General features: G+C 45.8%; 7 protein-coding genes across 10 annotated transcripts in view; 3 read left to right on the top strand and 4 right to left on the bottom strand.

Moving 5' to 3' along the window:
- Nucleotides 1–10,974: 10,974 nt before the first annotated feature.
- On the top strand, nucleotides 10,975–14,147 carry hp (haptoglobin). Its single transcript, XM_023790876.2, has 4 exons — nucleotides 10,975–10,998; nucleotides 11,341–11,426; nucleotides 11,787–12,070; nucleotides 13,342–14,147. Exons 1-4 carry the CDS (start codon nucleotides 10,994–10,996, stop codon nucleotides 13,900–13,902), a joined length of 936 nt encoding a protein of 311 aa, XP_023646644.2. The 5' UTR covers nucleotides 10,975–10,993; the 3' UTR covers nucleotides 13,903–14,147.
- A 7,693-nt stretch (nucleotides 14,148–21,840) lies between these two features.
- On the bottom strand, nucleotides 21,841–31,181 carry sult5a1 (sulfotransferase family 5A, member 1). Of its 2 annotated transcripts, none has more exons than XM_072718247.1 (7): nucleotides 31,090–31,181; nucleotides 25,038–25,216; nucleotides 24,591–24,799; nucleotides 24,256–24,382; nucleotides 24,065–24,162; nucleotides 22,996–23,176; nucleotides 21,841–22,900 (listed from the first exon to the last, which is right to left on the bottom strand). In XM_072718247.1, exons 2-7 carry the CDS (start codon nucleotides 25,174–25,176, stop codon nucleotides 22,683–22,685), a joined length of 972 nt encoding a protein of 323 aa, XP_072574348.1. In that variant the 5' UTR covers nucleotides 25,177–25,216; nucleotides 31,090–31,181; the 3' UTR covers nucleotides 21,841–22,682. The 2 variants fall into 2 exon arrangements, with proteins under 2 accessions (XP_072574348.1, XP_023646600.2); XM_023790832.2 differs by lacking the exon at nucleotides 31,090–31,181 and adding an exon at nucleotides 30,214–30,349.
- Nucleotides 27,947–34,513, top strand: dpep1 (dipeptidase 1). The gene is made up of 10 exons (XM_023790831.2): nucleotides 27,947–28,177; nucleotides 29,941–30,067; nucleotides 30,268–30,400; nucleotides 30,520–30,670; nucleotides 31,330–31,399; nucleotides 31,975–32,151; nucleotides 33,118–33,202; nucleotides 33,297–33,372; nucleotides 33,509–33,644; nucleotides 33,901–34,513. Exons 1-10 carry the CDS (start codon nucleotides 28,062–28,064, stop codon nucleotides 34,069–34,071), a joined length of 1,242 nt encoding a protein of 413 aa, XP_023646599.1. The 5' UTR covers nucleotides 27,947–28,061; the 3' UTR covers nucleotides 34,072–34,513.
- Nucleotides 34,514–36,561: 2,048 nt separating this feature from the next.
- slc22a31 (solute carrier family 22 member 31) lies at nucleotides 36,562–46,378 on the bottom strand. Its single transcript, XM_023790828.2, has 9 exons — nucleotides 45,909–46,378; nucleotides 42,675–42,778; nucleotides 42,434–42,588; nucleotides 40,769–40,937; nucleotides 40,541–40,686; nucleotides 39,807–39,915; nucleotides 39,191–39,405; nucleotides 38,603–38,714; nucleotides 36,562–38,032 (listed from the first exon to the last, which is right to left on the bottom strand). The coding sequence occupies exons 1-9, from the start codon at nucleotides 46,296–46,298 to the stop codon at nucleotides 37,591–37,593; spliced, it is 1,842 nt and encodes a 613-aa protein (XP_023646596.1). The 5' UTR covers nucleotides 46,299–46,378; the 3' UTR covers nucleotides 36,562–37,590.
- A 1,433-nt stretch (nucleotides 46,379–47,811) lies between these two features.
- Nucleotides 47,812–126,061, bottom strand: ankrd11 (ankyrin repeat domain 11). 3 transcript variants are annotated; one of them, XM_023790741.2, is made up of 14 exons: nucleotides 125,682–126,061; nucleotides 109,314–109,385; nucleotides 83,516–83,625; nucleotides 73,974–74,127; nucleotides 71,133–71,265; nucleotides 62,335–62,508; nucleotides 61,568–61,768; nucleotides 61,176–61,318; nucleotides 60,726–60,873; nucleotides 53,573–60,609; nucleotides 53,378–53,476; nucleotides 53,025–53,168; nucleotides 52,661–52,753; nucleotides 47,812–52,274 (listed from the first exon to the last, which is right to left on the bottom strand). In XM_023790741.2, exons 4-14 carry the CDS (start codon nucleotides 74,058–74,060, stop codon nucleotides 52,089–52,091), a joined length of 8,445 nt encoding a protein of 2,814 aa, XP_023646509.2. In that variant the 5' UTR covers nucleotides 74,061–74,127; nucleotides 83,516–83,625; nucleotides 109,314–109,385; nucleotides 125,682–126,061; the 3' UTR covers nucleotides 47,812–52,088. The 3 variants fall into 3 exon arrangements, with proteins under 3 accessions (XP_023646509.2, XP_023646508.2, XP_023646510.2); XM_023790740.2 differs by lacking the exon at nucleotides 83,516–83,625; XM_023790742.2 differs by lacking the exons at nucleotides 83,516–83,625; nucleotides 109,314–109,385.
- Nucleotides 126,062–127,635: 1,574 nt separating this feature from the next.
- On the top strand, nucleotides 127,636–133,428 carry spg7 (SPG7 matrix AAA peptidase subunit, paraplegin). Its single transcript, XM_023790753.2, has 17 exons — nucleotides 127,636–127,852; nucleotides 128,095–128,197; nucleotides 128,296–128,385; nucleotides 128,485–128,726; nucleotides 128,908–129,047; nucleotides 129,251–129,353; nucleotides 129,440–129,565; nucleotides 129,662–129,824; nucleotides 130,049–130,222; nucleotides 130,502–130,626; nucleotides 130,723–130,825; nucleotides 131,388–131,498; nucleotides 131,615–131,730; nucleotides 132,128–132,284; nucleotides 132,390–132,553; nucleotides 132,750–132,827; nucleotides 132,943–133,428. Exons 1-17 carry the CDS (start codon nucleotides 127,649–127,651, stop codon nucleotides 133,156–133,158), a joined length of 2,415 nt encoding a protein of 804 aa, XP_023646521.2. The 5' UTR covers nucleotides 127,636–127,648; the 3' UTR covers nucleotides 133,159–133,428.
- A 652-nt stretch (nucleotides 133,429–134,080) lies between these two features.
- Nucleotides 134,081–141,204, bottom strand: part of cdh15 (cadherin 15, type 1, M-cadherin (myotubule)) — an 18,700-nt gene continuing 11,576 nt past the window's right edge. Inside the window, exons 8-14 of the mRNA XM_023790751.2 lie at nucleotides 140,531–140,775; nucleotides 139,869–140,011; nucleotides 138,025–138,255; nucleotides 137,027–137,260; nucleotides 136,692–136,834; nucleotides 135,952–136,176; nucleotides 134,081–135,450 (exon numbers count right to left, since the gene is read on the bottom strand). Coding sequence (XP_023646519.2) covers nucleotides 135,250–135,450; nucleotides 135,952–136,176; nucleotides 136,692–136,834; nucleotides 137,027–137,260; nucleotides 138,025–138,255; nucleotides 139,869–140,011; nucleotides 140,531–140,775 — 1,422 coding nt within the window. The 3' untranslated portion in view covers nucleotides 134,081–135,249. The remainder of the gene's footprint in view (nucleotides 135,451–135,951; nucleotides 136,177–136,691; nucleotides 136,835–137,026; nucleotides 137,261–138,024; nucleotides 138,256–139,868; nucleotides 140,012–140,530; nucleotides 140,776–141,204) is intronic.

The following is a 141,204-nucleotide window of genomic DNA, read 5'->3' as shown; positions in this document are numbered from 1 at the left end:
TCCTATACCATGCCCGTCCTAAACCATGCCTGTCCTATACCATGTCTGTCCTATACCATACCCGTCCATAACGGCATATAGCTTAGTGTTACCAGCTGGCCGGGAACTTTATCACAGGCCAGCTGAGGATAAGCAGAGAAGAAATCAAAGGAAGAAAGCTGCAATTCTGTGATCTTGCCTGGGGCAAATCTATCATGCGATGTTAGCATTTGATAAGCTGGTGTCAAAACTGATGCTTCATATCTGCTTAACATGGAGATGCAGGCATCTCCTGTCACTCTGAATGTCATGAGACATGATGATGGAGATACTGGATACTTGTGCAACTGTTTTTATTTTGTGGATGGCAAGAGCATCAAACTGGTGACCATTAAAAATGTTTTCCAGTCAATTTCGTTTTGTTGCCTTTAATTAGTGGGCCATGGCTTCTGCTGCGTGTTCAAGGTGACGGGAGATGGGTCTGTCTCTCAAAGTGCACACTCATCATCATCAGGGGAAAAAACACAGTGCACGGTGCCATATTATTGCCACCCTAACATTCGACATCACACAAATTAAACTGTGTTAAATCCAATAGCGCCAATTGTAAAGAATGAAAATAACTTTACATTTAGATAGGATTAGTCTGAAATTAATTTGTGTTAATTGATTTGTACGGAGAGGATTGTGATATTTTTCAGAAAGATATAAATAGAGAAATAAGCTATATTCTGAGCTTCTGCGGGGCTTTGGTTGGGTGAGTGGGGAGTACAGCCAACAAAGAAATCATCCATCCATTTTCTGAAACCATGTGTCCTATTTAATGTTGCAGGGGGTCTGGAGCCTATGGGCACAAAGTAGGGAACAACCCAGGATGGGGTGCCAACCCATCACAGGGCACACGCACACACCATTCATTCACATGTGCACACCTATGGGCAATTTAGTAACTCCAATGAGCCTCAGCATGTTTTTGACTGTGTGTGTGTGCGTGTGTGGGGGGGGGGACCACGGTGGGGTAGTACTCAGAGGAAACCCCACAATAACATAGGGAGAACATACAAACTCCACACACATGGAGCCCAGGTCCCAGAGGTATGAGTCTACAGTACTAACCACTGCACCACCATGCCACCCCATGAAAAATCATGATAATTATACAAATGTAAGCAATTAAAGGAAATAAAGTGTCTGGGGTTGGTCCAGTGCCTAAAGCCCAGAATAAGAGCTTAAGAGGGCAATTGACAGAAAGTGTCTGTGTTGTAATCATCCATAAGGGGAGACATCATACGCATCAGTCAGCATACGAACGATTTGCATTTGAGTGAACCCAGCCTCCACAGAACTGTCTGCATTCTTAATGGAAACAAGTCCATCTAACAGTATATATTATTATAGCAATATATCTCTAAAACCAAATGCTGGATTCTGTATTCTAAAGGTAGACATGGCTAAGCAGAGATGAAAAATGACTCATCTCATTAAGACTCCCGCGGAAAACCTGGCTGGCACTCATGCCTTCGCTAGCAAAGTGAACCACACTGTGGGGTTAGGGGTCTAGATGCCAATGACTACATGATTATATGTTCAAATCCCACGGCTAGCAGAGTATTCATATCACCATTAGGCCTTTGTGGATAGCCTTAATGCCGACAGGATCAGGGACACCATCCTTGCTCTGTGAGTCTGCTTATAAAAGAAATGTATGCAATGTAAATGTTTGGGAAGTGTTCCTTCTCACGAGAGCAGAAGGCTGAGACACAGAGAGGTCGTCTGAGGAATGGTAGAGTGCTCTACTTACAATGAACTAAATGCTGCCCTCCCTAATATTCAGAAGGACCACCTGAGCGGATTAGTGTAGTAAGCGGACATCCAGTTTTAGCAGCAACAAAACCCTTCATCTGTTATGGAATAGAACATTGCATTTAAAAAGGCAACAATAACAATTATTTGTGATACTAAATAATACACATGAAAAAAGGCCATGGATGATGTCATGTATCAGGCCTCTTTGGTTTAACAAATGTGTTTGGAATATTAAAGCATATTTGCTCTATACCCTTTAATTCCCAAGGGATTTTATCCATATTATCCAGCAAATCCTACCAAAGCACCTTCTCAAAACTACAAAGCAGTGGGGTGTGGGGGGGGGGTCTTCCTTGGGATATTTTGCTGACTGTGTTGGAATGGAAGTTGTGCCCCAATCAATTAAAAATGTCTTTTGATTGACTGATTGGACCCAAACTCCTTCCCACAAACCTCCTCCACCACTACCCCACCTGCTGGCCTTCTGCAGCAAGATCCCATAGAGAACCAAATGTGGCCAAATGGTGTCAGGAATTCAATATGCTGTCTTCAGCCAGACACCTTACGATGTCATAATGATACCTTGGATGTGCGGTACCGCTGCTCGGGTGTCACACATACATCTCAGACCAGTTTGTTATTTGGTTCTAGTCCTAAGAACGTTCTTGGTGTCGCACCCTTCAGTGTAGCGCTCACTGCTGTAATAAAACATGAACACATTCGTATTGTTTAAAAGTATAAAAATTTTAAGTTTAAAAGTTAAGCTTTTAGACCATTAACCAGTAATGTTACTCAGTAGTTTACAGAACAATAATTGTTTTATATGACTTTCCATGGGGCAGGTACTTGACTGAGGTGGGGTCAGGTTCCCCGAGGGGCACTTAGAGGCCCTAAATTGGGCCACTTTCAGCCTTTGAACAAATGGGCAGGTGTTCCGGCACCTGCATCATCACCACCAAAGTAAATGACTTTATATCGAATTTCTGTTCGCATGATTTTTGGCGAGGGGTCATTCTGGAAAATTGCCGCCAATGACACGCATCACACTCAAAGTACAAACGACTTCACCATCGACTTAACAATCAGACAGGAGGACATCCTGTCCTTCCACAATAAACAGAAATACAACAGAACATAACCCAGGAACATTTTAGATGCTTCAGATGTTATTTTTGATTGATCCTTTGGGTAAATGGTGGCACAATGCTAAAGTCTCTCATTATTTTATCTAAGTCATTGGAATGTGCAATGATGACAGACACACACATACATACACACACAGGTTTGTAATTATATCTTTGTGGGGACTCTCCATTCATTTCTATGGGAAAAAAACCCTAATCCCAACAATGAGAACCTTAACCCCTAACCACCTCTAACCTTAACCATAAGTAACCAAATAAAATACAAGATTTTTGGCATTTTTACTTTTTTGATTGCATTCACAGATCTTTGTGGGGACCTGAAAAATGGTGCCCACAACATCAAAAAACAGGTTTTCATTACATTGTGGGGGGACATTTGGTCCCCACAATGTAATCTAAATATAATACACACACACACACACACACACACAAGACCTGCATTTAAAAAGGTGCGTCTCACCTGCATGTTATGCATGGACTTTATGAAAACATCCACTCTTGGCTCCTTGCATGAAGCGCTGTAACTCCCTCCAAAGTCTACACCCAAAGTGCATCCAGAAGCCAAACCAGGTCACAGAACAACAGGAGCATCAACCTCCATCTACCCATGATGTCCATGGCAGTGTGTAGACCTCAACTTTATTGCCCATCTTCTCCAGATTTCCCTGCTCTACCTCCCTCTTGTGTGTTCTCTCTCTCCCCCTCCCTCCCTCCCTCCTGCTCCATCTCTCTGCCATCCCCCATCCACGGGCAAAGCAGACAGCTGGAGTCTCCTGATACTACCACCCCTTCCTTTCCTCCTTCTCTCTCTCTCCTCCCATAAGTTTCTCCTCCCTTCCCCTGAGGACCACACATCCTTCTCTCATCCTTCCATCCTTTTTCGACTCCCTCCCATGACAGCTCTCGACTTCCAGTCCACACACGTGTAGGTCGAGAACACTGCCACTATTCTGACACCAATCATCTGGCGGTCATCACTGCCGTAGATTTCAGTTCTGAATTCCTCTGATTGTAGCACCCAGTTCTGTTCAGACTGGCAGGAGCATCTGGAAAACCTCAGGGCATCTCTTTATGTGTCACTCTTACTGAAGAAAAAAAAATTGCACAGAAGATGCAGAGATAATCATGCTGGTGGCCTGGCTTTCAGCACAAAAATAAATGACTCTAGTTCCAGATAAATGACATTTATGTCAAAACATATACAGATTGAAGATCAAGAAGAATAATTCAATACAATTAGAAATCAACAGTCACCTTATTTGCCCTCCTGGTCAGACAGGAGCCCATTCAACACACACTCTTTCACATCTACAAAAATAAAAAAAAAACATTGTTTTTGAACAACAATAATATTATATTACAATAAAAGGATATCAGTTTCCCATAAGTCTGACTGCAAAAAATTACACTGTGTGTTAAGTTGAATGCATCACTTTATGCGAATCTCCTTTCTAACGGGCAGGGTAGAAGGGCCCTATGCAGGGACTCGAACTCACAAATTTTTAGTGTAAAGCAAACTCTGCTACTGGTTCTCCAGAATACCCTCTCAAGCTACCTTTAACTCACCTCAATACACCCCTCCTTTGCCCACAGTTATATGCCACCCATCTTATACCACTTAAAAGAAAACACAGCCATATAATCACACAAAATACAAAAATGTATTATTATTATTATTCTTTAAGTTTCACTGATTCTCTCATTATATTGATTACTGTGTCTTTCCCGGCTTCTCCAAATGGGGTTTCCTCTTCTTCCCGACACTACAGTCCTTAGCCCTTGGCTTGCGTATGCCTGCTTTGTTTACACCTCTCCCTTTCTTTCCATCATGCCCCTTTTTCCGCTCTCTTGTCATTGTTCATCTCGCCTTCCCATCTCCTCGCCAGAGCCTGACTGGATGGGCTTCACACCCGTCACGTCCCCTGATAATCCTGCCAGTTTTCTCTATCTACAATCCTCCCAGTGCCCCTGAGTTTAGCGAACGTTTCCCCGGCAACAGTTGCCAGGTCTGCACTCACATGACCTAGGTGAAGTGGGACTCGGGTGGGGAGGCCAGTCCGTCTTGGAGCTGTTACCACAACATCCTGATGCAAACGCGGTGATGATTTTTGAAGAGTACTGTCCATGAAAATATGGTCAGGATAGTCGCTGGCCCATACCTCACTGGTTCTCCATGAGCCCAGTGTTTTATTCCTTTTATTCCTCACACGGTCTCCTAGTCACCCCAAACACACGGCCATTACACACTGACCAGGAAGTCAATAGGTCAAAGAAGTCACTAGGCTATGTCATGCTCAAACTTTATGCATTACACACCTGTGACCGAACAGGCTCAGAATCAGTGACACATGGCATTGGACAAACCTACACTCAGTTTAGACCAGTTTAGACCATGACACCTGCAATGGGACAAGGCTGCTGGTGGTTTCAGTGTGTTGCCCTGCACATACACGCACATACAGGGATGTGGCAGTGGCTGACCACACATGTCACATGATCACTAAAATAAAAAAGGAAGTTTTATTTGGATAAGTTCATTGGAATGCGTTTTTTTCCCCAGCTTGCGTCCCTTTAAAGACACACAACAATGAAGTTTGGGGGTCAGCTGTTCATCCGCATTTTTTTCATCCGCAGCATTTATGGGGGCGTCAAGGGCCCAACAGAGACGTGGCTACGTGACTGAGTACAGGATTCAAAACAACATCCTTCTGATCAGAGGTACAACCCTCTGAGCCACATGGCATGGCATCCTTTAGGGATGACATCACAACCTGAAATTAGAATGACGATGTTGGCTCATGTCTGCTGAACTGCTGCAGTGTTGCCGTGTTGATGGAAAAATATTATTTACTGGAATGGAGTTTGCTATCATTAATTAAAACCCATGTTGAAATAAATGAACCTAATTGTGTTTATCTTTTGCATAAACATGACAGTGTTTTTTTTTTTTATTCCAGTTGCTCTCAAGATTGGTTCATTGTTTGTTCAAAGAGTAACAGCCTCCTCTTGGCATAAGAAACGGGGAAGCATAATAACCAGCATTTCAAGATGTCATGATTATTCAAGGCAAATTATTGTTGCTGCAGTTTTTAACATAACCTTGGGTGGCACTGGATGAAAGTTACAAAGTGCTCAGTGACCTGCAGAAGTACTCAGAACAAAACACGAAAACCAGCTGGACAGTCAAATCTTTATCATTGCATTCCGCAGAATTTAATTTGGGAATAAAACAGAAGAATAAGAGCCCACTGACCTGAATGGCAGCTTAAACTCTTGCTGCCTGAAAATCAAATCAAAGTTCCTCGTCATAAAGTCAGGCCAAAATAATCGCCTTCCTACAACAGATCGCACTACAAGAATGGAATTTCTTTTGATAAAGAGATAAATACAGGGATGAGACTTCAGTTTGCTGTAATGGAAGGTTAATATGCCTGGTTGCACACAGGTAGCATACAGTGATGCTTCATATCAGATACAGACAGCTATTCCTAGTAGACACAGCATACTAGCATGATGCAAAGCTAAAAACAAACACGGCAATGACGTCATGCCAAAAGCCTGCTCCCCAAATCCCCATTTTTAAGGGTCTGGTGATGCTACCCCTAGCCTGTCATCATGACCCCTGGGGTATCACATTTACATAGCTTTAAAACTGAGTCAAATCCACGTCACCCTGCGGAAAATCCCCGGTGAAGCTCAACATGATGGTTGGATTAATAAAATAATGGGATGCAGAGAACCAGATGGACTTCATGGTCTCTGATCACTGTATATGTATGTCTGATTAAATGTTACTAATCCAGGTTAGGGATGTTGGTAGTATCAGGGCCAATCAGTGGTCAGGAAGAGGTTGCTGGGCCAATCAGTGCCCAGGAAGTGGCCTCTGGACCAATCAGTACCCAGGAAAAGCAGGATGGGACACCCATGTAGTGACGTGTGCAAACTGCAATGGATTAAGCCATCAGGCACTGGGCATCAAGGACTGTCCTAATTTACAGTGACAAGGAAAATGCAGTGAAACACATCACAGCTGATCTTATCACTGTTCGGAAACGTCTGGATATTAATTTTATATTTGGAACTTCTTTTTTCTCTTAATGCAACTATACACTGACACCAGCACATTCATCTGTTTAATTTTGTATTACTTTTTAAATGTTTCTTCTTACCCGCTTAGCATCCGTGACGGCCTCGTGTGCCTTGTCACGGAAGTGTCCTCCTGTCTGCCAATCCCACCAGTCAGCTCTGACGTGTCCGTCAGCTACCAGAGCAATATCCCCCAGGCAGGTGGCCTTTGTTTTGAACACCGGGATCTGTTTTGCGATCCCTGATGCATCCTGATGCGAGGTCACCGGGAGGTCACACTGTTTACCGTCACACCCAGGCAAAGTCGCAGGTAAGGGTGCGAAAGCCCTGATGTGGTTCCATCCCTGGACTGTCACAGCCGATCCAGCCGAGCTTAGCAAGTCCAGAAGTGGCTCGTTGCATATTTAACTTCCATATCCCCATATTCAGGGGAGAATGAGTTAGCAGAACACGTTTCACGCGCCCTCCTGTACCGACTGCCCTCACAACCTCTGCATGTTTTGCTGCCTGAGTTGTTGCCATAATGAGAGAGCAAAAAGCTTCAGGCACAGCTGGGGACTTTCTCAGGGCCGTGCTCCGCTGCTTTTAAAATCACATCCAGCCTCCTGGGCAGGGTCACTGCGAGAGGAAACACGCCGTTAATGCATCAGGCTAGCAGTGTTACGCTCCTCTGTGAGACACAGGGGGGACACAGTGTAGGGTGCAGTGGCCCCGTGGCTACACTGGACAATAACGATGACTCGTGTCACTGCGTGGACAGTCGCTGATTAACTTCTCACAGATACTGTTTGTGAAGCAGTGTGCGAGTTCCTGACACTGGGCTCTGCAAAACCGAAGGTATCCAGGAACCAACAACGAAAGGGCAAAAGGAAGGGATTGTGGTAAACTGTGCACACACATTTCCAGAATGTTATATAGTGATCATCACCACAGTCACCAAATCCACACACACAACCCTTTGAAAGAATCAGAACAATCTAGGTGTCAGAGATTTAACTAAGTGTTCCCTGTTTGTGCGTCATCCATGGTAGATCAGTAATAAAAAGAATGGAGTCATCTGAGTTCTGACCCGATGATTGTGTTACGGGGCCGATTGCGCTAATCATCTGAGAAGGTAGACCACAGCGTCTCAAAAGATTTTTCCTGGACATTGTTAGTTGCTATTTTACCCATTATATTTAATTTTTGTCTATTATTTTATCAGAAAACAGAACAATTCTCTTTTATTGAACCGGTTTTTAAACTATTTTCTGCCTCCGTAAGGAATTTAAAAAAGAGAAGGTGTTCTGTTAGGTAAGCAGTTGGAAGATGGGTAGATGATGGATGGCAGTTACAGTGCAGGACTTCAACAAGACACTCTCTCCTGTCAGACACAAGTGAAACTTTCAAAGCCTGAGGCCAGACACATATGATCTGGGAGGGGGTTAACCTTGCACTAGATGTTATGATGTCACAAAAAAAAAGATGCTATGATGTCACTACAAAACATATTATGATGTAATTCAATGCATAAAGGAGGTGCAATGGCTGAATTGAAGGCCAGCAGGGGCAGCGGGTCTTCGGAATAAGCAGCACTTTCTTTCACAAATCCCTACGCCTTCAGCTCCACCTCCCACCGCATGATGGTCATACGGACATAAGTGAATCATCCAGAACATTCCACCTGTAAGTGCGATGAAGTGACCCACTTTTGCAGAGGGTTTTACCAAATACAAACCCAGATTAAAAGGTAATTAGCAATCAGAAATGTCCATATATAGAGGACAACAGATTGCTGCAAATGTTATACATTGGATGATGATAGTGTGTGACTTGTGGGTTAAGCCTTTGTGCCTGTGATCAGAAGGTTGCTGGTTCAAGCCTGGCATTGGCCTGTCAGGAGGTCCTCCAGCAAGGCCTGTTGAGGGAGATGTAAAGTATCAATTACTATTATAATAAATTCAGCAAAGTCCTGTGGTCTGTTTCATGTAGTATATAAGCTGCATGACTCAGAAAAACATCCATTTCCACAAAGCAGTAATCGTATCTCCTCCTTCACAAAAGGTCACTTTGACTTAATCCTTATCATGGCAGAGAGAGTACATTACGAGATTGTCTGTCAGGTGACTAGGAAATAAACAAATTAATAATATATTTATAACTCAAATGCGGACTACAAAAATGCAAAGTAAAACTGACATCATTATTGCAAAATATGTCTCCAAAATACCCAGAAATTTGTGAAAATCAAAGATAAACTTGAATACAGAATACAGATTAGTTTTACATCAAAAACTGCCCTGAATCACTGTGGTATTCAGGCCATTAAACGTTTAATGTCTTATATTTTGATGGCTTATTCATGAAATTTTTAATGAAAAAATAGGTAAGTAATTGCGTGATAGGTCCCCTTTACCCGATTTAGGGGAAAAAAGCTGTTATCTCAGTTTATGCAACTCTAAACAAACATGAGTAGGAGTGTACCAGATTGTGCAAAAGCCTGGTGTCTTGAAAGTGCTGAGAACCTTCGACACAGAAAAGTTTGATACTGTGACTCAAACGCACCAGCTCATTTCAGATGAGTAAAAGAAACATGCTCCTTTTAAACTCAGTTTTGACATGTAGGTCAGCTAACCCTGGCCCTAAATATTGGATATGTGTGATTGAACTTCATTTGTTTTGGGCTGTCAGTCATGGTGCACGGTACTTTCATCCAAAAAGACTAATAATAGTTCAACTAGGAAATATCATGTAGGCACAGATTAATGAAAGAATGAACGTCACATTTACAGAGCTTTGTAAGACACCTAATGGTGTCTGGAAGAAGTTTGTGAACCAATGGAAGCCAGTTCAACCTCACATTGCAGTGCCCACCTGGACAATGTGACAGCAGCCATTCTGCACCAGACAATAGCTAAGGTGGTGAAGAGGAAGGAGAGAGTTCACCAGTTAGGTATTGGAGATGATTAGGAGGCCAGATCTGAATGGGTCATAGTGGGCAATTTTAGCCGGGACATCGGGGTACCACCCATGATGCCCAAAGATCTTTTATGACCTTTCATCCAAAGAACAGCACCAGTTCAACAACGCAGCTTCCCATTACCATACTGCGATACTGGGACCCACACTGACCCCCGGATGGACTCCCTTGTTGGCCACACCAGCACCTCTGCCAGCAGAAACCCAGCTTCCCTAGTTTCCCATCCAAGTACTGGCCTGACCCAAACCTGCGCAGTGCCAGATGGGTTACCTGGTCTACACTGCAGGTGATATGCCTGTATATTCCATCCCAGGCTACACCCACCTTGGTTAGTTAAATCAGAAGCACCGGAGTGTCCATGCTGATGTCAGCCTATGGCCCTCAGATAAATTAATCTATCCCTGGTTATCAGTCACTGAAATTTATTTAAAAGTTAGAATCAGGAGAGATTAATAGATCAAAACACTCAACATAATCTGGTTAAACATGTACAGTCATATAGGGGACCAGGATAGAGAAATACTGATTGAGCATGACAATATCCTCATTGCTATTGCACATTTATTATTATTGTTGTTTCAACTGTCCCATTGTAGTCAATTCTTAGTAAAATGGTATTAAAATGCCCAGTCATTGTATCATAATTAAGTAAATAATAATAATAATAATAATAATAATAATAATAATAATAATAATGTGCACTGCAATTGCATTTGAAGCTTCGCACTCTGCACCCCTATATAGACCTGGGTTGATTAAGAAAATCACATTTGAAATTCCCAGAATTCTCTTTCAAAAACCTGAACAACCTCACTTCCAATACGTTGTTTCGAAAGAGACAGACAAAGCAGTACGCAGAGATTGGCTGACAGGAAAAACCCGGACTATTGATCATCAGGAAAAAGCTCTGTGTTCCAGTAAACATTCTGGCAAAGTTGCACTACAGAGTAGCTATAAAAGTCCAGTCCTATTGTCACTAAGATCACAGCTGAACACTGACAGCAGAGTTCATCACACAATGAGGTATTTATGTATCTATGTGTGTGTATGCAATAGTATTAATATTATTATTTTTATTAGTATTTTACACAGTAATATCTAAAGTGAATTTCACAGTGCAAAATATGTATCACTGGATATTTGACATGTTTTAAATATCTGAAATCCTATAATTTAGAAATTAAATTTTAATACAAAGGGGAACTTATTATGTGCTAAACAGAAAGAGTATGGGTCTTGCATAAGCCCTGCGATGAATTATGTGCTGTGATGTCATTCTTGATGAGGTGGTGCTGGCTGTTTTTATATGTAGGTAATCCGGTCTGTGTTACTCACACTGCCCATGCCTGCCTTTGTCTTGCCAAGGTCCTGGGCACAGACTCTCCTTCTCTCCTGCGTCTGCCTGACGAGCAGCATTCTGGCCACGGATGCAGACCAGCTCCATCTTTCCGGTACTCTGTCCCCTCTGCCGCTAAATTTTGGCTATTCCTGAGCTGCACTGCTAACCAGATTCCAGCCAGAAGCCCACTGCGATTTACACACCAAAAATAGTCACCAGGTGGGGGTGGGCCTCCAACACAGGCCAATCCAATAATTATGTCCCAGAATTATGTCACTCAGAAAAGTGTTTTTTGGGATGATGTCACCGTGACAGATACACTGGATCAAATCGCTAGCTGAACATAGCTAATTTTTTTAGACAAGTTTTAAACAAGTTTTGTCTTAATCACTGAATGAATTTGGCCCCCCACAGTGTTACCAAGAGATGCCTATGCATGTCTGTAACCATCTCCTGCCCTCGCCCCATGCAGGCCAGCGGTCTCGACGCACCGTGGGCGGCTTGGTGGCGCCCCACATCCCATGGCAGGTCATGGTCTATCTGGGGGACACCGCCTTCGACGGCGGCTATGCGGGGGGGGCGCTGATCTCAGACCGCTGGGTGCTGACTGCCGCCAGGAACCTCTTTGTCAACAAGACTCGACCACCCCCAGCGTATCCGAACGACAGCTGGGAGAAACACTCCATCCCAAAGGTGTATGTGGGCATCACCGACCGTGTTCTGGCCAATTCCTCCAACCAGGCAGAGGTGGAGAAGGTGAGAGCAAGTGGAGATTCCTTCTTTCTGCCTCCTAGCAGGTGGTCAGTCTGACAGCTCAGAGTACAGCAGGAACAGGAAGTGACATCAGATTCATTTGGGCAGATCCCTGTTTTCTATCCCATAAGAGAAATCATAAAACTAATAATACCTAATGCAAATGCTCTTATTAACCAGTAATTATCAACGACAGAATGTGAATTTTGATTACTTAGAAACTAGGCAATACAGCTCACTCTTTCACGGGCGTTTCACAGACAGTGGTAAGATACCGCAGCAAAAGTAAATTAACTCCAGAGAAGACACTGAAATTCCCCTTGTCTTTCTTGCCCTGAGACAGAGGAAAGATGACTTAACGACTTCTTTGGCACAGCCATCAGTAGTGTGTCTGTCTGCGGGGAGAATGTCGACCTTGTAGAGAAATGTATCTACCTCTACAGCGACATCCATGTGTCTGGTGACTCTTCCTATGAAGTCAGCAGATGGATTGGGAGAGCATGGGGGGTCATGAGGTCGCTGGAAAGGGGTGTGTGGCGCTCCTGATATCTTTGCAAGAGGACGGAGGTCCAAGTCTTTAGAGTCCTGGTGCTCCCTGTCTTGCTGTGTGGCTGTGAGACATGGACGCTACCCAGTGAGCTGAGACGAAGACTGGACTCCTTCGGTACTGTGTCTCTTTGGAGGATCCTTGGGCACCGTTGGTTTGACTTTGTGTTGAACGAATGGTTGCTGGAGGAGACCTGAATGAGGCACGTTACCTGCATCATGAGCGTCACATGAGGCTTGTTTCCCGGAGGGTGATCTGGCTCGCAGGATCCTCGTTGCTGAGGACCCGAGCGGCTGGACCAGGCAGAGGGGATGCCCATGTAAGATGGATGGCCATTTCCGGAGGGTGGGACTGGACCGTGTGTCTGCCTGGGGGGTCGCCAGCTGGGATCCCCAGGAGTTTTACGGTGCTCCCCAACCTGATCTGACCTGAGACAGATGATAACATATTGTTAGATTTCTTACACATGAGGTGATTCCTAACAGCATTAGTATGGGGGCAGTATGAGTCTCTGTGGGTTAAGATCCTGAGCCTGTTGCTGGTTCAAATCCTGTGGCTGACAAAGTGATGCAGCGGTTGGACCCTTGAGCAGGACCATTAACCCCAATTACTCCAGGAACTTGCTGACCCTGTGCTGCGACCCTCATTCTTGCTCTCAGCTGTGTGTCTGATCAAGAGCGAGATGGGATAGAAAATGCGAACACGTGCAACTTCCTGTCCCACACAGGTGGTGCTGCATCCAGACTTCCGAAAGACCAACGTCTGGGAAAATGACCTGGCTCTGATTAAGCTTAAGGAGCCTGTGACCTTCGGTGAGACCGTGACGCCAATTCCCCTGCCGGAGCGGGGTGATGACGTCGCGGAGACAGAGGGGATGCGTGGCGTTTTAGCTGGGTGGGGGTGGGGTGCTCTCTTAACCCCTGCCAATCAGCTGAAGTACATAATCCTGCCCGTGGCGAAGCACGAGGCCTGTAGGCAGGAGTACGAGGGCAGGAGCGACGGCCCCAAAGTGGACGAGAAGGTGTTTTGCACCAGTACCAGTGCCTTCCACGAGAACGTGTGCTTCGGCGATGCGGGCGGCGCTTTGGCGGTCCAGGACGCCGCCACCGGAAGGGTGTACGCTGCCGGAATCCTCTCTTACGATAAAACTTGCACGATAAGGAAACACGCCGTATATGCGAAGCTGTCGGCCTACGTGCCCTGGATCTACAGCGTCATGCGGGGCGATTCTGAAACCCTCTCGGAGCAGCGCAACAAACTCATGAACTACTTATATTCAAAGCAGTGAGCCAGTCGCCATTAAACTGAGTATAGCGGTACCACTTCTCCAAAGTGGTTCTCCAAACGCATCATAGCAACAATACTCCAATCTCAATCCGCATTGACCAAATAACACAAATGGAAACAGTGAGATCACTTAATGAGTATGTAATGTGAAGGGGCCTTCTTCGTCACCTTCAGTCCTGTGAGTATCATACAACTAAGCTGCTTTCTCTGTCCAAATATTAGGTCAATAAACAGTGATTCTCATGAGCATGTATCCTGGTATTGACTGAGACTGGTGCAAACATTTTTTTCCCCAGATAAGAATCCCCCCCCCCAAGAAAAATAATTGGTACCCCAGGGATACAACATGTTTTAACTGCTTCAGCCACCCTATTTTTTGTCACAGCCCCCCCTTTGAAAATATTTTTAAAAATCCAATGAATGGATTTATCTCATATTATCATGCACATTTCTGGGGCTGACCCCCCCCCCTCTCCAAATCCTACAATTGTCTTTGCTTTTGACCATTCAGAATGAGATATTTTCATTCAAAATGTATCCATCAAACACACACTAAAATAATCCCATACTATTTTTGACCTTCAAAAAAAATTCATCCATCCAAAATTAGCCAACCAAAACCTGCAGATGATTAACATATTTAATTCAATTCAATTGTATTTTTATAGTGCATTTCACATTACATTACCACATACGATTTGGGAGGAAATCCAGAGATGGGAAATTCCAAATGTGAATTAAGAGGACCATGATGTAACTCTAAATCGTTATCGTTTTTCTTATTGTCGTCTTCATAACGATGTGGTGATAAACCCAATCCACTTTAAAACCGTTAACCTTAAAACCTCATCTAAAGAATTAGAAAAATTCCAAAGGACGACAAGCTAAATCACTATCAGAGTTATACCTTTATATTAAATGTAGATTGAACCAAAAATATTTCTATCCCTCCCCTGAAGATAATAAGATCTTATCATTTTGTACAAATCAGTGAATTACGTCATTGTGCGCGTGAGCAAGTCCACAATTGTAATGGTGGTGGGGGCTGATTAATGACCAGATCCTGTGCTCAGACCCCAAGCTTCACGTTTAACTCTATAAATGTGATATTTGTGTGTGTGTCTCAAAGTAGAGAAATATGGGATCATGTAAAAAGAAGCGTTCCAATATATATGTACTTATGCTAATGGAAATTAAAGTGTCATTTCAATCATGGTGGAAAAAATATGTGCAAATACATACAGCAATTTGTATCTGGATGTGTGACCCGAACCACCCCAACTGGCTCCTTTCGATGCAGCGGAGTAGCGACTCTACTTTGAGCTCCTCACCCTATCCCTAAGGCTGAGCCCAGACACCCTGCGGAAGAGACTCATTTCCACCGCTTGTATTCGCGGGTTGAGTTGGTGTTTAAAGAGAAATGGATGCAGTAACACCAACTTACCAGAAGAGGGCCTTAACGCACAAAGATGAATCTATTATAAATTAAATTGGTATTTATAGCAATTATAAATACCAAAGCTTAGTATGTGGTGTAGCTCATTGTTCATTTTAAATTAAATGCTTCCCAGAAAGTATAACCGACCAACAGGAATAACTAAATCATAGGCAAGTGACTTCAGCCTCTAAGTAGACACACAAATAATATATCCTGGAATCAACTGATTACTTATAGATGTTTTGTAAATGTAATTTTGTGCTCTAAGATGCTGTTTATCTAGGGTTTGCATGGCACAGGAGATGGGGCTGATGGAGGTTGAGTGTAGCCCTGTTTCGCAGACACAGCTGGGTACGCAATGGCAGGTTTTTAAATGATAGGAATCACGTGCCTGTCTCATTCCTGTACTGGAAATAATGGGCATCACATGGGTAAATAATATCCCTGCTCCATGATGGAAAAAGGAACTCTGTTTGCGCTTCTGCCTTGGGCTTAAGTCTCTGGAGAACACCCACAACACAACAGCCCTAATCCACCCATGCAGAGGGGGCCATATTGTGGCTCATCAGGGCCCGCTGTGTCTGGCTTATGATGGGCTGTTCGGTGTGTTCCAGGCAAGCTCCCACCCTCCCAACAAGCTGTGACTCATTCTATTGAAGTGATGTGGCTTCCTCGAAAGTTTGACCAGTCTGATTGGGGGGGGGGGGGGTTGGTGTATAGTGGCTACTACTGTCTAGACAGTGACCTGCTTTTTGCCAGTCGACTTGTAATAACTACCTCTTTCCTTTCTCACCGTGCCATGCCTCCACAAGATATGGGAAGATGTGAATTACCATTACCGCAACTGGGACTAGGACCTGGAAGGCTTCGATGATGCAGACTCAAATATTCTGTGAACAGCACATTTCACGTGTAGAAGGAATTTTGGAGGAAAATAGGTGTGGGATGGCCTGGGTGGGGGCTTAGTGAGATTAATTTCTGTTTTAGGCTATAGAGAATAAGATAAATGTCTGAATGTGCTTTCTGTGTGCTGTGTATGCTTGAGCCTCTGGTACAGAGGTTATTTGCCTGTGACCTTTCCAAAAGAGAGAAGACTTCTCAGCAGGCCTGACAGAAAACGGGAAACATTCACACAGGGATCTGACCGGCAGGAGGAATGAGGGAAAGTGCTATATAAGCTTAACTGCTGCTTTAATACATATATCAGCTGACTATTCTCCACTATGGAAGATGGTGATTTAGATGGTCATTCTAGAATTCAATTGTAATAAGTGTGTTGAAGGCTGATTGCAGTGATCAACTAATCGTACACATATCATTGCTGAGTCTTAGGGACATGTGTATTAGGTAACTGGAGAGATTGAAGAAGTTTCAAGAATGGCATGTCTGGTGGTACAAGGTTCTAGGCACCGTGATCCTCTAAGGAATGTGGGAGATGAGATAGCTGGAGCCATAAAACGTGTTGTGCAAAGTGAAGGATGCAGGTCATGGGGGGATGACGCAGACCCCATGAGATGAAGACCTGACCAGGCCCACCAATAGAATGGAAGAGGATGGCTCTAAGGCTACAGTTTAATGGTATATAAGCTACTCACTTTCCATGTTCGGGGTTCACTTTTTGGCACAGGGATAAACTGCCGCTTTGAGGTCCGAGTACACTCAAGAAATCTTATGTACAGAGAAAGTGTCAGTGAATTATCTTTGTCCTTTCAGAGCAGGTGAATTAAATAGAGAAACGTCCGTCTTCTACGCACTAAACCCAGGTTCTCAGAAAGTTAATTACAGAGAAATTGCGTCATAGTGATCTGCACATGGTTAAATGCTGTGTGCCAATCAGCAGGTGGGCAGACTTACACGCAGCCTGGGAAGAAGATACACATAAAGGAGCAAAGCCCCACGCTTCCTGTTTTCACGCAGCATTTCTCAGAGGTAGGTCAGCATCATTGTCATCTGTTTTCTTACAGAAAAGAGAAAAAGTGTGGAAGCCACCCACAAACCTAACATGGGTTTCATTTCCTGGGTTAATCTTTTACATGTTTAGGGGAAATTAAATGTAAAAAAAAAAAAAGTTACGTTTTCAGATGATGCAGGTGCTTTGAAAAATGGGGTTACGTGGTGCGTGCAAAGTGTCCCAATCGGGTCCTCGGGGACACACAGATAGTCCACAATTTTGGAGCTGGGAGGAAGCATAAACATGGACTGTCTGGTAGGGCCCTCAGAGGGAGCAAAAACATGAACTGATTGTGGATCCCCGAAGACCAGATTGGGAAACACTGCTTTGTACTACCTACCTAACGCTAAACACGGGCCACAGCTAGATACAGTAACATTTAATGACAGGTGGAGAGAGTAGCTGTAAGACAGGGAGAAATAAACTTATCTGAAGGAGCCACTGCTTCACAGGGGCCACAGAGGTCAATCAACGAGACCTTTGGCTGAGCATCCTTTGTAAGAAACCATCTCTCTTTCCATTTGACAGCTAAAGAGCTGAATCAGTATGACAATCGATGTGTGTAATAGTTCAGTTCTGGGGTTAATCAGCATTTTTTGGACACAGTTTTAAATGTGTATTTGCGACATTTAACGTTGTATTGCTATGAATCTATAAAAATGATAAATACTATTCTTCATGACGGTGGGTTGGTGCCCCTTCCTGGGTTCTTCCCTGCATTGTGCTCATTGTTTCCACAATAGGCTCCAGAGCCCTGCGACCCTGTATAGGACAAGCAGTATAGAAGATAAGTGAATGATGAATGAATGATGAATGAATGATGAATGAATGATGAATGAATGATGAATGAATGAGGTATAGGTTGTCTTGTACTGCCCGCCCTTGTCCCTGTGATGTCTCTTCGTCCTTCCCTGCTGCTGTACCGCTGTTCATTCTGCCATCAGAAGCAGCACCAGCACCTGCCTGTCATCACCTGCCTGTCATCTCCTTCCTGTCATCTCCTTCCTTGCCCCCCTCATTGAAACTCAAATCTTAAAATTTGGACAGTGTAAATTATGATGATTGCCATCCTGTACTTTCGACTTCCTCGGCCGCCCCCTGAATACTATTTAGAGGTCAGCAGTAGTCCTTAAGGTGCGTCAGAACCCCTAGTGATTGTTGGTCGAATACTGCAGGGTGGAGCATCCATGCCTTTAGGTTTCGTCAAAGAAAAACTTAGCGCTTTTGTTTGTTTAAATCGCTTTTAAAACAGCACAAGTAAATTTGTAATTTCAAAATATTGTGGCTCTGTGGAGTTGGTTGACAGGACCAATTATGAAACTTACTGGCAAACTTTGTTCCACAGCGCATAATCTGTAAACAGTGTTACCATGTACAGTAATCTGTGCATTGATAGGAAATATCCTAACCATGTCATATTTCCTGTAGAATGTGTGTAACCGCAAGTGCAAAGTCACTTGAACTGTTGGCTTATGTTACTGTTTTATGAAAATGGCACACACACCCACTACAATATGATGGTCTGCAATCCGTATTTGTTATGTACTTGATCTCCGTTTCTTAGCACAAAGCCCTGCTTGCTGTCATTCCCTATTGAGTCGGAGCTTCACCTTGCTGATACCGTGAGAGACCTTGAAACCTTTGCTTTCCTACTTGTTTTCTTGTTTGCTGTTACCCAGCCAACAATTTTTCATTCTAGCAACGTTTATCGAGCGTTACGATTAAGGTATGGAAATGTTCAAAGTGTCTAGTTCTCTTGATGTTCCTAGAATGTAGCCCCATTACTACAAAAGCTACTAAGAATATTAGTGTTTCTGAGTTTTTATATGCTGTACAGTCAGTTATCATAATGTTGCACTCTACTTTGACTGTTTATTATATTGTTGCACTACACGTTGATTGTTTCCAAGAAGGTATTCAAGTAAGAATTTCATTGTACTTTTTAGCTGTGAATTGTACATATGACAAAGAACATTTTAAACTTCAAACTCGAACTTGAGACTTTTAGCACCGTGAGCTCAAAACATCTCCTCTCACAACTGTGTAATACTATATACAAAGGATGTTATTTGTCAAAGTTGAAACAAAGTATGAATAAGGTATTTTTTTTTGTGCTGGGGAAGTCCCAGGTGTATCTATTCACAGCAAAGTATCAGAAATGTGTCATTTGATCTTAGAGGGGAAGATTAAAGGGCTGAAAGGAAAACTGTGTTATTTGACAAATGTCAGCGACAGCTTGGCGTAGGTGTGAATGTCTAGTCAGCTGGTTACTGTAAATTTAGCTACTTACCCATTGCTTGTTCATTATATACATGAGGCATTTTTGAGGAAGCTGAAAGGGCTCAGCTTCTAGATTCAAGTGTGAAATGTGCCTCCTGGTGCAGCATGAAGACACTTTACACAGTTAAAACCCTGGTCCAATATACAAACTGGCTAAGCAGACCTGACTATGTCCACACTGCTACATTTTTAAGATACAGACATTAGTTTGCATTTTTGCCTTTGGTCCCCACTACTCTGGGGTTTTCAGCCCCCAAAGACAGAGACTTTAGTAAACATTCTCACACCCTTTACACTCCTGAAAACTCCACTTTACACTTGCAGTGTGAATGAGTGAAAATGGACACTTTTGAAAACTTAAACGCTAAAGGCACCCTAATTGATCCCTACTTATGAGGTGTGTCTGAATTTAGGGGCTGTATCCTGCAAAGGCTGTATTCATAGACTGAATACGTCCCAGCGGCATGACAAGGCTGTCCCATTTCGAAGGCTCCTTCAAATGCTGTCTAGAAATGCTTCCTTCCTTTCACCTGCAGCCCAACATACCCTAAGATTCATTGGCTGTGTCCGAATTCAGGGGCTGCATGCCTTGAAGGACATCGTCTCTGTGGCCTTTGTAGACTGCATCCTTTGAAGGTTTGCACAATAAATCTTGGCATCTCAGCAAAAGAATAATACATATCTAGGCTGATGCAGCCCCTGAAATCCCATTTCAGGATGCGGACGCAGTCAGCGTAGCCTTTGTTGGCCGCATCCTAATCTTGGGATAGGTTGTGCTGTGAGGGATCCATTGGGTGTATCCTTTATGGCCCAGAAAAATAATGCAATTCTAGGCCACATTGAAAGAACCTTTGAAATGGGACAGCCTTGTTGGACCACTGTGATGCATTGGGTCTTCAAATGAAACCTTAAATGGCTGCAGTTCCTGAAATGAGACTAATTTACCGGTCACTTTGTCGCTGCGCACTTGCCCAGTGTAGGCTAACAGTTACATCATATTTGTTTTTGCTCATTTCATTTGAAAACTTTTTTTTTTTCGTTTTTAAACGAAAATGTAGCCTACAGTTAAGGCCAGTCACCCTACTTTAAGACACTTGAAAAAACCCAGGTGGTTTTAGGTCTCAAAAAACAAATTTACATTATGTTACAACGTACAGAAGGAGCTGGAAGGAAACAGATATCATATTGTTAGCTGGGTTTTGAATATGGTTGCACAGAAAGGTACTCACCTGCAATATGTCCTCAATCAATTAGCGATGATGTTGAAGGTGAGGGTTGGTAGAAAAAAAGGTCCCATGGGTAGAAAGCTTCTGCGTGGAGTATATTTGATATGAGAACGGTCTTGTACCCTCAATGACGTCTCACACATACTGCAATGTAGCTAGAAGAGACTAATCGATCTACATATTCTGGATTAGGACACTGGACAAAAGACTTCCAGTAATGATGAACCTTAGCCATTACGATGGAGTCATTCATTTGGAAAAGGTAGTGCGGTCCTGTAATGGTTTTGTCTTCTAAATTATTAGCATCACAAGGAAAACATGCTGTTTGAAAAGAGCATTAAAGAGATCTAGGTTCTCACCCCCCTCCTTATATTGCAGTAAAAACTGCATAGTAGAAAAGAACCATGAGGGGAACCAAGGCCTGAAAGCGGGAACTTAAACTCATTTGGCAATAGCTCGATGTAAAAATATACACATACAGTGATCTTTATTGTGGAGAGATGGTTAGGGGAAAGCAATGTGTTAGCAAGAGACGGAAATGTGTAGGTTGTGTGACAGGCCTATCTAACTTCCTTATCGAATGTTTTCAACCTAGTTTTGTGTCTGAGTAAAAACATGTGTGGGAAGCCATAACACGTTTGGGGAATTTCACACAGAGATGCTTTGTTGTCTGGTGTGAGTTTTTAACTTTAGGAAATAATGGGTGACCCACTCCTTGTGGTCAAAGCAAGAGAGGGATTATAATAGAATTAAAGATCATGCTAGTCTTGCAACAACAATTTATACTCAACATGGTTTTGTCAGTTCTTGTCAGCTAACTGATGTCCATTTAGGAACACTAAGAGTACAGTGTTGCATTAATCCTGAAGTGATAAATGCATTAACTGATTTTTTCAGCATCATGGACACATGAATCTCCAAAGCTTGGCTGTGTTTCCCAGTTAAAGAAAGACGGTCCTTGGAATATTTTTAATGTGAGTATTAAATGAGATCAGATCGATAGTAATAATTAGGTCTTCAATAATTCATGATTGATAATTGATATCTCATTATCGTTTTTTATTCATCTAATATTTATACAGGTATTTACACAGTATTGGAGCAGGAGCTACACAAAAACATTATTGAAGGTGAAGGTGATAACTGGACGTGGTTCCTCAGCTCATTCCACTACTGAGGAAGCGCACATTTGAACTGTTGGGGGTGACGTGACACGAAGCTCAGAGTAGCTTGGGGTTGCTGGCCACTAATATTGTATCACCTCTCTGCTTCCTCTTCTGTTGTCCCTATTGTTGAGTTTCCCTATTTCTAATGTCTCAGACATCCATAATCGAGACATTAATGCATCTGTACACAGAGGTTCCTTTCAGCAACGCAGACATCAGCTCTCAGCAAAGAGAGGAAGGTTATTCATGTTCCTCAAATGTCCAGATATAGTTTTGCTCTGTCTACTGATGTGACACTGAAGGACACTGAAATGACCTTATAAATCCAAAATCATATGCTACCAAAAAAAACAGTTAAAAAATAACATTATTGCTTAACCTTCGTCATATGTTAGCTTTCTGTTCCTGTCTCTTATGTTAGACGGGTCAGTGCCATCGACCCGTGTCTTAAATCAACCATAAAATACCCTCAAAATAATAATTTATCATCCAATTTGTTTCTTACCTCTTAGTTACCTTGTTAAGCTTCCTTATCCATGAAAAGATTGGTTTTAATATTTTTGGTGTGGCTTTCTGGACTTTTCTTTTGACAGCATACCTCTCATTTTCAATAAAAATAATAATAAATAAATTGATAATAAATCTCAAGAGAATTATATAAATGAACTGAATTGGTCTTATCTTGCCTTACATGTATCGCAAGCAGAGAACCCATCCTCTCTACACACTCGTGTCTGCACAACACCCGTTCGCTCGAAAGGATGAGTTTTGAGACTTAGGAGGCCAGAACAGTGGTGGATTTCTCCACTGCGATGATTGGTCACTTTGGATATACCAGGTGAACTTCAGGTGTGAATTCTTCATTTTTGAACTGAAGATATTTTCGAAACGTTGATTCTGCTCTGGGGTAAAGGTGCTCTTCCAGTCCCCGACTTTCCCTGTCAATGAAACAGTAATGATTTTTTTAATTCAAGATTTAGGAAAGTGTCAAAATGATCTGACTTGCGAAGCACTGAGATCTAAGCTGGCTCACCCTTTCTCATGAACTGCCCCTTGCTATGGTCCATGATCTCCTTGTCGACTGTGGTGTAATTCACCATAGGATTCTTGCTCATACTGGTGAAGGTGCAGTGCTTCTGAATCTTCTGCATGTCATCCAACATCAGGGGGCGGTGGAGGAAAGTGCTGATCTTCTCCAGCGAACCTTCGAGGTCCTGCAAATGTGGTCATTTTTTTGGTCTAGCTATCAATGCTCTCACCCAGATAGAAAATGGGGGTAAACCATGCATTTTTCTGGGGCCCCTGATCTTTTGGGGCCCCCTTTGGGCCACAAACAGTCACTACACCAAATATTATATAAACGCATTTCATATTTAGGAGATGCTGAAGCAGCATAATCCACTAACCAGCTAGCTATGATCTTGTGACTATATAGATGCTCCTCTCCTTACGAACGAGATACGTTCCGAACGGCCGTTCGTAACTTGAAATGTTCGCAAGTCGTTATTCAACATCATTTTAAGGGTATGCGCAGGTATTGACATAACTGGTACACAAATGAAATACAAATTAGCATATAAAGTTTAAAATATCCGATCATTTCTTGTCATATCGGCACAAATGCACATAAAATACGTACGCATTCACACTGTTACAACAATTGATTGCAGCATGTATTGCTTTTAAAGGTGAATGCATACTTGCGTACCAGTTGTCAATCCCTGGGAATACGCAAGTATAAAGAACTGGGATGCTGGGAGTACGCACGCTACGCTGCTGCGCGGCAGGAGTAGCGGCCAGAAGTCATACTAGGCGGAATTGGTGCGCAGAACAAAACCTGATGTTGCGGACAGGAAACAGGAGCCCAACAAACACAATTTGGACTTATAGTCCTCTTCGTTAGTATGTCAGAAAGTTCGTAAATTGAAGGTTCGTAAGTAGAGGAGCGTCTGTATTTGCTAGCTGTTTATTTAATTTTTAAAAAATGAGGGGGCAGGGGGAGCCCAAACTTTTTAAGTGCTCCAGAAACAACAAAGAGATATTACTTTCATGGTGTATGCAAGGCACAGTTTAACAAATGCAAACCAACTGATTTACCGTACCTCCCACATCTCCTCATAAGTTATGTAGAGAAAGTTCAGATTGTTTCTTCCCGAACTGGTCCAGCCCTTCACATGATCAAACCAGGAACCATAATTGACTGCGAAGAAAAAAAAAAAGTGCGTAAGATTTTGTAACAAAGCAATCAGTCATTAAGCAAAAACACGAGACACCATATAACAAGACGACTTACCAGTTCCCTCAAGAAAATGTTCCAGGAACTCCTCGAAGGATTTAGGGTTGGGTAAGAAGTTGGCCATTTTGTGGAAGTGATAAAAAGACACAGCGACATCTTTTGGATTCCTAGCAACATAAATTACCTGAGAATGAAGACAGAGACAGAAAGAGAGACAGAGACATAGAGAAAAGGAAAGACCTGAGGTTGAACAGTGTCCTGTAATAAGGACTAGGAGCACAGGGGCATATGCAGGTGCAGCTGTTCACAAAGCCTAACTACCGTAAAGAATCAGCAAAATATGACAGGTGGACGATGATTCTCTGAAAGAGAGATCCAGCTCCTAGCTGTACCTTGGCCTTAGATCCCTCGAGGACGGGAGCTAGCAGGTGGTACGGCAGATGGGTGGTGATGATCCGCGGCTCCTTTAGCATCTCCAGAACTTTGGGGAAGTAGTACTGCTCCAGCCACGGTGCCCGTGCCCAGTTTGGGACGGTGTGGGACACGGTTTCATCACCCTGACTGTACAAAAGTGTCAGAATCTGCTGCATCCAGGTAGTGCCTGGTTTTGCGAGAGAAAGAGGACATCTACTGTTTTATTTACTCCACTGTTTCATCCAAAGCTAACTTTACTAATCGAATATTCAGTTGGCATACCTTTTCCACAGTGAATGTTTAATAGTGTCCCTTTACAGTATAATTGAGGTACACAACGTACTCCTCAAGTGCTCTGCAACAATGTTGAATGCTGTTTAAAGCCAGGTATCTATTCTGTACCCTTGCTAGTTTGTCATACTCACCAGACTTGGGGTACGATACAATGAGCGTGTCTGTGTCCTGGAACTGGAAATTGACGGCGTAGTGGAGAGACTCCTGAGTGTGCAGGTGTCCAGGGAAGGCGATGTTGTGGAAGGTCTCTGTCACATCCAGTCTGGCCATGCTCGCCGCTTGGAAGGGAACTGTGAGCGTGAGCTGTTCTCTGTGGTATATATGCAAGGAGTGGAAGTGGAAGGAAACATGAGTCATTTTTTTGTGTAATGTAATACTATAATCCTTTGACAAGATAATCTGAAAATTATGAAGCAAAAAGGCTTGGCTGCAGCCTTATACACACACCGGAAAAAAAAAAATGACTGTACAAAATAAGTAGAACAATTTCAATTTTGAAAAACAAAATTGCTAAAAAGAATAAAGCATGCCAGTTTTCATTTTTATTGAAATGCTTTGATCCTAATATTTGTACACATTATTATTTTCACAGAATATTGTTCACTGAATTTCACTGAAATTTCACTTGATCATTAATGCTCTTTGCTTTCAGCTTGCTTAATTTTTATGAGAAATATATTGAAATGTGATATTGTTTTTATATCCCAGACGGGAGTAGTCAGTAAGGTGCTTAATTGTCCCAGGGAGATTTTTCTTTGAAAATCTAACACACCCTTTCCCAACTGTCTTATATTACTTATCCTATTCTATACACTGCCCTGTGGCCAAGTCGTTAGAAAGCTGAAAAATATGGGGGTTGGAAATAGTAAAATAATATATATATATATATATATATATATATATATATATATATATATATATATATATATATATATATATACTGTATTTTAAAAAAACAAAATTGCCATACTTTATCCTCTTTCTGAAAAGTGTTGTAGAAATGTCCAGCTGAAGCCAATCCCACGTCTACCTCTGACTCATCGGTTGTCCAGCACCTTTTCTCTACGGTGTTTCCTGTGGAGTCACTGGTGACTGGCTGTATGACTTGGCCATTGACTGTATACTGTATATCTGGTTCAAGTGACACACCTTTTTTCTGGCTTTTGTGTCAGGCATTTGAATAAGTGAAGTGACAGTAAATCACTTGGGTCATGTTTCACTTTTAATTTGTTTTCCATTAGCGAAAAAAAACAAACAAACAATCTATTCAAATAGTGTCTATTGTAGTAATATACATAGTCAGGTTCACACAGTGTCTATTCACCATTCAATCTATTATATTTTAAATAGGCAATATTGTAACAAATGAATGAAAAGGTGACACGAACCAGACAAAAGTTGACATTTTCAGTACATCTAAGTTGCCAACCTATATTCCACACAGTAGTGGGGAAAAACTGAGAAAGGAAAAAAGTTTTTAGCTTACTAGAAGCTGAGTCAGCAGAAATAACATGAATGTCAACCACATTCACATCATCTCCAAAAATACTGTTTTTAGACAAATAGGGGGTGAGCAGCGGGATGGCTGAGTTGGGTCCATTGTTGTTTCACACCTAGAGGAACTGGGGGTTGAATCTCACCCTCCTTCCTACATGCTTGGAGGTTGCACGCTTTGCTGATAGTGTGTGGGTTAATTCCTATAGCGCAGAGACATGCAATTAGGCTATTTGGAGCTTTCAAATCACAACGTAGTGTGTGTCTGTGTGTGTGGCCTACAATGAACTCAGCCCCAAGCCCTGTACTACCTGGGACAGACTCCAAGCCCTGCTTGGAAAAAAAACAGGTTGGAAGATAAGATTGATGAAAACCAGAGGCTTGAAGATAAATTACATTCATGACAAAAAAAGACAGAAAAAAGTGATGCCCAAAAATTATATGCTTATTGACTGCCGGATTTATTGCATAATTTTATTAGATTAACAAGCAAAGTCGAATCAGTTTAGATAAGCCAGAGTCGAACCATATGAAATGTCTTATTGCTCAGTGGAGAAATTGCCTCTGCTTTAGTGGCCTTTCACACCTTAGCCACGTCTGTTGTGCCGTATTTATTTTAAGCTTTTGTGTTTAGCTATGATCAAAAAAGTGTGCTAGAGTTCATTGCTTCACTTCTCTGATCTTGTACCGATGCTTTTTCTTTGCAAGGAATAAATATATCAAGATATATCAACAAAACGTAGCAAAGGTCTGTTTCATGCAGTCCATGCACACGGTGCATATCTCACAGATTCCAACACGTACTGTATGAACGGCCGTCATCTGTACGCACAATGGGGAGCAGAAGTGCTTCTTACATCCACATGTGCAAACAGCTGCTTGGCCGAATGGCCCCCTCTCGTTTGTAAATTTCTTCTGTTCTTATGTTCTTATGGTCTGTTCAATACTGTGGCTTGAAGCCTTGTTTCGGTGGCCATAGCACACTGCACTGATAAGCACAGTACATAAACACTCGTGTCAGTATTTTCATGTTAATAGTTATACAGTTATCACATCAACCACCAAACATATGTATATAGACACATTAGCATGTATACAACTCTAATGTTACTGTCTATGAAAGACATCAGGGCTCTGACATGTATGGATCTAAGCCACTGTGACTTAATTAAAAGACTCTCTCATGCCTAAACACGCCATCCCATTTCTTGCCCATCCTCCACGTAACTCCAGAATGCTGGAAGTGAATCGCACTTTTCTGCCTCCTAGACCCAAGGCCCTTTCAGCTCTTCACAAGGCCTCTATAGAGGCTCCCCTCCCACTGACAAAGTCATGCATTCCTCACATTTTTATTGCCCACTGTACAAATTTTATGAATTTTATGGTTGCAGGCATTTCATAGGTTTATGGGGGTTTTGATTATTTTGCAACCGGTTGGTATCAATTATTAATAAGCTTTTCCTGAATTTTAACATCAGCAGATTTTTTTCCATGGTATGTTTCTCCTGATTCTATCATCCATTAACTCAGTTCCTTATATAACCAAATGGCGAGTCAGACCTTTTCACTGCCCTGGACCCCAGCCTACAGAGGAGCTGGGCCACTGATACCTTTCATTTACTTTTGTTTTTGTTAGCAAACACGTCCAATAGACGATAAGTATGAGGTTAACTCCAGCATTTTGGGCCGTGGTGGGAGTTCTCACACTTGGCGCCGCAGCGGATCAGTACCGGGAGAGAGCTTTGGAGCTCATGAGGACGACTCCTCTGATCGACGGGTAATTCTACCGCCGTCCATCAATACCCATGCAGCTTCCAGACTATTAACCGACTGAAGCAAACAGACGTTTCCGATTCCTTCCCCGAGCATTGAGGGTTTGAGTCCTGCCTGTCACAATTACATGGTTAAACTCAATTACTTGATTTTAACGAAAAACTTAATTTGCCACCTGGGGGGGGATTCAATACTCCTCCATGTCAAATTCTTTCTGATGCCACTGGGCAGGTCTGACGTGACCTTATACTGGGTAAGATGGGTTAGATGGATACATTGATCTCACTGGGGAGGTGAAATCTTAGAAGTATCCCTGAGAGCACACATCAGCGTCTGACCGACGTACACAAGTTATGTCGAAACGATGTGATACTCAAGTCTTTTGTTAATTGGAAAGATGACTGCGTGAGGTTAAATGTATTAGGCAACATTATGGGAAGATTGCAAACAGGTCGTAATCGCTGCTGATCCAAAACTGACCTTGAATAGTCATCTTACTAAGTAGCTAACGATATGAGTATTAGATAGTTTACACATGACTTGTGTACGTCGGACAGACGCTGGACAGATGTTTGTGTGCTATGTGGGATTTTCTTAAAATATTGTCTGTCATTCTTTAGGCACAAAAGTGAAGTCATATTGTGAGCAAACAAGAATTATCTAGAAGGCTGTGAGCACTGCAGTTCTGTTGCTAGATGTGAATGTTAAAACAGGTACTTTCCTTTTGCAGTAACACGCTACAGGTGTGTTTTTCACTACTGGTTTTTGTTTTTGAGGAACGAGAGGTGGGTTTTTAGCAGGAACCGTCCCACACACCCCCATAGGGACAGTGATGTCCATCACATGACGTCTGAACGCATTTTCTTCACAGAAGCAGTGCTCTGAATTGGCCAGAATTTTCACAAACTAGCATTTAATTATAAATTCATTAAATAGTTAATGACGTTTATAAGATAAAGATAGATTAAGCCTAATGTATATGACTGAGCTGTGTCCACCCATCTAAAGTACCCAGAGGAAAACCTACAATGACAGGGAGCCATTGCTGAGACTCAAACCCGCGTCCCAGAAGCGTGAGGCACCAGTGCTAACCACTGTACCACCATGCCATCCCAGAACTACAAATGGCCATTTAACAACACGCTGTGGGCAGTGGTGGCTTAATGGTTAGGGACACACACTTGTAATTGAAATATTTCAGATTTGAATCCCCGACCAGCAAGGCACCACTGAGGTACCCTGAGCAAGGTACCGCCCCCAAGCACTACTCCCCGGGTACTGAATTAGCTGCCCCCTGCTACGGCTATGGGTTAAATGCAGAGGACACATTTCGTTGTTGTGTGCTGTGGTGTGTCAACAATGACAATTAGCCTCTAAATTCTAATTCTACAATAATATACTGAGGTTAATTAGAGTTGCCAAATTCCCCATAGGCATGAATGTTTTGTGTGCTGTGCGATGGATTGGTGCATCCTGGGTTATTCCCATATGATTTTATCAATACACCAGGTCCTAAATCTGAACCCAAGGCAATAAGTATGAATCAATGTAACGGTGACGAGAGCCTTAACTGTGGTCAGTCTGTCTGCACATAGACGCGACAACTTATTTCAAATTATTTGCACAAGGTTGTACATACACTATATAAATACATGCTAGTACAACACTTTGTTTTAGTAATCTCGCATTGCAACTGTTGCAATTTTCATAAACGTTTCAACAAACAGTGACTTCATTCAGACAGACTTCTTTCCTCTTGTCTGGCAGGCACAACGATCTGCCCTGGCAGCTGAAGATACTCTTTAACAACCAACTCAACCATGTAGACCTGCATTCGCTAAACAACACGCACACCAACATCCCCAAAATCAAGGCTGGCCGACTGGCGGCACAGGTATGGATGGCTGCGGGCGAAGACTTCATGAGAGTTGTGAAAGGGAGCTTTTAAACTGGTACAGAAACATGCACATTAATAGCGGAGATTATAAAAGTGCGCATTCATCCCTGCAGCATGGCGACATGATCATCTTTAAGACTTACATCACCGGAAGAAATGTTGCTTTGTTATGCTGTCTCCCCTCTCTCCTTTCACAGTTCTGGGCTGCTTACGTTCCGTGTGAAACGCAGAACAAGGATGCTGTCAGGCAGACGCTCGAGCAGATAGATTTAATCCACAGGATGTGTGACAAATACCCAGAAGAACTCACATTTGCTGAAAGCAGCCAAGGTAAAGGGCTGTAGCATGAAGTGTGTGTGAAGCCGCTCAGATCAACACTAGCTCATTTATCCAGGGCAAGTGAACAAACCCTAACCGGAAATGATCCTGTTACTCACAACATGCTACAGATATAATGGACGCCTTTGTGCAGAACAAGACGGCCAGTCTAATAGGCATAGAGGGCGGCCATTCCATTGACAGCAGCCTGGGCTCGCTGCGCAGCATGTACCTCTTGGGGGTGCGCTACCTCACACTCACGCACAGCTGCAATACACCATGGTAAGCATGTACCTCTTGGGGGTGCGCTACCTCACACTCACGCACAGCTGCAATACACCATGGTAAGCATGTACCTCTTGGGGGTGCGCTACCTCACACTCACGCACAGCTGCAATACACCATGGTAAGCATGTACCTCGAAGACCCTGAGCTCCAAGCCAGCGACCCTACCCCCAGCTCACCTTGGCAGGGGGCTACCTACTTGTCCAGTTATCTGTTGATTAACTGTAGGCTTTGGCAGTTTGACTTTATTACACCACTGCATTAGACACAATACAATTTTCTGTTCGGTGAAACTTATGATAGGAAACCCCCCCTCCCCACACCCACCCCAGCCTTGCTCTGGGATACTGGCAAAATACCTTGCATCATGGTAAAATGACAGGACAGTATGATGGTGCGAGACATTAGATACTCACCATGCCTGCTCAACATTAAATCATTATATCCTTGCTCGCATGTTCCGTGTGTAACGTCTGATTCTTTAGATATGTGAGTGATTCCTGTGTGACACTGGTGTGACTCAGCGTAATGTGACTAAAAGAATGTTTGGTTTTGTCCTTTGCTGGTTGTGATGTCATTTGTGGATTGATGGTGAAACTGCTCAGTAACAGGCAGTGTTAGGCACTAATCTGACCTTCTGTGATGCCTTTGTTCAGGGCTGATAACTGGCTGGTGGACACCGGATCTACACCGTCTGAGAACAATGGACTTTCAGAGTTTGGAATTGTGAGTTCACTACAAAGGAGCTCCCATTGAATGTCCTATTGATTACCAGGTGACTGTACATCTGCAGTGTAATCTTTTGTGTATATTTCAAAGATCTGACCGTATTATGGGTTCCAAGTTAATGCAGAAACACAATTGTGTTTTTCAATCTATAAAAAAACCTTCACAACAAATTCAGCATTAGGTTTCCACTCTATTTAGAAACATCTAGAAATTTACCTGAAACATCATGTTTCCCAGAAACTTTTGTCTTAAGGAAAAGAGGATGGCAATTCCCTTTTAGCTTCTGAACGTGCCAAACTAGAATATTTTTGAATGATGCTAGAGGAATATCTCAGCTCCGCAGTAATAAAATACATCAGTGCTTCTTGGCCCAGTCTTTGGGGACCCCCAGATGGTTTTGCTCTCTCCCAGCTCCCTGCCAAACAGTCCACATTTTTGCACCCTCCTCCAGGAAGCAAAAACAGGAACTGCCTGTGGGTCCCCGAGGACTGGTTTGAGAAACACTGTATTGAATGGATGGTTTACTGTTCTCTGATCTGGCTTAATGGGGAAAGTTTGCACTCCTTTGCCAGCGATTAATAAGAGAGATGAACCGCTTGGGCATGCTGGTGGACTTGGCTCACGTCTCCGTGGAGGTGATGAAGAAGGTGTTGCAGGTGTCAGAGGCACCGGTCATCTTCAGCCACTCCTCCGCCTTCGCCGTGTGTCCCAGCAAGAGAAATGTGCCTGACGAGGTGCTCAGTATGGTGGTGAGTGCGAGAAAAAGGGGCCAGATTTAGTAAAGACACCAAAATAGCAAAGAGACACATGTTTTCTGAATCATAACCACTCATACACTTTAATGAGCCGACCGAAAGCTGAGAACTCTGGAAAATACAGGAGACAAAGTCAAGAGTTGTATTACTCACACAAAACAAAACTAGGCAGCAGGAAGACTGGTACTAGTTCAGGACATAATTATGTTTACCATTTACCAGACAGAGGAATTATGCTGCAGTAACCCATAAAACCAGAGGACAATGGGAACACTGTGTCACTGTATTGTGTAATAAATGCACAGTGCAGTGAGACAGTCTGAACACGCCAGAAAAAGAAGGAACCTCATGAACACTTGACCTTAGTAGAAAGTAAAAAAAAAAAACTGTACAATTACTGTGGCATATGCAGCAGTGGGTCAGTGGGGGATGCAGTGCCTGTCACCAGAAGGTCACTGGTTCAAATCCCATGCTTGGCAGAGTGGTTTTCCTGTTGGGCCCTTCAGCATGACCTTTAACCCCAATAGTTCCAAGGACTGTCGGGCCCTGTTTTCACTTTAGATAAAAATGTCTGATAAATATATTAATGTAAATCACACATTAATGTTGAATCTTTATCAATATGAACTGTCAGTTGAAGCTGGTTACCAAAGATCCCCTTAACCGTAACAAATCAATTCTGGACACAAATTGTCAATCTGCTGTGTCAGGGTGCAGGACGTATGCATTTCTGTATAAATATGCTGTATTTTGTATGTCAGAAACATTACCTGCACTGTCTGGGTATATATACTCCTGAGCACAATGGCCACCGCCATTATATCATGGGGTGACGATGAACAGCATCCAGATAGAGATACAGTTACAGATACACAAACAGGACATTGGCCTCCGTCCCCCAATCTGTCACAGGCCCCATCCTTTTCACCAAGGTAATCAACTAAATGCCTCCCCCTCCAGAAAGACAAACAAGGCGTGGTGATGGTGAACTTCTACAATGACTATGTGACTTGCAGTAGCAGAGCCAATCTCTCGCAGGTGGCAGGTCAGTGGTCATGACGACGGGCTTGCAAGTTCCAACTGTCTTGCTGTGGGGGGGGCAGTCTGCCAAGTTATTCCTTTTTCATTGTCATTCGCAGATCACTTTGATTACATTAAGAAGGTGGCTGACGCAAGCATCATTGGTTTTGGTGGGGATTATGACGGAGTTGGAAGGTAAGAGACTCCACAGCACAGCAGATACAGAATATTTTCGCTCATCATGGTTTCTGGTTGTTAATCTCAGTTGCCTTATGTGAACAGTATACAAATGAGAATGAGGGCTAACTGAAGACCTGATGCCGATTCCTAGGGTCCCCGAAGGCCTCGAGGACGTCTCTAAGTATCCCGATCTCGTAGCAGAACTGCTGAGGAGGAACTGGTCAGACCAGGAAGTGAAGATGGCCTTGGGGGAAAACCTGCTGAGGGTCTTCAAAGCGGTAGAGAAAGTATGAGTCTCCCTTTATAGCAGCAGTCACATGCTGTCACGCCCCCACCCCCACCCCCACCCCCGCCCCCGCCCCCGCTTTATAACTCTGTTTAAAGTTTAACAGCCAATCAGCAGTAGCACGCTGGTTACAGTAAAAAGCCATTAAGGAAAATGTTCCACCATAAACTCCAACTATAAAATCCCAATGATATCCCACGTATCCTGGGACGGCATGGCCCCTCTGACTCCGCACTTCATCCCCTTCCTGCTCGCAGGTGCGGGATAGCATGAAACGGACTGCTCCAGACGACGTGCCGATCCCCTATGAGCAGGTCCAGAACCCCTGCAGGACCAGCTACGGCTACCCGCCGGACGACAGCGCCAGCAGCCTCCTGCCCCTCAGCCCCATGCTGCTGATCCTGGCACAAACCCTGTCCCACCTCTAGATGGCGGTAACAGAAAGGTAGCGCTGCACTGCAGACTGATGGTTATGGGACAGAGATGACAACCACACGGTGGCCTCTTCAGATGGACAAAGCAGTTTTTCCTAACCTAATTCCCCAGTTCAAAAAAATTAAAAGAACCATGCTAACTGCAGAATTATAAGGTATGAAGGCCACAGTGGAGAAAGGATAGGAGGTTTCTCCCAAGCAAAGACTGTGGCTCTGCTGGTTACGAGTCTGCGCCGGTACCTAGAAGATCAGTGGTTTGAATCCCATGACCTGCAGAGTAATCACAGCAAAGCCCTCACACCCAAAAGGTAACCCACTGCCCTGCCCCAAGCTCTGCTCTCACAGGAGACCAAGGTGGGCTATTTTAAAACCAAAGAATTCCAATGTTTCCATACTTGTATATACAATTGACAAATAAAGTACCATCATGATATAATGGCATCACCACAAGTTTTGTGACTGTACTGGGCCTGTGTTTGATGGTTCTCTTATAGCATGGAGCCCGGAGCCTGCAGACTGAGGCAGGAAGCTGCACTCTTATCTCCTCTCGCACGCAGCAGCCTTATCATGTTCACGGCTTTGACGACACTGCAAAATAATTTAAAAAAATGGCTTACCAAGTTATTACTGATCAAAACGATTAAAAGATACCTAACAGTACCTATGGCCAGAAACAGATGAAGATGCAGACTATACCAAATATATGAGAAAAGTTTATGATTCATTCATTACTGAGGTCATTTTGTGTCATAAATTTAGTTTAAAGTTTGCAGAAGCAGCAGGCTTCACTGCTCACCCAATACTGCTTCCGTTGCCCTGCTCTTGTTACAGTGTAATGGACTGGCTGGGTTTACACTCACAGTGTTTCTCAATTGCTTTGGCATTTCATGGAACATGCTCATCATTCTATAGGAGCATTTCTCAGAACGATTTATGCATAGCACGCAACACTATGGTTTACCTGCAAAAGCCCATATCCCACCCAAAACAATTGACTCATGTCTTAAAAACAAATAAATCCACCAATGAATTAGCCAAAATGCTTAGATATATTGTCAGTGTAAGTCTGCTCCTGTGTTCCACAATTCTGATCATTTCCCGCTTCCTCACTATCACTGACTGATCATTTTTCTTTAGCAAACTCGTTATTTTTCATGTCAAAGACACCAGTTTCAACACTGCAAGGTTCTGCATTACAGTATATGAAGTTCACTGGCAGGAGAAAGCACTCGCATGCCCATGTAACTTCTCAAGACACGGTACTACAGCAAACAAAGTCACAAAGAAATGTATAAACACAATAACAAAATCATGTACTGTGGAAACTAAAAATAGAACAATGTTGTATCGCTAAAATTCATGGAGTATATTTTTGAATCACTTTGAAAGCTTGGTGAACTGTTCTGCATGGGGCGGCTAACAGGATGATCGCTTTCATATACAGTTTTGGGGGTAAAACTATTACTATGCAAAACTACGGAATCCATTTTGACCAATGAGACTAAAGCAACTGAAAACCACATGATACTTGTACGAAATTATTTGCATACCTGTAATAAAATATTTGGAAATTTGTGCGAAGCATTGAGAAATGACGTTTTGCTGTGCAGAAGTGACATTATGGTGTGGGGGTTACACTCGTTATTCTGCAAATGTTAATTGCCATTTTAGAAATACGGCAAAGCAAAAACTAAAATCGGCAGAAATGCGGTGTGAAAACATTACGTGAAAAAATAGCTAGCTCATCTCCCATCACCTGCAGTCCAATCCATTTATGTCATTCATGTGCATGAATGATTAGTTTATGTATTGGAATCACATAGTGATGAAAGGCTCCTGTCGGATCCCTTTGATACAGCCAGGCTTGCAAGGCATGTAGTTTAAGCCATAAGAGCTATTAGATGCTAAATTTATGCACCGCTAGCGCCATCTTGTGCTTAAAGGGAAAACTGTTAAAGTTGAAGAACTTTTCAAGTGTCATTTGAAACGCTACACTGCAGCCCTCAAGTCAACCAGTGCTTCTTAAATGACCATACCTTCAGTTTTAGGAAAGTTGTGTAAACAAAGTATTTATAAAAATAAGTTTAAAATACGAGTGCAGGTTTTAAACATCGCAGTTTAAGAACAGCAACCCCATTAATGCATCCAGACATGCAGGACCTGCAGAGACAGACACTGGGTACACAGTGGCTTCCAGTGTCATTTCTGAGCACTGACTCCACTCCACTAACTGGCACCCGGCCAACAAATCGTTTGGTGAGGGCTGAACACTGTAATTGGGAGGGGGGCGCAAACCTTATCTAGAAAAATCTGAACATTTTATACACCGTAGTGTTAATTAAAAATCTCTAATCTATTTTAATTACTTCACTACTAATTACTCCAATTAGATTTTGGTAACGAGTTAATTAAAATAACTCCATAATAAAATCTATGCATCTAAATTAGAATGATCTCGTTCATATACGGATATACAAACCCAGCTTTTTGGTACAGATCTTTTCATAGGATTTTATTGCAAAATAATAAAAAGGATATTTCACTCTTAAAAATACAAAAACCATCACTTACTACCACAAACCAGGCAAACATGCAGAGTCACCTAAACGTGAGGAGAAGTAGCTGCAGAGGCAGGATGGAATGAGCATAGATTCCAGACATTTAGGCCACACCGAGTTTGTGTGTTTCGCGGCCGTCCATCCAGCTGCAGATACGAGGCACTGGGGCTTCCATAAAGAGCTTGACACTGACGTAAGATGCTAAGGGCTCTGTCTCCAGCTCCAAACCACACTAGAACTTCTAGGTTGCATCTACTGCAGCGTCAAAGTGTGCTTCCTCCTTACACAAGTCCCGCGTGCAAAGGGCACTGCAAACACGCAGGCCTGCATTCCTTTGCCAGAAACTTCCCCAGCAGTGTTGACTTGGGTTCTCAGTGACACTGGGCGATGGCAAAACAAACGCTCTTTTTTAAAAAAAAAAAAAAAAAAAAAAAAAACCCGTTCCGGCAGCCTGGCACAGTAACTGAAACAACATGAGCAAACTGAGGAAAAAAAAGTCAAGATCTGAGAGCAAATGAACGATGTTCGTACAAGTCTGTTTTTTTTTTTGACCAGTGAAACAGACTGCAGACTCACGTAAGTCCTGCACTGCATCCTGAATCTGACGAATACGGTCAAGCCAAAACTGAGAGCCATGTGCCAGTAACACAGGATGAGACCATTAATGGCTCTAAAATTGTACCAGTACATGGAGGAAGGATACAGCTGGGAGACACTGATCCACAGCCTCAGATCAAGACCCGACAGCTGAACGGTCATTTTTAATTTTGTCTCAAGCAACACAACACTGACAGCACCCGGTTCTGCGGACTACTCCCGATATAGGGGCGGGCTCAGAGTCCAGCTCAGACTGTAGTCCCTTTGATCCCAAGGGGAGACTCCCATGGGTTTTAGTGGTAACAGTGTGTAGGGGATGGGGTGGGGGGGGGGGGGGGGGGGCACACAAGGGATGGGCTTAGGAAGACTCTTTGTGCAATGCTTTTTCTTCCTGAGCGTCATGTGCATCAGTGGCCAGCAGGGGGCAGTGTGACGACGCTGCCGTCATATACGGCCTTTCTCTCCCCAGCATCTTCTTGGTGGCGGTGACCAGGCGCGAGTAGCTTTCAGGGTCGTAATCAGAGGCGGCTGTCGGGGTCCTGAGCAGGGGGAGGGCGTCGCGTTCGTCCCGGTCCGGGAAGAGGGGGGGGCGACGCTGGTTCTCGCCGTCCCGCAGCGAGTCGGGCAGCGGCTTGCGCTTGCTCTCGGGCAGCTGCATGACGCACAGCACGGAGAGCACGGCGAAGGAGGCGAACACCACGTGGTACAGGAAGTAGCCACCATTGTTCTGGAGCTCTATGAGGGAGGAGGCTGCCATGCCGACACAGCCTGCACCCAGAACCAGGCCCAGGGCTCCACCGCTGAGGAGAGAGGCGGGAAGTATCGGGTCAGCAGGGGGCGATGGAGACACACACACACAGACACCTAGCAGCTGGCACCGGACACACGCTCTTCAGCACAGGAGATGGTGACCCTGCTGGAGTGTCTGTTAGACCTGCCCGACTGCCAGGGCTTTGGAGAGGATGCAGGAAGCACTTCCCAGGCCGCTGGCATTTCGCATCCCTGGGCATCTACAACACGCTGAACGTCATCCAGTACATCAGGAGTTCTAAGCAGCTTTAGCCTCAGCACCCACATTTTTCATTGGTCAATATGTCATGACCCAAATTAAGAATTTGAACAAATTGTAAAAAAAAAAAAAATGCCACAGCAATGCCTTCACACACTGTTAAAAAGTCTGACACTGAAAAAAATCAAAACTTTTTTTTTTTTTTTAAACCCAATGGTCCTGAGACCCACTTTTTGGTTGCGACCCACCACCCTTTCCTGTCAATGAACCGAAGCATGCAATGCCGCCATAGAGGAGGCCTCAGTGTAAAGTAAAGAGGGTGGGGTGGTGGTGGTGGTGGGGGGGGGGAGCTGGTACCTACCGGACCACGGTGGGCATGACCTCGCCGCCGAAGAACACGCTGAGCATTGCCAAGGCCTGGGAGGCCAGGAGGCCGATCGCTGACAGCAGCAGGACCAGGGCGCTCTGCAGGTCTGTGCACACAGAGTGGGACAGCGCACTTTGAGAGCGGGCCCCCGCGCCTCTGCTAATTACCACAAACCATCACCAGGTGGCGTCGGCGGGCACCCGTCATCTGTGATGGTGAAGGGCGCCTGTGCCGCGGAGTACCGGCACGCCGGTGGGTCGTGTATTTCAATAAATTTACATGCAATTCAGAACATTAGCAAATTCCTCTCCATATGTTCTTCAGTGACAATACAAACTGCTGGAACAACCAACGTAAATCCTACATCCCATATCTAGAAATCCCAGGTTGGACAATGAGATACTGAACCCAGATTTGTTTCCTCCAAGTGTTTTGAAGTGTCCCCCTATTTGTGCCCCCCCCCCTCCCCCCGCCGCCACCCAGACCAGCACAAGTGCTTAGCGGATGGATGGATGGATGAATGGATGGATGGATGAATGGATGGATGGATGGGGCTGAGCGGTTTCTGGCTGTAGGTCTTACACTGGGTGAGGGCCAGCAGCAGGAGCGAGGACAGGCCCGTGACGATGGCCGAAAGGAGCAGGACGCCCCTGCGACCAAAGCGCTCCACCGACAGGCAGAGCAGCACGCAGGCAGCCGCCCCCGTCACCACCCGCAGAAAGTAGCTGAAGTAGAAATTTGGGGAGAAGCTGTGCAGGTTCCGAGTGAAGCAGTACTGGATTCCTGTGCCTATGAACCTAGGAGGGGCGTGAAATGAAAATGAAATGAAGCTTTATTTGCCATTTGTAGTATTGCGAGGTTTGAGAAGAGGCGCATTGGAAACACAGAGAGAGAGGGGAGAGTCCATCCAGCAACCCTGGAGCGTTTTTCAGGGGGTGCAGGATCTTGGTCAAGGGTCTAACAGGGGAAACGGCTACTCTGCCAAGCATGAGATTCAAACCAACAACCTCCTGATCACAAATAACGTGTCCTATTCATCCCAAGCCACACACCGCGCCCAAAAAGAAAACTCTCCAAAAAGAAATTAGAGAACGGGCATTAAGTGCCCCCCTCCACCTAAGTTAATTTTGCTTAATCACATGAGGTGGAAGCAGAAGACAAGGACAGGAGCTGTTGGGGTCAGGCCTGCAGCACTCACAGAGTGAAGCCCAGGATGAGGCAGTTCCTCCAGATGATGCGAGTGTGCCACAGTTCCAGGATGTGGTGGTACCGGGCCGGGGAATCCTCCGGGTATGCCACATCAATCTCTGGGGGGAGCAAGGAGCGCGGGGGTGGGAGGAAACCAGAAACATCCGCCGTGAAACGGGAGCAACAGTGGTCATGCCTCAGCAATCACAATCACTAGCAGCGCTGCTAGGAAACCCTTCTAGAATGTATAAATGAGGTAATAGTGACAAGAATGTTCCTGAATGCAGAGCTCCTCCATCTCTGTCGAGTGAGCTCCTGATACCCCCCCCCCTCCATCCCCCCCGGCCTCTGGCATCCCAAACAGCACCGGAATCTGCAGTGCAGCCCACAGAAGTTCCTCCCAGGGCTGCACACTGCACAGCCCAAATGGAATTAGAGCCAGAGACGCGAACATTAGGGGGACGTTTAAAGGCCCCCGGCACAAAGCGAGGCCTTATGGCTCTGGCCGCATCCGCAGCCACATCGCATACTTCCACCCCTCCCATCCCCCGCTCGTCAAATTCCCATGGGAGTCCCAGGAGGAATCAACCCTGGGTGAGAAGATTGGGGCAAAGGTGAGAACGAGGGAGCAAAGATGCAATAGGACCGAAAATAGGAATTCTGGGATACTGACGAGGGGGTTTTCAGAGCATAGGTGTCAACTATCACTGCGGAGTGGACACTGGCATGGTCACATGACCCTACCTGACAGCAGGCTCTCAGCCGGGTAGATCTCCTCACCGAGAAACACCTTGTTCTGGGTGGAGATGTTCTGCAGTGCCTTCTTGGCCTGAGAGATCTGATAGGTGGCCAAGAACCAGCGAGGAGACTCGGGGAAGCGCGAGGCACAGCTACAGGGACATAGACACACGCTGATGTACACATCAGCTACATGGCACCTCCAAAAAGCAGGGTCAACATCTGCCAACTCACCACCAATAGGAAAGCAGCAATAAGAGTGGCAGGGTGGCTACAGCTTGCAGTACTGGCCAATCACGGCACAGCACTGCCACCCCTGGCAACAGCAACTCTGCACCAACAGCAAAGAACCCACCAATCATCGTCATCATAAGTCGGTGAGGTGGGTCGCATATTTCTAGTCCTAGAAGAGGGAGAGAGATATTATAACTTAGACAGCATGTATCTGTGCTTTCCTTTAAAATATCAGCCTGTATGATATTTGCTGGTACTTGGAGCATATGGAGTTTAAATATTTTCTTTTCATAAACCAAAAGAGAGGAAATTAACCTTAACCATACTGTTTCAGTTCTTTCTCTTAACTGTTTTGCTATTGTCTATTCAGGGTCATTCATTGTTTCTGAGACCTTGAGAAGAGGTTTTAGCGACGGCCAGTAAGTCAGCCAGCATGTATGGGGGCTGGTTTCCAGTTTGGAAAAACTCCTTTCAGTGTGACATGGGAAACATAACAGGTTTAAACCTGAGCAGACACACAAGGTGCCTGTGACCCCCCCCCCCACCCCCCAGCCCAGGTGGACCTAATCGGCACGTTAGAGAATGTGCAAACAGCAGGACTGCGGTCTAGCTCGCTCTCCCTGCCTCTACAGTCCTTGGTATTCCACAGCAAACCTCCCAACACAAATATATCACCACACCCTCGATCCACCCACACGCACATGCAGGCACGCACCAGGACAATGACAGGAAAGTTCTTGGGATAGAACAATGTGGGTAGAAATGAACAGAATCCCACTGCCTGTGACTTCCTGACCTCTTAGCTCACGCTAATGTGAGCTCGCTGGTGTCATGGAGGCCTCGTCCCTTTCCCCAGAACCATAAACACAGATCCCCACAGATGGATAACCAGCTACGGCTCGATTCTGCTCTGCCAGGCTGAGAGACCTGTCAACCATCTCACCTTGAAGCACTAGTGTTTACCTAGACCAGGGGTGGCCAATCTTATCCGCAAAGGGCCGGTGTGTACGCAGGTTTTTGGGATAACCTGTAGGTCAGCTGTTCAAACCCAGGTGTGAGGACTCTTCAGCCAATCAGTCCTCTAATTAGTAATCTAATTAAGGAGTTGCAGTGAAAACCCGCATACACAGCGGCCCTTTGCGGATAAGAGTGGCCACCCCTGACCTAGACTGTATATTGTTCAAAACCTCAACCAGCCACTATGAGGCAGCTGCCTCACTAACTGCGATGACAGGAAAAGGGAATTTTCTGCACTGGACTGTCCAGGTGGTTTGTCCCATTGCACTGCATCCAAATGTCTCACTTCACTTACTTGTGTATACTGTATAATGTTGCTGGCTGGCTATTGCTCTATGCTAACACACTAGGGGGTGTTCCACACTAGGATGGGCTCCCCCTTTGTGTCTGGTTCCTCCCAAGGTTTCTTCCTTCTAGGGAGTTTTTCCTTGCCACTGTCGCCTCAGGCTGCAGAGTTTAAACACCATTGAACCCCATACTTGAGTTGCAGGCATGTAGCCAGAAATAAATTTTGAAAGGTGTCTCCCTCAATCAATTTTGCTAACCAGGGGGGTTTCAAACTAGTTATTTTAATACCTGGCTACATGCCTGATCAGTACCTAATAAATATTGAGGGGGGGGGGGGGGGGCATCAGAAAAGATACTTACGTGTAATGTAGGCAGAGAGGAACGCGCCGGACAGCGCGGCCCCCTGGCAGAGTCTCAGCAGAAGGAAAATTAGGGGCCCCCTGGCCAGACAGACGGCCACGCCCAGCGAGCCCGACAGGCCAATGGAGAGCAGGAAGCCGCGACGGCGGCCGAACCTGCGCACAGAACACGCAGCTGGCGCATGAGGCCGGCGCACACATGACGCCGAAAGACGCACAAGCGTCCCGCGAGTGACGCTCACCTGTCACAAAAGCTACCAAGCAAAACATAGCCAAGTATCCAGCCCAGCATGAAGCAGACGTGCTGCAAGGGAATCTTCCAGCTGTTTCCACAGACCAGGTTCCACTGCAGAGAGACCAGGATACAGATTTTATAAAAGCAATTTAGTAATGCGACCGCAGGAGCAGATTAATGGATAGGTGACCTTAGACTAGGAGCCCGGCAAATTCAGGGACCCCGCCCAGCCTCAGGAAAAACTCAGTGGTTAAACTTATTGATTTACTTTGACAGGGTAAAAATAATATGGTACTATTCTATTACTTATGTATCAATTAACCACAAACTAAGTTTTAGCTACATACTGATCTCATGTTAATTCATCATTAATGAATTATGTTTTATCCCAAGCAGTTACTATATTTGTCACTATATCTGTTAATTCTGTAAATCTTTGTGAACTACTGAAGGAACAAGTCACGCATAACACAAGATAAATACTGATGTTTTCTAATCATTAATGAATCGTGACGCAACTTCTCGCGCAAACTCATGATCTGTACTCCAGTAGTAGCGGAGTTATTAATACATATTTGTGCCCCATCAAGTAAACCTACAACCTATGAAATTTAAAATTTCACTGCCAGCACCCCCCCCCCCCAAGAAAGTGTCACCTACACTATGTTTTTGTTTTTTTGCCCATGGACCAGCTTATAAATCGCACAGAAACATTCACAGCCCAGTACTGCTTGTTGCTCGGGGATCCAAACACTTAGCATCATCCCTTATTCTGGTCAAATTCCCACACTCAGAGGTCGACAGGCTTCCCTTACCACCCCTTTAATGAAATACTTAGGAGAAACACACAGCTCCTTTGACACTATGCTGGTTTTGAGGATGGAGGATCATCAACATCATCATCGATACTTTATGGATGTAAGGATGGAAACACACCATTATGACTCGCACTGCTGATCTTCGCACTCAAACTGAAGTCAGATTACAAAGTTAAAGGGACTTTTCATCTTCCGTAATAAAGACTCGGTTATGTCATCTCATACGAGGATCTCAGGAATATAGATACGTGTATAGAGGTGTCTGACTGTCACTGTGGCACGCAAACACTAACTGCAATAGAAGACGAAGGCACACATAAGATGATGACTGCGTAGAAGATCTCGTGCCCAGTGATTCACAGGAAGAGGCCTCTGAGATGCTTATCACATCATGTCCATCGCATTAGATCCTGCTCTCGGCCTCAGCCCATCCTGCCTGTCCGTTCTTAACCCACATCGACTAGTCCACAACAGGAATGCGGTGGAAATGCCTGCGATGGAAAGTTCTGGCCTGTTCCCAGCTCCTGCAGGAACACAAAGGTCCAGTGACATCACAGAGCAGGAAGCTGGGTGGAAGAGAGTCCTTAAAACCAAGAAATGTCAGGGGAGTGGGGGGGGAGGTTGGGGTTTTGTTTTCAACAAATGGGAAACCACGGCCACAGCACACACGTAAACACAGGACGTGCCCATGGCAGGAATAGCGTCTGTGATTCAGACAACCAGCTATATTCTCTTTCAGCTTTATCTCCTCCTCAGACCAAGTCAGACACTTTATAGGAATATGATCGGACGTCACTTCTTTGCACAGAGGACTTCTGAGGCACCTTGTGTAAATTCATCTGTTGTGACGGTACCTGATTAACCTTCAAAGAGAGTCACGGCACCAAGCGACAGCATGTGTATTAGCAGGCCTTTGTCTATCCCCAGTACCCATATTGTAATGCTAAGCAAAATCATGCATGTATTTTCTTCAAAACAATCATTAAAATATTATTTTGGAGACCAAAGAAAATTCTGTCCTTTACTGTCCATATAGGGATCATAGGCGGTTCTGGGGGGGGGGGGGGGGGTGTCAACATGCATGGTAACCCCCCCCCCCCCCAACTACGTATGTTAATTGGGTCTGAAATAATAGTAATACTTATAATTTACATTTATATATTAACGCAGAAGAGCGGGGTGGTCGAGTCTCTTCGGTTGGTGAAAATCTAAGTTAACGACAGAAAAAAATTATCAAGCTTGGGGAAGCAAGACAGTCTAAACAAGAAATCAGAGCGAAATACTTATTTATAAAAACTGTAATATGTGACTGCAAAGCACTGCATAAATAACATTACTTTTCAAAATTGTCTTTTGCAACGGTGGAGATTTCAGGTCCAGAGAGTACAAATCCAGACCAAGATTTTGTTTCAACCAACCAGCTGAGCACAAAGAGTGACAGTCACAGAGTATTCAACTGGTTGGCTGAAACAAAATCTTGGTCTGGATTTGCACTCTCTGAACCTTAAGTCTCCACCTCTGGTCTTCTGCTTCTGGCAGATACTTGATACTTGGAGGACATTAAAACGAAATGCATCTGCCCCCCCCAACAGAACAACTGGCCTCACTCTGGCCCCTCAGCTGAAATGCTGTAGAACCGCCACTAATAGGCATGTTACGTTCACACGTGCCAGAAAGGTACTTGATCTTAATCTCACTGCAGTAAAACAAAGAAAACCCAGCCATGTACGTTAACAAAACGCAAATATTATATATATATATATATATATATATATATATATATATATATATATATATATATATATATATATATATATATCCCACAAACACAGGCGCACACACACAAACAGAGCATATGTAAAAATGTGCTTAGTCTGGAAATTAGATTAAATGATGATGAATGTCAGAGGCAGAGACCGCGGTGACTCAACCAAGCCCTACGGAACCTATCAGCAAAGTAGACACACTACCTCGTACAGGGCTGGGCATTGGGTTTTAAATTAAACTAATACTTTTAAGAAGCAGATTATCAATAAAACACTCAAAAACAGAAAAAACTGCGAAGAGGTCCTTCGTATATATCAAACATACAGATGATGTAATTTGGCGAATCGATTCCAAATATCAAATAGCAACTTTAATGTCATCCCGTCGGTACATAGCAACAGACAGACATTGACAATTATCAATCCTGGACAGCATAGCATTTGTAGTATCAGTTCTTCCGACCTGGATCTACAATGTATTAAAGACAATATATAATAGCCCAAATCCCTAGTTGTAAACCCTATGAATATATGCAGCGTTCAGCCTCATATTTTCTGATGGTTCAGCTCACGGTGAATTTGATATAGCGAGAGAGAATATTCGTTCATGTGATCTAATTCCCAGCAGTGTAAATAAAAGGTACACATCATACTGACCTGTGTCACATAGTTACTATGAAGTCCCGCCGCCTCCGTGTACTCCCATCCTCTTGTGCACGCCACTGCTTCTCTCGGCATGTTGTCCGTGAAATTGGTGAAATTTGCGGGGTACTTGTACAATTCACAGTGACTCAGACCGGATCCTTTCACCCAAGGAATGGTAAAGTTCAGACTCTCCTGTTCAGACAGGTTGCTGAAAGCCCAGGCAGCAGGAAGGAGAGACGGGTCTGGTGCGCAGTGGTACGATTCGGGTATCAGAGTGAAAAATACGTTGGAAAAAAGGTTAAACGCTACTGCAAAGTTCGGGATCCAAGTGAAGAAAACCACGATACGGTTGTATCGTCCAAAAGCGCCTATTCTGGGAAAAATCCTGCTTTCAAAGTCCATTCTCAGAGACCGTACCAGTGAAAACAGCTGTCCGAACAAGGAAAACACGGGTTTGGAAAACTTTAAAAGGGCGGGTAATATGTAAATGATATGAAATTAAAGGCGGTGTAACGGCGCTCCGGGCCAATCAGCGTCGGGAATTACAGAGCATCCGCCCCCTCACATGGCGACACACATCAGGCAAAATGTTCCTGATATATGCGTTTGTCGGTTTGTTCACTGAAATTGCACCACACACATGCCTTTTACGCATCATATATAATCCAAACGGTATAGCATAAGCATTGCTAATATCAGTCAACGTGAATCGAAGCAAATAATCGCCAGGGGTTTTCCAGTATACAAACAGACACTGAAACGTACTGCGACAGCAACCAAACAAACCCCCCGGTGTAATCGACTGGTAAAGAAACAACACTCTGCTGCAAATTAGCTAAGGGGTTGACTGGAACGAAACCAACTGAATTCCATTTACACGCCTGGGAAGCATCCCCTCCACGCTACGCGCCCCGCCTGCCCATCCAGATGTCTGGATCTCGGCTATGGACCGCCAAACTCTCTACGGAGGCCTGTCTTACTGCCATACAAGGTTAGTTGGACCGTTTGTGGAATCTTCGGTTGCCACCCGTCCCTTATAATACGGGATCATCCGGCATTGGAAAATAAACTATGCGTCCCTTATTATAAGGGACCGCTGTTCTGTCGAGTTGAGCTACTTTGTCGAGGTAGGCTACCGTAGCGCTAATCGATAACCCTAACCCCCCAAAAACCCATAAAACCCTAACCTTAATCCCAAAAAGGTGGAACTGCACATGTGCAGAAAGGCTCGATCGTACGTCTCGATCGTACGTCTCGATAGGTAGCTCAACTCGTCAGACCAGCGGCAACCCTAATCGAATCCTTAACGGAACCTTTCATTTTGTGTGACTTTTGTCTTATTTCCCTGCTTAATATAATTCATGACACTTATTCACCACAAAAGCTTAGTTTATCTATCATGCCTTGAGTTAATAACGAATCAAATGAGGTTTATCGGTCATGCAAATTATTTTTTTAAACTAGAAGATGGCTCGGTGGCCTCACAAACAGGGTTGTGGGTCTGATTCTCATTTTGTGTTCACGTGGGTTTCATCTTGCAGTTTAAATGTGTTGTTAAAATTGTACAGTGCGTGCTCTATGACTGGGATGAACCTGAAGCTTACCATGACCCTGAACTGGATGAGTTATTGAAAATGCATGGAAATGTTTGAATGTATGAATATAAGAAAACTCAATTTGAGCCTAGCACAAATGCTGCACACAATTACAAACATGAAATATTGAGTCGCATAATCAAAGCCCAAAAGACTGTATTAATCGATCGATCTGTTGAAATAATGGGTGTGTGTAATTTTTTTTTATATGGGAACCACTGATCTGGAGCAATTAATCACAAAACTTCCTCTGGGTGATGCCTATGCATGCCCTGCAACTTGCAAGAATATTGCACAAAACAGAAGACCAGACCAAGAAAGTATTTTTAAAATTTATTTACGAACATAATCTCTGAGGGACAACAGCATTTTTCCCGCTCTCTGTACATGCAACTGTAGAAAATAATTTTTATTTTTTAATTCCGTTTAGTTTTTTTCCTTAATTTTTTTTTTTTTTTTTTTACTCATTTTGTTTTTTCAGTAAATCAACACAGCTAGACGTAACAGTACTGGAGATGTTACAGCACTGACGACAGCATCAACAAACCCGCCCCCCTTCCAATAGCTGCTCTAACAATATGTACACAATTGAACTACATTGTACAAAAAAAGGAAAAAAAAAAAAATTACATTGTTACATCACCGGCAGCGAGCACACTGTCTCATTGCTGTTAGAACCCCACATTCTACGCAAGTTTAAACTAGTACAAAGAGGAGGGTGCAAAATGTCCTGGGAGATATTTACATCTATGTACAACGTCTCGTTTATGCATTACAAGAGGGAAATTTACACATCTGAGACTGCTCCAACATACCACAGGTGCCAAAGATAATAAATAGGTTATCATTTCACCATTTAAAGAGTAGTTCTCCATGCGTTGTTATGATTTCAATCCTTTTAAACACAGCTACTGTCCGGTTTAGGTTAATATAGAAGGGGAAAGTAACAGATACGTGGGGACCAAGGCTTGAAACTGTGACTTAAATGGTTAAATGGTTAAGGATTCTGTCCAGTTGAAAAAGTAGAGGTAAGTTGTTGTGGGATGACACTGCGAGGTCACGAAACGGGCGAGAGCACTGCCAGGTATTCCACTGCAATAAGTGCGAGGCTTCATTTTGGTCGTAAGGATGCTCTTGAAATAGGACCAAGTCCAATGTATATTTAAGATGCCAATTAGATGAAAGGAAAATGGACTTTATTTTTAGCCAAGCAGGATGGGTGCCGTTATACTGGATAACCCTTAATATGACAGGTACAAGGTACTATAAGCAGATGTGAACCAGATGGCAGGGATGCTGCCATTTAAATAGGATGAAGAGATGCCAAGCAGCCATATTTGTGCCAAGGTAACAGCATCCAAACAGCGCAGACCTACAGTATAACAAAGGGTCTGGACAATGGATCCTCACAATTTCAAGCCTCTGTTATTAATGGAAAAAAATAAATAAAAATAAAAAACCGCATCTGGGAAAAATAAAACCGCATATGTCATAACCACTTAGTCATAACTGTTAGACAATAGGGACGCAGGACTTATGGAGGGAATACATTCTATTTAAATACCATGTTGGAAGTATTTATGCTTAGCACAGAATTCAAGATTATCATCATGATCATCCAATGCAAGGGGTGGCAAAATGAATCTCTGCCAAATCCATTCCAGAGAAGTTTGTTTTGACGTCTTCTCTGGAATGCAAATGAAAATTGAAAATTGTGTTTATCCATTGCAGGTAATTGTGTACAACATCATCTTTCGGCAATATACCACAATAGCGGGATTAATAAAGTGGATGTACATGAATTATGAGAGGATATTTATATAAGCTTCTGTGGTAAAACAAAGGCCCACAAACCAATTTTAGCACATTTCAAACATTAAAAAGGTTCAGTGTAGCAGGTAAATGGACATGAATGACTCATCACAACCAGTAAAAGATAAAATGTGATACTTTTACCTGTGAGTCAAAAGTGTCCTAAGATATTTTAGGATGTCACTTTTGTTTAGTTATACTGTCTTGTGTGTATCTGGTGTATTAAGATACTGATTATCTGTAAAATAATAAAAACCTCAAAAAACAACCTGTTAAACCCCAAGGATTAGATAAAGACCCATATACAGAGTACCTAAACACAGGAATATACCTTAAAATCAAATTGTACAAAACTTAAAGGCCTGATTACTGACTTTTTTCAAACTGTGGCTTAAGAAATTGAGTAAAAATGAAAGTCACGAATCAGTAAAACTGAATTTGCCTCCCTCCACAGAGCTGAAAGTTTGTAATTTTGACAAATGTTAGTATATTTGGTATGCAGCATATTATATCAGTGCGGTGTGCAGAGAAAACCCGCTCTTGGAGAGGAGAAATTAAAAACAATTAAAAGCAGGTCCTCCGGGAAAAGTAAAAAGAATGTTGTGTCTACAAGATTATTAAAAAATACATCATTATAAATGAGCAAGGCCTATCCCCTTAACAAAACAATTAACTGACATCTGGAGAAGGCTAGAGAAATATGCAAGTCTACCTTGCTATGACAGAAACTGCAGAACTTTTAGTTTAGTAACCAATAGCTTCTCTTTAGTGCCACCTTCTGACTGTGGGGGGGAAAAAAAAAAAATCGCTCTGATTTGTAAAACCATGCTAAGAAAATGCTCAGGGGGGAAAAATAGCACTAGCTTTCTTCAAATTAAAGCTGAAATCGGAAAAACTATACGACGAGAACTTCACTTGCATGGCAAATGCGAAGAAAGTGTTGCTTTTACATTTTATACCGCAAATTAAAAATGAACCAAAACCTCACTCCACTCAGTTAAATACTAAATGCAAATTATTATAACTACAAACTACAATAAGGCTACTGCACAGCTTAGCAAAAAAAAAATGTATTAAAACTGGGGATAAAGAATAACAGGCAGGCTACCATATTCCAATGGATACAATACTATATAACCTATAGCATGTGTAATGTGCCTATAATCACAGATATACATTAACTAAAACTCAGATGTAATAATTAAAATTTTAATACATATCACTGTATGGTATAGTGGAAATCTTTGCCATTTCTACAGTAGGACAGAATTGACTAGAACCTTATTTGTTGTACATTAATTTGGCTTTTGAATTGCTTGACTAAGAAACTTCGACAAAGGCATTTTCTCGGTTTAGATTAAATTTTTAAAACTTTGATAATTATGTAAAAAAAAAAAAAGTGTAATACATCTTTACTAGACCTTGACTAATCTAAAACCCATTCTGCAGTAAGATTGTGTTTTTTTTTATTGAGAACTATTTTATGTGAAAAAGGGGTCATAAGCTGTGATCTGTCTATGAACTACCTTCTTCTGACCAGTTTTAACCAGGACTGGACAGAATGTGAAGGACCTTTTGAGACTGTGGACAGGAGACTGTCTTTAAAATACTGAATGTGGGTACACGTTTTGGCCCATTGTTACCGGGAAAAGTGCTTCCCAAAGGTGAACTGTACATACAAAGATAATTTTATTAATTTTTTACACTTAACTGAGAGTGAAGTTACAGTACATAAGTTATTTACAACTTTGCAGTAATGTGTGGCAAAATAAATTATCTAGAAGGCAGCGAGAATACATTGGTTAACGTATATAAAAACTGTACAGAATTTACGGGATACAATTTAGTTTTTTCCTTTAAACTAACATTGGCTCTGTAGTGTTTCAAGTCACTTTCTCAGAAAGAGAAAACAATGAAATGCCCGAGTAAAGGTTTTTTTTTTTTCTGCTAACCGTTTAGTCTTTACCTCTTGTCACCATGGTTTAATTTTCCTCTTTTCCTCATGCATTCGTCTGCAATGAACAGGTGTGTGAGACGTGAAGGTAGAGGCCGATTCAACCTGCATGCAAACTCGTGGTCAGACTCCCTCCTGAGCCAGCCCACCCCCTCTCCTCCCTACGGGGAAGGCTGTGGGGCCCGTACACACCTGCGGCCTGGTGCACAGGCCTGAACACCGCGGACAACCCGTTCGTGCTCTGCTGTGGTGTCTCCTGCACCAGCAGGCTGCGGGGCTGCCCTTGTATGACCGTGCGGGGGCTCAGCTGAACTTTGCATGGAAGGGGATACTGGTGGAAAGCCCCTCTCCTCACCCCCTCCAGGAGTGGCTTGGGTACACTTCACCCTTTACAGTAGGAGAAGCTTGAGGTTCTCTCTTGTCCATTCTCACTGCTGCCCTTTTATTTTCCTCCATCTTAGGTCTTTTGCAGATCCACCCCTTGCTGGTTCTGATCCACAATAAAAGGAGGGTTCTTCTCAGTCTGGTTCGTATTTTCAAGACTAAAAATATTTTATTCTCTCCTTACCAAGGATCAACCAAAGACGGTTTGCTTCAAAGCAAAGTCATTTTGCTTTTTTTCTGAACAAAAGAACAAAAGAACTGGATGAAAGTGCAGTCGTGTTCTCCCGGTAAAAAAAAATGCTTCCTCCTCTTGAAGATGGGAATCATTAGCAAGTTTTGTTCCTTTACACGTAATGATCTTCGAGAAATAATTCCTTTTCAGATGGCTAGCCCTTACCATATGTTCTTTTTTAATGGCGACGTCACATAGGTGAGACCATTTCCCTGTCATGCGGGCAACAGCACAAAGTCATCGTTTACGTCGACCATTGGCACGTAAAAGGAGGGGACCTCGTTCACACACAAGGACTTGTGTCCAGCAGGGTCCAGCTCCTGCATCTTCAGCTGCCACTCCATTCTCTGTACGGCATTGAGGGCGGCTGCCTCGTGCTGCTGCCTCATCAACAGACATGTCTGGGGAGGGAACAAGAGATGTCGTTTACCAAAGAGATCACTGAAACAGAAAAATACAACGATCTCCATTTAATTTAATTTCCTTGTTTCCTTGTATTCAAAGCAATATTTTAGGTAGTCAATAATCCAATTATGTCATCTGGAATTGGCAACTTAATTACATTAAACAAAAAGAATTATGGGGTTATCATTCGTAGCTTCTGAACAATATCTGAATGATTGATTAAATTTCATATGTAATTCACTCAAAAATATTTAGTGCAGTTAAAGACACAAGTTTCAGTTTAATGCACTCGGCCTACATCTTAGTCAAGGGTAACTGAGAACCTGAAATACCCCACAGCTCTGCAAGGTCGGGGACACTGATGCCTCACACAAAGCTGTACCTTCATACGGTCATACTTGTCATCTACGTCCTGAATCCAGGAAATAAACTGACGGGCGTTGAAGCGGTCTCTCACCGACTTGTTCTCATCACCCTGAGATAAAAGAACACAAATGTCAATAAAAGAAGTGGACAGACTGCTGGGGCTCACATACCAGCTGACAGACAACATAGAAACTGGAGTTAAATTAGATTTCCTTTCACTCAGCACAATTTACAACATGGTTTCACAGTGGCTGAGTGGTCAGCATTGTGAAGGACTCTGTGTTCAATTACTGCCACACGTCTTGCCTTTGCTTGGGTCTTCAACTACAGTTCAATCACAGGATTTGCCTTTACCTTACGCATTTATGCAGGTGACCCACCTGACTTTCAGAAGGCATGTTGTACACCTCCAAATCCAACAGCATGGTACAGGCACTGAAGGGAACAGCCTGGTTAGCTATCGTCCTTGCAGCTCTGCAATGGACCCGTAAGACTTCCTGTTCACATGACACTATCAGCTTCTCCTGTAATGGAGAAGAAAGAAAAAAAAAGAGAGAAAGACAAACAGTTTATCGTAACAGCTACTGACTCCCCTTGAGCAAACTCTTGAAGTCAAAGATCTGAAATCTCATGCAAACATTACATCAGGAATTCCACAGAAAGCAATGCAACCACTGACTAAAGATCTTCATGGAAAAGACAAGAAAAAGCATACAGCACAGCTAAAACTTACCCTCTCAATGCTATGCTGTAGCCTCAGCTTCCCTCTGACTGCCTCTTGCTGTCTGAATAGTTCCTTCAAAGGCTCGGACAAAGAGGGTGGTGGCGCAATCTGAGAAGGTATCAGAAACAGCCATCATATGGTTTGTCACCTGTGCCAAGAAGGAAATGCTTAAAAACATCCTCAAATAAGGACAGAAGCACCTACCACGGGGATATGCAATTTGCTGAGGGGTTTGCCATCCAGCAAGTAAGAGCCGGTGTAGGTAACATACTCAGCATAACACTGAGGTGCCTGTGGAGTGATGTAGCACAAGATTTTCCGCTTCTCCTCGATCTTCTTCCGAATCTGCAGGTACTCAAAGTAGGGGTTGGAGCGGTCACTGTGGTAGGGCTCAATGTCATCGAGTTTGATAGCATTGACAATGACAGCCAGTGTCTGCTGAATCATCTCCCTTGTTTGCTGCATGGCCGTGTTAACCAGCTGAACTTGAACCTGCTGCGAGCCTGCCTTAGGTAACTTTCTCTTGCGTGGATGTTGTGCCTGGGGATCGTCTTCCTCCACGAGCCGGCCTTTGTTCTTGCTAACCACCACTCCGGTAGTGGAGTTGGAGCCAGGAGCAGATGTGGAGATGGGTGGCTCCTTTTCTTTTTCAACAGGAACAGAGGAGGCTGTGGTGGTGATGGAGGGGGTTCCGATGGTGCTAATACAAGATGCAGATGATGTCACACTAGAAGCAATAGCAGAGTTGTTCTGCTTGCTTTGATTGGCCAGCATTTGAGCTCGGTTCCTGGTCATCCTCAATGGCATCTCCTCTGGCTTTTTGGGAACTTCAGCAGCAGTCGGTGGGACTACTGTCTTAGGAGCCACTTCTTGGGTTTTCGACACCGGAAGTGGGTTTGGTTGTGAGACTATTGATGAAACTGGAATAGCATGGACTGGACTGCTCTGAGAGGGTGCTGTAATAGATGGAGGCTGTCTAGTGCTGTCCAAGTCCACAGTGCTTGTGGACTCAGAACATGGAGCAAGAGTATTTGGAATGGACTGGTCACTGTTTTCCGTAGAGTCAACAGAAGAATATTCCTGGTTAATGTTGCAGTCAGCAGTGCTAAACTGCAAATTATCATGATGTCCATCTCTCTCATCCTCCACCACCTCATCCTTTGGAGGAACCATATCCACAGAGTCATTCTCAGGAACTTTCTGCAGTTCTGGTTCCAGCTCCTGCTCAGATTGGCTGGTGCTTTCTGAACTTGGGAGGCATTGCTGTGCAGGTCCACTTAATGGCACGACGGCAGGAGAACAAGGGGCATCAGATTCACCTGGTAAGTCTAGTGGATTACAGTCAGACTCATCTTTGACCTCATTAAGTGGTGATTCAACAGGAACAGGGGCATGCTTATAGTCTGACAATTCTGGATCATCCATAGAAGGGTCTTGCATTTCCTTGTCTTGCAGTGGCAAGTCTGGCAGGGAGAATGGCAGATAATCTAAATCATCCACTGCACTTGTAAAAGGGTCTGGCCATTGTACCACTGGCTCGTGCCTAATAGGTGGAGCCACACTGTTTTCAACTATGTAGTTAAGGGAATCCTGATGGCCTTCTTCCTCTAAACACTGAGATTCTGAAGCTACCCCACAATCTTCTGAAGACTGCTTGCACTCATTGAAAAAGCACTCCAATCTGTTGGAGGATATGAAGTTTAATTCAGTCTCCACAGGTGCTGAAACTGACTTTGATGGAGTAGTGACTTCATCTGGAGCATTCCTCTGGCCCTCATAATCCGACTCTGGATTGTGTGAAGGACAGTAAGACCGAGAAAAAACTGGGTAGGGTGGTGTTGCTGATGGAGGACAAGGCAATGCCATGGAGAGATGCTGTTGCAGACCATCTTCAGGAGGTGGGCCAGGAATGATCTTGGAGGAGAGTGGCAACTCCATAAAAGGCCTTTGGGGTGATTTCAAGAGTATCTCAGTGTTCACTGCCCAGCTGATTCCGCTATGATCACTGGGATCTTCTATGGTGCCTACAGGAGGTTGACTGGGTATATGTGACTTTATATCCTCTGGTTCAGCTCTCTCTGGAGATTCAGACCAGTCTCTTTTCAAATGTCCAGTAACACATGGAACAAAAGTACAGCTCTCCCTTGGATGCTCTGCTGGCTTTCCAACATTATTCTCACCTTCTAAGTCTTCTACATCATCTTCGTCGTCGTCATCATCAACGTCATCATCATCATCATCATCTTCCTCCTCGACTTCATCCTCTTCTTCCTCCTCCTCCTCCTCCTCATGTCGGTCCTCAAGTTTTTGCTCACTTGGTGGCACAAAGACATCTGGATTGACAGGATCAGAGGAGACTAGACTTGGCTCACTGTGTGGTGAGGGAGGCAGAAGATGGTGGGGCTCTGACAGATCAATTTCCAGTGGAGGAAGAACTGCAGGGGCGGGAGTAGGAGGGGCAACAATATCTATACAGGACTCCTGTGGATCAGGTCTGTGCACTGGAGTTGATGGCTTTAGTAACAGGTTATTGTAAAGGTTGTCAGGGAGGTGATCAGTGCCAGCTGTGGCAGCAATGGCAGCTGAAGCCCCATCTGAAGCAGGCTCAGCTGGTTCAAGCCTTGGGGACGGCATTCCAATATCAGGTGAAAAACCTGGATGAGAGATGCAATCAAGCCTGTCAACTGACACAAGCTTATCCTCTGGAGGGTGTGGTGCCGTGGGCTCAAACTCAGAATCGGGCATAGTTTGTTTTAGTAGGAAGTCTTGGTCTGTGTCCATTTTGAATTCCTCTTCCAAAGGTCTTTTGACATCATCTGAAGCAGAATGACTAAGTGTGGGCATCTGAAGGTTCTTTGCTGGAGTTAGGCAGCCATTTTCTTGGATATTATGTGATGTGTTTGAATATCTATCGATATAGGGCATAGTACATGAGTTCGGACAGTCAATGCCATCAAACATGAGATCATGATAGTCTTCCGCACTGCAGGATGGAGTGCGTGGAGTTTGCATGACTTCTTCACACAAGTTCACTGATGTAGGAGTAGGAACACCAGTTAGCTTGTTTTGATCTGGCCTTGGTGATGCAGGTAGGTTTTCTGTCATTGGATGCCCAGATAGCCAATCTTTTGTATTCTGACTGTCCATAGGCTGTGACTTCCTTTCCGGAGACATTATCTGTGATGGAAGGCTTGGATCTTTGAGCTTCTTCTCTTTCAAAGTTTCAAATGAATTTGTTTTCTTCACCGACGACTCTGTGCGATTCTTGCGCAATTCTTCACTGGATTTGGTTTTATCTTTCAGCTTAGGATCTCCAGATCTGTGCCTCAGTTTTTCCATCTGCTTCATTCTCTCCTTATGCCTTTTGTGACGCTCTTCAATTTCTTGGTCCTTCTGGCTAAGCATTTTTCCAAAACTTGTTAGCCTGAGATCACCATCAACCAGCAGCTTTTCTCGTGGACGGCTGTCTTTACGAATTGAGTCTCTAGACTGATTAACTCTGTCATCTTCTTTTGATTTCATCTTTATAGAATCAGTCCTTCCATCTTTGTCCAAGATATCTTTATTTCTGTCCTTGTTTTCTTTTGACTTTTCCTTTAAATTAGTTGTCTGAGGACTTTCCTTTGAGTGTTTCAAAGTGTTTTCAGTGTATTTGTGTTTTTCCTCTTTTACTTTTTCCTTAGCCTTTTTCTTCTTGTCTTTGATGACACTGCTAGCTTTATCCTTGGCAGCTTTTTTAAACATCTCCTTTTCAAACTCTGTTTTGTCCAAATCATCCTCTCCATCAGGCTTAGTCCCATAGGGAAACGTATATGGGTCAGCCTCCAAAGGCATGGGCTCCTTTTCAAAGGGTAGACTCTCTCTTCGCCTGTAAGTGTCTTTGATCTCCTCTAGCTTTTCTCGCTTGTCAGCCTTCTCCTTTTTTACTTTTTCTTTGTCCTTGTCATGGCTCTTCTTGGAAGAGGATGATGATGAATGCCTGTGCCTTTCCTTCTCCCTTAACTTATCTTGTGGATAAGAAATGGAGAGAGAGTCCCTCCTCTCCTCAGCGATATCTGGTAGGCTGTTGTTGGAGGAGTCGTAGAAGCTGCTGAGCACTGGCTCATGGCCACGATCAGTAAAACTGTCTGAAGAGATTTCACTGATTTTGTCATTGGAATCATCCTTGTAGTCATTTAGGGCCTCCTCTTCCAGTTTCTCCAACAGAGATTTCTCATTCTCACCACTGCCCTTGAAGGGCTTCCTGTCCTTCAGGTGGTCTTTGTCAACCTTATCCTTGTATTTTCCTTTGAGCTTATCTTCAGTGGAGTACCTCTTGTCCAGCAACTTTTGCTTATTTTTCTTATCCTGGTTTGAATCAACAGACACCCGCTCCTTGCGATCTTTGTGTTTTAAGCCATCTCCAGAGTCCTTTTCCTTTTTATCTTTGTGTCTGTCAGAAGAACCCTTTTTCTCTTTTCCTCCATCAGATGAAAGTTTCTTTTTGTCCTTATACTCCCTTTCTTTCTGTTTATCCGAGTGCTGCTTCCCTTCTGTGGAGTACTTTCTGTGTTTCTCAAGGAAGGCATCCACCTCATCCCTGTCAGGTGTAGGATCTTTCCGTTGAGAGTCTGACAGACCTACACAACCACTGTAATCATCTTCCTCATCTTCACTCTCATCTGTGAAAATATCTGCAATATCACTCCAGGTATTTTCCCTTACCTTCTCGGGTTTTCGTTCTTCTTTCATTATGTCCAGGAAGTCTTTGTCTCTCTCATTGTGTTTCTTTTCTTTAATCTGCTCAGAAGACAACTTCCTCTCTTTGTCTTTACTGTACGAGTCTTTGTATTTCTCCTTTGCTGCTTCCTTCTTATCCTTTGAGTTTCTGTCAGTGTCCTTCTCCTTTGGAGGTTTTTCAGCAGAGCTTTTCTCTATCCTATCCTTCTCCGAGTCCTGGATATTTTTAGGTTTATCTTTGTTTTTGTCTGTTTTTAATTTATCCTTCTTCTCCAAACCATCTGCTTTCTTTTCCTTATCTTTTCCAGAGTGGTTTCGCTCTCTGGCCTCTATCAGCTTTCCAGAAGAGTCAATGTCAGATTTATCTTTAAAGAAGTTGTCACTACCGTACTCATCTCTCAAAGGATCATCTTGTTTAAATCGGAAATCTTTCCTTTCTTTTGTGAAGTCATAGGGGTCTTTTCTGTCTCTACCACAGTCACCAGAGTCCTTCTTTTCCTTGATGTTGTCAGTGGACTCTTTCTTCTTTTTGTCCTTTTCAGAGAGGTAGCTAGAATTCAGCTTCAATTTATCAGAATCCTTCTTCTTTTCACCCCCTTTCTCTGAAAACTCTCTCTTTTTGGATGCAGTCTCTCTTTCATTACGCTTTTCGCTGTGTTCTTGCTTTTTGTCCTTTAATTTGTTGTCCCTTCTCCGTTCTCGATCATCTTTCACTGTCTCTACAATAAGCTTAACTGTGTTTGACTTGTATCCTTTGTGCTCCTTTATTGGAACATCCCAGCTATCATCTCCATAGAGAGAGGATTGAGAAGACAGGTCTGAGATCCAGGGATCATGGTCATCATCCGAGGGACTGAGCTTGCTATCCTCTAAAAAATGGTTCTTAATATCATAGTCCTCATAATCAGGCTCCTCCTTAGGTACTTTGTCCTTTTTCGATGATTTTTCACGATCTTCCTTTACATTTTTTTCTTTCTCCAATTTGAAATATTTCTCCTCAATTTGTTCAGGCTTCTTGTCTGTTTTAGAGGATTTGTCCCTGGACTTCTTCCTTTTTTCATCCTTGTGGGTCTTTTGCTTTTCGTCCTTAGCCTTCTCTTTGTCCTTTATGCTTCTATCTTTATCAGCTTTCAGGGTCTTGTCCTTGTCCTCACGGCTTGTCTTCTCCTTTGAAATCTCTTTTGTTTTCTTCATTTTCTCCTCTTTAGATGCTCTGCCACTCTCTTTTCCAGGAGTCCATTCCTTATCCTCCAGTTTGCCTTTGTACAGCCTGTCTTCCTTTTTAAAATGGTCTTTTTCATGTTTAGAGAGCCTGGCTTTACTTTCTGCAGGACACTCTGCTTCCATGATGAGTGACTTTTGTCGTGTGTCAAAATCAAAGGAAAAACTTTTCACAAATTTTTCATTCATATCTTGGTTAAGTACGAGGCTATGAGGCTTCTCCTTCTCTTTATTCTTATGTTTGTGTTTTACTTTATGCTTTTTTAACACTTTTCCATCTTTGTCAGCCTTGGAGACTGAACCATCCAAGTTGGAGTTCTTGGTGAATTCCAAAGAACTTTTCTTATCTGATGAGTTGGCATGCACACTGTTCCTCCTATTCTCCTGTGCTTTCTTTTTCATGTGTTTTACAGACTCTATGCTTGAGTCAGCCGATGAGAAGTCAGACTCACTTGAGAGTCTAGTTCTCACAGAGTCTGAAAGGGAGCTGACGTCTGACCACATTGGAGAGGACACAGTCTTCCAGCCATCTGTTCTCCACTGCTTGGGGTGCTGCTCTGCCAAAGACTGCGGCATTTTTTGAGAGCTCAGACTGCCATGAGAGGAAGTGGACGATGCAGAGAGTGAACTGAAGACACACGATTCTTTAAGGCTCAGAGGATTAGAGTCCTTAACACAGTTTGAGCTCTTCATAGAGCCTTTATCATCCTCACTCTCCACATCCCCACTATCTGACTCAGAAGTGCAGAACTTGTCACTGATTTTTTCAAACCGCACTTCCTTGTTGGTGTTGTTTTTAGTTTCCTTCTTCCTCTTTTTCTTGACTTTATTCTTTTCTTTCTGCTGCTTAGAATTCAGAGTTCCAGAGTCTCGCCTTTTGGCATTTGCTGTCGTTGTCGGTTGCCTTGCCAGGGAAACTCGTGAAAAGGTCTGGTCATCCTCATCTGAGCTGTTGGTATCAGAAAGGATTCGCCGCGGAGTCTTCTTTGGTGTCAGCAAGTTGGTTTTGGAATAGGTTTTAACTTCCATTCTAGGGATGGAAATTAAGCTGTTGGCTTTGCTCGTAGAATCCTTGCGGAATTCTTTCTTGAGCAAGTGCTTGTCATCAACTGGGGGGACCCGCTCCTCTTCGTCATCTTCATCAAACTCATACTCGTCCTTCACAGGAGTCACTGTGGTTTTGGGTGGGTCTAGGTTCTTCCCTTTCAGTTTCAGGCCCTTCTCAAATTCAGAGTCTGTGTTATTACCGTCAACAGAACTTGATGGAGCAAATGATGGTGCATCTTCTTCTTCTGAGGATTCTGTTGAAACAAAAAAAAAAAACAAAAACAAAATCAAGTCTTACTTTACAAGACCCACACGTAAAATATAAATGTGCCAAAATGTTTTAGTTTAGGGTTACAAACTATACACTGACCTGAAGAGCTCTCCTCACTGGTGGTGTAAGTGCCTTTACCAAGCAACAGGTTCAACATGGTGGGGGAGTTGGCCACTTTTAAAGGTGTCTCCCCTTTCCTGTTGATTTGGCGCGGATCCCCTCCATATCGCAATAGTAATTTTACTACCTGTAAAACAATCCAAACATACAGGCGCAATCAGGAGTAATCAAGAAGATCCCTAGAGAAGCTGCAGGTCCCCGTTTCAGTCAGGTATTAATAAATAATAACCAACTCTAATCCTGTGATAGATATAACTGAAATAAACATGGTTTGTACAGAAAATAAATTCCAAAGATAAATGTTGACAAGTGGACCATTTTCTTTCTCCAGAGATAGACTATGTGGCCTTTAAGCACAACAATGTGAACAAACGTTTTAAAACAAAAATGCGCAATATGTCTACTGACAGTCACTGCTAATGAGCCTACCTTGAAGTGCCCATTGTTGGACGCATCATGCAGCGGAGTGTCATCATCCAGGCCCTTGGTGTTGACTTCTGCCCCGGCTGCCAGCAGCTGCTTTGCGACATCATAGTAACCCCTGTTGCATGCCTCATGCAATGCGGTCCAACCTGGTGGCAATCACATAGCGAGGTTAACACAGAAAGGTGACACAGGCATGAGCCCATCAACCTGGCAATGGATTTAAGTTAATGTTCAGGTACTTCTTGAATTTCCAGGTCTTTGAGATGGAGTATTAAGAGCCCTGCAAAGAGCTCAGGCTTCTCTGCTCCCTCTGAGGGAGATACCACTCTAAGCATACACAGGCCTTAAATGACACAACAGGGTGGCGAGTAAGGGGCGGGGCAGGGTCGGCTCACCTGCAAAGTCTTTAACGTTGACGTCTGCACCCTCGCTAATGAGCTCCTTGATGCGCCGTGCCTCACCGCGGATGGCCGCCCTGTGCAGCCGCGTCTCTCCCCTCTCGTTGCGCTTGTTCACTTTATCTTTGGTTTTTGAGGCAGAGTTTGGTGTTCCCCTCTGGCCCAGACTTGACTGGGACTGGTGCTTTGGTGTTGTGTCTGCAGGATGGAAGTGTTACACTAAGCAAAGCCCAATTCAATTATAAATGGACACAAATAAAAAGAATAACAAAATAAATGAATTGTTCATCTTTATGTGAACTTCCATGTAGTGATGCTGCAAAGCCAGTTTTGGTCACTGTGTGGCGCCCTTGCACCAGGCAAAAGTGTTCACAGGGTCAAGTAAATTTGGTGACTTTACAGAAGGAACAGGGGGAGCCTAAAACACACCTTCCATATCATCTTGGAGGTGTCCACCACAAAACTGAAGAAATAAAACTGATTCATGAAAACATCTTCACTTGAATGGTAGAGCATTTGAGGGAAAGCACCATATTAACTAGACAATCAAACTGGAGAAGAGCAGGAGAAGAAAAGAAACAAACTCCTAGGCTCTGGCTATGACCCTGTAGAACAGCTCCTAACTCATGATTTTACAGTCCCTTGAGGACAGTTATCTCATTATAACCACATGTATGCAGAGAAACTGCCCTCAACTCTGCAATTGCATTCAGGAGACCACACTAGGTGTAAATGTAGAAAATATTCTCTAGAGCTGGACCCACCCGGACTGTTGACCGACTCCTCTGCCGTCATCTGCATGAGAAGGGCCACCTGCTGCCGCTCCGAGAGAGGGTACCCGGCCCGGAGTCCCGGCAAGCCCATCCCAAACGGCAGGCTTGACTTCCTGGTGTTGGTGGGCTCCTTCTTGATCCGCTTGCGTTCTGGGCCTTGTTTCTCTGAAAGGGGACAGCAGCACTAGTGTGAGTCTTGGAAGAGAGGCTGAAAGCTGAGGAGTAAAGCGAGCTCGGGGTACAGAATCAACACCAGCCGCAGAACAATGAGGTCAACCGGACCGAAACCACAGAGAATGGTATTCTTTACATTCACTTCATTAGCTGGTCCTGAAGGTTGCGTTGAATCGCCTACTAGCTACAGCAGAGGGACGGAAGCAACAGACAGGTGCATGGGCGTGAGGTCACATGCTGGTTTGTTTTTCTTAAAGAGGTAACATCGATACAATAAGCCAGGCGCTCAAGGTCACTGCCTTGGCAACGTGCTGGACAGCAGCAGGTGCAAATCAGACACGCCCAACAAACACTCCTCCCCTTTCTATTTTCACTGTAATTCACAATGAAAAGGCACGGCACCGCTGGGCCACCCAACACCTTGTGCCCCAAGCCTCACAATAACATTGGTGTCCAATTTCCCGGAAGCCAGACTCTGGGCTGGGGGCCCCTTTATATATTCACTGGTATACAAAGGAATGCAAAACAACTATTAAAATGGCACCTGTGTCCTCAAGAAGATGTACATTTTGTTAACTGTGGCACATGACAGGACAAAGCCATGATCATAATTAATATGAACAGGAAACATGTCATCGCTTGCTTCCGGTCAGTAGCACTTTCCAGGAATTCTGCTTCACAGTCCCTTCTAGTGAACTTTCACTCACATCTGTAAATGCTTATGCTAACTTTCACCCCCCCACCCCAAATGCATTTTGGTACATTCCTTTTATTCAGGCTTAAATAACATGAACCACAGAGGCAGTCTAAACATGTTTTCAGGTTGGAAAACTGCAGAGTTAGCCTTTCCAGGTTTGGCACAATACGAGGACCCCAGCCTACAGATGAGACCTGCATTATGGACAGCCGAGAGGCCGGTTTCATGCATTGCAATTCTGTAATTGCCTAGGGTTTCCTAAAGCTCATAAGGAAGTGATACAGAAAATCCCAAGAATCTTCATTGTTGGAAGGTAAAAAAGACAGATATAAACTGATGGACATCTAATACACTATTTTTCAGAAAGCTAGCAAGTGCACAGAACTGGAAAAGCATCAAAGAAATGACAGACACGTAAATTACTGTAGAAGAGTAGGACAAGAATTCCAAATTAAAAATAAAAAGGCAGACCGTATGAGGGGGAAAAATAGTCTTGTATAGCATAAATCATTTTACTGATAAAGGCTTTCAACGAATGTTTATCTTAAGCAACATAAAAACAGTTCTATCTCAAAAGAAAGTGACAAGAATAGAAGACCTTTTAGCTATCTTTCCGGCCAATTATTGTTTATAGGACAGCCATATATAACAGTACAGGAACATGTAAACGGACAAAACATGCTTTATATACATAATATGCCCAGACACACATTAGCGCACACAGACAAGCAGAGGCAGGCACAAAACTACCTCCAGGAAGAGTGGCAGCAGCCTGACCGAAGACGGGACCACTTCTCTTGGAATGTTTTCAACTCGGCCACCAGAGGAGTTGCCTAACCCATAACAGCAGCTCTTAGCACAAGTGGCAAGGGGGATTCACGGCTCAGTACTGCAGAGTTAGCTGACGCTCATCGCCCATCATTTGAGCCATGGGGCCTTGCAGCCACTTACAAGCCTTCAGGTGTGTCAGCCTCAGGTCAGCACTACTGAAGGCTCATTGATATCACCACAATAGCAGCAAAGACAATAGATACCAGGGGATTACATGCCGACAACACACACCCCACCCCCGTCGTCAAGATTTTCAAGTGCAAAATGCAGACGACCTTTCCGTGGTAGTTGTGGGCAGACTTGTTTAACAACAAACTCCTCCAACGACAAAAGCCAAGCATTTGAACTGACAGGATCCTGTTTAGCAGAACGACACATCTCTTTGGGTTTTCCCCACCTGACACTGTAAACATTCCCCAGGCACAAACTGTGCAGACCTGTTCCAGGAGGACACAGAGCGCTGCCTTGACAGGCCTAATCTCCAAGCTAACCCAATTCTCTCATTCTTCCAAACACAGTGCACAGAAATGACACCCTGTCTTTTGCCCCTTACGAGAACTCATGTTTACAGTATGAGGGTCGGCGTGTGAGCGTGCTAGCCAACGTTCAGAGAGGATCTGAACCCTAGAGGCCTGAAAGGTGTGAGGAATGCGGGTCAACAGCTGAGGGGGAAGGGCCTAGGGCCTTGTACAGGAGGCAACTCCGACCCTCCCCCTCAACAGGCCATTCCAGATCATCCTGTGGATCCAATTCACTCCTGAGGTTATTCTTAGCAGCACACCTGCCCCCCTTAGCCGCTGAAGAGTCCTGGAGCACAATCTGTGACTCTGGAACATGTGCTTTGGATCATGGCAACAAGGCTGCACTGACACAAACACACAAGCTTGTGCAAAGGCCATTTACAGGGCGGATGAGTTTATATAAGTATAAATAAAGTTCTTTAAGGTGTTAGGTGTTCTTTAAGACACCACCCACAAAACAAAAGCTAAGAGGTCCAGCAACCCACTTTCGCTTCTGAAGCAGTGCTCTTGAGCTGGCCAGGGAGAGGAAACAGGAAATGAAGGAACAGCAGACAGGAAGTACCTACAGGATGTTTGTGTCACTGTCTTCTGAATCACTCTGGAAAGGAAATAAACAGCTCAGATTTTTGCTCAAGAAAAAAGAATGACGATTTGTGTGGATACCTGTGAATGTTCAGCAGACTAATGAGCGTTCGCAATGATTAAGCACCCTGCTAATCGCTTGACCTATTTATCTACATATTTTGCACACCAGTGAACACTGGGAATTGAAAACACACTGATCTATTCTTAATGAATGCAATAAAGGAACCCCAGTAAAGCCCCGAGTGCTGTCTGCAGCACAAAACCTTTAATCCTCTTTATAAGGGTATTCATAGCAGTGGAAAAAGCCAGCACATTAGCAGCACGCTAACTGAAAACACTAGCGATGTCCATAAAAAGACCGTCTTTAGGATGAGAAACGTGTCGCGTGACTGAACATTTACTGTAGATGTGCTTGTCCCACTAAACTGGGGAGGAATGCAATTGAATGCTTCAGAATGACATAAAAGGTACAAATATAAATGTAATAAAAAAACAATCATTACTCCTGCCTGATAACACAATTTCCCCTTGTCAACAACTCTGAACATTCTGCTGTCTTTAAGCTGTGACTCATCACAAGAGTAATTTTACACACAAGCAAACCAATTAAGAAACCAGACCTGGTTTGAAACAAATGGCTCAGTAATACAGGAAGCACTGCAGTTAAGCCACAGATTTAAGCTGAAACGTTTCATAAGTTTAGACTGCAGAAGTGTCATATGGATGTCATGTGCAACAAGTCATTTTTAGAAAACTGGTGCTTGGGTTATTACTGCATTCCTGTTGATTTGACTAATTGAAAGAAATAAAAAGCTTATTTTGAGCTTGAGATCTTCAGTTTGTATCTGTATGGTTTATTGTATTTAATCTAATGCAAATAATCAGATAAAGCCTCCCCTCTTTTTGCTTGTACATTTAAACCTTTTGGTTACTTTGTAACCCATTTAAGTAAGTGCAGCTCAGCAAACCAGATATTTGTGTACATTATTTCTTTTTCTCTATGCACTCTGTGATAGGTATGCCTCCTCCATATTTTAATAAGCCCCAAAACAATATACCTCAAATACCAGATGAGGATACTCACTGGGAAATATTGTTACTATGATCATTCATTTAATTGATTTGATTTATACAGAGTTACATGATTTGGTACTTTAAGCTTTATATATTTTTTTTTACTTTGAAGTTCTTTTGCTCCTCTCTCTCTCTCTCTCTGTCTCTCTCTCTCTCTCTCTCACACACACACACACACACACAACTTATCACATGAATGTTATTTCGTGTAGATTTTGTCTTGCTAGTGTGATTCATGACTTCACAAGACGCAAAGAGAGCTGAAAATGCTTATTAGGAAGTATTTATAAATGACCCTGCTTCAGATAAGATGAATACCAGCTAGACAGCAATGCCTGACCACAGACAGATAAGCAGTGATTCCTGTTTTTGTGGTTAACACAGTTGGGACCTGATTCAGTGTTACATTTTGCATTCTTATGCTGATATAAATTACTACTGTAACGCCAGTGAAAAACCAAAACCAAGATAAGTGGTCAGAAGATGGATGGATGAAAATACATTAAAAAATATTCAACTATATTAATCAGCCAAGTCCCCTGTGCAGTGCTGTGTTGTTAACTTGGCGCTTTAAAGAAAGGAGACTCTTCGGTGAATACAGGCAGTATAGAGAGAGCAATCCGTTGGCTTAGTAAAGCGGCTGCACACTGAATGTGTGTGAGTGAGAACAGGGCTTATGTAAGAGGCAGCACGAGCCTCCCACCCATTCGGCATTTCCAGCACACGCATGCACTGCGCCCGTTCATCCTCCCTGCACATGTGCTGCATGGCAGGGCTACCGCACACCGTTACTCGTATACTTGCACAGCTCTGGTACCGTACTGTGGTGTGTGTGTTATGCGTCTGTCTTTGATGCGTCTGCCACACAGACTATGCTGCACACAGGTAGAAGCGAACGAAGAGCCACCAGGGCTGTAGCCCACCCCCCAGTATGCGTCAAACATCCCTAAATTCCTCACCTGGTCTCAGTCATTTGGGATCGGACACCACAGCATTTATAGGAATGCATGACAGAAAGTAAACAAGATGCAAGTAAATTAAACCGCTGGAAGGCTGTGTTTTATGGGCCTGGGCACGAACACATGCATACCGCAGAGGAAACATCAGTCTATTTTTAACGGCACATACTGCCCTGTGTACCCATGATACAATGGGAGAAGGGCTGAGAAGCACATGGCAGGACTGGCCAGACACGAAAGGAAACAGCCCAATGTGTTAAAAGACAAGAAAAATACATCTTGGGTTTTAACTACCAAGGACGTTCTGTAATTTTGCAACAAGGAACTCCACATTAAAATTGAATGTCATGAATTAAACTTCAAAGTTTTGCTCAACAATGCTTTTAACAAGTATTGTTAATAAATAGCTAATATAAACATCCAAGTCACTGTCACTTGTCCTGAACAAATCAACTTTGCTCATTTATGCTCTTTAAAAATATTACTAAGTTTCCAGAAGAATAAAATCCAAGCAAAGGTAAGGCAGAAGTAAGCCATCTGAAATGATTAATATTCATCCGAAAAACAGTTCAACTGTGAACATTCAACGCTCGTATAACGACAAGAACTTGAGTTGTAATGAGCTGTGCATTAATTTAAAATGCTAATCGGTCAGAAGTATTGCAGCCCATCTGAAAACAGGAACAAAGCTCACACTGCTTACATGTACTGCAAAGTAACATTTATCAAATGGAGACCCACAGAAAAACTTCAGGAAGTGCTTATGATGCAAACATTTATGACTGTGGTATTGAAAAAAATAAATCTCACCATCCCACCTTAAGAACCAGTTAGTAACCCTTTCAGATTTGTTAACGAGACATTAGTTGACAAGAAACAGTTACTGGTGTGAGTTAATTGCCCATATTTTAATGCCTTACTGCCAATACCCAGATTTTCCTCGTAAATAAGCAACTCCTTGCATTGAACTTCATGAACTTTACTCTTTAGAAGAAAAAAAAAGTCATAAAACTGCTTCAGGAAGTCTGGACCCCTTCTTTTGTAGGAGATTCCATTAAGAGTTAATGTTTAAAAACAGTCAAAGGATAAACAGCAAATCACAGAGAAGCCCAACTAGCCACCAAGTCATTTCAGTTGGCAAACTTTGACTGAGACCAAATTAAATGATCGCCACACGCTTGACCTTCAATGAACCCACATTCTCAGTTTTCCCGGAGAAGCTGGTGTACACAAGGCCCCACCAGGGTTGGGTTCAGCTGACGAAGGTCCAACACATGATTTGCAGAGAGCCATAATTAGGAGCAAAGTCCAGCGTTCATTGCACATACACTTAACATTCGCCATGAACTTTACCATCCAGTGGCCTCCTAAAAGTCTTATCACAACCACCACGGTATTCCCCCCCAACACCACCATAATCAAGTAAAATGGAAACAGTAGCACCAATGATTCACTGGATTCTCGACATATCACTAAAAAGTCACTAAAAAAAAAAAAGTTTCTGAAATGATGTGTTACCATCAACATTTAGCTTGAGTCACGCATGCAAATAAACTCCAAGTTGCAGGCTGTCCCAGTAAAACGCGACCCACAGTGTGGTATCAGGGCCACTATGAAACCGCACTGGAGCACAGGAGGCAGTAGGATGGGGGCCCCGACTTCTACAAACACTACCAAACCAGAAAGAGCTAGTCTCAGTCTGTGTGATGTCAGTGGGACACAGACATGAAGGATGCCAGCTGGCTAATGACCGGCAGACTTGCAGAAGTCAATGCATGTCATCACAGGATGATACGTTAACAAAAGAGAAGAGCTGTTCTAGCCAAAACATGGCGGTGGTTAAACCAGCAAGGAGCTGGGGTTTGGGAGTGTATGAGAGGCATGACGTCATTGTGGAGATTGCAGATCCATCAGCCGCTCTATCATTTTAAACCACACTCTGATTATGACCACAGGGAACAAAAATGTGAATGCCTCTTTGCTCAGCGCGAGATGAAACTGCTGCAGCTGTCCATATGATAAGTTTCTAGAAAGAGGCTGCATTTTCCTACATCCTGATACAATCTTCTTTAATGGTTCCCTTACCAGTCTGTCAGCGCCGAACATCATGCTCACACTGCAAGCCGTTCATCTCTTTCTCCCCATGTGCACAAACCGCCCTGTCACACGCTCAGCCACAGATAACAGTGCCAGCAAGCACACAGGAAGTGGGGTGGCTGTGACCTTTGCTGCTACTATCGACAACCTGTGACACACTGGGCCTTGGCAGAAGAGGAGAAGCAATGAGGCAGCAATGCGCAGGCCTGCTGAGACATGGACAGAGGAGAGACAGCGAGAGAGAGACAGCCAATGGGTGATGACCGAGGGCTGTTCTGAGGACACATAATGAGGGGAATAGGCCTATGGCTGCCCACAGAGTGAAGCTCGGTGAGAGACAGCCAATGGGTGATGACCGAGGGCTGTTCTGAGGACACATAATGAGGGGAATAGGCCTATGGCTGCCCACAGAGTGAAGCTCGGTGACCGGGGTGGGGGGGGTTCAGAGCACAGAGAGGTTCCCAGACCTCGGTCCACAGGCCGGGCTGAGTAACTAACGGTCCGGAAAGAGGGAGGGGGACACGCATGCACTCAAATAGATGTTGGCCCCCAAAAAAGGGACACACACAGAGTGGGCAGGGGAAGAGAGACAGCAAGAGCCAAAAAACAGAGCGTACAAAGCAGGCCACGCAGCGGCAGACGTCCACAGATAAAAAAAAAAGGGGGTGCGGCGGGACGAGGCGCAAAGTGGCAGGCGGATTCCACTGGGAATGGGGACGCGGGGGCGGGAGGACAATGGCACAGGGAAGACAAAAGGGGGCCGAGGGAAAACTCGGCCAAAACGTGCGTGGTGATTAAGGGCAGAGAGTGCAGCACAAACACATGTGGGACAATGGAGACATGACGAAAGAGGGTACACACATCCATGCAGCGGGAGCTGGGGAGGGGGGGCCAAGGAGACAAAGATGGGGGAGGAGGAGGAGATGACGGACAAAGGAAAAAAGAGGAACGTGTTGGGAGCGTACGAGGGAGGTATGGTAAATCACTGCGTGTAAGCGATTCCCTATAAACCGAAGGGCAGCACAATGGCAAAAGAGGAACTTCTCCAATGCACCAGGGCTGGTTACTGAAGCCAACAAGACCTACCCTCCTGGGGGCTGAATGACCTCACACCCCTGCCTAATTTGCATCACAATAAACAATCAGTGTATTGTCTGGAGAAATAAATTAACCAAAAAAAAAAAAAACATGCCAAATGCCAGGCAGGAACAGCCCCACGGACCCCCCCCCCCCCCCCAAACAGCAAATGCTTAATGCTGTGTGCCTTTTGCTGTGTTATCACAACAGCATAAAAGCTCGTGGTCAGGGGACTGAACTGGAGTGACATAAACACTTGCATATCAATCAAAGTGAACTACCACGGTTTATCTGTCGCCTGTTGTAAGCTGGTTTTATTTTGAAAGAATACTACTGGTACTGCAATGCTCTCCGCTGAAACTGTGTTCTATAAATACGCACAACTGTCCAATCAGCTCAGCAGTATGATTTAAGTCAAAAAAGAAAAGCTGCAACAGAAAGTGCTTGAATGCCCAGAAAGCCATAGGCAAGAAGCCAGGAAACACCCATCACCATGGGAGCCAGACACAGCAATGCCAACGGCCCACTACCAGGTATTTCAAGAGCAAAAACAATGACCTTACCAAAAATGCTTTAGGCTCTCATGCCTGCAGAGCCTGTTAATCCCATTCTCTTCTTACCCAGGACATTAGAAGAAACTTGAGCTCAACAAGAACATCAGCCCACAGACTATGAGTACTGGCACAAACAGTAGGACCTTTCATTACCCAGCATGCACTGCTTCTTCCTGCAACACTGGGCTATCAGAGCGGCTCCCCCCCCCACAGGCCTCACCAGAGTCTGAGTCCTTCTGGTCTCCATTGGCTCCAACAGTAAAGGGCAGCTTCCTCTTCGGAGCCTTCTCTTTCATCTCTTTAAGTCCATCGCTGCGGTCTAGTTTGGGAGTCTTGGTTGAAGAGACTTTATCCTGACAAGAAAGGAGGGAAGAGGGGGAAAATGTTATTTTAAAAATATTTAAATATTAAAATTAGGATGAATGGAGAGAACACACACAACGCCTAAACACACTTCTTTGTGGAGCAGAGTTCAGCAGAAAACAAGACTAAAAGAGGTGTGTAAGACCGAAAATTATACTTGACAACAGTAAATGTGAAACTGAATCAGTAGTATGATACAGAGAAGGGGAAAAATACACACATTTTGAAGAGGGAGGTGAGCGAGCTTGAGCACCAGCACTGTGGGAGACTCCAGTGAAGAAGCGGAGTTTGTGCAGTGTGAGGCAGTGTAGACGCAGGGTGTGTGCAGTGTGATGCAATGCAGAACAGGGTGCATTCATTACAGCACAGTGAAAAAGCTGGGCATGTGTAACAGGCTACACTGCAGAAGCAGGGTGCAACAGTGCTGTAAAATGGGGCATGTGCACTGCAGTACAGTACAATGCAGCATAAAACTGAAGTGTCTGCAGTGCAGTAAGGTGCAGTGCAATGCCGAAGCAAGGTATATATAGTGCAATATACCATGGTACAGTGTAGAAGCGGGGTGCAAGCAAAGCGGTAATGTGAAGAGGGGCACATGCAAAGTGATACAGGGCAGTACAGAAATGGGCTGCCTGCAGTGCATTACAGTGCAGAAACGGGACATGTGCGGTGCAATGCAGCGCAGCATAGAACTGAGGTGTTTGCAGTGCAGTACAATGCAGAAGTGGGGTAAATGCAGTGTGGTTCTGTGCAGAATAGAACTGGGGTGTTTACATTGTGGTACAGTACAGTGCAGCCTAGAAGTGGGGTGTGTGCAACACAGTGCAGAGCCAGATCCCATCTGCTTAGTTGTGTCTGACTTCCAGCAATTACGGGATTTGCAGAGCATGACTTTTCCATCGAATTTACTCCCACCGCAGTGTTGAGTGCCAGATGGGTGGGGGGTGGCATGGGAGCTGGAAGCCATTAGGGGCCCTGCCGGAAACTGAGAGAACCCCACTCCACAGGTCCGCTTGCTCTCGCCCGGTGAGGCTGGATAAAAGTCCGGAAAGGGCAAGACCCCTCCCCCGGAACGAACACTAAAGTACAGCCGTGCGCAAGGCACTGTAACCTTAAGGCTCACTGCCAGATCAAATGCCAAAAAACTGCAGGGAGGGGTCACCTCAGCACTGATCAAAGATAAGGCCTAATTTCAGCACCAGATTTTAAGGAGGAACGTCAAAAACAACTAATAAAGGAATTCAGGGGAGGCACTATACAATATAATTCTGTCCTTCTTCAAAACCAGGATCTGCTTTCAAACTAAGCCAGATCAAATTCTTGCACAATCCAATATTATTACAGTTGTCTGGGGTTTATTTTTTGTTTTTAATGCCAGACTTGTGGCCCCCATATCTGCTGTGCAAATGTGAATGGCTCGGGTTGGGAGTTTCACTGCAGAGAGACAACACCCGGGCCTCCTTGCTCCCACCACGCTGATCTCTGGGTTCCTGGAGGCGGAGCTTCTCCTCAGCCTAAGAGAGCCATGACAGGATGACGTCACCGCCTGCGTGAGCCCCCGCCCCATCCCTCTGACAGACAGACACACGCGCTCACACAGGGCCGGGCTCGATCCACCACGTGGAAGGAAGAGGCCGCACCGGACCAGGCGGTGCGCCACTGCGTTGCCCCGGAGCTTCCTTCGTGACTGCCCGTGTTTATGCGTCTCCTAGCAACGCAGCCACTCTCCTTCGTGTCTGATGCAATCCGAGTTGGAATGCTGTACATACGCGGACAAGCCGCTGCTGCTCCGCCACTGCACCATCCACCTCCGTCGCCACTGCACCATCCACCTCCGTCGCCACTGCAGTGAGCGCTACCTCCCTCTCTCACATACATACATAAGCACACATGCGCACACACACACACACACACACACACATGCATACAGGAACATGTAGACACACATACAGGCACACACACACAGTCTTACACATGAAAGCGGGCACAAACGCCTACCACTGTCACAGGACGTCTTTCTGAAAAACTTATTTAAAATGACACCTACTCATATTTACAGCGAGGCCAGGAGCAGCGTACAAGGACGGCAGGATCATTGTCTCTCCAAGGCCTCCTGCTCCTGAATTCAGGCAGGCCTTCTAGCAAAAGCATGTGAAGTGTGTGCAGGAGAATGACTGGGGCTGAGCACAGAGCACCGAGAACGTCGCGTTCTTAAAGGGATGCCGGCCTGCCTTCCAGACTTCCACGCATGCATGCAGTCACACGTTCTCACACTCACACACACACACACACACACACACACACACACACACACACACACACACACACACACACACAAGCGGCTGCTTGCCCTTGCTTTCCATGTGAGACTGCACAGCTGTATCCATAGGTTAGGGGAGTGGATACAAGAAACCTTTTACCATGAGTGCAGAGCAAACTGCTTTGTTCTGCCTCAGCTTGTGTGTGGCAGTCGTTGCGTTTATGTGAAGTAAAACTTATTTTCCTGATCATCATAATGGACAGCTGGCATATAGGGTGACAGAACATCCACCATCTTCCAGGAAAGTCATGAAGCACATAGCATGACTACAGCTGGCCAAGAATCCATCGTCAAGACAGCGGGGAGGGGAGGGGTCACAGCAGAGGGGCTGCGGCGGAGCGCAGTAAGAGGTCCGATCACATGGGCCCTGACCCTTACCTTCTTCCCAGTCTGCTTCTCCACCATGTCGGTGTTGAGTGGGAAGTCCTCCAGCTGGGGCGTTTTAGAAGCCCCACCTTTGGGCATCGTTCAGCTTTCGCCACGCCAAACCTCATCCACGCTCTCACGCTCCCATCGCATCGTCGTCCACCGTCTGCAACAGGGACAGGGCAGACAGAGAGGGAGGGAGGGACAGAGAGACAGAGACGTCAGTGCTTTTTTCTCCCCGAGGCCCCGGACAGCCTTCAACTCCCACCTCCGCCCACATGCCCCTCCCCCCCTCCCCACTAAAAGCATGGAATTAAGGCATTCCGATCCCAAACACACCACTGCTCTGATCTGCAGGGGCAAAATATGCAAGCGTCTGCATGGAAGGAAGCTGGCTTGGATAAAGCTCGACACGGCAAAGAGGGTCACGGCAGTGACTAACTGGCCAATAGCGACACAACCCGCGGTCACTGCAGGCAGAGTGGTCATGGATATTCAGCTCTCCGTGCTGTTAAAAAGCCCACTGCCTTTTAGACAGGATGCAGAACAAGATGGAGCAGAACACTCACTTCAGGGTGGCATAAATAAATAATATGGAAAGAGTCCCTGCATATTTCCGCATCCATAAAACACTCCATAGGAGCGTGGAACACGTCTGGCTGGGAGCCCCCGCCCCCACACGCCCTCGACTCCGTCCCCACCCAGTCACCGCTAGCACTCCACAGAGCCCCGGCGCCATGCCCCCCCAGCCCCTCCTCCCTGGTCGGCTCCCTTTCTAAAGCTGCTATTTATATCCCAGAGCCAGCAACACAGTGAGAAAACGGAGCCATCCTCTTCCCAGTGTATGGAAAGCTGACACACAGCAGCCTCTCTGAACTGCGTTCAGAAACTCCACAGCACCCAAAGGTCAAATGCCAAATCAGAGGTGAACAAACACGCAAAACCCAGCCCCCAGGAGATGTTCGTCAAGCATTTCAATTGCCACCAAAATTAAGACCGAATTAATCTATCAGGCAGCATCGAACAAACATGACTGCCGAAGCGAGACTTTCAAACTGCTGTGTGTCATCCACATTTAATGTTTTTTTTTTTTAAAATTACATATCAGGGACCAAAACAAATCTTACAAAATGTTGAGAAAACGTTCAGTATTCCAAGAGCACCCTGCTCCGGGTCAGGAGTATGAGAGACGCCTTTGGTTTTCACTGTACTCAAACCATTAATCATGCAACCAAATTGGTGATTAGGCCAGAAGAGTGCTGTTATCCATAATGTCCTATAATACTCAAGGCACTGTGTTTTACTGACAGGACACTGAGGGAAAAACAGGTTCTGAATGATACCTAAACAGCCACATTGGAGCAACCCAGTTATACAAAGTAACAGAGTAATTATTATAGAAAGAGTACTGTGGGTTAAAATGAATAACTGCAGCAATACCCAGGCCAAGCACTGAAAATCATGCAGGGTAGGCACCTGGAATGGAGTGTGACCATGTGTGACAACCTCCCACATCCCACCCAGGCTGGTATCTCATCCCTGCCATCCCTCCTAATGGCCGCCACATCACCAGACGCTGTGATCCCAGCCGCAGGTGAGTGTATGTTTCCCGCAGCATGGGAGCCGAGAGGAGGACGTGCCCCCCCATAACTGCATCGCAGCCGAGAGCTGGCCAGGACGCCGGCCGACCACAGGATGGCAGCTGGGATTCTCCTGTGACCAGTCTGCCCTGAGGTACGTGTCTGCCGCAAGGCCCCCCCCCCCCACGCCTCCAGCTTGCGGTTCCCCTCCCACGCCGCTCTTAACTCGACACTGTCAATACACATTTCCCTACTGATGATCTCACAAAAATATACAGGCACCCGCCTTCAGCAGACAGCCCTAGGTTTGGCTGTGCCAATGCTACACGTCAGTGAGCGACGGTCTCCGGCTTTCCTTCACAGGATACTGGGTACCAGGGCTCCAAGCATTACCTCACAAGCCGGGCTCGATGCTCAGCAGCAACAGCCACTTGATACGCAGGATAAATGTAATACGTTGCTAATGTGATGCTCTTCTTCCGCGTCATCCCTGAAACGGGGCATCAATGCGCTTGCCGAAGCTGACCACGTACGCGGAGCACCGAGCCACCGGATGCCGGTGACATGCCAGACGGCCTTCAGAAAATCAGCAGTGTCTTGTAAGGGCCAGAGATAACTCGATGTTTGTCTGATGGGCTCCTCCGTGAGATCTGCCTCCCCGATAGCCGGGCCATCGTATGGGCGAGGGCACGTGCAGCACATCTGAACAGGACTCTCACACAGCAGCTGAGATCTGCCAGCAAGCCACTCATGCCAAAATGCGGAAAAAACAATGAAGAAAAAAAAAAGATTTAAATTTCTTCAAGTTAATAAAGCCTATTGACTATTCCTGTAATGGTGCGTAATTGCAGTGACCCGCCCCAGACTGGAACATTGTCTCATTACAACCACATTTCCTTAGAGATAGAGCGGCCCAGGGCAACACAAGGTAATGGTAGCAACTGTTGAGCGACATCATCTCGTCTTACAGGCACCAGCTCTCTGACACAGACGCATGAAGGTAAACACCGAAGGGTCCATCTGCACAGTCACTGAAATGACACGTGCAGCCCGAGAAGGCCGTCCAGGTAGGCCACGCAGAGGTCATGTGCCTGCCAGGCTGCGATATCCCTGACAAACCCTCACACCGGCGCATTTCTGCATTTCCACGCCGACTGTCCCCGTTGGCCAAAGCACGATTGGTCGACCGTTTTCCGGTCAGTGTTCCTGTGCCGTGGACTGAGCCGGAGGCGGGGCTCCCCCACGCTAGGCTCGATCAGACTGGGCCCAGCCGCAGCAGGCATTGTTTGGTGTGCAAATACTGCACCATGCTGGTAACTAGGCAACCAGACCCAGCTTGGCTCTATAGCCTGACCTGAGCAAATTCGCTTCATTAGCAAACGTGTCATTGGGGGCCGGGGGCAGACGGTGAGGGGTAGGTGGGGTTAACAAGCAGGCATTCCCTGCAAGGTGGGCCTTGGCATGACTACACCCCAGGGGGGGTTGTCAGAGGTATCTGCTCTGTTGAAAGACAAGACCAGGGCTATGGCTGTTGCACGGTTTCATACGCGAAATGGATCCATGTCACATTTTCACTGGATGGGGCGTCTAGTTGGGAGGGACCCTGACCTTCCCGGTGACGCCACATTGAAGATGACCTGCAGACTCCAGCCCCAGCACTATGGCTAACCATGGTCACATGGTTACTTTCGGTATGGACAAGGAAGCTACGCCAATGAACCAATTTCCCCAGTAATCTGTCCAAATCTGCCCTCCCATCCACCACTACCCACCCCCCACCTCGACAGCGTCACATCCCACCCTCGCGCACCGGCTGAGGAGAAACAGCAGCAGCAGGAGGGGGCGGGTGACACACGGCCACCGTGACATGCATGCAGGGACTGTTGCCTAGCGACGGGGACGAGAGCACACGTTCCCGGGTAGCTGGCAGCCAATGGCGTCGCGCAAGGAGCTCGAGGACCTGAAAACTCCATCACATGATTGCTATTAGTGCCCTTTAGCCAGCCGTGTGAATGCACAAGCCGACCCACGGGGCTCACGTTGCCTCGGAGGAAGGAGACAAAGTGGGGAATCGCGGCTCCTTTGCTGCGACTGAGCCAGACGGGACACAGCAGCACAAGGACTGCCGATTCCCCAATGGAGGGGTGTTTCTTCCTTTGATTATCTGCACGTGGGGAGGTGCGTGCATGCAAACAAACATGCACAGCAGCTCTGAGCCATTTCAAAACATTCATGAATTCATACGTAGCTACACTTATTTACAGGTCGTTAGCCTCAAGCCTTACTGAAGCTGAAAGAAGGCAAACTGCAGTTAGCAAGCCTGACGGGTCGACCGCAAGCTGGGGTCTCACACACACCCTCTCTCACACACATGCCACAATACTAACACCAGTTAACGAGAGAGCGCTGACGTAAGACAGCGTTTGAAAATACTCAGTGCTAGGAGACCAGCATGGTAAACTGTCCCCCACCCAGGGCTGACAGAAGGCAGAGAGCAGAAAAAAAAATAAAATCAGCAGGCAACTGCTTTGGAAGCTGAACGGAGAGGACGCAGAAGGGGTTAAAGCCCTGTACCTGCTAAGGCACGCCCACTTTTAGTGCTGAAAGCGTCCCACTGAGGCACCCGACTGCAGCAAAGAGCAGTTTGGAGACAGTGTGCAACTCCATGTTTGATATGCCAGAATAAGGGCCTCAGACGAAGCAGTCTGTGTGCATGCACTGGACACAGACTGCAGAGATTACAGCCTGAACAGTCCCTCTCCCAAAGAGAGCTGCACCCGACATTCATCTGGATCCTAATAAAACCCTTTCGTCGAGAGCACCAAAGCCAGTTTAACTGAACCAGTTCTTGCTAATTGCTGCAGCACTGGTCCCTTTTTCCACTGGGACTTCACATCTGCTATATATACACTCTGCATCAATCATTCACATCCTTGACCCCAAGAGCATCATCTAATTCTTGCCAGCCTTTGCACCGACTCAACTCCGCTTGGGGTGTGGAAGAGGGCCAGGAGATTGAGCCCAGCTCTCACACACACACATACACACACACACGTCCCAGTGACTGTCAGCCATACTGGATTCCACACGCACATCTGTACAGATGTCTGCATGTAAGTGGATGGTGTCTGACCTGCCCGTGACCCTTGGCACCACATCACCCAATGGCCTTGTGATCACACCTCCGACACCCCTACTGCAGATCCAACCTCAGAGACATCGATCTCTTTCTAGTAGCATGTTAAGTTTGATTAAGGCAGTAAGAGGCATTTCTGCCCATGTGGCTCAGTTTAACTTCACAGAAATAAACCATGTCAGACGGGAATCAGGACGACAGCTAATAACAATGAAAGGAGAGTATTCTAGCGTCAGTAGATACAGGGGTGACAGGGGCACCCTGTCTTCAGCAGGATGTCAGCTGGCTGGTTTGACACCAAATCACTGAAGGTGGTGGTGACCGGTGGTGAGAGCACATAGACCCACACCCACAAACCAGGCCACGTGACTCCCAGTGTAAGATCGGCCACAGACAGGCTCAGTCAGGAACCCCACTTTAATACCTCTAACAGCCAGCAATTGACAGTGGGCCTCCAACAACAGAGGCTTTGTCCCCGGGCCGCATTAAAATCCACCACGATCGGGTAGGCGGCACAACAGCTTATACCCGGTCTAAGCTGAGACACACACGCGCAAACACGCACATGCTCAGAACTCCCTTGCTCCACACACACACATTATCCACTGTAAGACTTTCCACTGGGCGATCCCTGCAGAACTGTCAGCGTTTTTGTGAGAGTGCCGGTCCCTTGGTGCAGAGCCAGCTGAGGGGACGGGTTCTAGCTCCAAGGCGTTCCCTCCACAGTCAGACCCATGAGATTGTCATATTAAAAACAGATAAGTTAGCAAACATGACTAAACACACAGCGACTCCATGCTGCCCCTGTTAAAAGCACGCCAAGGCAGGGCCACTCTAAGCGCCGACTGCACCCTCCCCCTAGAAACACACGTAAACAAAAGCCTTCCTCCTTCACGGATGCATGAAGCACTTCCACATGGAAACAGCTGAAGAAACTACAGCAGCTTATTCACTGATGACAACAATGGACTAGAAACAGATTCATCCATCTTCCAACCAGTCATCCAGCACACGTTTCCTGCACTGGAAACAGATGCTGGTTTTTATATTAAGGGAAGGACAGGACACATGGCAGCAGAGGCCGGTGCTTTTTATGCCCCATTTGCTCGCCTCACATTCTTGACGAGGGACATCTGACACAGCGGCATGGGCTTCTGCCTCATGGCACTATGCTCACGCCCCTCGAGGTCCTCCTTTTAACTTCCAGTGCTAAATCCTCCCATAAAATGCAGACCCACACCCTCCAGGCAGCCTCAGCTACGTTTGGTCCTGAGGCCCACAGCGTGCACCACTCAGGGGGAAATCCACACGGACGTGACACGCCGACGGATAGCAGAGCTGCTCACCGGGTCTCTGACCCTATGACCCTCTGACCCAACGTCAAGTCAGCCTGGCCATCTCTGCACATAATCATAGAAATGTCTGGGGGTTGAGGAAAGACATGCAGCATTCTGACCCATGAGATTCCTTGATTTGCTGCAGGGGATGGTGGGGGCAATAAAACTGGCCATACCGTTCTGAGCATGTAGCACAGCTGAGAATACTGTCACATAAGAAACAGGAAACATGCTTTTATCTGCGACAATAAAAAATAAAACTGCAACACAAGCCGTCCAACAAACACTTTGCAAAGTAAGGCCTGACTGGAGACTATAGGCTGCCGGGCCGGGCCACTCTGACTACAGGCACAGCGACAGCTGCTCAGGCCTATCACATCACGGATGAATTATGCATCAGTGCAAATCTAGCTGATGAGAGCAGCAGGGACATGGGCTGGGTAGGGCGGAGCCCCAAGAGCCACCTGGTGCAGCAGGCCGTATGTACACAGACTGACACTCCATGTCATATCAAATAGAACATCACATCCTATTCTGCTCTCACGTTAACGACCCCATATTGAACCCATCCCCCCCAAAAGGCAAAACGGGAGCAAATCATTAGTAATTCTGCCCATACCCTGTTTGCAACAGCTTTACCCACCAGCTCACTCCACCATGACGAGCTTAGGAGCACTACTGGGGACCCTTTCAGGCTGCTACCAATAACCTACAGCAGCTCCCTCCTTTACACACCCTCATCTCAGCCATAAGAAATGCCAGGCCAGCATTTAAAAACAGATAAGGCATAATTGTTAACTGTGCCATATGTATATCACATGTACACGTTTTCCTATCCATCTTGCACAACCTTGTTGCACTGTGCATTGCTTCACACCCCAGCACTATGTGTTAGGGCACTTAATGTCTCTTCATTACTGCATGCAGGCGCATTATCCCTTAGGATCACTGAAGTATTTCTATCTGTCTGTCTTTCTATGAGCACAACCAAGGACACCCCAGATGAAAGCATGCAAGCAGAGAAGTTTGTGCTGTACCAGCAGAGAGATTAAATGAAGATGGTGTTGATGCATCTTTCATGAAGGCGCTGAGGCCGCGTTCTCGGTTACCCAGGAGGCAGCTGGCACGCGCTTCCTCACACACGGCACCTCAGAAGCCTTCACTCAACGGAGACCCGGCTGCATAAGCAGCATCAGAATCAAGCCAGCCAGCCATGTGAAGGACCAGTCAATGCTTCTGCTGGGCAAAGTTAACGACGACACCATCAGTGGGATAACCACCTTCCGTGAACTTGAAGGCCAATTAACGAACCAAAACATCTGAAAAATCTCTCAGTTTGAGTCTGTAAACTCAACAGCTTCCCCCAGCGGGCTCCCGTGTGTGTGGTTATGACCCTCCTCCCCCGGTCTGTGTTGTCTGACTTTCTCCAGAGCACACCTCAGAGACGTCACGCCAACCATATGTTGGACGTGGCTGGTCCGGATTGTCCAGACCCACGTGTGAGCCAGGAGCAGGGAAGGGGCACAGCCAGCTCAGGTTTTAGCGGATAACCTGAGCAGGGAGGCTGCTGCTGTTCCAGGAGCAGGAACCATTGACCGTGTCCCATCTAAATAATGGATGCTCTAGTCTCACGGGGGAGACCACAGAAGAGTGCAGCCTCAGAAATTGTAAGAGCGCTGCAGCTCTGATGAGTGCCGAGAAAACGTAAATAAATGAAATCCTGCAAGGCCAAGGGGCTTCCAGCAAAGTGCCACCACCCTATTCTTACACCTGCCCTCCCCCACTCCGAGCAAGGTCTGTGTGCATGCGAGTGGGATGGTGGGGGAGGCGACCCAGAATGCAATGCGGCATGCTGCCACGTGCTGGGAATGCTGAGAAGCAGCTGGTTAGCGCGCTCGTCAGTCCGCCCGCCGCAGACAGAGGCTGCCCGTGTCTCACCTCGTTAGAGCCCGGGTACAGGCTGGCAATCATCAGTGCAGGACTGGGAGAAACGGCGCTCTAAACTCATCACGAGCTGTGGTTCCATGTTAATGGAAACAGACGCTAGCCTCCTGTTGAGGTAGAGGGAGGCAGTGGGCTCCCTGTGAGTCTCAAAGCCGGCTTTTACAGCAGCGAGGGACTGGATTAACCCCAACACCCTGCAAAGCCTGCAACCCAAAGTCTGCATCAGATTCTCACAGCTGTGAATGTACACTGGAGACATTTCAGCTTTTACCAAGACAAAGAAAAATATGTAAAATGTATCAGGACAGAGTTACTGCGAGAGGCTCAAGGATTAATAAATAGTTAAGCAAGTGTGCTGGGCAAGGAAGCATTTCCCGTTTAAAAAACGAATCACCACCCTTTTATTGGCTGCTTTGTAAATAACCCCAGGAGCACGTCACATGCAGCAGACGCAAAAAGGAGGACCAGAAAAAGACACAGAGGGATTTCTCTCAGTAACGGCTGTGCGCGTAAGGACCATTACATCAGCTCTCTCAGCACAAACCCCATGGTCCGGCAGTATTTTCCTGCTCAGTCAATTCAGCATAAAAAAAATTGAAAGCAGTCAAAGATGGTACATTAATGCTTTAAACACAAGTAAGAGTTAAGGTGTTTTATAACTGTGTGTGTTTCCAATTCTGTGCCATCTTAGGATACCTTAAATTTCCACTGAGACTTATCTAATGCTTTTATCCAAAGGTACCAACACTGACAACTGCAGTGATTCAAGCCAAGTCCCCCCACCTAGGGTGCTCCAGGAGGGCCCATCCTGGGCCCCGGGCCCCTGTCTTTAATCACCATATTACCTGCATCCCTGAAATGTAAATTCAAATTTAACCTTTTGAGGGTTCTAAACACAGCTCCATTTGTCTCACACGCAGAAGGGAAACAAACGCCTTCTGTTCCACTGCTCTTGACCCAGGTGACCAGCACTGAGAGCCACTGTGCCCTGCACTGCAAGCTCCCAAGCGCCCTGGCGGATGGGCCTCAGCATCTGGCCCCTATTGGGTTTCCACCATTTGTTTGAGGGGCCTGACAGGCCTTGGCGAGACAAAGCACAGGCCGCTCGAGATTCGGCGTCAGGCATCGAGTTCATCTGGCAGGAATTGGGGCCTCTGTGGGGTGGGGGGGGATGGGGGGGGGGGTGAGAGACGGTCAGTCTCAGTACTGAGGTTGTAGCTGGGGGCCCAGGCTGGGGTCGAGTCAGGCTGAGAGAACAGGGCCTGCAAGTTCAGGGCTGCCTGTCACGTTCCAGTACTACTGCTAACGAGTCCCGGAACTCCAAGCCGATATGCCAACATGTGCCTCCCATTGCCACACAATGAAAAGGAATGAAATACCCAGAAAAGAGCTTTTAACTGGGTAACCTTTGATTCTCACACCCAGTATGGAGGGGGGACGAAAAAAAACCCACAAAAGACCGCTGTGACCATTTCTGCAACACTGTGTATGTTTGGGGTGTGTGTGTGTGTGTTCGCTGTAAGCGAGATAAAAAGTGACCTTGTGGCAACTGCTTACCCCTCCCACTCGAAGCGGACCCCACCGGCTCGACGCCGCCGGGCGACACCGGGGCGTCCAAGAGCTATGCGATCCGGCCGTCACGCCCCGGCAGCCTCCCAGAAAAGCCCCTGCAGAGAAATGCAACATCTGAACAGAAACCGCTTTAACTTGCAAATCACATCCCTCTGCTGCTTTTCTACATCCTCAGCACAAATCTCCACATCTTGCCCCGTTACGCAGCATTGCCACGTGCCATATTCTGACAGCGTGCTCCGGTGCCTCGGCAGTTCGCCTCCCAGCCTCCAGTCCCAGCCCCGGCCACCGGTCCCGGCCCCGGCCCAGGTCTGGTGCCAGCGCTGTAGCTCAAACCATTAAGGGAATGAACGAGATGCGTCAATATATCATACAGTATCAGGGAAGCCGCAAGAAAGGGAATTAGGAAAGAGAGCAGCAGCCTGGATATCGCAACCTGCAGAGGGGCGCCAACATCAGAGCTGAAGCATGCAGGGTCCATGCAGACACTTGGTACACTGACAAAAAATACACCTAAAGGCCTGTCAGCACAGTGACCTGCTGCCAGGTAATATAGACTGAAAAAACAATGTATTGTGAAGGCAAACTACATGGACCACAGTAGCCGTACTGGGCATGAAACACTGACTCCTGCACCGTTCTCCTGGGGCTGGTCAGCTTGGCAGCAGAAAAGCTGTTGATGATCAACCATGGGTAAAAGGCCCCAAAAAATTCATCACAACATACAGCACATTTTCCTTCTACTAAAATGGGAAGTAATCTACTGGTGTAAACCTGAATAAACCCTTGTCCTCAACCTACAAAACATTACCACGTTTAAGTTTGTCATGCTCACTCACTATTTTAAAAAGGAACACAACAAACATGGCAACGTAACCAAGGTAAATGAAAATAAACGAGAGCTGTCGTCATCAATCTTTAATCCTTCTTGCATCATCAAGTGCACTGGGTGACCTACACAACAAAACAATCAGAATATAATTTGGTCAAAACAGCCCCGCTCCGCAGCAATCTTGCTTCAATCTCAGAAGCCCCGCTGAACATTTTGCTACCCAACCTTGTACCCTCACCACAACGGCGTTTATATAAGAAATTAAGCTACCCCAGTTGCCTGCTTACCGTAACACACAAGAGTTCTTACATATAATTACCTGATTACGATAAGAAAGCAACTTGCCAAATGCTCTTCTTCCCATTTGTTTGATATGTTTCTCAACAAATTCAGCAGAAAAATAACTGCTTGTTCCACACGTTACTTAAGTGGCATTTGACTTAATGAAAATGACCGTACCAAGGTAACTAACAAAGTACAACGATGCTAGCAGCACCTTATTTGGCAATCTCTTCTCCAGTCCCAGATGCCAAACCAGTCTCCCCTCATTTTAGTTTAATGGCCTTAGCAGCTGAAGGAGAAATTGTTTCTCTTTTCCTTTTTTTTTTAAAATTTAGCTCAGAACAACAGGTTAAATTGGTTACTAGTGTTTAGATCCGTTTCTCTGGCCCATTGTCCCTATTCTCCAAAGCTAGATAGGCAAACAACTGCAACTTTCTACACATGTGGACTCTGCACATGCACCATGCAAGGGGGAAGGTACACACACCAAAACAGCTCAGAGGAAAGGGGAAAATGAGCCCTTCGAAGTCCCAAATAAGGGTTCTGCAATGCATTCAAAAACGTTACAATCCATACTGTTGTGGCAGTATCTGGCCACACCTGCGTCGTGTTGCCCACACCAACCTGGTCATACCAGCTGGACTGGGAAGGCATGAGCTCTCTAAGGGCTGCTATTGGAAGCAGAGTGGATTACCGACTTAAACTGACCAGTACTGGTTAAGCCTACTTCTCGCTCACACAAAGCTTGCATTTCCATAGGTCCTGTCCCTGCTGTTTGTTTCTCTGCAGCCTGTGTCTTGACTATGACATGTACTAAATTTTTGTAGCATGACAACTGGATTATTACATTACTACATGCATAGTAAAGGCTGAATAAATGCTGCAATCGTAGGAGGGAGGATCCATCCAGGCTCTACATACTGCAAAAGCTATCTCGGAGCAAAAGCAGAGTTGTTGTTTGGTCTGGTAATTTTCCATTGGCCCTCTGCAGTCAAGTGACTGCTGAAAGTGCCCAGAATGGCTCTTGCATCAGGAGCAGTTCATACTAAACACACGCACTTCAAAATATACACAACCGCTTAGGAAAGGGGGGGGGGGGGGGGGGGTTGGAGAAAAAGTACCAGGACAAAAAACTAGGTCAGAGCAGTAAGCAGTTTCTAGCCTGGCTTTCCATTCCTGAGCTCCCACAGCAGCCCCAGCGGCACCCCTCCCCCACGCTGCATTCCTCCAAACGCAGCCATTCCCAGGCTTGCTGTAAAGAGAGGGGGATTGCATAACAGGTCTTGGACATGGTGAGGCCCCGGTGACCAGCAGAACAATGGGAGGAGACAGAAGGGCTGGATTCATATGCAGATGTGAGACCATGTGAGAGAAGAATCACTTTCCCACATGGCAGGCAACCAGGGTCTTTTTTTAAACAAAGAAAAATATATCTGTCAATTTCTTACAAGCCACCTCCCTCCCTACAGCTGTTTCTAACAAACAGAGGTAAGGTTATGAATGGCAGGAATTTCAGAGAAACAGATCGAAAGGAAATGATACAAACCTCACCTGAAAACTGAGGATAAAAAAAAAAGTAGCACCCTGGATTCTTGTGGGTTTAACAATAGTTCTTGCAAAGCCATAATTCCATAATTACAATGCCAGCCATATGCCCTGCAGATACAGTACATCAAGCACAGGCAGCCCTGTGCTCAAAAAAAGGGGCCAGTTAAATCATTTGCTACTATAAGTTTCAGAGAGGCCATTCATTACACAGACTTGGTCTGGACAGAATTCTTTATTTGGCTAGGATTATAGATTAATCCAGTGATCATCACCCAGCAATAATCAAATTCAGCCTGACTCTCAATATGGAGACAGATAAAATATTCTAATAAATATCTCATATAGTTCTGAGCTCAAAAACACTCAAAAATATTCAGGGTCTCTGTACAAGCAAATTCTCCTATGAACGTTTTGGACCAGTTTTGGGAGAAACCACTTAACACTTTACTTGGCACAAGGGCTTCTAGGAAAGCTTAGAGGTAGCCAGTTAAGTATTTCTGCTAAATTAAGCAAGCAGATCATAGCAAACACAGAAACAGCTTGTGCAGAATGGGGTGAACTAACCAGATTAAATACAACACCACCACTTCGTATCACGACCAGCTCACTTCACTAGGATCTTCTTGAGCAATCACTACCTTTTCTGCAGTAGCTGACAAACGGCTCCAAACGTGAGAGGAAAAGACCCTGAGGCAAGCAGCAGCAAAGCGTGGAATCACTAACCGAAACTGCCGTGTTTGTCACGCTAAACTACAAAACAAATGGCACACAACGGAGGCGACATGCGATGGGAACAAACCACATGTCACTCCAAAACGCCCCATTTTGGTATTTCATCACTGTCAAAAAGAAACATTGCTGGCTATGCATAAAAATAATCTTTTGGTCCTTGTAGTTGTAGATTTCTACAAGGCAAGAAACAAGGCCAAACGCATCAGCTCCTGTCTAAGCGTGAACTTCTCCCAGTTCCTCGGATTGTATTTGAAAGGGACTCCACGGCTACAACTCATCACGAGGAGGGGAAAAAGCCAGCGATAAACAGGGCACATAACCACACAAGTGCACCACTATAAATCCTTTAATCTCTTTCTGGGAGACAAGATCGAGCAAAACAAAATACAAAGTGAGCAAAATGCAGCAGTCGTGGAGAACGTTTTGAAGAACACTCTTCACTCTGGACCCATGGCTTCCTACTATGTCAAATATTCAGAAGAGGGGTTTTGCATGTGTCAAAGACGATGACCGGGAGGCTAGGGGACAGAGGATTTGAAGTGGGGGGAGAGGAATACAGCAGAAAAGGGGAAAAATAAACTCACTGAGCAGAGGAAACAGCCAATGAGACTACAGAGGAAACAGCCAATGAGACTACAGAGGAAACAGCCAATGAGACTACAGAGGAAACAGCCAATGAGATTACCATTTACACACTACTGACAGGATGCCCTGTAATTAAATAGTCACCACCTACCCACCAGCCACTATCAGCCATCAGCTTTCAGGACAGACACTGGAACCAAAATCCTCGTATTTTATATACAGTTGGAAACAAGTTCTACTCAGGAAACATGCTTATAAATTAGACATTCACAACAGGAAAATCTACTCATCTTCAACTATATGGTAATGCCACCGTTTAAAAAGCAGCCGCTGGCCCATTTCAGCAGCCATTTCACAAAATGAGACCAGATTCCAGCAATTCAAATGGCATCTGACAGGCCTGGCTTATGGTTTTGTTCTACCAGTCATAACGATGCCTATACTTCTCAATCTTCAGCAGTGGTCAGAAGACTATGGGGCAAGAGCAAAGTAGACTGAGGCCATTTGGGGGAGCAAAGACTTTGGCCTTTAAAGAAGCCACCTTCCCAATCTCTCTAGTGTTCAGAGAAAAGTAAAAGCATTCCACATTTAATCAGGAGCCTTTGCTGCAGTATTTGGTTGCCTTTGATGACAGGCCTGGATCAGATTACCTAATGACCCCTCCATCATCCCAGCCCCTTCCTTTCCAAAACAATGGAGACTTCGTGCAAGGCGTGAAGCTCTCATTGAAGGGAGCAGTGGGCTAAGGGCTGGGAGGGGGATGATGTGTTTACAGAGGGGAGGCTTTGAAATGCACAGAAAGGCGTCACGAAGATCAGCTGAATCGCAGGCTGATAAAGCTGCTATCCCACCCAAAGCAGAGATGGGGGTCCTCAAGAAGCAAGCCTGAAGCTGAGCTCCTGCGTTGCCGATACCACGACCGCTGGTTGAGGCATTCAAACACACAAGCCACAGAAAATCCCCTTTAACTCTGCTTCAGAAGAGCCACACATGAAAAGGCATCATTCCTGGTGCGCAGTGTGACCATGCAGCCTCAGAGATGCAAACCATCTAAGACACAGCTCACAGAAAGTATGCCAAAGTCCTGATGGGGCACAGACCTGTGACTGTCAAGTGCAACCAGGTTATCCGTTTGCATGATGGGATTCTTGGCTTTCACATTTAAAAAAGCTCCTTTAATACAATTCCACTGCCAAAGAGGGATGCTTTGAATGGCTGGACACAGCCGCTTGCGTAACACTGCTGTTCACGCGGCGCTCCCCTGGATCAGATCCTCGCTGCGGAGTCAGAAGAGCCAAGGAGAGCTATAGGCTCCATCGAGAAAAAGGCGCCCCACCGACGGCTGAAAGGAGGCCAGCTGTCTGCTATGGTGGGCTGTCGTGGAGGCCCCCCCTACACCCACACATACATGTCTCTGTTGCACATAGCCGTCGCGACTCCCTCACCACACCACATTTGCTGGGCTGAGAACAGAAAAAGTCCATATAAGGGTGGAAACATTTTTGCTTTCACTAGACACTCCCATGGAGAGCTGGAGTCAGGGGGTCAATTCAGGTACCAGGTTCAGTGAGCAGCAATGTCTGAAATCCTCCTCTGAACTGGAATACTCATAGAGCAAACAAGCTTACACTGTAGCAACACTATCCTGTTTGTTCCCTGCATTTCCCTATTCCGTTGTTTAGCATTAATATACAGAGGGAATCCAAGGAGCACCGCAGAGGACAGTGTGGAGAGTGAACATATTTGCTTTAACCCAGAACATTCCACTGCTGCTTTACAGTCAACCGGCAAGCAGAAATGTTGAGAAACACACTTTACTGAAACTTCTTGTATGACCCAGAGTTCCTGGGAAAGTCCCTTAGAAGGTTGGAAGAAAACAACAGCGTTGTTGATCTTTCTTTTTCCACACAGTGGCCTTGTGAGTGACTGTCATGTGCTCTGTTCTAAATTCACCTATCAGTGAAATCCCCTCACTGAAACTCCGTCTTAGCACCAGCCCATTTCCTGGCCGGCCTCTCGGAGCAAAGCAGATCAGGGAAAAGTGGCTGCAGTACAGTTTGCCTCACCCCAGTGCACAGCCTATAGCATGCTGGGTAGAGAGCAGGCAGAGCTTTCGAGGAGCAGCTGCATGCGAGATGGAAACAATGGCAGGAAAGCAGTGGCACAGTGCAGTCAGGAGCAGGGGGGAGATGGGGGTGAGAGCGGCGGCCATTGAAAAGATGCTGTGAATTATTGATGGCCGGAGCCGAGGGCCAGATCGGCGCCTGTTTGCACTGCTGCGTCATCCCGCAGCTTGCCAGGCCCTCCACCTCCACACGCTAATGCTTTCAGCCTGCCTACCCCACAGAAGAATGCCTTTTCTCAGCAGCCTCGCTAATCAAGGCCGGGGATCCCAGAGGCCTGCTGGTGCTACTCCGTCTCAAATGCAAAAAGCTGACTTGCAGAAAAATAACAGTGTAAAAGCACAATTCCACTTAGCTTTCTGGTCACACCCTGAATGGATCTGAGCACTTTTACAGGCTGGGTGGACAAATAGCTCCAGAAAAATGGGGGGAATTACTACATTCCTGCCCTAGTGTGACTTCACACCTCACAGTCTTCAGGAGGGGCTACAGACCAGTAGAGACACTCCTTCACGCACCGCTGATGAAAGGCTGGCTGGCAAGTTAAAAAGTGTCCCACCAGAAATCACCTGAACACGGAGGAGGCATCTGAAGAAGGTTTAGGATCAGGGGGGATACCATAAGATAAAAACAGAGAGAAGAGTGGGACTGGCCAAAGGAGAGAGTGGGGGCACCACGGGGTCATGGCCAGCTTCACATCCTGAGCCAAGTCTAATATATGGCACCAGGAAGTAAAAAGCACATCTCTTGTAGGCACACAAACAGCCACACCTGTATGTCATAGGTGTGGCGAGAGGACGCCGTTCCCACAGTTCAGCGTTCAGATGGCGTTGAGCAATGCCACAGCAGAGCCGGGATTTGTTCCAGCATGTGTACCGAGTGGACCTCCCACCCGTCTCATACGCACCAAACCCAAACAGCTCGAGCACTTGGCTGCGAAAGACACCAAGTTACACAACGTCTTGGCCCCTGTGTCTCTGCCCTGTCCCTCCCAGTGTGAACGAACAGAGCGTAGTGAGAACTGTACAACTGTTTGAAGCAGCTTTCTTGGAGAAAAGAACACCAAGGCAGGAAACAAATGGGAAAACTGGAACATAAAAAACGTCTTGGGGGGGTGCACTATAAGCTCTAAGCTTTTGAGTAAAATCAGACAAGGGAGGCCATTCAGACAGATCACTGATGCGTGCATAGCATGTTTGTCACATGATACTGAACCAACAGTACTGCAAAGCTCAATTCTCTACACCATACTACTACCTTTTACAAGATCACACTGGGCCTACAAACCCATTAACACCACAAGACGTTGGCCAACAATTGGCACAGTGGCATTCATTCTACACAGCAGCTGAGCTGATCAACCATATTCATGCATAACATGTCCTGAGGACCAATGGTTAGCCACAAAATAGTTCAATGAGCCACTTTTAGACCTGGTGTCTAAAAGCAATTCCTAGCCTGTCAACCCAGTGCCATCTTCTGCAAGTTACAAGAACAATTAGCAAATATAAGCAGTTTCACAAGCAGCGCAGCAAGATTGATTTTATGGCAGGAGCTGCTCTCCTACAGGGGTACTTTGACCAGGTCACATCCTGCTGGGGGTAATGAGGGTCCAAAAGGCTTCAACCCCCAGGGCTAAGGGCCCAGAAACAACCCAAAAGGAAACGAGTATGTTCCAACAGAGGTAATAAAAACAATAAGGGTAATTCTGCTTTTACCACTCCTACATTTATCACAGCAGTCTATCCCTTGGAGCAGGGGTGCACTTGGAGCAAATCACCCAGCTAACTGGTGCCATTGACCAGGTAAAACATTAACCCTGGTTCACTCATTGACAATATCTAAAGGAAAATGTACCCAAGGACATCAATGACATTTTACAGTGAAATGGAACGACACAGTGCACTCGGGATGCACATTACGCAGGCTACACTGGAATGAACATGGACAAACTGCTCACACTGGCTCACACACATGCCAAGTCTGGGCATGGTGCCATGCTCCCTGCACCTCCATCACCTGACCAGTTCCCTCGCTCAAGGCAGCCCACCGCAAACAGGCAGCGCTGAGCTTTTCCTTTCCTTATGCTTGGACTAACAGGTCAGGAACACAACCAGACAAGCGGACAGCAGACGACCTGAAGCCATCAGAACCTTCAAAATAATACTCACTGTCAATGGTAGCTGAGTGGAGCAGCTTCTCACGAGCACGTGACCCAGATACTGTGACTCCACGTCTGTTTCAGTACGTTTCAACCACCACTTTGCTCTCATTATGAACTCACTGACAATGTAATACTTCTGTGACAGGCCCAAATTCATGAGTCGCATTAACTATAACTCTATACTATAAGAATTCATGAGAGAAGAGCGTATTGTGCTTGCGACCTCCCACTGCCTTCTGGGTAATCCCAGAGAGTCTTGTCTCTGTAGCAGCCACGCCCGTTGTTGTGTCTCCTCTTCAGGTAGAGCTGCACCACACCCACCCTCCACCCCGTCTGCTGGCCTAAATAAAGCTGCCAGGACAGTCTCTACCAGCACATGTGCACACAGCAGCAGAGCACAGTGCTACACCACACTACACAGAGATGGGAAAATGAGGAAGGGGCATGCTGGAGTATGCACAGAAGGATGTACTTCAGCAGAATTTAATAACAGAAATGAGCCTACTGCATTTCTAATTAACCAAGAGTCAAACTAGGGAGCAGAAAAGTTGACATTTTAACCACAATGGGCTATGCTAATGTGCCTACCATCTGTCTTCCGGCGGTTTCGGCAAAACTTTCTCATCTTGAGTCATGTGTGCTTGAGAGCAGGTGTCCACTCCCTACAAGCCCTACGCTTTCTATTTTGAGCTCTTTTTTGACGCTTATAGGGTATCTTAGGTAACCATGGGCCCCAGAACAAATAACCGAAAAGTTCCAAGGTACTGACTTTAAAACACGAATTTAAGAGGGATGAAGTTTCACAAAAACTCCCCAACTGTGTGAGGAACACGTATGGAGTGCTGGACCGCTGCTAACTCAGAAGTCAAGAGTGAGGCTCAGAGATTGCAGCTTCACCTCTATTTCTCATAAACGGCACAGCTGTTTACCATCAAAGCAGCACCGGCATGAGCATTACCTGATCCTGAGTCAGCCCCCCAGTCTGCAGGACACCGGCTGATGACATCACAGCACTAACGCCAAGCTATATTTAGCTCCACTGCCGGAGCCTGAGTCGGACTCGGCCATCAGAAAATGCCCTCGAAATCTGCCTGGCGAGCTTTTAACTTCACTTGTCTCTGAGGGAAAGCTGCATGGGGGTGAGGTCAGAGTGAGAATTATTTTTTTTTATTATTATTTGGGGGGGGTGGGGGCAACTTCTACCCAGTGTTTAAAAAATGGGGGCATTTACAAAATTTAGCTGCACTTTAAACACAGTCATTAATGCAAAGTTTGTTTTTAATATGAAATAAACCTAGATTAAAATATATACAGTAATCATCACCTTGTGCCAAAATAAGCAAATCAAAAGCATACAATTGCTGTTCCAAAGAGAAGTATGTAAAATCTGTATGTGTATACAATACCATCTGTATATGAGCAAAAGCAGGAGACAGTTCTGTTAATTATATATAAATATATAAAACACATTAGTTTATAGTCTTTCAAATGAACTAGTTTACTTTTTATTTTTTAAATCCTCTTTAGAAACTATAAACTGCTCCCTGCAATAAAATATGTATTGCAAATTACGATGCTCTTAACCATTTGTCAATGTTTTAAAACAAAATGAAACAAGTAACAATTATTCTTTGCCTCCATCAACTACCCTATGAGACTCATGTCGAACAGTTTGATTTTAGCTGTGAACTCTGAGATTCCTATTAGTGAAATCCCCCGAAATCCCCAACGCTCTCATGTTCTTTACAACCAAGTAGGAATATTATTGGTTTTAACACACAAAGGTATATCATTATAATAATAATATTATAGATATTTTATTGATCCCCATGGGGAAATTGTTTTTATGCCTCCCTCAACTTGCTCTTTGTAGAGTAAGTTGTCCACGCCCAGGGAGCTGGGGGTTAAGGGTCTTTGCTCAAGGACCCACAGACATGCTGAGGCTGGGTTTGAACCGGCGACCTTGTGATTACAGGTACACAGGCTTAGCCCACTTGTGTCATCCTGTCATTTTGAAAATGTATCAATATATCGTGAAAATCTGATATACTACCCAGTCCTAAGCAACTGTAAAAATTGTTAATGGGTGGGTGGAAAAGTCATGGACAAGCTGATGATTGGTAGCCACACAACCAGGCAGAGATCGGCTTGTTTTTGGATGAATGCCTTTATTAAAGAAACATATTTCTTGTGGCATTTTTGCTCTTTGCCCCCATTAACTTCCTACTCTGGGTGGGGTACGGTCCAACCACCTCCATCAAACAGCCCTGCTTACATACTACTCCAACCAAAGCTTAGTGTAAATTTTTAAAAGCAGTTTTATAAATAGCAAAGGCAACTATTTTAGTTTGTTCCCTTAACTCTACAATAAGAACCTTCCCATTTCTGGAATCCTCCTTTGTCAGCAGAAAACCTGAATGCCTGCTTTTTTAAGTTTACAATTTTGTTTGAACTATCGACACAAAAGAAGACCAGGAGATCAAGTCTTTTTCAATGCATACATATTGCAGGGTGGTGATCACAAGCGAAACATGTTTAAGCACATTTAAAATATCTTGGATTTGAAAGTGCCTGTAGACTATACAACACATACAGTGATGAGGTTATTCACAGCAAATTAGTCACGCAACCTCAAATGCACAGATCCATCGACACATTCAGGCCACGCTGGTAGCAGTAAGATATCCGCGTCGCTCTGCGACCGACTGCCTATGTCACAGATGGCCATTTGTACAAATGGTTTCATCCACAGAACCTCAGGTTCTTTAAACATCTGCTTACAGTTCCCCATTGCTGGGGCTCCTGCATCTGTGCCCGTTTGTGGCCCGTACAGCATGTACCGTACGTCACACAGGGTTACTTCCTCCACTCCAGATCGGCAGATTGGCAGAGCGCTGCTCCCCACACAGTCTCCAGGGCGCCATTTTTGACCCACTGGCCAATATGGTGAGGCTATCAATGACACCGGCCAACAGGGTGAGACCATCTGCCACAGTGGCCTTACTCTGATTGGTGGGGCGGGAACATTCCAAAAAGTCCTGGAAATTCAGGCCCAACTGATGCCTTTCCTCACTACCCAAACCCCACAATGTCACACAGGGGGGAGAAGGAAAAAAACAAAAAAACAGAGACCCTTGTCCAGATCCATACCTCCTTATTGAAGTACATTTGCAACACTAACATTTCCTCATATCTCATATTTTCCTGATTGCATGTTTAAATAAAACAACCAATTGAAAGAGGTGAAAATGGCCCACTCACTCACGGTAACTCCAGCCCATAGAGACAGTCCAGACACACGTCTCGGTTAGTCTGCTCTGTGGTCGAGCACTTCCACACCAAACACCGTGTTCCTGCAGTGCTGCATGTAGCCACACACTAACAGCTGGATCTGCATGAGATCCGGGCCTTAGAGGGATGATCTGCCTGAGCCCACAGAGTTCCCATCCCCTGCCTTCCCTGATCCAGCTCGTCGCATTCCTCCTCACGTTCGTCCCCTCCCTCGCGGCTGAGGCTTCCACCCTGCCGTCGTCATGGCAACCCCCAGCACATTAACCAGCTGGGGAGACGTGTCGCCGGAGGCCCAGTGCTGCAGGCCTGTCCCCGCAGGCAGGACCTGACCAAATGTGGCCCTGCTCCTCTAAACGGAGCAGGGGGGAGATTGGAAGGGCATTAAAAGCCGCTTATAAGGCACAGGCTTGCGATCACAGGCTGCCACAATGACGAGAAAAGCGACGCCAAAAGGGGCTGCAGAACGGGCCCCATGGGGCCTACATGGGGCCAGAAGCCAGTCAGGCCCACGGAGCGCTGCACCCATGCTAGATTTCCACAGGCCCCCATTCAACTGGGTGTCCTCATCGTCCCCCCATGACAAAGAGCAAAGGCGGCCTTAAAATCCATCTGCTGTCCATGCTTGTGATAAGGATCGAGCAAACAGCTACCAGCACTAGGGGCCTCTGTGAGAGCAGCAGCTGAACTCCATGATCTGCTTCAGAAGAAAGCAGATTAGGTCCATGTCCTGCTCCTTCTCTGGGCCGTCCCACCCCCAGCCCAGTTTCCCTGCCAGGCCTTCTTCCTGGCCCTGCCCTTCTCTGGCGTCCTTCCCCTGCACTGGCCGCCTGAGGGCTGCGGCAGCTGAACGTTGCAATGGCATCATAAAACACCAGCCCCTAACGGAGAAGACTATGCAAATGCCGCACGGCAGGCAACGGCTTTACTGTCACAACACAACTTTCCAAAACAGGTGTGCTCACGACATCCATCCGGGTCGTTCATTAAAAAGAAAACCTAGCCAATATCTCTAAGAAGCTCTTTAAAACCCATGTTTAGAAATTGTTCAGCCAGTATGGTAGTCATCTGACCACGGAATCTAACAAAAATACAGCCAGTGATTAAAAACAGATTCAACTGAGGGCAAAGACATGGAAGAAAGGACAGCATCTCCACTTTCTACGGCTCCATTTGTGAGATCAGTAGGCTTCTTTTTTTGGGGGGCCTGGTGTCAGCAGAGACTGCGGCAGCCATGTGGGAAGGTGGAAAAACATGACAGGCTCTCCCCAATGGCTAGTAATTAAACAAAGGGCCAGGTCCTGACCAGAGGACTTTAAAAAAGCAATGTGAATCACGTTCACGTTCAGCTGCGCTGCTTTCCACATTCAGTTCAAGGGGATTGCTGTAGCGTGAGGTCTTTGTGCCGAGGAGGGCTGAATCACTCCAATCCATCTAGACATTTCAAGTTTCTCCACCCGCGTCCTGATAGCACGCACCACCCCGCCGTGACACTGCCGGACAAGGAGCATCACCGAGCCACCAGAGTCCTCATATCCCCATGCTAATGGCTTGCCCTTCCACACAAAAATGTTTGCAGATGCTGAACGAATGTGCAGGCTGTGCTTTCCCATTCTTGGCCACAGACTTGTCTTCCAGCCAGCACGGAGTACCGGAACCCACATCTCCGTGAGTGAACTAAGCCATACATCTGGCTGATGCAAACGAACAGCACTCAGTATTCCGGCATACTCTGTAAATAGTGGGGTTATTAAGATAAACCCCACAACCGAATTGGAGTTTCAAAGTCTGGAAAGAGATTCAAGAGACTAGCATGGTGGTGGGAGGGACGATTGGTCGATTCAGAAGACTAGTGCGTGACTCAATGGTAGTTTTTCATCTTGCCAAGGGACAATGCTGTCATTATGGGAAACTGAAATACAGGATTTGCACAGCCCTACTCAAAAAGAGTCATAGTCAACGGGGCCCCAAATACAGCAAGAAAGGACCCCCTAGCAGAGCAACAAGGTCAGATTTTTCCAATTTAAGGAAGCACAAATTATTTTAATTATTGTTATTTAGCTGTACTGTAGCATGTAGCAGGGAAGCCTACAACGTGTACATGTTTGGTTAAATCTGGGCCAAAAGGGACCAAAATGACAACACGGGTAAGCAGACAGGAAAAAAATGTGAAATCAAAGATGGATCAAAACTGGCATCAGAGAGGTGCTCAAGCACGGGACTTCACGCACGGAGCAAGGCGTGCTCTCGTCGGTGAATATCCTGCCTGCACAGCATGACGGAGTGAAGAGTAAGAGACAGGAAAACATAGTGGCACTGAAACCGTCGCGGTTTTTGCAGTATGAACCTAAAGGAGGCAAGTGCATTGTGAGAAACACATGAAGTCAGTCAACTGACACAGATGATCTCACGTGTGCAGACAAGGCACCTAAACAAGTTTTTCTTTTTTAAAAAACACTGCAGCAGTACTGGGTGGCTGCCTGAATCGAGGCTGATTATATCTCTGAAATGCAATTACACGCGAAACATGGGGAACCAGCGCTTGCCTAGAGTGAGGGAGTGAGAAATATAATAATTACCTTGCTATTTTGGTTGAGAAAATATAACCTATTCCGGCATGATGAGTCACTCTGTGGGTACTTCCATGTAAACAAGCAGGACCTGAAGTGCTTCGAAGCTCTGTGAACTCAGTGAACTGAGGAGGACTACATTCCTCTCAAAACACAGGCGCTTGGCCGGGGGGCCCCCCCTCCACGCTTACAAATCGCAGCCAGCCTGATCCGCACGGCACTACTTTTGTGCTGATCTGGGGCCTGCAATGAAATACCTGAAGCTCACTGAAGTCCGTGCTCACCAACAGCCCCAAACCATTTTCTGAACCACTGTAACACTCTAGAGATAAATTATTCTTATACCATTCAGACGTCCATTACACTGCTGAACTTCATCCCTAAAACTGACCAAATGTGACCGAGTGAGGAAGTTTATCATTTTAACATGACGATGAGGCTCTTCGGTGAACCTCCTAACTCCGCACAATCGCATGTCGTGTCCCCTGTGATGAGCAAGTTCACAAACAGCCATGCACAAACCTCGTGGCCTTGCCTCAGAGGACATCTAAGACAGATTTTTAATCTCGGGAACACTGACTTTGTTACTTTAATCTGCTGGTATTATTACTATTTTTATACTGCTTAGAAGACGGTTTCAGTCACACAGCCAACGCTTTTACCCAGAATGTTGTGTAACTACTTAAGTCTGTGATGCAGTTGTATATGTGACACTGACACGTCACATTAAAGGCAGCCCTCAAAGTTTTAATGCTTCTGATCTCCATGTCAGCAGTCAGCACAGGACCAGCTACACACACATTAGCTAGCTGTCAGACACATAAAATGCAGGGCTCACTGAGAGCACCTCGCTGTACAGCTGTCACTGCCCATGATACTGATCTGTTGTTCTGCACAACGGGTAGCAGGCTGCATGGCGCTTTCAAACAAAAGGGCCGGATCTGCAGTGCCGGTTAATCTGAATCTCTTTACTTAATCTATTAAAATGCCTTTATAAAATGGACAAAAACAAAAGGTTTTTAGATGTTTATGTACTAGATATGCAAAAATTTACAAAGAACAAAATCACCACTACATACTACAATCTACATGCTGTCTACACTCTAGGTTGGCTTACACTCAGTCACACAGTCCCTGCCAAACAGAAGAGAACCTACAATGTACTTTGACATGGAAACATGCATTTTATTCAGCAGATAATTCTGTTTAAATATGAGGCAGTTTTAACCATCACTTCACCATTTTACCATCTTATACTGACATGTATAAACATCCAGCTCTTCTTTGGCAAAACATAAATAAAAACAGCAGCCCCAAGCCTTCCTGGTAGGAAGGCGATGGCCCAACGCTCTGAGAACTAAGTGCTCATCCCCCAGCATCGCAGATATAAAGGGCCTCGGGTCTGTAACAGTCACTCATCTTAGTGAGAGGACGGCCAGGAATAGTGTCATGGCACGCAGGTGCCCGGGTATCATGCTTTAGTGCCCAAAGAGGAGGCAGTCAGCTACCCATTTGCTTCAAGTCCCTCGGGCAGAGACACCCCCGAGACAACGTCGGAGGTGGGGATGACGTCACACACGAGTTAACAGTGTTCCAGTACAGAAAGTCAGAAAGCCATTTAACAGTGCCAGGGACCCGATTTAAAAAGCAAGATTTCTTGCTTACCTAGATAACTTGTCAGATTTAATTTAACCCAGTTTAAATGGGCTTTATCTTCGTTCACTTACATTTAGCGCAGACTACTTTAAATCAGACGAGCTGTCCGCATAAGCAAAAAATCCTGCTTAATGAAACGGGTCCGGTTAATTGTTAGCCATTGTTAGCTATATCAGTGTATAACACATTATGCGGTATTTTGCGTAGCAATACGTCCACAGATAGCAGATGGACAGCACTGTGTGTACAACCCATATAAAAAGCCACAAATAAGATGCAAGTGCTAATACACAGTATAAAACTACAGCTTTAACTTCTGTTGATAAAGGATGCAGCCATCTTGAATTCTGAGCTCGGGGTTGTGTCGATTCCTCAGAGTTCACGAGTCGGAATTCTGACTTCAGGAGGCGTTCCAGTTCTAGGCTAGGAACTCGGAATTTACAAGTTAAGAGTTCAAATGGAACAAAGCTTAACCCCACCTCACCCCTACATGCTATATCTACATTGCGGGGAGGACTCTGAAACCGGGAAAAGCACTTCTGATGTCAATATTGACCATGGAGTCAATGAGGGAGATGAAATGGCTTGAGCAGTGAAAGAACAATGGAACTGTTGAGAGCTTGACTACAGACAATCCTGAGCAAGAAAGAAGGGAACACACATCTACAGGTAAGGTGGAATTACAAAGTAACTCTGAACCAGTGTTTCTGACCACTGTAAAGAGGAAACTAACTTGAGGAACCGTAGACCCTACCTTTGAATTTGTAAGTATCCCCCCTCCCCAGTGTCAGTGAGGCACTGGTGGGCCAGCCTCTCTCATCAATTACCTTGAGCAAGCATTGATTTTCTCCCCAGGCTGCCTATTTTAAGCGCAATGAACACAGAGCGCATCCCAAAAAGTAAACTCAGCAGGAATTGATTAGTGGTTAACAAAGGAAACATTAAATGCTTTCTGAGGAAAGCCTAAATTTTTGGGGAATGTAATTGTTTTCCTGCTATCTGCACGCTCAGCATGACACGACAATGCCAGTGTCATACACCAGGGCTGAACATGAATGAAGATGAACCAAGACACAGTTTCTTCCCATTCCCTACAACATCTGTGATGTCAACTTCCAACGTTGGCAATCATGATGGCTGCCACACAAAGCGAAGGTGTGCTGGCGGGGCCGGGGAGCTAGCAGGGCGTGTCAAAATAGGCGCAAAAAAGACAAGGCAGCTGGGGATTTGTGGATCTTTAAGGCAGCGGGATGTTGCTCCTACAGACAACAAAGCAGCTGTCAGCCATTCTTCGACTATGCAAGTCTTCACAGCTAAGGTCGCTCCATCTCTAGATGCGTGCAAAGCTGAGCATGGCACAGTAGAGGTTAACTTGGCAGGGATTCCCTTGCTGCGTCAGCCGTCCTTGGCGTCCCTGACCCATCGGAAAAACCATCACGTTCTTCAGGCGCTTACGCCGCTGGCCTTGAACCAGGGCAGGGAAACAGAGTAATCTTCGGAAAACAGAGGCACTTGAGTGCTAAAGCTCCTGCCTTGACAATCTCCATCTAAAGGACAGTAATCGCATGGAAGACATGGGGGCTGACTGGACGCGAACGTGTACAATCCTCCTGTCCAAGACCTGCCTACGCCCTGACAGTCATCACACCTCACCTCCACCTACACTGGGTCCGCCACTGCACAATATCAAAAGCTAAAAGGCTTCTTAAGTAAAAGACTTTCGCTCAATGTTTCTGGTCACAGAAAGGCAAAATAAGCTAAATCAAATCTATAATAAAAACAATGTACAGCTGTCATCTTCCACACATAATTTGCTATGGGATCAGTCAGAAATAGATGTTATTTTAAACAGGGGTAGAGAATAAATAAGAAATTAGCGAATAGCGTCGGAGAGGTAACACAGACAACTTCCTGCAAGTAATGAGTGCACAGAATAGCAACCGTCCGCTTGTCGCTTGCATCCAGAATGAGTTGGTTAAAAGTCAGCTCCTACGCAATGTTTAGAGGCCATAATATTTATTCAATTTCAGATTTTTGCTTTGTAAAATACACATTCTTAAGAAATATCTTAAAATCTCATCTCATCTATACATATGGGAACTTCAAATGGAAAACAAAAAAGCCTCAAATAGTAGAGTAATTGCAATTCCAAGCATGAATTCTTCCCGGTACACAAGCTGAGGCAGATCCTGAGATTACTGCAGCAGGCCAGCTGCAGTGCCTGCACGCCAGGAGGCGGGGGAACAGAGAGCGACCACATCCAGAGGCTGCCGGGGCCACAGAGGACCACCTGGATCCGGAGCACGTTTAACCCATTCAGGTACTGCCTAGCGACGCCACGTCGGAGCCAACACCAGCATGCTGCCTTTCTGCAGGAAATGTACCAGCATTCATTTATAGCAGTAAATGCTTAGAAGCTAATCGCAAGAGGGTGCTGGGCTTTCACACGACCACAGAGAAAAACAGGAGGTTAAAGACATGTGCAAGTTATCAGCTGCCCCGGTGGAAACTGAAATCATCAAAGCGAACAGAGCACTGCTAGATACGAGTAATCTAAAACGCCAATGGGAAAAAGGCAACATTCTGTTGGAACAGCAGCAGATAAAGGCCTAACACTAAGCGAGCCTACATCTGAAGAACTCCGAAGCTGGTTTAAACCCAGAGGGAGGGCAGCTTTGGGAGGCATGGTCCATCGCTGGGGATGTTTATGAGGCAGCCTACCTAGTGACAATGCGCACACTCAGCACAGCGTAAAATCAAAGACAAAGCTATTAGTGCTGGCACAGTGCACACGCAAAAGCTAACCACCCAAAAGGCTGGAGCTCACTGCTCCACGCAGGGTCTAAGCAGAATTCTTCAGCTGCAGATACCATAACAACACAGTTTTATCAGGATTCGGTGGATCAGCTTTCAAATAAACAGTGAGGAAGACCTTCTGATTGGTCTTTCTCTAGTAGTCTTCCTGCCGATAACACATAGAAGCCTGGATACCAGGAATCAGAAGAGACAAAATAAGGCTTGGAACAGGATTAATAAAAGGCTGGCCTCTGAATTTATGCTGGGCACTGGTGTTGGATTTTTGGACAGAACAGCCGTCTGTCGCCCATCAATGACAGCGAGACAAAGTCGGAGAACATTTTGTCTAACAGGTGAAGAGAGAAGCACCAGAGGAGCAGTATGGTAAGAACTCTAGGTACAGCATAGGGCAGGGTTCTTCAAATCTGGACCTCGATTCCAAATCCAGGCCTTGTTTTCAGTTCTCCCAGTTAGTTAAATAATTACTGATTCTGATTGGTCAGAGGCTTCACACCTGACTGGCAGGTAAAGGAAAGCTGGAAAACCAGCAGTGCTCAGACCTTGAGGACCACCCTGGCATAGGGGAAGGGGGCTGAAGGCCAGAGGCCCTGGTTGAGGCCTCCAGAATGCAACACAGAGCTCTGCAAACTAATAAGGACAGAACATAAACAAAGCTTTCAGCTTTGAAAGCAGCCCCAGCTATGCATGGAACTTACAGATTTTCCCTGTTTTCATTCCCAGGGTCCCCCTACACCTAGTAATGCTGTTCAGGTGAAGACTAAATTGTCTGAAGCACTGCACTCTCAGGGGTGTAACCTGAGCTCACCGTGACCCTAACAAGTCATAAAAGCAAAAAATAAAAGAAAGGGAAAAATGAACTGTGAGAAAAAACTGCTGCATCCTGAGCAACTCTGGGGATTTCAGCTTTAAGCCGCACATCCATGAAAATAAAAAGACCCAGCAAGTGTAATATTCCAAGAAGACTGAGGCTAGTGGAAATAATCTCACCTGATACGCGTGAGCATAGATCAAACCAGATCCGTGCCCCTAGAGCTCAGGGGAGGCCAAGGACGAGCAGCACAATGCTTGCAGTCCACCAGAGACGAGGAGCCCCAGACAAGAAGGGGTGAGGACAGGCTACCACGGGAAAAAAACACATGGTAAGCAGAATTTAGCCCACGCAAGTGTCGGGGGGCCAGGCAGGGGAAGCTGACAAAAGGAGGAAGGGGGACAAAGCAGAGGGCTGATTTCTCTCTGCTCAGACCTTCTTATCACTTGTGCCAAACATCTCTTCCAGCAAGCAATTCGCTGAAGTTTGGGGATGCTGTAATAAATAAAACAGCAAGAACTCTATGGGTCACAAACACCCTTCTGTACTTGAACATATAAGAAAATAACCTATACCTGGTGCTTGTTCAGGCAGCTGGATAAGCAAGCATGTGTGTGCACACGCACGTGTGTAAGAGAGAGAGAGAGAGAGAAACACGGCAGACTTTCTCTCCTCCCCAGGGCTGAGCACAGGCGATCATGGTCGGAGGGCTGACGCCATCAGCTCACACACAAACAGAACACTCACTTGGTCCGCTCAGCTTTGCAGTTTGTAGCCTGCATCAGCACTGGTGACCATCTTTTGAGCCTCTCTCCAGGGAGATGGGACTGCCTTGGTTGGGCCCGGTCTCCTCCCAGTGACTCTAAAGATTAATTCTACATTTCCACTGGAGTGCTGAGCCAGAACAAAGTTGAACTGGATAATTTAGATGTACAGGAAAGGTTAAAACTTGTGAATTTATTTAACTGCTGCTCAATCCAGAGAAAAATGTTCAGATCTGGATCCAACAAGACATTCTTGTGTTTTATATATCTACTTATATATCCAGAAGACTATTTAACATACTGATAAAAACCATTTATAAAAAAAAAAAACAAACAAAAAAAAAACACCAACCATTATTTCATGACACCTGAGGCAACGATGTTGACACATTCAAAGCTACCTGGCATGACTAACAGACCACAATGGCGCTCTTTACTCAAACTGCCCCCAGGAAGGAGAAAAACAGCAGCAGCAAGAATAGGGTTCATTAAAACAAGAGACCCAGCCGCACTGAAGATCAGACCGGATCGGAATCGATGCATGCATGTCCGTGTTGGGAGGGGCCCCAGCCAGAAACTATGTACACAACATGAACAGCGAGTTCCCTCCCTAGAACCACCACAGGTCACCTGTAGTGAACAAGGACTCCAGTACATGCCCCGCATGGGAAATGCACAGCTTCACAAGACAGACTGCACAACTAGGTCTGTCCTGCAGCATCCCAAACCCTCTCTCCTCCCCACAGACACCGAGCAGCCTGTAAGACTGGTGAGTGGTCTACTAGGGCCTCTTCACGCGGGGGCCAGTCCAGGGATGAAGCCCCTTGCAATTAATCAGTGTAACCAACTTAACCGGGTCCTGGGAGGTGGAGCTTTTGCTGTGTGTTGTGGCAAAGAGAAGACAGGCGGGGCTCCACCACAAAAACAGAGCCTGAGACCTTGGGCTCCGGGCATGAAAACTGGCCCTGTTCTCCTCTCAAGGAAATGCGCCAAAGGAAGCACAACATCTCTATTAGTGAAGGAAATCAGGCTGGCTGTCTGCTGCGAGAAAAGCCAGCGCCTCTCCTCCTGTACAGGATTATGGATGCATGGAGGAATCCGCACAAACTTCCTCATCTCCACCTTGCACTCTCTGAGTTTCCTGCTGACCTGAGGCACAGATTCACTGCTCAAAAACGGCACTATTCAGATGCCCTCCTCATCGTTTATCCTTTTCAATCTCGCACCTATACACACACTCCCAAAAGCCGGGCGAACCGATCTGGTCATTTCCACGGCAACCATGCACAGAGAGCCCTGACCCCTAAGCGACTGCTTTCAAAAAAACAAGGGGGGGGGGGGGGGGGGGGGCAGAGGGGGAGGTGGCAGCAGCTGTCTCCGTAGCACCCGGCTGTGCCACAATCTGCCGCTCAGAACAGGCCTCCCACCGAAATACCTGCCTGCCACCCCCTTCCACCCTCCTCCTTACTGGAACAAAGCAGTTCAGGATCCCAATGGATTTAACTAACCCAGCGACCCACCCCCCCCACCACCGCCACCACCCCAGCACTGTGGTGTCAGTGTCACGTCTGGTTAAACCTGACCACTTCCATGGCCGGGTGTCAGACGGCAAACAAACTCACGCCCATGGCCACCTACATCAAGGAGACCATAATCAGGGCCAATCCCCCCCCCCTCGCAACTCGAGTGTCGGGAAGACACAGGCCCAAGACGTCAGCACAGGCAAAGGCATCACTGGGAGGCGGCCACTCAAACAAGCCCAAGGGAAGCAACCTTGAGATGAGTCACAGGAGCAGCTCAAATCAAAAACACCATAAGCGCAGAAGATCTCTGGGAACAACCTGATACGCTGCAATACTGACCAAAGGATCTATTTAAGCTTAAAAGAATGAATGGGCCCCAAAAATTCTCCTTTAGTTAAACATGCAATATACCAAACAATAGTAACACTAATTTGGTACATGCATCCCAAACGAGCAAATCAGGATAACAGGAAAGACGACGAAATGGATGACTATGCTCAGTAAATATAAATCTCATGTGTTAGGAATCTCCTGTGTCTAACAGTATATTTCAATAAAGATAATGAGTTAACTTATAAAAAGGAGGGATAACTTTCTGTGCACAAATTTGGTAAGATGGATTCTTCCAAGTCATTAAAACCCCTGATCATTTCCCCCCTCCTTCAGGAAAAAGATACTTCTGTCCATTAAAACTTTCCTAACAGTGGACTAAGGAAGGCCTTTATAAAAGGCATCATTTTCCACCTTTGCAGAACCATTTCACCAGGCAGGATGACTTATAGTAGCTGCCTGGCATTTACCAAAGGTTTAATAGGTCACGCGTGCACACAGAAATCTGCTTCTAGCCCACTCAGGAGGACATGAAAGGAGTATTCATAGAGAAACTGCCCCAATATGCTCCCTCTCCTCCATGTCAAAGGCCACAGCAAACTGCCCTCCAACACAAACCATGAGAGTGTGTTACACACACACACAGTCTTCTGTTCTAACTCCATCAGCAAAGTTTCTGTTCAGATTCTAGCCTTCAAAATGCATCATAAAAGCAAATTTTAAAACTCGTTTCTTCATGCTGTCAGAGCAGAAGCATTCCACAGGACACATCCAAAAAAAGGTGGAAATCAGCCTCAAACCTGTCGTCTGATGAAGTAACATGGCTGCTCCAGCATACGGCTGGTTTGAGGCTAACAAAGGAAACGTCAGGTCAACGGCAGTTCATTCTGCACAGGCCAGAAAAGCATTACCCACCCCCTCCCCCCCCCCCCAGGGGCCTGACTGGTTCCTCTACTGAGCGAGTGGGATCCACGGCCAATCAGACGACATGGTGATGACTTCATCCCTATGCATCACGCTTTTAATGCCAATCCAGCTCACGTGCTTCACTGAAATGGCTTTAGCGACAAAGAGCCCTGCAAAGAGGGATCATTTGTTCCCACCTGCTGCCCCAGGCTTTCCGGCTAAAGGCTCAGCCACTTCATTTTAATCGTGACACTGGATAGGAGAGACACGGTATAGGTTCTGGCCTTCAGTGTCCATAATTTTTAAGCACAATATTACTATCGATTAATTAATTTTACAATTAATTCACTTTGTTACATTATCCAAGCTGACAGCAACTAATGGAGCTAATAATTATACACTTACACCCACTGATCACCTGAGTGTTTACAGAAACTAAAGATTTCATTTAAAAGCACAACCGGCTTGAGGGTCATACGCTTTAGTTCACAAGTCTTGGTTGCTCACCAGTGACGATTACCATGTCCAAGACGAACAAAAAGCCGATCCACTTAGCTGAGAAGCCGTTTAGGCCCTGGGGCCTACTTAAGTCAGCACTGTCCAGCAAAGCGCCACACCCTGCACTGTGCACCACAGACGGGATCCTACGACCCGTAATTGCAGATGTTACATTAAAGGCAGAGCTTGACACTGGAGCCAGCAGGGAGGGGCCACACAGGCAGAGTTCAAGACCAAAGTTCAAACACATTACTTACATATGGCATCACTTTTTATACCACAAGGTGCACTGTTAATAAAAGCATGCGTGTGCGTGTACACCATGCATGTTACTGCTTTTTATTTTGAAAAAAGGCCCAGCAAAGGACAAGGGGCAAACAGACAGAAGGCCGCACAGGGGGCTCACGATGCCGTGCCGCAGCTCCTTCTGCGGCCAGCAGGACGGCGTTCCCCTGCTCAGCTATGACAGAAATGCTACTCTGCAGGGTAAAGCCCAAAGTTGCCCTCTCCCCATACAGAGCACTGCTTGTCTGAAGCACACAGAGCCCTTTAACGGAGCATTAGCATGGGGCCTGCGAGGAGAGGGGCGCGCAGCCCCGAGGAACAAAGACCCCACAGTCGTCTCGGCTCAGGCTATGCCACTTATGCAATGACTGGCAGCGACAACTTCCCCGTTAGGAGCACCGCAGACTAATCCCAGCGAGGGATGGAGCTCAGCTCGGGAAAATGTTTAAATGAGCAGACCGGAGACAGAGTGGGGGTGGGGGGGGGGGATGGGCGGTGGAAAAACAGCTAAGATCCCCCTCATGAGGAGAGGCAATCCACCCCAATGCTGCGAGCGCGCACAGTGGTGCAGGCTCAGTCACTACTGCAGTGAACTACAATCTGGGGGAAGGGAGGGAGAGAGAGGAGAGGGAGGCTTACACTTCAGCTGAAGGCTTTTTTAGCTGGCCTCCACCCAACCACATCTGCACATTTGAGGATTGAGGGAGGCTGAGCGTAAAGCCCAATTCTGATTTACAGTGCTGGTACTGGATGTCTGGAAACCATGTGACCAGCATCACATGGGTGGAAGGGGTGGGGTGGGAGATCTGAGCACGTAATGAGCTCTGTAATCCGCCTCCCCGGTTCCCAGCGACACTAAGCAGAGACTGTAAACACTGCAGGTTCGCTGCAGTCAAAGGCGAAACAGCACGCAGGCAAGAGAGTGGAGGCTGCCTCTCTCTCTCTCTCCCTCTCTCCCTCCCTTCGCAGGGTTTTGCTCACTCAGACTGAGGAGGGGGTCATGTCATGTGACCCAGAGGCTGGGGCGGCGGCTCCTCAATGGCCGTATTAGCTGGAAGGGGAGCTGGAGCTGTGACCCACTTTCTTGGCCGTCTCAGGAGAAGACGACAGCTCGCGCGCATGCAGACACATGCCTCGGAGCCTCCGCACACACACCCACTGGCTGTGGCGGACAGGGCCCTGGCAGGCTGTTGGGTCTCCTTCACTGCCGAGCCACACCTCTACCCCTGCCGTCCTGTGACTGGCCAGAGGGCTCATCTGCAGCGTACACCTAGGCCTGCCTCCACCTAGGCCTGCCTCCACCTAGGCCTGCCTCCACCTAGGCCTGCCTCCACCTAGGCCTGCCTCCACCTAGGCCTGCCTCCACGCTTCCACTTAGCACTAGCTTGGCCACTAAGGACAGATGCACGCACTCTTCCACAGACCCTGCTCCCCTCTCAGACAGTAGAGAGCCAGCCAGCAAGGCGCGGTCCTCCTCTGAACGCAGCACCTGCACCACTGAGTCTCGGGACGAGGGTGGGGGCGAGTGGCGGCCATTCTGAAAGCCCACTTCCTTCCGCGGCTGATTGGGCCCCGGAGGGCGGCAGGGACCCGCTCGGCGTCGGTGATTAGAGAGCACTGAAACACTGCACCCTCTCCCTGCCCCGCTGACACCAGTCAGAGATCCCGCTGATAAGCCCCATTGTAGAGGCTGCTCGGGTGACACACGACGCCTCACAATCAGCTGCCATCTGCCACAAGATGGGCCAGCCGAAGCCTGCTGCTCGGCGCTAAAGCCAGCACGGCGAGCCCACGCCCCCAAAGGGCCCCGGGCCACAGCATGCTCTGTGGTGCATCCATAGGCGGCAGAAATGAGTGAGTGAGAACAAGAGAACAAGGGAGGAATTTTAGCAGTCCAGTCCCTCAGATGATGGACAGGTATCTGGCACACAAGCAGGGGTAAAAACAACACTCCCCTCCAACAACAAGCCCGGTCTTACCGCAGAGTTCTTCATGGCGCGTTACTATACAACAGGCAATCACAATACGACGTGGATCACAGACTCATGAGAAGCAGAAAGTCAGATATTTACCGATTCCATGGCCGTCTTCACTGGGGCGAGGTTTAAATCCAAAAGACTGCAGCGATCAAGTCCTTAAAAATACTAAAAAATAAATAGATACAAAAAAAACAAACAAACAAACAAAAAAAAAAAAGACACGATTAGTTCACAGAATGGTCCATTTTCACAATCTTCTTCAGCAAAGGTTGGGAAATCAGGTTCCCGACTCCATTTTCACAAAGCTGAAACAGAGACACCAACAAATGTCTGAATTAACACGCCATTCAGTTTGACGCACTATTCCTTTCACTGGTTAAAACTCAAATCGAAACGCCGCCTTCCCGCTAACCCTGAACGGAGCCCCACCTGCCCCTCGCATTTAGACATGGTTTATTTGAATTCAGAGGGGGCTTCAAAAGCTCTTCAAATACTTTGAGACACACACTGGCTACAACCCCACCCTTCAGTAGGGTCTCATTGAAATGCACGCTGGGCGCCCAGGGAGGCACAAACGTGTCCCGCGGCACCATCTCGTTTCTCCGGCAGCACGGGTCGCCACGTTCCGTCAGCCGCGCGGAAGCTTCCTCGTAACCCAAGATAATTTCGAAAAGTCAGGCTCCAAGGACGAAACTGCAGTACGATGACATTTAGTTAAAAGTGCTTCCTGACGTGCGTGCACACACACTCGCTGGACTGCCGTCAGAGCTGGCAAATGGGCAGCGGGAAGAGCACAGGGAAAAAAAATAAAGAGGCCATTACAGAGAACCTCTGATACAATTCGGCAGGTGGTTGCCTAGCTGGGGTCCACGGCAGCCACCGCATCCAAAGACCTACCTTCTGAATGTCACACGTGCTACCAGACTCCCCATCTCCTGCCCTGAGCAGCCCTGTAGTCTCCTCAACACAAGCCCTCCCTCCCTATGGCACGAAAAAAGGGCTATATCCTGAATGATTCTCCAAAGGGGCCCAAATCAGAGCAGCTACAGTCCCAGACAGCCGTGAACGGCCGTACACAATGAAACGTTTAAGGCCTTGAAAACTTCAGCAAGAGGCAGGAAAAAGATAAAAAATTCACATATAGCCTTCATGAAGGGAAGCTATTGAAGAGTGACTGAAAGAGGATGAACATACTGCCTTATTGTTCTCCTTCCGGGGCAGACAAGGAACCATAAAAGGATAGACAGGCTGTAGCATGTGCTATGCCAACTCCTCAGCTCTCTTTGACATGCAGTTTGCTTCTCCAGAGACGAAAAACCTGCTTTCATAAATGCACTTAGCAGCATTTGCTGGCACTTCAGGAAAGGTCCCTGGGCCCAGTATAGAAGAGGCATTTAACCCTGAACTGGGTACCTCTAGACCATCAGTGTTGGATCATTCAGAAGGGGACCTTATTGAAAGCATCAGGGACCAACCTCACCTACTGAACTAGACCCAGAATCACCAACTCTATTGCCAACCAACACAAACACAAGAATAAGTACTAATCAGATAACTGGACTCAAGTTCCCCTTAAACAGTCACTGTATAAATTATATCCTAAACAGTAGTGTAATATCATTGCATCCCTGTATACTTAGCAGAGACAGATGGATTAAGTATGTGAAACAAGGGGTGGTCAATCTTTCCATAAAATCATACTGCGATCTTTATAATGCACAATCATGATCCACAATCTGAATTACAATCTTTCTTCCCAGTTTGAGATGTGGAATACCCCGACTCCAACAAGCACCATTTAAAACACTGTATTTTTTGTATTTTATATATTGCATAAAAGACACAGACGAAAAACGGTAATTAAATCCTGGGTTAAACTTTTTTTAATATTAAAGTTATGTTGGATGATTCATCTTAAGGTGGCTGAATGGATTAGTTGTATTACCTTCGAAAGTGCTAGTTTACAGATAACTAATCTATCAAATATGTGACTGCGCATGCCTGATTTGTACCTTGTAAGTCTGCGCGTGTGCAACATTACTTTTTCTAGCATTTATAACGTTGCACGATTTGTACCACTTTGCTTCGTGACATTTTCACGACCCATCCTGATCCCATTAAAATTTCTTCACTACATCAGGTGCATTATACGAGCTGTTTGTAAGCGATCTCCACTAGCACAGAATGGGATTTTCAGCCAGATATTCTCATTTTGGATTCCTTGTGTTCTTCGACCAATACTCAGTGTGTGTGGGTCATACCTAAATGGCAGGATGAACGGATTTGGCAGTGCCAGGAAATATAATGAGGTGCAGATGGGTAAGGTGCGAATCGGGCAGGCGGTACGGACTGGGTAGTTACTTTCATGCTATGTTCACAAACCAACAGAATGACTTCCTACTAGATGACTGTGCTGATTGGCCAAGTTGTATCACATCTGTATTACAGGGTCCCTTTCTTGCATGATATATTTGAAAAACAATTCAATGGCAGGTGAGGAAGTGTGTTATGGGTCAGGTAGTGACACACATAACTGGCTATCGAAGTTTTATGTGAGGTTTAGAAGGACATAAAAGCTCAAGATATCTGTGATTTGCATGAAAAGTAGATCGTAGATGTCTTCAAGATTGATCACAATATAAAATCAGATCGCCCATCCCTATGTGAAACAAAGGGGAAAAATTGCAAAACTGCATGAGGTGCTTCGGAAAGAAGTGCACCTCACTGAATGAAAGGAACGCAATGCAGCGAACTGCTGTGTAACAGCAGCTCTGTGAGGCAGCCGAATCTCACCACAGACTGCTATGAGTCCAGACAGATTTCAAACCCAGACTCCCTGTTAGAATTTAATAACCCTGTGATGCAGTCCTTTGCAGCAGGGTCATGTCCCCAGCCAGAGGACAGCATGATGCCCTGGGGCCCCACACTTAAGGCACCGTGCTCTGGCCTTCCGGCTGCCCAATGGCACAAACTACCCCCCCCCGCACCCACCCTCACACAGAAGGGCCACCTGCATTCCCATGGCACAGAACAAAAAAAATTTAAAAAAAAGAAAAACTCAACATTTTCGCCCCCACCTCAACCCAAGCAGACGGGCCTAGCGAGTCCGACGGGTCTTAAAGGCAACCCACAAGGAGCACTACTTCTGCGTCTCTAATCCAGAGGATGAGGTATGTGAAATGGCACCATTCCCCGATTCGGGCTAACTGCGTGCGCCCGAGCAGAGCGGCAGGGCACCGGGAAAGTACCGGCTCTAATACCTTTTTGGCGCTATGACAGTTTATCATCTCCTGTGTGCATGTCGCTGACGAAATAGTGACCCTGAACAGGCCAGAAAGTCAACACAGACTAACGGCGCCAATCTGGGCCTCCACCCCCCACAGACCCCTCGTCTCCTCCTCATGAAAGGTTGCCCAACGGAGCTACCACTTCCCAACGACCGTTTGACGTACTTGTGAGACAGGAACTACAGAGTGTAGCTGTTGTAAACTCCATGGTTGAATTACACAAGTGCACCGCAAGGACAGTCATTGCTTTCTATTTTATGGGATGTCTACCAATTCACAGACAGTTGTTTATGCATTTGAATGTGTGAAGAACTACAAACTTGCCACCCCCCACCCCACTACCAGGAGGTCAGTGGCTTTGGACAGCTAGCTTTAGAAAACAGTGCTACAGATATAATGCGTTACGACTTCCATAATTATACCCACACAAGTACAGGCACCGATAAAATGGCAATATTCACATGAATAAGGTATATAAGACTGCATTTAAATTGCCTTGCACTTAAACATGCTATTTTAATGCCCTTTCGGGGGGGAAATACTCAAATGTAAACACCAGAAATAATTACCAACTAATTGGCCCAGTTGATACAAGACCTGCTTCGAGCAATACTCAGTGTGTGTGGGTCATACCTAAGCTGGTTGTAACATCACTATGGTGGTCCAAACACAGTTTCACCCAGACCAAAATGCTTCTCCAGTTGGGCTGCATGATTTTAATTTGCGATACAATCACGATTATAGGGAAATAACTGCGAAATAACTACCAGGGCTTTAGATGATGGACAAACATTTGTCCGGACATCAGCTTTTCAATACAACACAGACGTAATCAAATTAGCAGTATGCCTAAAATATTAATGAGGGGTTTATTGTGACTCCCAAAAGTTAGTAATCTGTATAAATTCGACATAACCTTCTGTTTATTAAATTTGGTTAGTGAAGCACGCCACACGCTACTGTTCTGGTAAATCAGGGATAAGCACTGAAGCAGCAGAGAAGAAAGGGACAGCTCAACAGCCACAACATCGTTTGACAGAGAAGATATTGTGGATCAACAAGGTTAAAAAAAAGACGTTGGTGGCATGGCGGTATTTTTTTTTTGCAGTTTAAGGATGCGCCGAATTTACACAGATTACTAACTTTTGGGCGTCACAATACGCCTGTCATTAATATTTTAAGCATACTACTAATCTGCTTACCAAATTGTGGGTGTAAGTAAACTTCCGTATAGTACCAAAAAGCTGGATTCTGGACAAAATGTTTACACCCGTCATCTAAAGCCCATATAATCACAATGTGATATCTTGCAGCCCTATTCTCTAGCCCACACTGGAAACTGGTGTCAAGGAAGGTCTTTTCAGGGTTAAAGATGGAGTGTGAACACCAGACAGTTCTAAAAAAAGAGTGACACACACACAGCGGCCAAGACACCGGGTCCCTCCACCCCCACCAGAGCTCTGCTGACAGATCTATGGCCCTGAGCAGCCTCAGTTCACGTGGAGTTCTCCAGCTCTGCCTATTCACACCACTGGAGGAGAGTAAATTAGCTTGATTAGGGTGGAAGAGAGAAGACCACACGCCTAGACCCTTATGGACAGGTGCTAGGAGCCTGCAGCGTTACTGGGAAACACGAGCCACGAATAATGAAAACTGCAACAGAAGGTAACAGATTGGCTATGACCACATCTCTGGATGTGAAAGCAAAGCATTCTGGGACTGCTGGAGAACATGGGTGCTGTTATGCTCTCCACAGTGCAGCCATTCCTGCCTGGCCTGATGGCTCGCTGTCACTTCTCCCCTCCTCCTGCTCTCTGAAGCATTGTTTTACAGGAACTGCCACGCTTCCCACAACCTGGTCTGTCTCACTTATCTGTGAAATCAGGACAACACCCCCCACCTACGGCTCAGCATCTTCTCCGCCTGTGTCGAACACACCTGCAAACCAGCCATCTTCTCTCCTGATCATAAATACAGTGCTTCGGCCTAACACGACAGGCACTGTGGAGCACAGGACAGACAGCTCCGCAGCCACGAATCACAGCCTGTCTGTATAGGCGTCTCCAGCTTTTTCATATCCACTTAATACTACATAACTTGGTCAATTGTTTAATGATAAGCAGAACCTTTAAGTGTCCGAGTGTCGGGTTTAAAATCTGTCTGGGCTCATAGCAGTCTGTAGCAAGTACATTCAATTTAACCATTTAAGCAACTGCTAGCCTGAGACAAGCACCATTTGGTGAAATTACAATATTAAGCTGTCAGTACTGCAATGCACATCAGATCTACAAACACGAGTTCGATTTTTAGGCCATATTGTTCCTAACACAGAGCAGTTGGTCCAAACGAACAACAGGGCCAAGCTGTGAGGCCCATTTTATATTTCAAGCATCGCGTATTAGCAGGAAGGGACCCATTGTTATAAGCAGCGCAGGCCAGCTTAATATCTGACCCTCCATGAAGGGGAGCAACTTGACCCTAGCTACTGGAGAGACTGGCGGGAGGAAATAGACAGGGTGAGAAAGGGAGACTGAGAAGCAGAGTGCAGGGCTCATCTCCAAAACAACTCCAGTATTGATCGGCCAGTTTTCCATGGGGATGACGCCATGCTCCTTCGCCTCCTAGATGACCGGGCAAGCAAAACTGGTCGTGAAGGGTGCTGAGAGTGGGATGCCCGGCAGACAGCCATCACAAACCCCCCCCCCCTCAGGTCCCCACGGCTGAGATGAGGCAAACGAAATAAAATACGCACTAATCGAGGCGCAGTGACGATATCCAGGACATTTCTGGAGCATTCTTATCTACAAATACTCAGGAGGACAGGCCGAGCTGCAGTCCTGGACCCCAACATATGGGCCTCATTGATTTCAACACTGATACCCAGCAAAATCAAATTCTGAGCACCAGCACTGGTACGTGCATTAAAACATCAATACACATCAGATGGCCTGTCTGGGGGGTTTAGTGCATTAAGCACGGCCCGAAAACAGCCAGGAAGGAGAGTGCCAAAGGCCCTAGGACCGCTAACAGTGGTGCATCGAGAGCGAGGGAAGGCGAGGATCTGCTGGGTCTCAGAGCGGTGCTGAAGACTGGGCCGCGTCGCTCCACAACCATGAACGAGCTACTGAACTACCTGGCCTCACTCTGACTCCTCGCTACAAAGCCGCCATGCTGACCCATCACACACCTGAGAGAAGCCAGGGCGGAATGTCAAACTCAATCAATCATCCAATGAGCATGCAGCTCTCCCCGCACAGCAACTGACGGCTGACCACGCAAAAAAGAGGCATGAAGCTTGTATTGTCTGCTTCCCGACAGGCACAGACAAGTGAGTCAGAGGGGAGTCACTGCAGACAGGCGAGTCAGATAGCAAAAGGATACGACAGACTTACAGACATTGGAGAGAGAACGGGGAAAATGCATCGTGACCAGTTAGCTTCTGGTTCAATTCACAGCAGGGACTGTTGAGACGTTATTTAAGTTAAACCACTGGCGTAATTACCGAGCGTTATATCTGGGTACATCCAACCTACGTGCTGACGAGAGTCGGCTAAGAAAATAATTAATGCAAGTTACTTTGAAGAAAAGCAAAAGCTGCACAGATAAAATGCTACTACCAGCACACCCACACGCACACACAGACACACGACGAACCTGGAACAGGCATCACTCCCATCGCACTAGCCACATTGTTTATACAGCGCGGCTGCGCTCAGCTCATGCGCCTCACAAACACCCCACGTTCGCCCCGTTGCCATGGCAACCTTTCCTCTGTACCGCCAGCCCCGCATTTGGAGACATTCAAACACCGGCCTTAATTCAAGACACGTGTTCTGTCACGAAGACCATACATCTCTCAGACTCCCCTCCACACAGTGACATGCAATTATTTTTCGCACGGCAGAGGATTGCGATTTTTCTTTCAATTAAGCGGCTGCGGTGTGGCTTTGACGGGCAAATGGAACGGCAAGCGGCAGGAACACCTGCAGCGCCCGCGTGTACCTGAGAGCTCTGGCCGCCTGATCGATACAGCCGGCCGATTTATCCCTCTCACGGTAATGAATAGCCCCGGCATCATACCAGATTGATCCGCAAGGTCAACCGACACGAGCAAAGGACTCGTACGGCACAACTCCACTCCTGCTTCCTGCTGCCAGCCAAAGGCAGACTGTCAGCCCCCCAAGTGGAAAATTTACACACGACTATATCAAAGCGGGGGGTGGGTTTATGGACAGGACAGAGTCTGTTTTTAGGAAGCGAGCTACACAGGGAACATAATTCACAAGATGTAAAGGTGCTAATGCAGCTACTATGATGCATTCCGGCTGACCGCATGTTAAGGTGCATTCCAGATAAAAATACTGCAGCCGATAGGAAAGGCCCGCATGCCTTGCAGCGGCTGGGAAAAGACGGGGCGTGCTCAAACGGTGGGGGGTGGGGAGCCTAAATGTCAGGGCGACGTGGCCGCGCTCTGCCCCCTCCCTCACACTGCGACGGGACGCTGCCCAGGCCCATCCCCCCAACCCTTACATGCCCCCACCATCTTCAGCAGAGGTGGATTACGTGTCACAGAATGCGTCCCCTCCCCCACCCCCATCATCTCATTTCACATCAGATGGAAGGAGCACTCTGCCTTTCATTTGACAGTGAGCAGCCTGGCAAACCCAGCAATGGGGTATTATATTGCTTTCATTATAATACCCAATTAAAAGAACGAAAGGGGGGGGGGGGGATGAAGTGTACGATGAACCCCACGAGCACATTTTCCACCCACATGCACGCGCGTCCGTACACTGCCCATCCCATCACCATGGGAATATTTACCGTCAATCCGCCAAGGCTATTTGGAGACTGAAACACCAGGCTGTTATAACGCCTTTGCAGGTTCAGTCATGAGGTTTAACGTGTACAGTATTCACTGCATTCAGCTCGCTGAACAGAAAAATATTGAATGTTTCTTTCAGCCATTTTCAATGCGAAACCCTGAACTGCATTCATTCCAGCCAAGGTTAGCAATAAAGGAACAGATAATGCCTCTGCAAAGCCTTTAAGAAGCACTGCAGCCAGGGAACGAATAAAATCAACAGAGATCACCTGGAAACCAAGAAGCGGCACCCAGCCTATGTAAGAGACCAGGAAACTGGTGAATAATCAAGGTTCCGTGAACATTCATCCACTGAATAACCAGGCCGGGTTGGTTTAGCCAGTCCGGCTTGAGGCGGTTTAAGGCTCTGGGTGCAACCAGCCTGTCGCACAGCAGCTCTATCAAGATCGAACCTCGGATATGTATAGCAGCAGCTGCAGGAGTGCTAAGGAACCCAGCTGTATGCTTGAGCAAGGTACTTAATCCAAATTGTGCAAGCAAACACCCAGCTGTGTAAATTGGTGTAAAATAAGCACTCTGCACAGGCGTTCGTGCTAAGCTAATAAGTAAACAAGATGATAAAAGCAGAGATTCTGTGGCAGTAACACAAAGACACCCAATATAAGACACGGAAAGCAGAGTAAGTGGTGGGCAGATGAGGCCTCAAACTGCGAGGGGGCCCTGGTCTGGGGGAGGTCACGAGGGAGGTCACGGGGGCCTTGGAGCTTTTCACAGATGTGCAGGGCAAAAAGCCCATTGTTCTCCTTCAGCTTCTCTTCACCCCCATGAGGCGACACCGGGGCGCTTGTTCAAGCCATGTCTGAAAAGCATCCATCTGCCATGGCTTCCTCACCCTGGGGGGGGGGGGGCTACACCACAACGTGAAGTGCGCCATGCAGCTCCAGGACAATCCCCGTATCTCCACAGTGTTTCACCAAGCGGCCAAAAAGGCACACCTGGAGGCTCGGAGGCATTCAGCTTGCTGTCTCCTACCATCGCCATGGCAGCAAGCACTGGAGGGTTTGTGCAGTATTGACAGAGCAAGGCAATCTACCACCTACTGTCCCCACCAGCCCTAAGCCATGCTAACACCTTTGATTAAAAGCAGTAAGACACACCTGAGTCTTCCGAGCACAGCAGAAATCAAACCAATGTGGGGAGACATGTCTGATAGACCCCTCACCCTCCCTAATGAGATCTGTCTCACCCATTGGGACCAGTTCAGGCCGTCAGTAATGACATCTGTTCAGCTGCTCTACACACTCAGCCCTCGACACACTCTCTGAAAGCCATGTCGTCCCGAGTTCTTTTTCTCCATCGCCATTTCCCCCCCGGTCTTCCTTCCACCTTGCCGTCTACACAGAGCAGAGTGCAGGGTGCATGAGGTGGCTCCGAGAGCACATTTCAGACACCACGTCGCATCATCCCAGGCGACTCCGCTACCCCACCCCCCCATTCTCATTTACGACTCATCAGAAAGCCTGGAGTGGGAAATGCATGAATTACAGATAGGAGAAAATCGCCACCGGGGTTGGGGGGGGGGGTTGGGGCAGTAAACGGATGCAGAGCAGAGGATGACTGGGCGTGCTCTCCTGTTTGAGCCCTGCATGAGAGCACACATTATTTATTTAAAGGCTGCAGCTCGCCTCCCCTTCCTTGTTCAAAGAGCTAGCTACAGTTGAAACTCCAGCTTCCTCCCCCTCCCTCAGTAAGTGTCCTGAGAGACTGACACATGCACAGGGGTGCACCACGGCTAAATAAATCCCCATGCTCACTTCAGAAACAGAGAACTAAAGAACAGACATAGGACAGTCACATTTCATCCATCTGCTGCGGGGTGGCAATTTCACTAACTCAGACTCACAGAAAGCTCCACTGCACAGCGCCCCCATGATGAGGACGAGGTCACATGTTAACAAGCCTTTATTTCACCACTCCTCTTTTCTCAACAGAGTGCCGCGCCTGGATCCGCCGCGCTAACCAGCAACATCTCCCGACTGCTCGCCTGTACCAAGCTGGCCTGACAAAGCGAAATAAGAACACTCCCCTCTGGGCCCACGATTCCAAGCACACCCCCCTGCCAGGCTGTTCTCGGGCAAAACGGCGCCGAGCAACACCCTGGGCGACCTGGTATCCAAGAGGCGGGCTGCCGGGAAGCGAATGGAGTTGGATTTCTGAGGCTCGGTGCCAAAAGTAACCGTAACCGTTAGAGCGCAAATTTCACACGTGCCGGATCATTTAAGGGACGGCATCAGAAATTAATCAAAAACCGAAAGAACGGCTATAAACATTTTCATGCCTTCAGAATTGTATTTAAAGCAACACAAATTTAATACAAAGTCCGACGAGAATAAGATTTTACAGCCAATGGCAGACGTGCTGAATTCTGCCCTGCGGTGCAACAGACAATTTCAGGGAAATGCGGCCCGGCACACATGCAATCATCCCCCGACCCGCATCTCATTCTCCCCTCACCAGCTCTGCAAACCAGAATTCAAATTAATACCACTGAAATGAAAGGAAATCTGCCAATCATTTATAGACTTCTGAGATTCCTGTTATGGAGAAATGGGGGTGAGAAGGCACCCCACGACTGCGATCAGTCAGATGGAAAGTGTTCCGAAAAACGCGACAAGGCTTTCGGATTATGTCTGGAACTAACACATGGTTAAATAAAAGAACAGAACCAGGGCTACAGCTGCAGCTTCTATTACCATACACATTCGATGAAAGCAATGAGAGGACCAATGATTCACAACGAAGCCATTTAAGCTTGTCTGCACCTCTGCAATCTGTCTGTTGTGTAGATTAAGGGCATGAGACAAATAATGGTTCGGTTAGATAACTGCACCCATTTTCTGGCAAGCAATCACAACCAGGGTTTTGAGAGTGAGTACGCTGGACATGGGTTCATTAGCAAAATACTCAAATGACCAATTTTCATTTCCACTGCAAATTTCTTTTTGTATACTGAATAAATTAAGGGTGTGATGCAGATTTCTTACCTAAATAAAGCTTCTTACCTATAGTATGGAGCCAACATGCTGGCAAACAAAAAGAAAGCAAAGAGAGTGATCACATATTTCATAGGGAAGCAATAAAGGTCCACTGATTAACATTAAATCCATTCACCAACAAGGCTCTGGAACTGACCATTACCTTATTAAAATCTCCAAGAGGGTGACAGTCGAGCACTATAGTCAGTGGTTAGATTATCTGGTAAATAGCAGCCCATTTCCATCCCAGCAGCTCTCAGCTGCTACCTAATGTTAAACACAATGGAAAGATGTGGTGATTCACAAAATTAAAAAAAAACTCAGGCCTTAAAGTGCAAAAGCAGTGGAAAAAAAATGCACTGCATAAACACGAACATAAAAAGAGATAAGGGCCCTGTGAAAGGCTGAGCATGACACTGTGGGATAGGCAGAGCTGCAGTGACCCATTCCTCACTGGGACGTACACATACCACACTGGCAGCAAAACACAAAAATAACCAGTTATCCAGCCAAAAAAAAAAAACACTGTTGATGTAGCCCTTCCTCAACATATTTAAATCTGTGAGATTCAAAAGAACGTCCTTGTGAGTTTGAAGCCACTGATATAAAATGATAAGTTTGGGCTTTTTTGGTATATCACCTTAAATGCTGCAATTTAACAACAACATTTTGGTGTATGATTGGGAACCACGCTGTCTAGTAACATAAAAGGCGGCACAGTCAACTGCTGAATGGCCGGCCTGGTTAGGTATGCCTGTCAGTAATGTCCTCCCTCCTTCCTGCAGCTGGATTTCAATGCAAATGGGTTGAGTCAATGGATCCAGCTGGTCCATCAATAGGGTGCTGCCGTTAAAGGCCTGAGTGATTGTGATTCAAGCTCACCGCCCCACCCCACATCACACCGGGGGGGAGGGTAGGAAGAGTGCTACCAGTTCTGAAGCCACAAAGAAAAAAGGAAATAGGGAGAAGAATTAACACCTAGGGCTTCTCATGTTATCTCCTGGGCCCCACCCTACCCCCACGCGTGGCTTAGTACACTTCACACCAAATCAATCCTCCACCAGAACCGACTGAGCCATACCAAGCTACGTCTCAGGTCCATTAACACCAAAAGCACCATCTGTGTTCTCCTATTCAAAAGCCCCCTCAGATGGAGTTAGATGTGAGAGCCACATTCTATGGCCTCTGTTCTTTGTCTGTAGGTGCAGGCCCACTGAAACGTTGTCATTCCCAATTTATTGTTTGGCCATTCAAGATTTTCTACACCTCTTCTGTGAAAATGGAGGGCTTCAGATGGATAATGGATCATGGATCTACCAGATAAAGGCATCAATTCTCAGCCTAGCAACCCTGATAGAATTCTTTTAACAAATTTCTATAACCATATAAAATAACCAGGTTGGATTTCCATTACATATTTTTAATACACTGAAGTCATATTTCACTCATCTTTGAAGATAACCAGAACCTTGAACACCTGTGAACTAATCAATGAAATAAATAAAAACAATCCTTTTATCCCATCTCCTAATTTTACTTAACATATCTCCAGAACTCCCTAAAAGAGGGAACCCCCTACAGTCCAAACAAATATGCAGAGTTCTGGTACATACAATACACCTTCTACTATTCTGTGACAAGTAAACCAGAGATTAGCATCAGAAAGGATTATCAGATATGGAAAATGAGTCTACAAGACACTAGCCACCTAGGGGCACACTCAAAGAAAATTTGGGGGGAAAAAAATAATCTCCCCAACCAAAACACCAACATCTGTTCCTGGCTTCATCCCCACCCCCACCCACACTATCCATGTTATAAAGTTCCCAGAGCTACTGCCACCCTCTCCATCTCACAATCACACAACTGGTTAGTGCTTTAAAGGTATGTAACCAAACATGCCATACAACATTACTGAAATATTTCATCCAAGTTCTTATCACTCACGGTTCAGCGATGACGAGATTCCATCTCACAGATCTCAAATTTTATTTGACCTTTAAGATCACGATTAAGTTATGCTACAAATCAAAATATGTAAAATGTAAAGGCTGACTACCCCAGACTAACCCAGCACCAAACCTTTCCCTCGATGTATGCAAGGTCAAAGAACTAGGGACACAAACAGAGGGGGCCACTTATAGAGCACCATACCAAAACCAGAAATACGAAAGGGCACAGCATGGGTGTGTACTCAATATGGTTCAAACGGAACACCACAAATATCACATAAGACGACAGCTGAAACAAGGCAAGAGAAAAATAAAAGCAGGAAGTGCAATCTCCCACCATACAATGTGGAGAATGTCAGGAAATGAAACCAGCACAACGAAGTGCGTGGTCAGGAAACCCCACGACGTGGACTGTCCATGGTCCCAGAGTAAGACACGGTATTTTCCTGTTTTTCATCCACACATGCAGCCTGTGTAATCGTCATGGTCCACCGCTACTGTGTGGTGCGCCACCCATTAATAAATCGCACAACTATAAACGTCACCGTATCTGTTGGCACCAGGAACGGATTATGCACCTAAAAACAAATTGGCCTTACGCACTGGGGGAAGGGAGCAACAGAGCCAGGGTTCCTCTCATTTGTTCCAAGAAAACAGAAAAGAAAAAACATTTCATTCAACCCATGTGGTCTGAAGTCAAGAGCAAACAGACAAACAAGTCTGGTCCCCCAGCGTGGAGAAAGTGCGCAATATACCACTGCTCTAAGCACAACCATTTCACTTCAGCTTTTACAACACAGGAGAGGATTTGACTGAACCATGTCAACAAGCTTAATATGCATACAAAAATACTGAGTAGTTTAATTCAGTGAAACACCAAGAGCAACTAAGTGACATAAGTAGCAGCTGGGAGCCACTCCTGGACAGGCCAGGCCCTCCCAGTAAATACTGCATAGCTAACAGGGATGGTATGATGCAGGCAAGCTAACGGCATGGCTGCCGTCAGCTGCATGAAGGCCTTTTATTGTTCCCCCCACAGTGGCTCACATTTCTGACCGCCGCGTTCAGGGCATCCCATTACATTGCATGCCGGGGGCGCAGGGAAAATGGGGGGCACATCTGAAAATGACTCTGCCTGGACCTTTACTGGGGCCTCAGATAGGGAGGGCCTTTGGTCAGGGACAAAAGTCTTAGTATGCAACTCCCACCCACCCCCACAAGCCATCTAAAGCTAAAGCACATGGAAAGGCTTGAAACAAGGCCTAGGATAAGGGGGGGAAACCCCTCCAGAAACCAAGATCAAATAACTGGGCTCTCTTCTACACAGACTCCACAGAACATCATTTCCTGTCTACATCACATGCCTCCTTCAGCATATCACCTCTACGAATATAACAAAGCAAAACAGCCATGTAAAAATAAGCTGCAGAGACACTACGCTTAAGACTGAAACATACTTTGTTTATCACAAAACCAAGACCGATGCCGGTTCTCATTTGTGAGGCTCCTAAAAATATCCCTCCTAAAGTGCAGTGATTTTTAGAGAAAATTGTTTGATAAGCACCAAACTACATCAGATTACACAAGAGTCAGTTGAATGACTTGTTCCCATAACACAACACCAAAGCTAAAGCTCCACAATAATTTCTTGTGGCTAATCTTCTTTAATTGGGCCCCAGAAACCAAATGCCAGGCAAAGAAACTGAGAACTGGTTGGTAGAAGATAATATTCATCTAGATGACACGCCCATGTAAAATCAGGATTAATGGTAAAGTAAAATGGCACAGCACTAAAAGGTATCTTAATATTTGAAGGTAATATCCAACAATTATGTAAACCAGAATGAAACATTCATGCAAACATACAGACACCAACCACCAAATAATTTCCAAAAACCAATTTGGGTTTGCATTTTCAAAAAATATGCAGTACCCTGAAATTCAAAACCAGGAAGGAAGAACATTGCAGAATAACTGCAAAAATTTAGGTAAACGCAGACACCACAAACCGATGTCCTATGCTTGGCTCCAATCAGAGTGAATATATAGTGAAATTCAAGCAAAAACGAAATTTTAAAGATGAAAACAGCCCTCAGTCATACTGCAGTGTTTCCCCTCAATCACCGATGCCGCAGCAATACTAGATCAGATATTTCCCTTCTTAAAAGGCTTATCTTGCGCAATTCGTAAGCTTTGGACAGATAAACACACCTAAACATATAATGCAACCAGATGTGTTAAATATTACTGCAAAAACAAGAAAGATGCATTTGAATATTTCAAGACGAAAACACGCTTTGCTGCAAATGCAATCAATGCGACCCATCTCAGTAAATAAAGCACACTATCTGCTGCTGTACAAAACACTCAACCTCCAGCAAGTCAAGAGGAAAAAATCTTTAACGTTTTAAGCGTGATTTCACGCACGCAATCTAAAGGAAGGCAGCCCTGTCCACCAGCATCCAGAACCGGAGCCCCCTACTGCGACCCACAACCAAAACAAAATGTGAAGGCGACGAGCAGGGCCATGCCAGCGGGCAGCCCCGTACAGGTGACTGGGCACCGATGCATCACCGCAGTAACTCTCTATCATCAACATTACGCCCACGGCTGACATTACAGACGAAAGCCACATGGTGTCTAAAATCAGCTGTGTTTTCTTATTAAATGCCTCATGGATAGTAGTTATGCAACAAGCAAAATAATTTTATATAAAAAATGTGAACAAGCATAGAAGAAATATTACTGCAGGAAATCACAAGGTGTCATAATACTGCTTCGCTCCCCGGGAATGTATTCATCATAAGAAAATAACGAGGGCTATTTTGGCAGTTCGAAATAACCACCACCATCACCAGCCCCCCCCCCCCATAACACGCCATTCAAACAGCAGAAAACACGAACCCCGCGTCTCACAAAAGCGGGCCGCTGCCTTAATAACAACAAGGTATCCACTAACACGCCACGTATAGGTTTACAGATAATCCTGTACGTGGGCGGCGTGACGGGTTTTTCGCCGCATAACGCCGCTCAGGTCGCTTAAAACCCAAATAACCTAAATACGTAGTCAGCCAAAAAAAACTTTCGACAATTAACCTGATAAAACGTCATCTTTCGAGGCTAATCTCCGGAGATAAACAACCAAAACGCGGACACAAGGTGAGCTAACGGCGGCTAATAGAGGTAACTAGGTTAAAGGTAGGACTCCAGCACGCTAACTTGTCGATTCACTTCGGACTGCTAGATTAGCGCACTAGCAAACTAGTACGAGCTACCCCCACGAGGACGAGGCGGGCCGTTTATTTGGCGCAGTTTATACAGCATTACTGCTTGCTAATGTCAAATTGTCAAGCGAGACTTACCCTCGGCCAAATCTGAAGTGCGTCCGCTCGCTTATTTTCGGTAGTCCTGTCCCTGGTTTGTTTTTCCCATTTGAGGCCTCGCAGTTCAGCAGACAGCCCTCCGGAAACATCCGACAAAAGCAGCACACATCTCAGGCGGACGGACAGTCTAATTCCCGAATATCCCACATCGAAAGAAAGACTTCTCACACTCCACGAATCACCGTCGCAAGAAACGAGCCAGTTCCCCGTTATTATATGAACTTCATCGTCGTGTGCGTATAGATTCTGCACATTAAAAGGCTCGATTTATTTTGATGTCGCGGTTCGACTTTTTTCGGCAGGCTCCCTACTGCAGCTCGCTAACCGTTTCAGGCCAGCCTTTGACGTCGACCGTGCTGCTGACGAAATCGGAGCCGGAGCGCGCTACGTGATAGGCTACTGGAAGTGGGCCGTTCCAAACGCCCGTGGTCGCGAAACTGTCGCCATTGTGGATCGCCGAAATGCGTCGCCATTCGGTAATCGAAAGGGCACTTCGGAGCCAAGATGGAGTCGCACGTATCGCGGTTTCTTAGAGAGGATCAATTCTCCATTAGGCAGTCGGAGCAGCACGCAAGGAAATGGAGAACGTCGTAGGATTTTGGATGGGTCAGATGGAAGGGCAGAATTGTCTGTATTGCAAGGACGAAATCAATTGGCTATTTTCCTTTACTGTGTATTAATAATGAGATGTTTTATGTAATAATATGTTTTCTCATGGCCAAAAGGAATCATACTTTTCTGACTATGTACTACTTAACAGTTATTCTCTCTTCGTCTTCTCTCTAAAATGGTTTTGAAACATGTAGGTGTTGTACTGTACTGCAATGACATATGTGTCACAACGTGACCGTGACTAATTATTCTTAATAACACGGGACTATAAACACGAATTTAAAGAAGGCCTATATTTGTTATTCTTAAAAACAAAGATTTGGATTTGTCGGAATTGCGCATTTCCTGAAAAAATCAATTCGTTTGTTTTAAATGTATAATGCAACAGATTCACAGAAGCAGGCATATATTTTTTGAGCATATGTTTGTGTTTATATTGTATTTGAAACTATCTATTTTTGGGTTGAAATCGTGTACAGTACTAAGTAAATATAATTAACTGCATAGGTAGTAATAAAGTGGGGTTTTGTTTATTTTCGTCCGTTCGTTTGCACTTTTACTTTAAAAGAAAGGTGCCAGTTCGAATGATCTAAAACGGTAAACTGTTCACTGCACGTGTGAAAATTGAAAAAAAGAAGAAAGAAATACCTCCCCCTGGTGGTCGCACTGAAATGTTACATAACAAAAACAATTTAAATGTATGAAAACAGCATTGGAAAGAGTCTTGATTAAGAAAAGACTCTTGTATACAAATTCTAAATCTTAAATGTTTAACAGTAAATGTTTAATTTCTTAAACCTGGTTTTGAAATAAATATAATTATTATTATTTTTATTATCATCAGTTTCACTACGACTCCTAGAGATATGACTATGGCGCCATTTGTAGTTTTTGAACGAGGAAGCGGCGGAATCAGCTACTAGTGATGACGTCACTAGAAGATTGAGTCAGATTTAATAACATTTTAAATAACAGAACGGCGGCTGTTGAAACGTTTTAAATAAATGACTGTTTTACATGTAAATAGTAAATATACAATGAGGAGTCAAATAAACCGAATTACGTCGCCATTTATTTTGATTTGACAACACAAAGGTGAAAGTTCAAGGCAGAGGGGCGGAGTAGACGGCTAGGTGGATAGCGTCAGATGCGTAGCTAAAGAACATAACGGATATAAAATATTAGAGGAATGTTTTAGTAATGTCTGTATAACGACCTACCTCAGTTTGTTAACATGCTTTTTTATTAATGTAATTACCACCGACAATGCACTAATATTTTCCTTTAATATGGCCGCATTACTCTTGCTCCTGAATAGCAGATTCTGCCGAAATATGAAGAGCAGGTCCTTTTGGGTATTTTCCTCCGCGAAGAAAGGCTCGCTTTCGGGAAACTTTAATATCCTAAAGAGCCACACCAGACTGCCCCCTTTATCGAAGGATGTTCTGTGCATAAACCGCGACGTCTCCACCAGCTCCCTTCTCCAGAGGTCATTTGTGAAACAACAGAGCCATGGCTTCAACGCCGGACTTTTGCAGGTAGATGACTAGTTTACTGTTCATTCAAAGCGAGTGCTGTCGTTAATGTCGATTCCTGAAGGACTGCACAGCTGTCAAGGTTGGAGGATTAACATTTCAGTCATGTTGCTCCACCAGTGAATCTGCTGTCCGATCTGTAGTTTCAAAATCTGCAGCGAGAGAATCCTATTGGCGGTCTTTTTGACTTATTAAAAAAATATTATTTTTAATATGTTATACGGATTTTTGTTTATGCATTGCAGCAAATACTGTACAGACCGCTGAGTCCTGGATTACTTGGAATTAGCAATAACCTCATTAAACAACAGCTAACCAAAAACCCAGTTGGATTATGGAACATTTTAGGTAAATATACAAGCCCATTTCAAACAGTTCAGTGATGATTTCAGCATTTTTTATTATTGGGTTCTCAGGCTAACATTTGTTCATCTATTTATTTTAAGGTGCCATAAATTATTTTAGTACTTCCCAGTATAGAAGAGACAAAAAGAAAAGCGATGGGGCGCAAGGAAAACCTACTGAAGAAGATGAAGGTGGGTATGATGAAGAACATATAAGATCAAAGTTATCGAAAAAGTCTCTCCAGTGTCATCAACCAATTAGCAAATTTGACTTCCTGCACTTTTCTTCAGAGGATAAGAAACGTCGTGAGCGGGAGGACCAGATGTATCGAGAACGCCTTCGTATGCTCTTCATCATCGCCCTCATCATGAGTGTGCTGAACACCATCAATAGCAGCGGTGGCAACATCTCCTGGAACGACTTTGTCAATGAGATGCTGGCCAAGGGGGAGGTGTCTCGTGTGCAGGTGGTCCCAGAGAGCGACATTGTGGAAATCTACCTGCATCCTGGAGCAGTCATCTTCGGCAGACCGGTCAGCCTCTCCACAGTCGACATCATTTTGTCAATATGTTGCTTTTATTAATGTGCAAGGCATCATGGGTACTGTGTACGATAGCCCACACAGTGGAACTCCATGCAGAATTTGAGGATTGTACGTCTATCATGGCACTCGTGAACCCTGCAAAGCAAACAGAGGGTTCTCACTCTCACAGAGGCTGGCGCTGATGTACCGCATGCAAGTGGCCAACATCGACAAGTTTGAGGAGAAGCTACGGACTGCAGAGGATGACCTGAACATTGATGCCAAAGACAGGATTCCCGTCTCATATAAGCGGACTGGGTTTTTTGGGAAGTGAGTTTCCTGCCTCTCAAAATACAGCTTCTACCGATTGGTGTGGGTGGTTTTTATGCAGCATTCCAGAAGAGTTCCATAACTATCTGATTGTGATTCAGTACTCCATCTGTATATATGTTGCTAATAGCTGCACTGTTGCTTAAGATAGGTTGTTTTCAGAAGTTTGCACACACTTTGCTTCCCTTCCTATTCTGGCACAGCGCTCTCTATGCTCTGGGCATGGCGGCCATTGGTGTGGCCATCTTGTGGTACATCTTTCGGTTGGCGGGCCTGGCCGGCAGGGAGGGTGGATTCGGTGCATTTGTAAGTACAGCTACGGGACATGCTTCCAGCCAGTCCAATTTTGAGGGAAGGGATTTCTGTCCTCATACTTGTCCATCTTGTAATAGAACCAACTGAAAATGGCCAGATTTACGATCGTGGATGGCAAGTCTGGGAAAGGAGTAAGTTTCAAAGACGTGGCTGGCATGCATGAAGCAAAGATGGAGGTGAAGGAGTTTGTAGATTACCTGAAGGTACGGGAAGGATGTTTTTAAGCTAGTTTTCCATTTTTAAGCTAGAAGAATCTGCCATTTTAAACATCCAGTGCTTGTGTTTTTTACTGTTGGCAGAACCCAGACAGATACCTCCAGCTGGGGGCAAAAGTCCCCAAGGGTTCGCTTCTGCTGGGGCCCCCAGGCTGTGGCAAGACTCTGCTGGCTAAGGCTGTTGCCACGGAAGCTCAAGTGCCCTTCCTAGCCATGGCAGGGTCAGAGTTCGTGGAGGTCATCGGAGGTGAGTCTTGGACCAATTGTAGCGGCTCATTTGTCTAAGTTACAGAACAACTTATAAAGGAGAAAACATACGTTTCTCAAGTTGTGTTTCTGTCGTGCCTTGACCTGATGGCACAGCAGTGCACTTTTGAATAGAGCATTTCTCTTAGCAAGTGGGTGCACCGATGCCTTCTGCCTTGAGTGCCCCCTGGTAGCATGGCGATCGCTGTCTGCCATTGTGCGCAGGACTGGGCGCTGCCAGGGTTCGCAGTCTGTTCAAGGAGGCCCGTGCCCGTGCCCCGTGCATCGTGTACATCGACGAGATCGACGCGGTGGGGAAAAAACGCTCCACAAACATGTCGGGCTTCTCCAACACGGAGGAGGAGCAGACCCTTAATCAGCTGTTGGTTGAGATGGACGGTAAGAGGGGACAAGTCCCGCAAAAGCTGTTTGGGTGGTAAGATTGTAATAATGTAAAGTTTGTTCAGTTAATTCCCATAGAAATGCATCTTACATGATTTGTTTCTGAAAAGCTAAAAAGTCAAGTCTAATGAGGTTTTAATGAATATCTCAGGAGTCGTGTATTACCTGTGTATTTCAGGTAATTTATGAAGGTAATGTTGTCTGGGAGAAGATCAAGTAACATTAAATATCATAAACATCTAGAATGGTAGGAACAAATGTCTGAACATTCCCCAGGAATGGGAACCACAGACCATGTGATTGTGCTGGCCTCCACCAACCGGGCAGACATCTTGGACAACGCACTGATGAGACCAGGGAGGCTGGACAGGCATATATTCATCGACCTTCCCACTCTGCAGGTTCACATCTCCTAACCTCTGGGCTTATGTTCTGTTGGCCATCACAGATAGGCTCCGTAGCAATTCAATGGTTCCATGTGTGTGTTTGAAACACAGGAGAGGAAGGAGATCTTCGAGCAGCACCTGAAGATCCTGAAGCTGACCCAGCCAGCTGATTTTTACTCTCTGCGCCTGGCAGAACTTACCCCTGGGTTTAGCGGTAATCATGCCGTTAATGGTCCTTTGTTTACACTCTACACCAGGTTGCAATCTGGCATCTACACCTAAATCTAAAATGTTGAGCAAATTATACTACTAGATCATTTGCACTGTTTATGTGAGTGCCTGTAAATTCTACCTGCCAACTTTCCTGTCAGTTTAGTACTTTGGAGGTTGGGATCAAGGGTGTAGATTTGGATGTGTCCTTACCAATTTTGTGTGAGCACCGTGTATGTTTAGAGGGGCAAGGCATTTGGGGCTGATTTGGTCCCTACCAGTGTTGAAACCATCGCTATGCTCTTGTTTGGGATACACACTTATCGGAGTATTTTTGATGGGACGTGGGTTTATCTTGAATGACTCATGAGCAGTGGCATAAAAGGAAGTGGTTTCCCATGCAAGGGGAAGTGTATGTTATTGTAATTTAAGGCATAAGTGTACAAATATCCTGAAGGAGCTGTCGCTGTCATTAACATAAACGACTTCCGCCGTGAACGGTGTGTTTAAACAAGCGTGATCCAGTGAAAACCTGCCATTGTACGTCTGATCTCCTGCGACTGTAGGGGCCGACATCGCCAACATCTGCAATGAGGCTGCGCTGCACGCTGCCCGGGAGGGCTACAAGTCCATCGATACCTTCAGCTTCGAATACGCCGTGGAGAGGGTCATTGCGGGTACTACCACTTAGCAACCATCACCACGGAGACAGGCTCCTTACTGAGGTCTTATATCTGAGATATCTCTGTGTGTGTGTGTCTGTGTGTGTGTGTGTGTGGGGGCGCCTTTGCAGGGAGTGTGAAGAAAAGCAAAATCCTGTCAAAGGAGGAGCAGAAGGTGGTGGCCGTCCATGAGTCTGGCCACGCCCTGGTGGGCTGGCTGCTGGAGCACACAGAAGCTGTCATGAAGGTAGCTCCTCCCACTCATATTTAGCAGGCGCTTTTGCCCAAAGCAACATACAGGCAGCGTTGGGGAGTAACTAGTGTGTCTGGGGGTTACATAATGAAATTACACAACGTCTACCAGACAAAGTAAGAACCTTGTAAGACTATTCAATAACCAGAAGTGCAACCTTAAGAACAGTCAGGGAACATCAAGAGGCTTCAGGTTAGTAGAGGAATTCATGACATGGCTCTTGAGGGTGGAGGACTGGGGTGACGCTCTTCGTGTGGTAGGGGGGGAGCTCCAAGCGGCGTGGGTCTGCTGTGGTCCCGCAAAGCCACTCATGTCATTTTCTCTTAGCGGTATCTCACAAAGCACAAGCAGTAATTACCAATCAGCACCTGGCACTGGTTCCGCCCCACAGGTGTCTATTGCACCTCGCACAAACGCAGCCCTGGGATTCGCCCAAATCCTGCCCCGCGACCAGTACCTCTTCACCAAGGAACAGCTCTTTGAGAGAATGTGCATGGCACTGGGCGGCCGGGCGGCGGAAGCCATCACATTCAACAAGGTCACCACAGGTGAGAATCCGGCGCCGTCATTTCGTCCGTCCAGGGTTCGTCCGTCACGCCTCTTGGCTCCAGCAAACCCATCAACACCCCCTAATTCTCTGCCGTCGATCAAAGGAGCCCAGGACGACCTCCGCAAGGTGACTCGCGTGGCCTACTCCATGGTGAAGCAGTATGGCATGGTGCCCAGCGTGGGCCAGGTGTCCTTCCCTGAAACGGAGGAAGAGGGCGCCATTGGCCGCCGGCCTTTCAGTCAGGGCCTCCAGCATCAGATGGACCATGTGGGTGATTGGCTGTAGCCCTGTTCCATTGTTCACTTGCCTGTCAGTTTTTTTTTTGTGCATTTTTTATTAATATTACTGAAATTGAGATTTAAAACCAAAGTTTTTACAGTTGTAAGTGACCAGAATGTCATGTGTGAAGTTTGGAACCACCGCCGAACTTGACTGGATTTGCCGCGTGTTTTTGCTGTTTCAGGAGGCGAAGATGTTGATTTCACGGGCATATAGGCAGACGGAGAAGCTACTCCTAGATAACAGGGATAAGCTGATAGTGGTAAGAGCTTCTCATCTCCTCATTCCTGCATCTGGATGAATTAGACCGGTGAGATTAATCTGCTGCTGATATCCTGCCAATGTGTATCAGCTAGTAACCCTTTGCTCTCTGCCAGCTGGCCAGTGCCCTGCTGGAGCGCGAGGTGGTGAACTACGACGACATAGAGGCCCTGCTGGGGCCCCCACCCCACGGGCCCAAGAAGATGATCGCCCCCCAGAGCTGGATCGAGGCAGAGAAGGACAAGCAGGACACGGGGGAGGATGAGCCGCGCAGGCCCAGACGCCCCCCCCGCAAGGAGGAAGACGAGGATCTTAGCCTGGGACCTGCATGAACCCCGCATCCACAGCCTGTCATGATGCTGTGTGAGCTAAACAGCACTCCTGGTGGCCGCAGATAGTACTGCACTAAGGGTGCATTGTAGCTTCTGGTTCGTCTGTGCCTGCAACAGCCAGGGGGCGCTATCGTGAGAGGGCTGTCAGCTTAATCAGCTGCGTTGGCCAGAACAGCTGATGCATCTGTTCAAAGTATGTAATTTAAATGAATCATTTAATCTATTTTGCGTAATAAATATTTGGCAATAAATTTGTTTGGTGTTACGGAAGACTGAACTTTGTCGCACAAAATCCAATGTTCCATCTAAAACTAAGACTCCTCCTCTATCCGTAGTGTTTATATAGATTAGGATTATAGATTATAGGTCATTTTGCTATGACTTGGGGGTTTTGTGGATCCTGTAGCAGTTCTGTGGATGTGGGCGGCGGGTGACTATGGGTCATGTAAGATATTTCCAGTTTCATCTGAATTGAATCCTGAAGTTCTGCTTCCAGTTCCCACAAATCACTGATCACCCCACTGCAGCTGAGCTTTTACCTCTAATGACCAGCATACCTGTAAAAAGTAGCAGTCGCCACTGCAGTTATCAGTGCAACTATAACTTTCTAAATGGAGCACTTGCAGTTGTTTTGCCAGTGTGTGACAGACAGACTTCACCTATTGAATTACGGATTTCACTCTGAGCAACTTGCCTTTGGACACATTGCATAGTTTGTAAGAAATTTAAAGTGACGTGACAACTTAGAAATCCATATGAATTAGATCTTACTGATAGTTACACAATTTACATATGCAGATTTAAAGGTATGAACAAAACAAAGCTTACCTTTAATGGCATATTGAAGGAGAATATCGGTACATATAGTATGGTTTCTATGAAAGGAAAATTTGATACTGGTCATGTTCAGCAGACTGCAGAATACTGTGGCAAATTTTTATTTAAAATGTTTTATTAATAATAATTCAATTTTACTGCAGCATCAAACAGAAAAGTATATTGTTAAATATAAAAACAATAAGTATAAGTAATAAAACAATGCATAAGTAAAATTTCTACAATAAAACAATGGACAAACTCTAACGAGTACCTATGAAGACTGCTCTGTCCCTTGCTTAGACTGCTCGGTTGACTATGTTCATGTTTATCAGAAAGCGAAGGCAGTACTACACACTCACAGCTCCCGAAAGAAGTAGCTTTGTAGCTGCGCAGTATTTCCGTTTGGCAGCGGTGGAGATTTCAGGTCCAGAGAGTAAAAATCCGAGCCAAGATTTAGTTTCAACCAACCAGCTGAGCATAAAGAGTCACAGTCACAGAGTACTCAACTGGTTGGTTGAAACAAAATCCTGGTCTGGATTTTTACTCTCTGGACCTGAAATTATACTCAGTTGATAAAAGGTCTGGCTAGCAGCGCAATGTTTTGTTACTTTGCGGTGTAAACATGGGCATCATCTGTTCATTCAGGAATAATTAAAAATAATGGTGGATACTGACCCAGCTTTCAGTGTGCCTGCCCCCCTCCCCAACCGCAGGCCCGCCTGGCATCCCGTGCCGTCCTGCCCGGACATCACCCCAAACATCTGTGGCCCTGCTTTATTCACCATCTAAATCATTCCTGTGTGCCACATCATCTACGGGGATTCAAGGCTGCTAACCACTTGCAAGTAAATTGTAGATCAACACGGTGGGTAAAATTGCAAAACAAAAAAAATGATACATATATGATACAATGTATGCAATGTAAATTAATGAGAAACATACTGGAAGAATTTTGGCTACGTGCTCTTATCAGTACAAGTAGAAATTTAGCAGTAAAAAACAGGTTTTTGGCAACCCAGCATTACAGTTGCTGCGATTCTGTTACAAAGAGAGCCCACAATGACAAGGATTGTCACACAGGAGTCATTTCCCAGCATGCTCAGCTCTCCTGATAAAAGCAGTGGGTCCCTGAGCAGAGGGAGCCAGTGGGTGTGGGGCACCAAACAGGGCAAGGATCGTGCCGTCAGTTCAGCTGTGAATTCAGCCAGGTCACATGACTACAGACGAGTGCCAGGTTCCAGTCCAACACGATAGCAGACAGAGATCAGGGCCTTAGTGTGGGTCATACAGGTTAGCCAGTTTCTTGAAGCGGGGCCCCCAGTCACTGAGGTAGTCATAGTCCTGGTCCTCATCAGAGCTCCCAGAGGCGATGGTGCTCAGGCTGCCCGCCACAGAGCCATCGCCTTCGTAATCGTAGATCAGCACCGTGTCGTAAGGGGGGATGTTGGGGTCTTTGTCTGCAGCATCCAGGCCCTAGGATCAGAGTCACAGTCAACCCTATTGTCATTGTGTGCATGCAAAGCAAAATGAGGCAGTGCAGAAGACACACATGGTAATAATGTTAAACAAGACAGTAGAATAGAATAAATGTCTTAACATAAAAAAAAAACTGCAACAGTTAGCGTCCTGGGTAAAGTGCAAGGGTCAGAGGTAGAAAGTTCAGAAAGTATAAATCCAGACCAAGATTTTGTTTCAGCCAACCAGTTGAGTATATAGAGTCACAGTCACAGAATACTCAACTGGCTCGTTGAAACAAAATCTTGATCTGGATTTGTACTTTCTGAACCTGAACTTTCTGAACCTGTACTTTCTGAACCTGAACTTTCCATTTCTGGCAATAGTTTCCAAACCACTGTGACAGGATGAAGATGAACCTTGTCATACTCAGGGCAGATAGTACAGCCATGTGATTCTCTACTGCAGGGACTGCATTTATTCATTCTCCACTAGCTAGACAAGACTGACCGCCCTTACGTCATTGATGAAGTCCTCGATGTCAGCGGGGTCTGCCGGCGGTTTCCGCGGATACATAGGGGAGGGAAAATCGTGAGGGGCGTCCTTCCTGAGCGGCTGCCGACCGCTGGGGAAACCAGAGCCTGCTGGGGGGAAGAAGGTGGCGGGCACGGCCACCGAGCCCCTCCCCGGGAAGGGCGGCACCAGCTTGCTGGGGTTTCTCAGCTGCTCAATGTTGTAAGCATTCTGGGGAGGGAGGGGACATCGGGGCACTGGCAGTGAGAAGGCTGCCGCGTAGCTCCCTCATACAATTAGCTGAAGGTTCGATATCTAAGATGCAGCCTAGGCCCTCAGCAAGTACCAGGCCTTCATTACAGGAAGGACCTTTTTCAATTCGGTAGGTGGCCATGCAAAATGCCTGCCTCAGTATAGATAGATAGATAGAGTGTGACATGGATATGTACACACCAAACAGTATAAAATATGCAGTACAAATTGACTGCGATCAATAAATAAATGCCATAAATAAATAGATGAATAAGGAGAAGGGAATGTGAGTGTTGTTACACTCTGCAGGCACGTGGCTGGACGGCTCAGCCTAGGGCAGAGCCAAAGGCCCTGATGGCAGCAGCACTGAAGGAGCTGTCACAGCCTCCCTCTGTGCACTTCAGAGCACATAATCTGCCACTGAACACAAAAAGCTTAACAAGGCCAGGTGAAGTTCTGAAAGAACCGGCGTAACTTGTCAGACAGAGCCGTACCTCGTCCTCCTCTCCGCCGCCCTGCTCGTTGTAGTTCAGGACATTGTCGCGAATGTCATCGTCTGACACGCCTTTTAGAATACTGCCTTTTTTGATGGGACGCAATCTGCAGTTCCTCACTGCCACCACAAGGAGCAGCATTACTGCAGTAGTGAGATGAATGAGAGTATGTGAAGTCATTTTTGTCTTACCTTTTTTATTTTGCTTTTTAAAATTCGAACTGAAAATGCAAAAGACCTCATACTAAAATTATGCCATTTTCGCATGACTGTGTTCCAAACATACAGATTTTTTCGGTATAGTAATGTGTATTTTTTTTTTATATTATTACTTACGGAGTAGGAGAAAAATACTGCCGATGATAACCAGCAGGGCGGTGATGCTGATCCCTACATGGGGGGCAAAGAACGCTGCAGCTGCTGGGTTACAGACCCCAGAGACGTCACACCTGCACACCGTCACGTTGAGCATGGAGAGTGTGAAGAGTCCGCCGATGTCTGACACGCGGATGGGAATGTAATACAGACCAGGTTCCACCTCTGAATGAGGGAAGAGCCAGGAGTGGGTCTCTGGGGGGAGGAGAGAGAGAGGGAGAGAGAGAGAGAGAAAGAGAGAGAGAGAGAGAGTAAACTACAAGGAAATTACAAGGCCTTGTACAGTTCTAATATCAGACTTTTGAACTAAATTTGTTGAATTGTAAGATTTAAAGTTAAAAAAAAAAAAGAGCGGCCATGTGAAATTAGCAGAGCAACTATCTTCAAGACAGTAACTGAAATGCATTTTACTGTGTATATATTAACATGTAATAAATAGGGCTGTATTGCTAGGCCTGCACATTCCCCTTCAGCATACAGTTACATGCTGCATTTCACTCAGTGAAAGACCACAGGTACGACAGTGGAATAACAGCACTGGATAAAGATAATACGCAACTATGTTACTGGTTTATGTATTTACTATACTGTACTTTTTATCGTTATTTAGACTACGCTATATAGCATAGGTATGCAGTAAGATATAACATTAGGTTAGTGTAAGTAAACTCTGTGATGTTCTCACAATAGCGAAATTGCCTAATGACACATTTCTCAGAATGTATACCTGTCATTAAGTGACATATGACTGTTGTACTGTTACTCTCAATTTTTATTTCAGTTGCCAAATTATGTTTTATACTCTCCTGAGGTTAATTCGGAGTGGGCAGCTAATGGTCCCACGTTGTTTTAGATTTTGTTGTTTTACCAGTTGAAACTGAGCTGAGTCTCGGTCACTAAAACACTGATACTCTCTGTTAACTCTCCCCACGGCTGCGGTGTCAGTGCCCAGTCCTCACCATTGACCCTCTGGATGGTCCAGTTACTGGCAGAGTGATCCACCAGCTTGAATGAGAAGGGTTCGGCGTGAGGGGACATGTCCAGATCCAGGGCGCTCAGGAAGAGGCCCGAACGCGCCTCACGGCCAGCGCACACGTCCCTGCTCGCTGGGGGAACCAGCAGAGGGGGGAAGTCGTTGGTCTGCCTCAGCTTTATCTCCACAGTGGCCGTGGTGGACGAGCCCCCCCCATCTGCAATGAACACAGCGAGCAGCTGCCTCAGTCAGAAGCCGGCATTAGCTAAACGACCAAGGAACATAACGGTGTTCCACGGAGGACAGGGAGAAAACTGCACACTCTACTGGATAACTGCACACTCTACTGGATAACTGCACACCCTACTGGATAACTGCACACCCTCCCACTCTGTGCAGGGCGTCTTGGCCAAACAGAAGAGTCCTTTCAACACCAGACTGAGACAGGAGAAGCACCATATAAGGGAATTCCTAACTTTTCTGGTAGACTGTACAAAACTCGGTGACTGGGGGGACAATCAACCACCCGAATGGACCAGAACCGCTTAGGCCCATACACTGTACAACCCACTGTGCATCCATCCATCCCTATTCCAACCCGCTTATCTGTCTGGGTCGCGGGGGGTCCGGAGCCTACGCCAGAGGCTACGGGCACGAGGCAGGGAGCAACCCAGGACAGGGGTTTATGTTAAGACATTTATTCTATTCTATTCTATCTATCTATCTATCTATCTATCTATCTGTCTGTCTATCTAGGCAGTTTGCATGGCCACTACCGAATTGAAAACGGCAGGGTTCCTTCTGCCCTTCCTGTGGTGAAGGCCTGGTGCTTTCCGAGGGCTTAGGCTCCAGCTTAGGACAGCTTAGGACAGCCCCCCCACCATCGCACAGTGAAGCAGCAGGATGGCCACCCTGACATCTCCTTTCCAGCCTTCTTTTCCGCACGCTTTTCATGAGGTAATTATCCCAGGGTGCACCACTAATTAACACATACTTCTAACTGACTACTTGTAGGGTGGTCTTATTCTTGGCCGTATTTGATCACGTGACGAGTGTGCTTACAGCCTATTGGGCAATTAAATGAATTAAAAGTAATTGATAAACAAAGCCTTTTCTTCATCTAAGCCATTTAAAATGCATTCATAATTTAACTATTAATACATAAGCTTCTTTTTTTGTTTATATATCTGGAAAAAAAATGAAGAGACCACTCTATATTTTTAAACAAATCTGCATTTTTAAATCCTGGTTTAATCCTGGCAGTATTGGTGGAAGGCTACACTGCAAAGCACGCTGCTTCCAAGCTCAAAATTTCTCAGACCGCAGTACACAAGAATAATGTGAAGTAGGAGATACTGGGAGAGACCAAAAACCAGCCAGGTAAAGGGCAGAAGTGACTTTCTAATGCCAGAGATGACTGTCAACTTATCCAACAGTGCCTCATGAATCGTAGGATGACATCAAATGACCTTCAAAAGGAATGGGAAACGTTAAGTGGTGTGAAGTGCACTGCCAGGACAATTCATAACAGGCTCCTAGAAACAGGACTGAAGACCCATAAAGCCAGGAAGAAGCCCTTCTTCAATGAGAAGCAGGGAAGAGCCAGGCTGGAGTTTACAAAAAAATGTACATTTTACACAGTCACATACACATAAACTGAGAAACATTTGCTGTGGTCTCTTAATTTATTCCAGAGCTGTATGTATAACATATGTATGCATTTATGTATGTATACATATATAAATGGCACATCTGGCCAGTTGTACCCACATTCTACTGTGGTTAAAAAATGCTGCCTTAAGCTCCCCCAATCTAGCTGGAGTGCCACACCTGTGTCTGAGACCTTGATGACGGCGTGATAGATGCCGTGTTTGACGCTGGCGGAGCGTGGGTCGAAGGTCTTTCTGGCCACGATCTCTCCACTCACTGGGTCTATCCTGAGCCACTTCTCAGGATCATATTCCATGTAAAACCTACGAAGGACATTAAAACGCAGAATCAGGGCACTGGCAGACTCACAGACAGCGCACTGTAAGGTTTGCTATTGGGGAGCGACAGCGCACTGTAAGGTTTGCTATTGGGGAGCGACAGCGCACTGTAAGGTTTGCTACTGGGGAGCGACAGCGCACTGTAAGGTTTGCTACTGGGGAGCGACAGCGCACTGTAAGGTTTGCTACTGGGGAGCGACAGCGCACTGTAAGGTTTGCTACTGGGGAGCGACAGCGCACTGTAAGGTTTGCTACTGGGGAGCGTCAGCGCACTGTAAGGTTTGCTACTGGGGAGCGTCAGCGCACTGTAAGGTTTGCTACTGGGGAGCGTCAGCGCACTGTAAGGTTTGCTACTGGGGAGCGTCAGCGCACTGTAAGGTTTGCTACTGGGGAGCGTCAGCGCACTGTAAGGTTTGCTACTGGGGAGCGTCAGCGCACTGTAAGGTTTGCTACTGGGGAGCGTCAGCGCACTGTAAGGTTTGCTACTGGGGAGCGTCAGCTCACCTGACCCCGTCGCCCTCTGGGTCGTGAGCCTTGGCGACGGTCAGCACTGTGCCGGCAACGACGGACTCGGGTACCTCCAGGCGGATGGGGCTCTCGACGAAGCGCGGAGCCTCGTTCTCGTTGAGCACGGTGACGGTCACCGTGCTGCTGCTGACAGGCAGCCGGGGGGCTTTGTGGCTGAGCGGGGCCTCATTTTGGGCCGTCAGAACCAGACGGTGCTGCTTGGTTACCTCGTAATCCAGCGGCTGGGTGTAGAGCAGAGGAGAGACAGTGGGCGTCCTGAGAAACGCTGCTCAGAATCAGACATGGTGCCCCCCCCCCCCCCCCCACCTCTGGTGGCGTGAGAGTCTCTGCCGTTGTAAAGCTTACTTGTCTCTGGTCATATTTCTAAAACAACTGCAACATTTTCATGAAATGTATCACCAAACTAATATTTAATCTCAGCATGATCCAGTGTCAATCTATCCATCCATTCATCCATCCTCCAGCTGCTAAACCTGGTCAGGGTCTTTGAGGGGCCTAGTGCCCATCTCAGGCAGCAGAGGGCACAAGGCTGGGGTTCATGTCCGTTTATGTCCCTTGAGATGGACATGTGACAATGTGAAATAGAAAATATTACATGTAATATGAGTTTAGGAATAATTTTGAGCAATATCATGGAGGGTTTCTATTGG

The sequence above is a fragment of the Paramormyrops kingsleyae genome, chromosome 11 (genome assembly GCF_048594095.1).
Source record: "Paramormyrops kingsleyae isolate MSU_618 chromosome 11, PKINGS_0.4, whole genome shotgun sequence".
Classification (NCBI taxonomy): Eukaryota; Metazoa; Chordata; class Actinopteri; order Osteoglossiformes; family Mormyridae; genus Paramormyrops; species Paramormyrops kingsleyae.
The sequence above is the reverse complement of the archived record's forward strand: the minus strand, read 5'-3'. Positions and strand labels throughout refer to the sequence as shown.

Excerpts from the sequence above, each read along its gene's own strand:
- slc22a31 (XM_023790828.2), bottom strand. The coding sequence starts at position 46,298 with ATGGACTTTGAAAGCAGGATTTTTCCCAGAATAGGCGCTTTTGGACGA. Across the intron at positions 40,938-42,433 it reads CCTCTCTGCCTACATTACAC|GACTAGAAATATGCGACCCA; the intron begins GTAAGTATCTTT and ends TCCCTCTTCTAG. Across the intron at positions 38,715-39,190 it reads GCTGCTGGCCCTCACCCAGT|ACCTGCAGAGCGCCCTGGTC; the intron begins GTAAGACCTACA and ends CTGTGTGCACAG.
- sult5a1 (XM_072718247.1), bottom strand. The coding sequence starts at position 25,176 with ATGGCCAGACTGGATGTGACAGAGACCTTCCACAACATCGCCTTCCCT. Across the intron at positions 24,800-25,037 it reads TGTATCGTACCCCAAGTCTG|GCACTACCTGGATGCAGCAG; the intron begins GTGAGTATGACA and ends TCGCAAAACCAG. Across the intron at positions 23,177-24,064 it reads CTTATGAGGAGATGTGGGAG|GACCTCGAAGGTTCGCTGGA; the intron begins GTACGGTAAATC and ends CCACATTTGCAG.
- ankrd11 (XM_023790741.2), bottom strand. The coding sequence starts at position 74,060 with ATGCCCAAAGGTGGGGCTTCTAAAACGCCCCAGCTGGAGGACTTCCCA. Across the intron at positions 61,769-62,334 it reads GGAGTCGGTCAACAGTCCGG|ACACAACACCAAAGCACCAG; the intron begins GTGGGTCCAGCT and ends TCCATCCTGCAG. Across the intron at positions 60,610-60,725 it reads CAGTGAGGAGAGCTCTTCAG|AATCCTCAGAAGAAGAAGAT; the intron begins GTCAGTGTATAG and ends TTGTTTCAACAG.
- hp (XM_023790876.2), top strand. Across the intron at positions 11,427-11,786 it reads AGACCAGCTCCATCTTTCCG|GCCAGCGGTCTCGACGCACC; the intron begins GTACTCTGTCCC and ends CGCCCCATGCAG. Across the intron at positions 12,071-13,341 it reads ACCAGGCAGAGGTGGAGAAG|GTGGTGCTGCATCCAGACTT; the intron begins GTGAGAGCAAGT and ends TGTCCCACACAG.
- spg7 (XM_023790753.2), top strand. The coding sequence starts at position 127,649 with ATGAAGAGCAGGTCCTTTTGGGTATTTTCCTCCGCGAAGAAAGGCTCG. Across the intron at positions 130,826-131,387 it reads ACTTACCCCTGGGTTTAGCG|GGGCCGACATCGCCAACATC; the intron begins GTAATCATGCCG and ends CTGCGACTGTAG. Across the intron at positions 131,731-132,127 it reads ACACAGAAGCTGTCATGAAG|GTGTCTATTGCACCTCGCAC; the intron begins GTAGCTCCTCCC and ends TCCGCCCCACAG.
- dpep1 (XM_023790831.2), top strand. The coding sequence starts at position 28,062 with ATGAGGTTAACTCCAGCATTTTGGGCCGTGGTGGGAGTTCTCACACTT. Across the intron at positions 31,400-31,974 it reads GACTTTCAGAGTTTGGAATT|CGATTAATAAGAGAGATGAA; the intron begins GTGAGTTCACTA and ends CTCCTTTGCCAG. Across the intron at positions 32,152-33,117 it reads ACGAGGTGCTCAGTATGGTG|AAAGACAAACAAGGCGTGGT; the intron begins GTGAGTGCGAGA and ends CTCCCCCTCCAG.